Consider the following 143419-nt stretch of genomic DNA (forward strand, 5'->3'; position numbering starts at 1 on the left):
TTGTGAATACAGAACCAAAGTATGAGTTTAATTGGTCTGCCATTTCCTTATTCTCCATTATATATTCTCCCGAATCGGACTGCAAGGGACCGACTTGGGATTTTACCAGTCTTTTCCTCCTGATATACCGATAAAAGCTTTTGCAGTCTGTCTTTATGTTTGCTGCAAGTTTACTTTCGTATTCTATTTTCCCCTTCCTGATTAATCCCTTTGTCCTCTTTTGCTGTATCCTGTACTGCCCCCAATCTTCCGGTCTGGTGCTTTTTTTTGCCAGTTGATATGCCCTTTTTTTTGATTTTATGCTGTCCCTAATTTCCCTCGTTATCCACGGTTGAGCCACCTTTTTAGGTTTAATTTTATGCCAAACCGGTATAAACATGTTCTGGAATTCTTCCATTCTATCTTTGAATGCTTGCCATTGTCTATCCACTGTCAATCCCCCCAGAAACACCACCCAATCAATCTTACCCAATTCCCGTCTCATACCCTCGTAATTCCCTTTATGAAGAATGCTGATGTTACTCAGTTGGAAGTAGACGGTCTTTGTGATGAGAGGAGATCAGGTCAGAAGCTCAGCTTGGTGCCAGTAGAACACTGAGGTTGTGAACAATCCGGGACATTGGCTGGGACGGGGAGGGAATCACTGGCGAGGGAACAGAATTCATGGCAGGGGGCGAAGACCATGTCCTGGGTCTTCCCAATGAGTAATTGGAGAAATATGTAGGTCATCACAGACTGGCTGTGGGATAAGCAGTGTGAGAAACCATAAGCATTGGAGGGTCGAGAGAGGGACTGGAGAGGGAGAGCAGAGGGGACGGAGAGAGAGGGAGAGCGGAGGGGCCGGAGAGGGAGAGCAGAGGGGCCGGAGAGTGAGAGCAGAGGGGCTGGAGAGGGGGAGAGAGTGGCCGGAGAGGGAGAGCAGAGGGGCCGGAGAGAGAGGGAGAGCAGAGGGAACGGAGAGAGAGAGCAGAGGGGCCGGAGAGGGAGAGCAGAGGGGCCGAAGAGGGAGAGCAGAGGGGCCGGAGAGGGAGAGCAGAGGGGCCGGAGAGGGAGAGCAGAGGGGCTGGAGAGGGAGAGCAGAGGGGCTGGGGAGGGAGAGTAGAGGGGCTGGAGAGGGAGAGCAGAGGGGCCAGAGATGGAGAGCAGAGGGGCTGGAGAGGGAGAGCAGAGGGGCTGGAGAGGGAGAGCAGAGGGGCCGGAGAGGGAGAGAGGGGCTGGAGAGGGAGAGCAGAGGGGCCGGAGAGGGGGAAAGGGGCTGGAGAGGGAGAGCAGAGGGGCCGGAGAGGGAGAGCAGAGGGGCCGGAGAGAGAGAGCAGAAGGGCCGGAGAGGGAGAGCAGAGGGCCTGGAGAGGGAGAGCAGAGGGGCTGGAGAGGGATAGCAGAGGGGCGGGAGAGAGAGTGCAGATGGGCCGGAGAGGGAGAGCAGAGGGGCCGGAGAGGGAGAGCAGAGGGGCCGGAGAGGGAGAGCAGAGGGGCTGGAGAGGGAGTGCAGAGGGGCCGGAGAGGGAGAGCAGAGGGGCCAGAGAGGGAGAGCAGAGGGGCTGGAGTGGGAGAGCAGAGGGGCCGGAGAGGGAGAGCAGAGGGGCCGGAGAGGGAGAGCAGAGGGGCCGGAGAGGGAGAGCAGAGGGGCTGGAGAGGGAGAGCAGAGGGGCCGGAGAGAGAGAGAAGAGGGGCTGGAGAGGGAGAGCAGAGGGGCAGGAGAGGGAGAGCAGAGGGGCCGGAGAGGGAGAGCAGAGGGGCTGGAGAGGGAGAGCAGAGGGGCCGGAGAGGGAGAGAGGGGCTGGAGAGGGAGAGCAGAGGGGCTGGAGAGGGAGAGCAGAGGGGCCGGAGATAGAGAGCAGAGGGGCCGCAGAGGGAGAGTAGAGTGGCCGGGGAGGGAGAGAGGGGCTGGAGAGGGAGAGCATTGGGGCCGGAGAGGGAGAGCAGAGGGGCTGGAGAGGGAGAGAGAGGCCAGAGAGGGAGAGCAGAGGGGCCGGAGAGGGAGAGCAGAGGGGCTGGAGAGGGAAAGCTGAGGGGCCGGAGAGGGAGCGCAGAGGGGCCGGAGAGAGAGAGCAGAGGGGCCGGAGAGGGAGAGCAGAGGGGCCGGAGAGAGAGAGCAGAGGGGCCGGAGAGGGAGAGCAGAGGGTCTGGAGAGGGAGAGCAGAGGGGCTGGAGAGGGAGAGCAGAGGGGCCGGAGAGGGAAAGCAGAGGGGCCGGAGAGGGAGAGCAGAGGGGCCAGAGAGGGAGAGCAGAGGGGCCGGAGAGGGAGAGAGGGGCTGGAGAGTGAGAGCAGAGGGGCCAGAGAGGGGGACAGAGGCTGGAGAGGGAGAGCAGAGGGGCCGGAGAGGGAGAGCAGAGGGGCCGGAGAGAGAGAGCAGAAGGGCCGGAGAGGGAGAGCAGAGGGCCTGGAGAGGGAGAGCAGAGGGGCTGGAGAGGGATAGCAGAGGGTCGGGAGAGAGAGAGCAGATGGGCCGGAGAGGGAGAGCAGAGGGGCCGAAGAGGGAGAGCAGAGGGGCCGGAGAGGGAGAGCAGAGGGGCTGGAGAGGGAGAGCAGAGGGGCCGGAGAGGGAGAGCAGAGGGGCCAGAGAGGGAGAGCAGAGGGGCTGGAGCGGGAGAGCAGAGGGGCCGGAGAGGGAGAGCAGAGGGGCCGGAGAGGGAGAGCAGAGGGGCCGGAGAGGGAGAGCAGAGGGGCTGGAGAGGGCGAGCAGAGGGGCTGGAGAGGGAGAGCAGAGGGGCCGGAGAGAGAAGAGGGGCTGGAGAGGGAGAGCAGAGGGGCAGGAGAGGGAGAGCAGAGGGGCCGGAGATGGAGAGCAGAGGGGCTGGAGAGGGAGAGCAGAGGGGCCGAAGAGGGAGGGAGGGGCTGGAGAGGGAGAACAGAGGGGCTGGAGAGGGAGAGCAGAGGGGCCGCAGAGGGAGAGTAGAGGGGCCGGGGAGGGAGAGAGGGGCTGGAGAGGGAGAGCAGTGGGGCCGGAGAGGGAGAGCAGAGAGGCTGGAGAGGGAGAGAGAGGCCGGAGAGGGAGAGCAGAGGGGCCGGAGAGGGAGAGCAGAGGGGCTGGAGAGGGAGAGCAGAGCGGCCGGAGATGGAGCGCAGAGGGGCCGGAGAGAGAGAGCAGAGGGGCCGGAGAGGGAGAGCAGAGGGGCCGGAGAGAGAGAGCAGAGGGGCCGGAGAGGGAGAGCAGAGGGGCTGGAGAGGGAGAGCAGAGGGGCTGGAGAGGGAGAGCAGAGGGGCAGGAGAGGGAAAGCAGAGGGGCCGGAGGGGGAGAGCAGAGGGGCCGGAGAGAGAGAGCAGAGGGGCCGGAGAGGGAGAGCAGAGGGGTCGGAGAGGGAGAGCAGAGGGTCTGGAGAGGGAGAGCAGAGGGGCCGGAGAGGGAGAGCAGAGGGGCCGGAGAGGGGGAGCAGAGGGGCTGGAGAGGGAGAGCAGAGGTGCCGGAGAGAGAGAGCAGAGGGGCCGGAGAGGGAGAGCAGAGGGGCCGGAGAGAGAGAGCAGAGGGGCTGGAGAGGGAGAGCAGAGGTGCTGGAGAGGGTGAGCAGAAGGGCTGGAGAGAGAGAGCAGAGGGGCTGGAGAGGGAGAGCAGAGGGGCCGGAGAGAGAGTGCAGAGGGGCTGGAGAGGGAGAGCAGAGGGTCTGGAGAGGTAGAGCAGAGGGGCTGGAGAGGGACAGCAGATGGGCCGGAGAGGGAGAGCAGAGGGGCCGGAGAGGGAGAGAGGGGGCGGAGAGAGAGAGCAGAGGGGCTGGAGAGGGATAGCAGAGGGGCCGGAGAGGGAGAGAGGGGTTGGAGAGGGAGAGCAGAGGGGCTGGAGAGGGGGAGCAGAGGGGCCGGAGATAGAGAGCAGAGGGGCCGGAGAGGGAGAGAGGGGCTGGAGAGGGAGAGCAGAGGGGCCGGAGAGGGAGACCAGAGGGGCTGGAAGGGGAGAGAGAGGCCGGAGAGGGAGAGCAGAGGGGCCGGAGAGGGAGAGCAGAGGGGCTGGTGAGGGAAAGCAGAGGGGCCGGAGAGGGAGCGCAGGGGGGGCCGGAGAGAGAGAGCAGAGGGGCCGGAGAGGGAGAGCAGAGGGGCCGGAGAGAGAGAGCAGAGTGGCCGGAGAGGGAGAGCAGAGGGGCTGGACAGGGAGAGCAGAGGGGCCGGAGAGGGAGAGCAGAGGGGCCAGAAAGGGAAAGCAGAGGGGCCGGAGAGGGAGAGCAGAGTGGCCGGAGAGGGAGAGCAGAGGGGCCGGAGAGGGAGAGCAGAGGGTCTGGAGAGGGGGAGCAGAGGGGCTAGAGAGGGAGAGCAGAGGCGCCGGAGAGAGAGAGCAGATGGGCCGGAGAGGGAGAGCAGAGGGGCCGGAGAGAGAGAGCAGAGGGGCTGGAGAGGGAGAACAGAGGTGCTGGAGAGGGTGAGCAGAAGGGCTGGAGAGAGAGAGCAGAGGGGCTGGAGAGGGAGAGCAGAGGGGCCGGAGAGGGAGAGCAGAGGGGCTGGAGAGGGGGAGAGAGTGGCCGGAGAGGGAGAGCAGAGGGGCCGGAGAGAGAGGGAGAGCAGAGGGAACGGAGAGGGAGAGCAGAGGGGCCGGAGAGGGAGAGCAGAGGGGCCGGAGTGGGAGAGCAGAGGGGCCGGAGAGGGAGAGCAGAGGGGCCGGAGAGGGAGAGCAGAGGGGCTGGAGAGGGAGAGCAGAGGGGCTGGGGAGGAAGAGCAGAGGGGCTGGAGAGGGAGAGCAGATGGGCCAGAGATGGAGAGCAGAGGGGCTGGATTGGGAGAGCAGATGGGCCGGAGAGGGAGAGCAGAGGGGCCGGAGAAGGAGAGAGGGGCTGGAGAGGGAGAGCAGAGGGGCCGGAGAGGGGGACAGGGGCTGGAGAGGGAGAGCAGAGGGGCCGGAGAGGGAGAGCAGAGGGGCCGGAGAGAGAGAGCAGAGGGGCCGGAGAGGGAGAGCAGAGGGCCTGGAGAGGGAGAGCAGAGCGGCTGGAGAGGGATAGCAGAGGGGCGGGAGAGAGAGAGCAGATGGGCCGGAGAGGGAGAGCAGAGGGGCCGGAGAGGGAGAGCAGAGGGGCCGGAGAGGGAGTGCAGAAGGGCTGGAGAGGGAGAGCAGAGGGGCCGGAGAGGGAGAGCAGAGGGGCCAGAGAGGGAGAGCAGAGGGGCTGGAGCGGGAGAGCAGAGGGGCCGGAGAGGGAGAGCAGAGGGGCCGGAGAGGGAGAGAGGGGCTGGAGAGGGAGAGCAGAGGGGCCGGAGCGGGGGACAGGGGCTGGAGAGGGAGAGCAGAGGGGCCGGAGAGGGAGAGCAGAGGGGCCGGAGAGAGAGCAGAGGGGCCGGAGAGGGAGAGCAGAGGGCCTGGAGAGGGAGAGCAGAGGGGCTAGAGAGGGATAGCAGAGGGGCGGGAGAGAGAGAGCAGATGGGCCGGAGAGGGAGAGCAGAGTGGCCGGAGAGGGAGAGCAGAGGGGCTGGAGCGGGAGAGCAGAGGGGTCGGAGAGGGAGAGCAGAGGGGCCGGAGAGGGAGAGCAGAGGGGCCGGAGAGGGAGAGCAGAGGGGCTGGAGAGGGAGAGCAGAGGGGCTGGAGAGGGAGAGCAGAGGGGCCGGAGAGAGAGAGAAGAGGGGCTGGAGAGGGAGAGCAGAGGGGCAGGAGAGGGAGAGCAGAGGGGCCGGAGAGGGAGAGCAGAGGGGCTGGAGAGGGAGAGCAGAGGGGCCGGAGAGGGAGAGAGGGGCTGGAGAGGGAGAGCAGAGGGGCTGGAGAGGGAGAGCAGAGGGGCCGCAGAGGGAGAGCAGAGGGGCCGGGGAGGGAGAGAGGGGCTGGAGAGGGAGAGCAGTGGGGCCGGAGAGGGAGGGCAGAGGGGCTGGAGAGGGAGAGATAGGTCGGAGAGGGAGAGCAGAGGGGCCGGAGAGGGAGAGCAGAAAGGCTGGAGAGGGAGAGCAGAGGGGCCGGAGAGGGAGAGCAGAGGGGCCGGAGAGAGAGAGCAGAGGGGCCAGAGAGGGAGAGCAGAGGGGCCTGAGAGGGAGAGCAGAGGGTCTGGAGAGGGAGAGCAGAGGGTCCGGAGAGGGAAAGCAGAGGGGCCGGAGAGGGAGAGCAGAGGGGCCGGAGAGAGAGAGCAGAGGGGCCGGAGAGGGAGAGCAGAGGGGCCTGAGAGGGAGAGCAGAGGGTCTGGAGAGGGAGAGCAGAGGGGCCGGAGAGGGAGAGCAGAGCGGCCGGAGATGGAGAGCAGAGGGGCCGGAGAGAGAGAGTAGAGGGGCCGGAGAGGGAGAGCAGAGGGGCCGGAGAGGGGGAGCAGAGGGGCTGGAGAGGGAGAGCAGAGGTGCCGGAGAGAGAGAGCAGAGGGGCCGGAGAGGGAGAGCAGAGGGGCCGGAGAGAGAGAGCAGAAGGGCTGGAGAGGGAGAGCAGAGGTGCTGGAGAGGGTGAGCAGAAGGGCTGGAGAGAGAGAGCAGGGGGGCTGGAGAGGGAGAGCAGAGGGGCCGGAGAGAGAGAGCAGAGGGGCTGGAGAGGGAGAGCAGAGGGGCTGGAGAGGGAGAGCAGAGGGGCTGGAGGGGGAGAGCAGATGGGCCGGAGAGGGAGAGCAGAGGGGCCGGAGAGGGAGAGAGGGGCCGGAGAGAGAGAGCAGAGGGGCTGGAGAGGGATAGAAGAGGGGCCGGAGAGGGAGAGAGGGGCTGGAGAGGGAGAGCAGAGGGGCTGGAGAGGGGGAGCAGAGGGGCCGGAGATAGAGAGCATAGGGGCCGGAGAGGGTGAGAGGGGCTGGAGAGGGAGAGCAGAGGGGCCGGAGAGGGTGAGCAGAGGGGCAGGAAGGGGAGAGAGAGGCCGGAGAGGGAGAGCAGAGGGGCCGGAGAGGGAGAGCAGAGGGGCCGGAGAGGGAGAGCAGAGGGGCCGGAGAGGGAGCGCAGAGGGGCCGGAGAGAGAGAGGAGAGGGGCCGGAGAGGGAGAGCAGAGGGGCCGGAGAGAGAGAGCAGAGTGGCTGGAGAGGGAGAGCAGAGGGGCTGGACAGGGAGAGCAGAGGGGCTGGAGAGGGAGAGCAGAGGGGCCAGAGAGGGAAAGCAGAGGGGCCAGAGAGGGAGAGCAGAGGGGCCGGAGAGAGAGAGCAGAGGGGCCGGAGAGGGAGAGCAGAGGGTCTGGAGAGGGGGAGCAGAGGGGCTAGAGAGGGAGAGCAGACACGCCGGAGAGAGAGAGCAGATGGGCCGGAGAGGGAGAGCAGAGGGGCCGGAGAGAGAGAGCAGAGGGGCTGGAGAGGGAGAGCAGAGGTGCTGGAGAGGGTGAGCAGAAGGGCTGGAGAGAGAGAGCAGAGGGGCTGGAGAGGGAGAGCAGAGGGTCCGGAGAGAGAGAGCAGAGGGGCTGGAGAGGGAGAGCAGAGGGGCCGGAGAGGGAGAGCAGAGGGGCCGGAGAGGGAGAGCAGAGGGGCCGGAGAGGGAGAGCAGAGGGGCCGGAGAGGGACAGCAGAGGGGCCGGAGAGGGAGAGCAGAGGGACTGGAGAGGGTGAGCAGAGGGGCTGGGGAGGGAGAGCAGAGGGGCTGGAGAGGGAGAGCAGAGGGGCCAGAGATGGAGAGCAGAGGGGCTGGAGAGGGAGAGCAGAGGGGCCGGAGAGGGAGAGCAGAGGGGCCGGAGAGGGAGAGAGGGGCCGGAGAGGGAGAGCAGAGGGGCCGGAGAGGGGGACAGTGGCTGGAGAGGGAGAGCAGAGGGGCCGGAGAGGGACAGCAGAGGGGCGGGAGAGAGAGAGCAGAGGGGCCGGAGAGGGAGTGCAGCGGGGCTGGAGAGGGACAGCAGAGGGGCTGGAGAGGGATAGCAGAGGGGCGGGAGAGAGAGAGCAGATGGGCCGGAGAGGGAGAGCAGAGGGGCCGGAGAGGGAGAGCAGAGGGGCCGGAGAGGGAGAGCAGAGGGGCTGGAGAGGGAGAGCAGAGGGGCCGGAGAGGGAGCGCAGAGGGGCCGGAGAGAGAGAGCAGAGGGGCTGGAGAGGGAGAGCAGTGGGGCTGGAGAGGGAGAGCAGAGGGGCCGGAGAGGGAAAGCAGAGGGGCCGGAGAGGGAGAGCAGAGGGGCCGGAGAGAGAGAGCAGAGGGGCCGGAGATGGAGAGCAGAGGGGCCGGAGAGGGAGAGCAGAGGGTCTGGAGAGGGAGAGCAGAAGGGCCGGAGAGGGAGAGCAGAGCGGCCGGAGATGGAGAGCAGAGGGGCTGGAGAGAGAGAGCAGAGGGGCCGGAGAGGGAGAGCAGAGGGGCCGGGGAGGGGGAGCAGAGGGGCTGGAGAGGGAGAGCAGAGGTGCCGGAGAGAGAGAGCAGAGGGGCTGTAGAGGGAGAGCAGAGGTGCTGGAGAGGGAGGGCAGAAGGGCTGGAGAGAGAGAGCAGAGGGGCTGGAGAGGGAGAGCAGAGGGGCCGGAGAGAGAGAGCAAAGGGGCTGGAGAGGGAGAGCAGAGGGGCTGGAGAGGGAGAGCAGATGGGCCAGAGAGGGAGAGCAGAGGGGCCGGAGAGGGAGAGAGGGGCCGGAGAGAGAGAGCAGAGGGGCTGGAGAGGGAGAGCAGAGGGGCCGGAGAGGGAGAGAGGGGCTGGAGAGGGAGAGCAGAGGGGCTGGAGAGGGGGAGCAGAGGGGCCGGAGATAGAGAGCAGAGGGGCCGGAGAGGGAGAGAGAGACCGGAGAGGGAGAGCAGAGGGGCCGGAGAGGGAGAGCAGAGGGGCCGGAGAGAGAGAGCAGAGTGGCCGGAGAGGGAGAGCAGACGGGCTGGACAGGGAGAGCAGAGGGGCTGGAGAGGGAGAGTAGAGGGGCCAGAGAGGGAAAGCAGATGGGCCGGAGAGGGAGAGCAGAGGGGCCGGAGTGGGAGAGCAGAGGGGCTGGAGAGGGAGAGCAGTGGGTCTGGAGAGGGGGAGCAGAGGGGCTAGAGAGGGAGAGCAGAGGCGCCGGAGAGAGAGAGCAGAGGGGCCGGAGAGGGAGAGCAGAGAGGCCGGAGAGAGAGAGCAGAGGGGCTGGAGAGGGAGAGCAGAGGTGCTGGAGAGGGAGAGCAGAGGGGACGGAGAGGGAGAGCAGAGGGGCCGGAGAGGGAGAGCAGAAGGGCCGGAGAGGGACAGCAGAGGGGCCGGTGAGGGAGAGCAGAGGGGCTGGAGAGGGAGAGCAGAGGGGCTGGGGAGGGAGAGCAGAGGGGCTGGAGAGGGAGAGCAGAGGGGCCAGAGATGGAGAGCAGAGGGGCTGGAGATGGAGAGCAGAGGGGCCGGAGAGGGAGAGCAGAGGGGCCGGAGAGGGAGAGAGGGGCCGGAGAGGGAGAGCAGAGGGGCCGGACAGGGTGACAGGAGCTGGAGAGGGAGAGCAGAGGGGCAGGAGAGGGAGAGCAGAGGGGCGGGAGAGAGATAGCAGAGGGGCCGGAGAGGGAGAGCAGAGGGGCTGGAGAGGGAGAGCAGAGGGGCTGGAGAGGGACAGCAGAGGGGCGGGAGAGGGAGAGCAGATGGGCCGGAGAGGGAGAGCAGAGGGGCCGGAGTGGGTGAGCAGAACGGCCGGAGAGGGAGAGCAGAGGGGCTGGAGAGGGAGAGCAGAAGGGCTGGAGAGGGAGAGCAGAGGTGCTGGAGAGGGTGAGCAGAAGGGCTGGAGAGAGAGAGCAGGGGGGCTGTAGAGGGAGAGCAGAGGGGCCGGAGAGAGAGAGCAGAGGGGCTGGAGAGGGAGAGCAGAGGGGCTGGAGAGGGAGAGCAGAGGGGCTGGAGAGGGAGAGCAGATGGGCCGGAGAGGGAGAGCAGAGGGGCCGGAGAGGGAGAGAGGGGCCGGAGAGAGAGAGCAGAGGGGCTGGAGAGGGATAGAAGAGGGGCCGGAGAGGGAGAGAGGGGCTGGAGAGGGAGAGCAGAGGGGCTGGAGAGGGGGAGCAGAGGGGCCGGAGATAGAGAGCAGAGGGGCCGGAGAGGGTGAGAGGGGCTGGAGAGGGAGAGCAGAGGGGCCGGAGAGGGAGAGCAGAGGGGCAGGAAGGGGAGAGAGAGGCCGGAGAGGGAGAGCAGAGGGGCCGGAGAGGGAGAGCAGAGGGGCCGGAGAGGGAGAGCAGAGGGGCCGGAGAGGGAGCGCAGAGGGGCCGGAGAGAGAGAGGAGAGGGGCCGGAGAGGGAGAGCAGAGGGGCCGGAGAGAGAGAGCAGAGTGGCTGGAGAGGGAGAGCAGAGGGGCTGGACAGGGAGAGCAGAGGGGCTGGAGAGGGAGAGCAGAGGGGCCAGAGAGGGAAAGCAGAGGGGCCAGAGAGGGAGAGCAGAGGGGCCGGAGAGAGAGAGCAGAGGGGCCGGAGAGGGAGAGCAGAGGGTCTGGAGAGGGGGAGCAGAGGGGCTAGAGAGGGAGAGCAGACGCGCCGGAGAGAGAGAGCAGATGGGCCGGAGAGGGAGAGCAGAGGGGCCGGAGAGAGACAGCAGAGGGGCTGGAGAGGGAGAGCAGAGGTGCTGGAGAGGGTGAGCAGAAGGGCTAGAGAGAGAGAGCAGAGGGGCTGGAGAGGGAGAGCAGAGGGTCCGGAGAGAGAGAGCAGAGGGGCTGGAGAGGGAGAGCAGAGGGGCCGGAGAGGGAGAGCAGAGGGGCCGGAGAGGGAGAGCAGAGGGGCCGGAGAGGGAGAGCAGAGGGGCCGGAGAGGGACAGCAGAGGGGCCGGAGAGGGAGAGCAGAGGGACTGGAGAGGGTAAGCAGAGGGGCCGGGGAGGGAGAGCAGAGGGGCTGGAGAGGGAGAGCAGAGGGGCCAGAGATGGAGAGCAGAGGGGCTGGAGAGGGAGAGCAGAGGGCCGGAGAGGGAGAGCAGAGGGGCCGGAGAGGGAGAGAGGGGCCGGAGAGGGAGAGCAGAGGGGCCGGAGAGGGGGACAGTGGCTGGAGAGGGAGAGCAGAGGGGCCGGAGAGGGACAGCAGAGGGGCGGGAGAGAGAGAGCAGAGGGGCCGGAGAGGGAGTGCAGCGGGGCTGGAGAGGGATAGCAGAGGGGCGGGAGAGAGAGAGCAGATGGGCCGGAGAGGGAGAGCAGAGGGGCCGGAGAGGGAGAGCAGAGGGGCCGGAGAGGGAGAGCAGAGGGGCCGGAGAGGGAGAGCAGAGGGGCCGGAAAGGGAGCGCAGAGGGGCCGGAGAGGGAGAGGAGAGGGGCCGGAGAGGGAGAGCAGAGGGGCCGGAGAGAGAGAGCAGAGTGGCTGGAGAGGGAGAGCAGAGGGGCTGGACAGGGAGAGCAGAGGGGCTGGAGAGGGAGAGCAGAGGGGCCAGAGAGGGAAAGCAGAGGGGCCAGAGAGGGAGAGCAGAGGGGCCGGAGAGAGAGAGCAGAGGGGCCGGAGAGGGAGAGCAGAGGGTCTGGAGAGGGGGAGCAGAGGGGCGAGAGAGGGAGAGCAGACGCGCCGGAGAGAGAGAGCAGATGGGCCGGAGAGGGAGAGCAGAGGGGCCGGAGAGCGACAGCAGAGGGGCTGGAGAGGGAGAGCAGAGGTGCTGGAGAGGGTGAGCAGAAGGGCTGGAGAGAGAGAGCAGAGGGGCTGGAGAGGGAGAGCAGAGGGTCCGGAGAGAGAGAGCAGAGGGGCTGGAGAGGGAGAGCAGAGGGGCCGGAGAGGGAGAGCAGAGGGGCCGGAGAGGGAGAGCAGAGGGGCCGGAGAGGGACAGCAGAGGGGCCGGAGAGGGACAGCAGAGGGGCCGGAGAGGGAGAGCAGAGGGACTGGAGAGGGTGAGCAGAGGGGCTGGGGAGGGAGAGCAGAGGGGCTGGAGAGGGAGAGCAGAGGGGCCAGAGATGGAGAGCAGAGGGGCTGGAGAGGGAGAGCAGAGGGGCCGGAGAGGGAGAGCAGAGGGGCCGGAGAGGGAGAGAGGGGCCGGAGAGGGAGAGCAGAGGGGCCGGAGAGGGGGACAGTGGCTGGAGAGGGAGAGCAGAGGGGCCGGAGAGGGACAGCAGAGGGGCGGGAGAGAGAGAGCAGAGGGGCCGGAGAGGGAGTGCAGCGGGCTGGAGAGGGACAGCAGAGGGGCTGGAGAGGGATAGCAGAGGGGCGGGAGAGAGAGAGCAGATGGGCCGGAGAGGGAGAGCAGAGGGGCCGGAGAGGGAGAGCAGAGGGGCCGGAGAGGGAGAGCAGAGGGGCTGGAGAGGGAGAGCAGAGGGGCCGGAGAGGGAGCGCAGAGGGGCCGGAGAGAGAGAGCAGAGGGGCCAGAGAGGGAGAGCAGAGGGGCCGGAGAGAGAGAGCAGAGGGGCCGGAGAGGGAGAGCAGAGGGGCTGGAGAGGGAGAGCAGTGGGGCTGGAGAGGGAGAGCAGAGGGGCCGGAGAGGGAAAACAGAGGGGCCGGAGAGGGAGAGCAGAGGGGCCGGAGAGAGAGAGCAGAGGGGCCGGAGAGGGAGAGCAGAGGGGCCGGAGAGGGAGAGCAGAGGGTCTGGAGAGGGAGAGCAGAAGGGCCGGAGAGGGAGAGCAGAGCGGCCGGAGATGGAGAGCAGAGGGGCTGGAGAGAGAGAGCAGAGGGGCGGGAGAGGGAGAGCAGAGGGTCCGCGGAGGGGGAGCAGAGGGGCTGGAGAGGGAGAGCAGAGGTGCCGGAGAGAGAGAGCAGAGGGGCTGTAGAGGGAGAGCAGAGGTGCTGGAGAGGGAGGGCAGAAGGGCTGGAGAGAGAGAGCAGAGGGGCTGGAGAGGGAGAGCAGAGGGGCCGGAGAGAGAGAGCAAAGGGGCTGGAGAGGGAGAGCAGAGGGGCTGGAGAGGGAGAGCAGATGGGCCAGAGAGGGAGAGCAGAGGGGCCGGAGAGGGAGAGAGGGGCCGGAGAGAGAGAGCAGAGGGGCTGGAGAGGGAGAGCAGAGGGGCCGGAGAGGGAGAGAGGGGCTGGAGAGGGAGAGCAGAGGGGCTGGAGAGGGGGAGCAGAGGGGCCGGAGAGGGAGAGCAGAGGGGCTGGAAGGGGAGAGAGAGGCCGGAGAGGGAGAGCAGAGGGGCCGGAGAGGGAGAGCAGAGGGGCTGGAGAGGGAGAGCAGAGGGGCCGGAGAGGGAGAGCAGAGGGGCCGGAGAGAGAGAGCAGAGTGGCCGGAGAGGGAGAGCAGACGGGCTGGACAGGGAGAGCAGAGGGGCTGGAGAGGGAGAGTAGAGGGGCCAGAGAGGGAAAGCAGAGGGGCCGGAGAGGGAGAGCAGAGGGGCCGGAGTGGGAGAGCAGAGGGGCTGGACAGGGAGAGCAGTGGGTCTGGAGAGGGGGAGCAGAGGGGCTAGAGAGGGAGAGCAGAGGCGCCGGAGAGAGAGAGCAGAGGGGCCGGAGAGGGAGAGCAGAGAGGCCGGAGAGAGAGAGCAGAGGGGCTGGAGAGGGAGAGCAGAGGTGCTGGAGAGGGAGAGCAGAGGGGCCGGAGAGGGAGAGCAGAGGGGCCGGAGAGGGAGAGCAGAAGGGCCGGAGAGGGACAGCAGAGGGGCCGGTGAGGGAGAGCAGAGGGGCTGGAGAGGGAGAGCAGAGGGGCTGGAGAGAGAGAGCAGGGGGGCTGGAGAGGGAGAGCAGAGGGGCCGGAGAGAGAGAGCAGAGGGGCTGGAGAGGGAGAGCAGAGGGGCTGGAGAGGGAGAGCAGAGGGGCTGGAGAGGGAGAGCAGATGGGCCGGAGAGGGAGAGCAGAGGGGCCGGAGAGGGAGAGAGGGGCCGGAGAGAGAGAGCAGAGGGGCTGGAGAGGGATAGAAGAGGGGCCGGAGAGGGAGAGAGGGGCTGGAGAGGGAGAGCAGAGGGGCTGGAGAGGGGGAGCAGAGGGGCCGGAGATAGAGAGCAGAGGGGCCGGAGAGGGTGAGAGGGGCTGGAGAGGGAGAGCAGAGGGGCCGGAGAGGGAGAGCAGAGGGGCAGGAAGGGAAGAGAGAGGCCGGAGAGGGAGAGCAGAGGGGCCGGAGAGGGAGAGCAGAGGGGCCGGAGAGGGAGAGCAGAGGGGCCGGAGAGGGAGCGCAGAGGGGCCGGAGAGAGAGAGGAGAGGGGCCGGAGAGGGAGAGCAGAGGGGCCGGAGAGAGAGAGCAGAGTGGCTGGAGAGGAAGAGCAGAGGGGCTGGACAGGGAGAGCAGAGGGGCTGGAGAGGGAGAGCAGAGGGGCCAGAGAGGGAAAGCAGAGGGGCCAGAGAGGGAGAGCAGAGGGGCCGGAGAGAGAGAGCAGAGGGGCCGGAGAGGGAGAGCAGAGGGTCTGGAGAGGGGGAGCAGAGGGGCTAGAGAGGGAGAGCAGACGCGCCGGAGAGAGAGAGCAGATGGGCCGGAGAGGGAGAGCAGAGGGGCCGGAGAGAGACAGCAGAGGGGCTGGAGAGGGAGAGCAGAGGTGCTGGAGAGGGTGAGCAGAAGGGCTGGAGAGAGAGAGCAGAGGGGCTGGAGAGGGAGAGCAGAGGGTCCGGAGAGAGAGAGCAGAGGGGCTGGAGAGGGAGAGCAGAGGGGCCGGAGAGGGAGAGCAGAGGGGCCGGAGAGGGAGAGCAGAGGGACTGGAGAGGGTGAGCAGAGGGGCTGGGGAGGGAGAGCAGAGGGGCTGGAGAGGGAGAGCAGAGGGGCCAGAGATGGAGAGCAGAGGGGCTGGAGAGGGAGAGCAGAGGGGCCGGAGAGGGAGAGCAGAGGGGCCGGAGAGGGAGAGAGGGGCCGGAGAGGGAGAGCAGAGGGGCCGGAGAGGGGGACAGTGGCTGGAGAGGGAGAGCAGAGGGGCCGGAGAGGGACAGCAGAGGGGCGGGAGAGAGAGAGCAGAGGGGCCGGAGAGGGAGTGCAGCGGGGCTGGAGAGGGATAGCAGAGGGGCGGGAGAGAGAGAGCAGATGGGCCGGAGAGGGAGAGCAGAGGGGCCGGAGAGGGAGAGCAGAGGGGCCGGAGAGGGAGAGCAGAGGGGCCGGAGAGGGAGAGCAGAGGGGCCGGAAAGGGAGCGCAGAGGGGCCGGAGAGGGAGAGGAGAGGGGCCGGAGAGGGAGAGCAGAGGGGCCGGAGAGAGAGAGCAGAGTGGCTGGAGAGGGAGAGCAGAGGGGCTGGACAGGGAGAGCAGAGGGGCTGGAGAGGGAGAGCAGAGGGGCCAGAGAGGGAAAGCAGAGGGGCCAGAGAGGGAGAGCAGAGGGGCCGGAGAGAGAGAGCAGAGGGGCCGGAGAGGGAGAGCAGAGGGTCTGGAGAGGGGGAGCAGAGGGGCTAGAGAGGGAGAGCAGACGCGCCGGAGAGAGAGAGCAGATGGGCCGGAGAGGGAGAGCAGAGGGGCCGGAGAGAGACAGCAGAGGGGCTGGAGAGGGAGAGCAGAGGTGCTGGAGAGGGTGAGCAGAAGGGCTGGAGAGAGAGAGCAGAGGGGCTGGAGAGGGAGAGCAGAGGGTCCGGAGAGAGAGAGCAGAGGGGCTGGAGAGGGAGAGCAGAGGGGCCGGAGAGGGAGAGCAGAGGGGCCGGAGAGGGAGAGCAGAGGGGCCGGAGAGGGAGAGCAGAGGGGCCGGAGAGGGACAGCAGAGGGGCCGGAGAGGGAGAGCAGAGGGACTGGAGAGGGTGAGCAGAGGGGCTGGGGAGGGAGAGCAGAGGGGCTGGAGAGGGAGAGCAGAGGGGCCAGAGATGGAGAGCAGAGGGGCTGGAGAGGGAGAGCAGAGGGGCCGGAGAGGGAGAGCAGAGGGGCCGGAGAGGGAGAGAGGGGCCGGAGAGGGAGAGCAGAGGGGCCGGAGAGGGGGACAGTGGCTGGAGAGGGAGAGCAGAGGGGCCGGAGAGGGACAGCAGAGGGGCGGGAGAGAGAGAGCAGAGGGGCCGGAGAGGGAGTGCAGCGGGGCTGGAGAGGGACAGCAGAGGGGCTGGAGAGGGATAGCAGAGGGGCGGGAGAGAGAGAGCAGATGGGCCGGAGAGGGAGAGCAGAGGGGCCGGAGAGGGAGAGCAGAGGGGCCGGAGAGGGAGAGCAGAGGGGCTGGAGAGGGAGAGCAGAGGGGCCGGAGAGGGAGCGCAGAGGGGCCGGAGAGAGAGAGCAGAGGGGCCAGAGAGGGAGAGCAGAGGGGCCGGAGAGAGAGAGCAGAGGGGCCGGAGAGGGAGAGCAGAGGGGCTGGAGAGGGAGAGCAGTGGGGCTGGAGAGGGAGAGCAGAGGGGCCGGAGAGGGAAAACAGAGGGGCCGGAGAGGGAGAGCAGAGGGGCCGGAGAGAGAGAGCAGAGGGGCCGGAGAGGGAGAGCAGAGGGGCCGGAGAGGGAGAGCAGAGGGTCTGGAGAGGGAGAGCAGAAGGGCCGGAGAGGGAGAGCAGAGCGGCCGGAGATGGAGAGCAGAGGGGCTGGAGAGAGAGAGCAGAGGGGCGGGAGAGGGAGAGCAGAGGGGCCGGGGAGGGGGAGCAGAGGGGCTGGAGAGGGAGAGCAGAGGTGCCGGAGAGAGAGAGCAGAGGGGCTGTAGAGGGAGAGCAGAGGTGCTGGAGAGGGAGGGCAGAAGGGCTGGAGAGAGAGAGCAGAGGGGCTGGAGAGGGAGAGCAGAGGGGCCGGAGAGAGAGAGCAAAGAGGCTGGAGAGGGAGAGCAGAGGGGCTGGAGAGGGAGAGCAGATGGGCCAGAGAGGGAGAGCAGAGGGGCCGGAGAGGGAGAGAGGGGCCGGAGAGAGAGAGCAGAGGGGCTGGAGAGGGAGAGCAGAGGGGCCGGAGAGGGAGAGAGGGGCTGGAGAGGGAGAGCAGAGGGGCTGGAGAGGGGGAGCAGAGGGGCCGGAGAGGGAGAGCAGAGGGGCTGGAAGGGGAGAGAGAGGCCGGAGAGGGAGAGCAGAGGGGCCGGAGAGGGAGAGCAGAGGGGCTGGAGAGGGAGAGCAGAGGGGCCGGAGAGGGAGAGCAGAGGGGCCGGAGAGAGAGAGCAGAGTGGCCGGAGAGGGAGAGCAGACGGGCTGGACAGGGAGAGCAGAGGGGCTGGAGAGGGAGAGTAGAGGGGCCAGAGAGGGAAAGCAGAGGGGCCGGAGAGGGAGAGCAGAGGGGCCGGAGTGGGAGAGCAGAGGGGCTGGACAGGGAGAGCAGTGGGTCTGGAGAGGGGGAGCAGAGGGGCTAGAGAGGGAGAGCAGAGGCGCCGGAGAGAGAGAGCAGAGGGGCCGGAGAGGGAGAGCAGAGAGGCCGGAGAGAGAGAGCAGAGGGGCTGGAGAGGGAGAGCAGAGGTGCTGGAGAGGGAGAGCAGAGGGGCCGGAGAGGGAGAGCAGAGGGGCCGGAGAGGGAGAGCAGAAGGGCCGGAGAGGGACAGCAGAGGGGCCGGTGAGGGAGAGCAGAGGGGCTGGAGAGGGAGAGCAGAGGGGCTGGGGAGGGAGAGCAGAGGGGCTGGAGAGGGAGAGCAGAGGGGCCAGAGATGGAGAGCAGAGGGGCTGGAGATGGAGAGCAGAGGGGCCGGAGAGGGAGAGCAGAGGGGCCGGAGAGGGAGAGAGGGGCCGGAGAGGGAGAGCAGAGGGGCCGGACAGGGGGACAGGAGCTGGAGAGGGAGAGCAGAGGGGCCGGAGAGGGAGAGCAGAGGGGCGGGAGAGAGATAGCAGAGGGGCCGGAGAGGGAGATCAGAGGGGCTGGAGAGGGAGAGCAGAGGGGCTGGAGAGGGACAGCAGAGGGGCGGGAGAGAGAGAGCAGATGGGCCGGAGAGGGAGAGCAGAGGGGCCGGAGTGGGTGAGCAGAACGGCCGGAGAGGGAGAGCAGAGGGGCTGGAGAGGGAGAGCAGAGGGGCCGGAGAGGGAGAGCAGAGGGGCCGGAGAGGGAGAGCAGAGGGGCTGGAGCGGGAGAGCAGAGGGGTCGGAGAGGGAGTGCAGAGGTGCCGGAGAGGAAGAGCAGAGGGGCCGGAGAGGGAGAGCAGAGGGGCTGGAGAGGGAGAGCAGAGGTGCTGGAGAGGGAGAGCAGAGGGGCCGGAGAGAGAGAGAAGAGGGGCTGGAAAGGGAGAGCAGAGGGGCAGGAGAGGGAGAGCAGAGGGGCCGGAGAGGGAGAGCAGAGGGGCTGGAATGGGAGAGCAGAGTGGCCGGAGAGGGAGAGAGGGGCTGGAGAGGGAGAGCAGAGGGGCTGGAAAGGGAGAGCAGAGGGGCCGGAGAGGGAGAGCAGAGCGGCTGGAGAGGGAGAGAGAGGCTGGAGAGGGAGAGCAGAGGGGCCGGAGAGGGAGAGCATAGGGGCTGGAGAGGGAGTGCAGAGGGGCCGCAGAGAGAGAGCAGAGGGGCCGGAGAGGGAGAGCAGAGGGGCCGGAGAGAGAGAGCAGAGGGGCCGGAGAGGGAGAGCAGAGGGTCTGGAGAGGGAGAGCAGAGGGGCCGGAGAGGGAGAGCAGAGGGGCCGGAGAGGGAAAGCAGAGGGGCCGGAGAGGGAGAGCAGAGGGGCCGGAGAGGGAGAGCAGAGGGGCCGGAGAGGGAGAGAGGGGCTGGAGAGTGAGAGCAGAGGGGCCAGAGAGGGGGACAGAGGCTGGAGAGGGAGAGCAGAGGGGCCGGAGAGGGAGAGCAGAGGGGCCGGAGAGGAAGAGCAGAGGGGCCGGAGAGGGAGAGCAGAGGGGCTGGAGAGGGAGAGCAGAGGGGCCGGAGAGGGAGAGCAGAGGGGCCAGAGAGGGAGAGCAGAGGGGCTGGAGCGGGAGAGCAGAGGGGCCGGAGAGGGAGAGCAGAGGGGCCGGAGAGGGAGAGCAGAGGGGCCGGAGAGGGAGAGCAGAGGGGCTGGAGAGGGCGAGCAGAGGGGCTGGAGAGGGAGAGCAGAGGGGCCGGAGAGAGAGAAGAGGGGCTGGAGAGGGAGAGCAGAGGGGCAGGAGAGGGAGAGCAGAGGGGCCGGAGATGGAGAGCAGAGGGGCTGGAGAGGGAGAGCAGAGGGGCCGAAGAGGGAGAGAGGGGCTGGAGAGGGAGAACAGAGGGGCTGGAGAGGGAGAGCAGAGGGGCCGCAGAGGGAGAGTAGAGGGGCCGGGGAGGGAGAGAGGGGCTGGAGAGGGAGAGCAGTGGGGCCGGAGAGGGAGAGCAGAGGGGCTGGAGAGGGAGAGAGAGGCCGGAGAGGGAGAGCAGAGGGGCCGGAGAGGGAGAGCAGAGGGGCTGGAGAGGGAGAGCAGAGTGGCTGGAGATGGAGCGCAGAGGGGCCGGAGAGAGAGAGCAGAGGGGCCGGAGAGGGAGAGCAGAGGGGCCGGAGAGAGAGAGCAGAGGGGCCGGAGAGGGAGAGCAGAGGGGCTGGAGAGGGAGAGCAGAGGGGCTGGAGAGGGAGAGCAGAGGGGCAGGAGAGGGAAAGCAGAGGGGACGGAGAGGGAGAGCAGAGGGGCCGGAGAGAGAGAGCAGAGGGGCCGGAGAGGGAGAGAAGAGGGGCCGGAGAGGGAGAGCAGAGGGTCTGGAGAGGGAGAGCAGAGGGGCCGCAGAGGGAGAGTAGAGGGGCCGGGGAGGGAGAGAGGGGCTGGAGAGGGAGAGCAGTGGGGCCGGAGAGGGAGAGCCCCATACCATCCCGCCACCAATGGATTGTCTGAAAGGTTTGTCCAGACCTTCAAGAAGGCCACAAAGGCCATGGGTAATGAAGACATAAAACTTCAGCACAAGGTGGATAACTTCTTGTTTGCATACAGGAATGCAACACATATGGTTCCAAACCAAACTCCTGCCATGATGTTCTTCAATAGAAGCCTAAGATGCCGGCTGGATTTGATCAAGCCAAACATCAGAAGGGACGTGGAGAACCAGCAATTTCAAGGCATGAATGAAAGGCCAACTAGAACCTTCCAGATAGGTCAACATGTTTTGTCCCGGGACTACCGTACCGAGAAATGGCAGCCTGGAACTAGCTGCACACGATTGGACCACTGATGTATACCGTGGACATCGGAGAAAGCATAATAGGGCGCCATGCTGACCAAATCATAGAGTCAATCGAAAAGGGACAACCTACACCACAACTCTACACGCCTAATGAGGAAGTAGAGATACCCATATCTACCTCCGATCCGGTGATACTGGAACCCGATGAACCCGACACTGGCATTCAAGCCGAATCAGCCTTGCCAAAAGAACCTACTACACCACCAGAAACTACTGCACCACCGAGGCGTTATCTGGACCGAGTCAGGAAGCCTCCAGACAGACTGACTTATAATTAATTAACTACAGCAATGTGTAGATTATTTTTCTTGTAACATGTAATTAATGATTACTTAAAAATATTATGTACTGGTTGACTAAAAGGGGAGGAATTGCAGTGTATGTGCCTTTAAGAGCCCCCTGTGTACTGTAATGCTGGTAATGGCCAATCGGGCTATATTAGCCTGTATATTGTGTTGTATCAGTTAGTTCCCCTCCAGGCTTTGTTCAGTAAACACCTTTAAAACCAACTGCTGTCTTCAGTGTCCCTATTAACACACGGACACAACAACGCACAACTTCAACTCCATCATCAAGTTTGCTGATGACACTACCGTTGTAGGCCTGATCACAGATGGCAACGAGACAGGCTGCAGGGAGGAGGTAAGAGCCCTAGGACAATGGTGCAAGTACAACAACCTCTCCCTGAGCATCAGCCAACAAAGGAGATGATCGTGGACTACAGGAAGCGGCAGGGGGAGGGACACACCCCAATCTACATCGAAGGGGCTGAGTTGGAGAGGGTCAGCAGCTTCAAATTACTGGGTGTATTCATTACGGAGGACTTAACGTGGTCCAATCACATCGACGTTGTAACCAAGAAGGCATGCCAACGCCTGTTCTTCCTCAGACGACTGAAGAAATTTGGAATGGCCCCCCAGATTCTCACCAACTTCTACCGGTGCACCATCGAGTGTATCCTGTCCGGCTGTATCACTACCTGGTATGGCAACTGCACTGCCACAGACTGCAAGGCTCTACAGATGGTAGTGAAAGCTGCACAACACACTATAGGAATTAAACTACCTGCTGTGCAGGATATCTACCCCGAGAGGTGCCGGGGGATGGCCCTGAGAATCATTAAAGACGCAAGTCACCCCAGCCACAACCTGTTCGCCCTGCTCCCGTCTGGTAAGAGATACGGAAGCATACGGTCTCGTACCAACAGGTTCGAAACAGCTTCTACGCCCAGGCCATAAGACTCATGAACGATTAATTTATTATTAATTACTGTTGTTTTATTTATTATTAATGTCTTTCTATTCGTATTTCTGTTAGTATTTTATCGTTATGCCATATTTATTCCAATGTTGGGAGGACTCGTAAAAATCAACATTTCATTGTGCAGTACACACGTCTGCTGCATATATGACAAATAAAATTGAATTGAATTGAATTGAATTGAAAATAAAACAAAACAATGTGACTCAACCGTGGCTAACAAGGGAAATTAGGGATAGCATAAGATCCAAGGTGAGGACATATAAATTGGCCAGGCAAAAGCAGCAAACCTGAGGAATCGGAGCAAGTTAGGATTCAGCAAAGAAGGACAAAGAGATTAATTAAGAGGGGGGAAATAGAGTATGTGTGTAAGCTTTCAGGGAGAATAGAAACTAACTGTAAAAGCTTCTATAGATATGTGAAGAGCAAACGATTGGTGAAGTGAAGCGTAGGTCTGTTGCAGTCAGGATCAGCGGAATTTATAATGGCGAACAAAGAAATGATAGACCAATTAATTACTTACTTTGATTCTGTCTTCACAAATGAGGACACAATTAACTTCCCAAAGATGTCGGGAAACCTCGGGTCTAATGAGAGGGTGGAACTGAATGAAATCAGAATTTGTAGGGAAATGATCTAAGGGAAATTGACGGGATTGATGGCCGATAAATCCCCAGGGCCTGATAATCTACATCCATGGTACATAAGGAAGTGGCCCTACAACTAGTAGATGTATTGCTTGTCATCTTCCAAAATTCTAAAGTCTCTGGAATAGCTAATGTTACCCCACTATTCAAAAAATATGGTATAGAGAAAATGGGGAATTATAGACTGGGGGGCTGGCATCGGTAGTTGGGAAAATGCTAGAGTCCACAATAAAAGAGTTAATAGCAGAGCACTTGGAAAACAGAGACAGGATCGGACAAAGTCAAAATGGATTTACAAAAGCTTAATCGTGCTTAACTACTCTACTGGAATTTTTTGAGGATGTAACTGGTAGAATAGGTAAGGGAGAACCAGTGGATGTGGTGTATTTGGACTTTAAAAGGCTTTCGATAAGGTCCCGTATAAGGGATTAGCGTGTACAGTTAAAGCACCTGGGATTGGGGGCAAGGTACTGACTTGGAGAGAGAACTGGTTGGCAGATAGGAAGCAAGAGTTGGAATAAACGGGTCTTTTTCTGAGTGGCATGCAGTGACAAGTGGGGATCCGCAGGGTTCGGTGCTAGGACCCGAGCTATTCACAATTTATATTAATGATCTAGAGGAGGGAACTAGATGTAATATCTCCAAGTTTGCAGATGACACAAAGCTGGTTGGGCGTGTGTGCTGTGAGGAGGATGCCTAGAATCTCCAGTATGATTTGAACAGGTTGGGTGATTATATTGCATGTGCCATGCATCAGCCCAATGTGGATAAATGCGAGGTTATCCACTTTGGTGGCAAAAACAGGATGACAGTTTATTATCTGTATGGCAATATGTTGGGAGAAAGGGAAGTTCAACGAGACCTGGGTGTCCTTGTGCACCAGTCGCTGAAGGTAAGCATGCAGGTGCAGCAGGCGGTTCAGAAGGCAAATGGTATGTTGGCCTTCGTAGCGAGAGGATTCCAGTTCAGCAACAAGGATGTCTTGTTGCAGTTGTGCAGGGCCTTGTTGCGAACACACCTTGAGTATTGCGTGCAGTTTTAGCTGGCTTATCTGAGGAAGGATGTTCTTGCCATGGAGGGAGAGCAGCGAAGATTCACCAGACTGATACATGGGATGGCAGGAATGACGTATGAGGAGAGATTGGGATGATTGGGCTTATACTCTCTGGTGTTTAAAAGAATGAGGATGGATCTCTTTTATAAAATTCTAGCAGGACTAGACAGACTAGATGCAGGAAGGATGTTCCCGCTGATGGGTGAGTCCAGATCCAGGGGTCACAGTCTAAAGATAGGGGGAATGCCATTTAGGACAGAGATGAGGAGGAATATTTTCACCGAGAGAGTGGTGATCCTATGGAATTCTCTAACACAGATGGCAATTTAGGCCAATTCATTAAATATATTCAAGAATGAGTAGGTATATTTCTTAAGGCTAAAAGGATCAATGGATATGGGGAGATGACAGGGACTGGGTACTGAATTTGGAAGCTCAACCATGATCTCATTGAATGGCGGAGCAGACTCGAGGAGCCGAATGGCCAACTCCTGGTCCTATCCTCTATGTTTCTATGTTTACTGTAACAGCAATATACTCGACACCGCTCACTGTAAGATTCTGAGATACTCATATGCTCCTCACACCTAACTGTAACACTCTAATATACCCCACTCCCCTCACTGTAACGCTCTGACATACCCCACACCTCTCACTGTAACACTCTGATATACCCCACACCCTCAACTGTAAAACTCTGATATACCCCACACCCTCAACTGTAACGCTCTGATACACAACACACGCCTCAAGGTAACTCGTTGATTTACGCCACACCCCTCACTGTAACGCACTGATACAGAACACACGCCTCATGGTAACGCTCTGATATACCCACACCCTTCTCTGTAACCCGGTGATAAACCCAACACCTCTCACTTTAACACTTATCTGCCCCACACCTCTCACTGTAACACTCTGCTTTATCCCACACCTCTCACTTTAACACTGATATTCCCCACACTCCTTTATATAACGGACACCGCTCACTTAGAGGCTCTGGTATAACCCACACCCCTCACGATATCACTGTGATATATCTCACACCTCTCTCTCTAACACAATGGTATACTCCACACCGCTCACGGTAACACAGATATGCCTCATAGCCCTCACTGTAACAACGATACACCCCACACCTCTCACTGTAACACACTGATATACCCCACTTCGCTAACTTTGACACACTGATATAACCCACACCCCTCACTGTAACTCTGATGTCGTCCACACCCCTCACTGTAACTCACTGATACACACCCCATTTCTCACTGTAAAACTCTGATATACCCCACACCTCTCACTGCAACACTCTGATATAACTGACACCTCTCACTGTAACACTGATATACCCCATATCCCTCATTGTAACAGTGAAGTACCCAACACCCTCACTGTAAAATACTGATATAACCTCTACGCTCACTGTGACACACTAATATACCCCATGCACATCACTTTAACACTGCTATATCCCATGCATCTCATTCTGACACTCATATGCTCCTCACACCTAACTGTAACACTGATATAACCCACGCATCTCATTCTATCACTAATATGCTCCTCACACCTCACTGTAACACTCTGATATACCCAACACCTCTCACGCTAAAAATCATACACTTCACACCACTCAGTGTAACAATCTGATATACCCACACCCCTCACTGTAACACTGTGATATACCACACACCCCATACTGCAATGCACTGATGCACCCCACACGCCTCACTGTAATGCGCTGATATAGCCCACAACCCTCAGTGTCACACTCTGATATGCCCCACATCCATCCACTATGGCAGCACGGTGGCATAGTGGTTAGCACTGCTCCCTCACAGCGCCAGGGACCCGGGTTCGAATCCGGCCTTGGGTGACTGTCTGTGTGGAGTTTGCACATTTTCCCCGTGTTTGCGTGGGTTTCCTCCAGGCGCTCCGGTTTCCTCCCACAGTCCAAAGATGTGCGCTTTAGGTTGATTGGCTATGATAAATTGACCCTTAGTGTTAGGGGGATTAAATACGTGGGGTTACGGGGATAGGGTGGGACATGTGTTGGTGTAGGGGTTACGGGGATCGGGTGGGATATGTGTCGGTGCAGGCTCGATGGGCCGAAATGGCCTCTATCTGCACTGTGGGGTTTCTGTAATTCTGATATAACCCATACCCCTCACTGTAACACACTGAAATACACCACTTCTCTCACTGTGACACACTGATATACCCCACACCTCTCACTGTAACTCTGATATAGGGCACACCGCTCACTGTAACTCTCTGATACACACCACATTTCTCACTGTAACACTCTGATATAACCCACACCCCTCACTTTAACACTGATAAAAACGACACCCCTCTCTGTAACACTAGAATATACCACACTCACCTTAGTTTAACACTAATATACCTCACACCCCGCACTATAACACTCTGATGTGCCCACACCCCTCACTGTATCACTCTGATATACTCCAAACTCCTTACTGTAACATTGTTATTACCGACACCTGAAGGCGTTGTGTCTTAATGCAAGGAGCATTTGTAATAAGGTGGATGAATTGGCTGCGCAAGTAGAGGTAAACGATTACGATTTGGTTGGGATAACGGAAACGTGGCTCAAGGATGGCCAAGACTGGGTACTCAACATTCAGGGGTATTCGATATTCAGGAAAGATAGGCAGAAAGGAACGGGAGGGGGGGAATCATTACTGGTTAAAGAAGGGATTAACACAATTGTAAAGAAGGATATTAGCTCTGATGATGTGGAATCTGTATGGGTAGAATTGTGGAATATTAAGGGGAAAAAACGTCAGTGGGAGTGGTGAAAAGACATCCAAACAGTAAGGCGAAGGTTGGGGAAGGCATTAAAAGGGAAAATAAAGAAGCGTGTAATAAGGCACAGCGGACATCATGGGTGACTTTAATCTACATATAGATTGGGCTAACCAAATTAGTAACAATACTGTGGAGAAGGAATTCCTGGAGTGTTAACGGGATGGTTTCCTGGACCAATATGTCGAGGAACCAACCAGAAATCAGGCCATCTTAGACTGGGTATAATGTAACGAGAAAGGATTAATTAGCAATCTTCTTGTACGAGGCCCCTTGTGTCGGAGCGATCATAATATGATCGAATTCTTCATTAAGATGGAGAATGAAGTAGTTGAATCAGAGACTAGGGTCCTCAATTTAAATAAAGGAAACTACGATGGTCTAAGGAGCGAGTTGGGCAGTATTGATTGGGGAATGGCACTCAAAGGCGTGACGGTGGATAGGCATTGGCAAACATTCAAAGACCGAATGGATGTGCTACAGAATTTGTTCATCCCAGTTTGGCATAAAAATAAAACAAAACAGGTAACTCAACCGTGGCTAACAAGGGAAATTAGGGATCGCATAAGATCCAAAGAGAGGACATATAAATTGGCCAGAAAAAGCAATAATCCTGAAGATTGGGAGCAGTTTAGGTTTCAACAAACGAGGACAAAGGGATTAATTAAGAAAGGGAAAATGGAATATGAGCGTAAGCTTGCAGGGATAATAACAACTGACTGTAAAAGCTTTTATAGATATGTGAAGAGAAAAATATTGGTGAACTCAAGCTTAGGTCCCTTGCAGTCAGAATCCGGGGAATTAATAATGGGGAACAAAGAAATGGTTGACCAACTAAATATCTATTTCGGTTCTGTCTTTACAAAGCAGGATGCAAATAACCTCCCAGAGATGCCGGGGAAAATAGGGTCTGATGAAAGGGTGGAACTGAAAGAAATCAGTATTCGTAGGGATAGGTTGTTAGGAAATTTGATGGGACAGAAGGCCGATAAATCCCCAGGGCCTGATATTCTACATTCCAGGGTAATTAAGGAAGTGGCCCTAGATATAGTAGATGCATTGCTGGACATCTTCCAGAGCTCGATAGACTCTGGAACAGTACCCATGGATTGGAGGGTAGCTAATGTTACCCCACTTTTCAAAAAAGACGGTGGAGAAAAAGCGGGGAATTATAGACCAGTAAGCCTGACATCGGTAGTGGGGAAAATGTTAGATTCCATTATAACTGATCTAATAGCAGAGCACTTGGAAAGAGGTGACAGAATCGAACAAAGTCATCATGGATTTACAAAAGGTAAATCATGTTTGACTAATCTACTCGAATTTTTTGAGGATGTAACTAGTAAAATAGCGAAGGGAGAACAAGTGGATGTGGTGTATTTGGACTTTCAGAAGGCTTTCGATAAGGTCCCACATAAGAGATTAGCCTGCAAAATTAAGGCACATGGGATTGGGGGCTATGTATTTACTTGGATAGAGAACTAGTTGGCGGACATAAAGCAAAGAGTTGGAATAAATGGGTCATTTTCCGACTGGCAGGCAGTGACTAGTGGGATACCACAAGGATCGGTCCTAGGACCCCAGCTGTTCACAATATATATTAGTGATCTGGACGAGGGAATTGGATGTAATATCTCCAAATTTTCAGAAGACACAAAGCTGGGTGAGAGGGTATGCTGTGAGGAGTATGTCGTGTAACTCCAGTACGATTTGGACAGGTCTGGTGGCTGGGCAGAAACATGGCAAATGTACTATAATGTGGATAAATGTGAGGTTATCCACTTTGGTGGCAAAAACAGGAAGGCAGATTATTATTTGAATGGCAATAGATTGGGAGAAGGGGAAGTGCAAAGAGACCTGCATGTTCTTGTGCACCAGTCGCTGAAGGTAAGCATGCAGGTGCAGCAGGCTGTTAAGAAGGCAAATTGTATGTTGGCCTTCGTAGCTACAGGGTTTGAGTACAGGAACAAGGATGTCTTGCTACAGTTGGACAGGGCCTTGTTGAAACCGCACCTTGAGTATTGTGTGCAGTTTTGGTCGCCTTACCTGAGGAAGGACGATCTTACCATGGAAGGAGTGCAGCGAAGATTCACCAGGCTGATACCTGGGATGGCAAGAATGACGTATGAGGAGAGATTGTGTCGATTGGGCTTATACTAACTGGTGCTTAGAAGATTGTGAGGGGGTCTCATCGAAACATGTAAAATTATGTCAGGCCTGGACAGACTAGATTCGGGAAGGATGTTTCTGATGGCTGGGGAGTCCAGAACCAGGGGTCATAGTCTAAGGATAAGGAGTAAGCCATTTAGGACTGAAATGAGGAGGACTTTCTTCACCCAGAGAGTGGTGAACTTGTGGAATTCTTGGCCACAGAGGGCGGTGGAGGCCAGTACATTAAATATATTCAAGAAAGAATTGGATATATTTCTTAAGGCTAAAGGGATCAAGGGATATGGGGAGAAGGCAGGGACAGGGTACTGAATTTGGATGATCAGCCATGATCTCATTGAATGGCGGAGCAGGCTCAAATGGCCGAATGGCCTACTCCTGCTCCTATGTTCTATGTTTCTTTGTTTCACTTAGAGACTCTGGTATAACCAACACCCCTCACTGTATCGCTAATACATCCCACACCTCTCGCTCTAGCACACTAATATACTGACTATGCTCATGGTGACACATTGATATACCCCACACCCGTCACTCTAACTCTGATGTTTTCCACATCTCTCACTGTAACTCTCTGATGCACAAATATTCCTCACTGTATCACTCTGCTATACCACACAAACCTCACTGTTACACTCTGATATACCACACACCCCTCACTGTAACGCACTGATGCACACCACACGCCTCACCATAATGCGCTGATATATCCCAAACCCCTCACTGTGACACTCTGTTAGATCCCATACCCCTCACTGTGACACTCTGATATACCCACATCCCACACGGTAAGTCCGATAAAAACGACATTCCTCACTGTTACACTCTGATATATCCCACAACCCTCATTATAACACTCTAATTTACCCCACACCCCTCAGTGTAACACTCTGATATACCGCACACTCCTTATTTTAACATTGATATAACCGACACCGAACACTTCAAGACACTGGTATAGTCGGAGCACGGAGCCTGGGAGGTGAGGAGCCCGCTATAGAAACCGGAGAGCAGCGAGGCCCGAGAGCAGTCGGAGCACGGAGCCTGGGAGGTGAGGAGCCCAGTATAAAAACCAGAGAGCAGCGAGGCCCGAGAGCAGTCGGAGCACGGGGCCTGGGAGGTGAGGAGCCCGGTATAAAAACCGGAGAGCAGCGAGGCTTACCAACTCAGCAGCGGGGAGAGAGGTAAAAAGTAATCAGAGTGTGACGTCACCACGGAGCAGGTAAGTGATTGGTTGGTGAGTATTTCTCTCTTTTCAATACAAGCTTGACTTCTGTGGTGTTAAATTTCTAGGGTCTCTGGTGTAGTGGGGACAGTTGGTAAATAAAGCGCCCCAGAGTATACCAGTAACTGGGGTATTGAATAAATGTTTTAATTAATTAAAGGAGTAAGTCATGGCAGGAGAGTTCAGACCTGTGTTCTGCTCCTCTTGCTCCATGTGGGAAGTCAGGGACGCTGCCAGTGTCCCTGACGACCATGTGTGCGGGAAATGCATTCAGCTGCAGCTACTTGCAGACCGCATTGCGGCGCTCGAGCTGCGGGTGGATGAATTTTGGAGCATGCGCGATGCTGAGAGGGTCGTGGATAGCACGTTTAGCGAGTTGTTCACGCCTCAGGGTAGGGCTGCACAGGGGGTGACCATCAGGTGGAGCAACAGAGGCAGGCAGGAAGTGCAGGGAACCCCTGCGGACATCCCCCTTTCAAACAGGTATACCAAGTTGGATACTGTTGAGGGGGATGACTCACCAGGGGAAGGCAGCAGCAGCCAGCTTCCTGGCACCAGGGACGCTTCTGCTGCTCAGGAAGGGAGGAAAAAGAGTGGGAGAGCAATAGTGGTAGGGGATTCTATCGTAAGGGGAACAGATAGGCGTTTCTGTGGCCGCAAACATGACTCCAGGATGGTTTGTTGCCTCCCTGGGGCCAGGGTCAGGGATGTCACTGAGCGGCTACAGGGCATTCTTAAGGGGGAGGGTGAGCAGGCAGAGGTCGTGGTCCAGATTGGGACCAACGACATAGGAAGGAAGGGGGATGAGGTCCTGCATCAAGAGTTTAGGGAGCTAGGTAACAGATTAAAGAGCAGGACCTCGAAGGTTGTAATCTCTGGATTACTCCCAGTGCCACGTGCTAGTGAGTATAGGAATGGGAGGATAGAGCAGATGAATGCCTGGCTAAAGAGTTGGTGTAGGGGGGAGGGTTTTACTTTCCTGGATCACTGGGCCTGCTTCTGGGAAAGGTGGGACTTGTACAAGTCGAACGGGTTGCAACTGAACCAGAGCGGGACAAATATCCTTGCAGGGAGGTTTGCTAGCACTGTTGGGGGGTGTTAAACTAACTTGGCAGGGGGATGGGATACAGAGGGGAGCTGAAATAGGGGGTGATGTGCTGCCAATTATAGAGAAAAAAACAAGTCAGCTTGGTAGACAGGGCAAATATATAAGGGCAAGGCTGGATGGCATTTATTTTAATGCAAGGAGTCTTGCAAATAAGGTGGATGAACTGAAGGTGTTGATAAACACATGGGAGTATGATATTGTTGCTATCACGGAGACATGGTTGAGGGAGGGGCAAGACTGGCAGCTCAATATTCCGGGGTACAAAATCTTCAGGCGAGACAGAGGGGGAGGTATAAGAGGAGGGGGTGTCGCAATATTAATTAAGGAGTCAATTACTGCAGTAAGGAGGGATGATATATTATCAGGTTCCTCTAATGAGGCCATATGGGTGGAGCTTAAAAACAAAAAGGGGGCAAGCACTTTGCTGGGAGTGTACTATAGGCCTCCAAACAGTCAGGGGGAGATAGAGGAACAGATATGTCGGCAAATCTCAGAGAAATGTGCAAATAATATGGTAATAATAATGGGGGATTTCAACTTCCCCAATATTAACTGGGATAGTCAGAGTGTGAAAGGCTCAGAGGGTGTAGAATTCTTAAAGTGCATCCAGGAGAGCTTTTTGAGCCAGCATGTAGAAAGTCCTACAAGAGAGGGGGCGGTACTGGACCTAATTCTAGGGAATGTGGCCGGCCAAGTGGAAAAAGTGCTAGTAGGTGAGCACTTTGGTGATAGTGACCATAGTATGGTAAGATTTGAGGTGGTCATGGAAATGGACAGGGATGGGCCGGAAATAAAGGTTCTAAATTGGGGGAAGGCCGATTTAAATAGGATAAGGCAGGATCTGGCCAAAATGGATTGTGATCAGCTACTTGTAGGAAAATCCGCATCGGAGCAATGGGAGGCTTTCAGAAGGGAGATTGAGATCATACAATGGCATCATGTTCCCGCAAAGGTCAAGGGTGGTTCCAAAAACCACAGGGAACCTTGGATGTCAGGGGATATACGAGAATGGATTAGGAAAAAAAGGAGGGCTTTTGGCAGACACAAAAGGCTAAAGACGGAGGAAGCCCTAGAGGAGTACGAAAAGTGCAGGGGGATACTTAAAAAAGAAATTAGGAGATCCAGGAGGGGCCATGAAATAACACTGGCGAGCAAAATAACGGAAAATCCTAAGATGTTTTTTAAGTATATTAAGGGTAAGAGGATAACTAGGGAAAAAATAGGGCCCATTAGGGACAAAAGTGGCAATCTGTGTGTGGAGCCGGAAGATGTAGGAGGGGTTCTAAATGAATTTTTCGCATCTGTTTTCACTATGGAGAAGGACGATGTAGACATAGAAATAGGGCGGGGGGACTGTGATATGCTCGAACATATTAACATCGAGAGGGAGGAGGTATTGGCGGTTTTAGCTGGCCTTAAAATGGATAAATTCCCAGGCCCGGATGAAATGTATCCCAGGCTGCAGTGTGAGGCAAAGGAAGAGATTGCGGGGGCTCTAACACATATATTCAGGACCTCCCTGGCCACAGGGGATGTGCCAGAGGACTGGAGAACCGCTAATGTAGTACCATTATTCAAGAAGGGTAGTAGGGAAAAACCGGGGAACTACAGGCCAGTGAGCCTATCATCAGTGGTAGGAAAATTATTGGAAAAAATTCTGAGGGACAAAATTTGTCTCCACTTGGAGAGGCAAGGATTAATCAGGGATAGTCAACATGGCTTTGTCAAGGGAAGATCATGTCTGACTAATTTGATTGAATTTTTTGAGGGGGTGACTAGGTGTGTAGATGAGGGTAACGCAGTGGATGTGGTATACATGGATCTCAGTAAGGCCTTCGATAAAGCCCCGCACAGGAGACTGGTCAAGAAGGTAAGAGCCCATGGAATCCAGGGTGCCTTGGCACATTGGATACAAAACTGGCTAAGTGGCAGAAGGCAGAGGGTGATGGTCGAAGGTTGCTTTTGTGACTGGAAGCCTGTGGCCAGTGGGCACCACAGGGATCGGTGCTGGGTCCCTTGCTGTTTGTGGTCTACATTAATGACTTGGATATGAATGTAAAAGGTATGATCAGTAAGTTCGTGGATGATACAAACATTGGTAGGGTGGTAAATAGCGAGGAGGGTAGCCTCAGTCTGCAGGACGATATAGATGGGTTGGTCAGAAGGGCGGAACAGTGGCAAATGGAATTCAACCCGGAAAAGTGCGAGGTGATGCACGTTGGGGGGACTAACAAGGCAAGGGAATACACAATGAATGGAAAGACCCTAGGCAAGACGGAGGGTCAGAGGGATCTGGGTGTGCAAGTACACAGATCCCTGAAGGCGGCTGAACAGGTGGATAAGATGGTAGAAAAGTCATATGCGATACTTGCCTTCATTAGCCGAGGCATTGAATATAAGAGCAAGGAGGTTATGATGGAGCTGTATAAACCACTGGTTAGGCCACAGCTGGAATACTGTGTGCAGTTCTGGTCGCCACACTACAGGAAGGAAGTGATCGCGTTAGAGAGGGTGCAGAGGAGGTTCACCAGGATGTTACCAGGGCTGGAGCGCTTCAGCTATGAAGAGAGACTGACAGATTGGGTTTGTTTTCCTTGGAGCAGAGGAGGCTGAGGGGGGACATGATTGAGGTGTACAAAATTATGAGGGGCATAGATAGGATGGATGCTGAGGAGCTTTTTCCCTTAGTAGAGGGGTCAATAACTAGGGGGCATAGATTCAAGGTAAAGGGCGGGAGGTTTAGAGGGGATTTGAGAAAGAACTTTTTCACCCAGAGGGTGGTTGGAGTCTGGAACTCACTGCCTGAAAGGGTTGTGGAGGCAGGAACCCTCACAACATTTAAGAAGCATTTGGATGAGCACTTGAAATGCCATAGCATACAAGGCTACGGACCAAATGCTGGAATATGGGATTAGATTAGACAGGGCTTGATGGCCGGCGCGGACACGATGGGCCGAAGGGCCTCTATCCGTGCTGCATAACTCTATGACTCTATGACTCTAACCCACAACCCTCACAGTAACACACTGATATTTCCCACACCATTCACTGATACAGACTAAAATACCACACTTCGCTCACTGTAACACACTTATATACACCACACCTCTCACTGTCACTCTCTGATATACCCCACACCCCTCCCTGTAACATTCAGATATACCCCACACCCCTCACTGTAACACACTGATATACCGCACACTCCTTACTTTAACATTGATATAACCGACACCGCTCACTAAGAGACTCTGGTATAGCCACTGTATCAAATTTCAAATTCAAATTCAAATCGCTTTATTGGCATGATAAGGTACATCTTATGTTGCCAAAGCATCAAAATACATTTATGGTTGAACACATAAACGCAGTTCTATTCATACAGTGTATAAACAGGTATATCCCTGAGTGTATAAATATGCATTCGCATTGTTTATATATACTCTTTTCTTAGTTTACTGGTTGTCCCTCTGTTCATGGCAAGCTGTAACATAGTGTGCCGCCAGTGTTACACAGCTTCTCTCCTCCCCCAGTAGGAATGGGAGTTTTTGGTTGTCATTCAGATTTCTGAATTCAGGGCATATTTGTGAGAATTTTTGGTAGAAATTCTCCCTGATGCCCCGATATTTTCCACAGGCTGTGAGGAAGTGCATCTCTGTCTCCACTACTCCCTGACTGCAGTGAGAGCATATCCTGTCTTCTCTTGGCAGCCTGGTCTGCCTGTGTCTGCCTTTTTCGATCGCTAGGCTATGTTCGCTAAGTCTGTACCTTGTCAAGGTCCTTCTCAGTTTGTTATCCTTTACCATGGTCAGGTAATCAGCTATGTTGTATTGTCTGTTTAGGGCCAAGTAGCAATCGAGTTTGCTTTGGGTTATTGTTGTTTCTGCCCAATATGTGAGATATTTTTCCTTTTGCTTAGCGACGATTGTGTTGGGTCGAATTCTTTGTGTTACCCTGTCACTGTCCTGGGGCTGGTTATTGTTAATATTGTTAGTAGTTACTTCACTGAGTCCCAGGACTAGTTGACTGAGGGTATTCTTCTTTATGGTCAGCTCTTGGCATTTCAGGGCGTCGTAGTGATAGCATTGGGGGTTGCTCATTTGTAGGTGATTCCAAAATTTGGTGGCTCTTTTTTGGATAGTGATTATTAATGGATATTGGCCTAGTTCCGCCCTGCATGCATTGTTTACTGTTTTCCTTTGAGTCCGGAGGATACTTTTACAGAATTCTGCATGTAGGATCTCAATTGGGTGTTTGTCCCATTTTTCAAATTCTTGTTCTGTTAGCGGTCCCCATACCTCACTGCCATAGAGTGCAATTGGTTCAATTACTGATTTGAAAATTTTGAGCCAAATGTTAATTGGGATTTCTATTTGGATTGATTTTTTGATGGCATGGAAAGCCCTTCTTGCTTTCTCTTTCAGTTCATTCACAGCCAGTTTGAAGTTTCCCGTAGAACTGATTTTTAAGCCCAAGTATGTGTAGTTAGTGGTTTGTTCAATTTAATGTAACAGTCTGGTATACACCACACACCTCACAGTAACATTCTGCTATACCCCACACCACTCACTGTAACGCTTTTATACACGCATCGCTCACTGTAACAATCTGATATAGCCCACAGCCCTCACTTTAACGCAGATATGCATCACACCCTTCTTTGTAATACTGATATACACCTCACTGTAACAAACTGATATACCCAACACCTCAGACATTAACAATATGATATAGCCCAAAGCCCTCACTGTAACACTGATTTACACCACATCCCTCACGCTAACACTGATTATATCACAAACCCCTCATTGTAAAACTGATATATCCCACACACCTCACTGTAACACTGATATAACCCACACCGCTCAATGTAACACACTGATAAAACTCACACCCCTCAGTGTAACACTTATATAGGCCACATATCTCACTGTAACACTAATATATCCCACACCCCTCACCGTAACACTGATGTCCCACACACACTTCACTGTGACACACTTATACAACCCACACCCCTCACTGTAAGAATCTGATATACACCACACCCGTCACTGTAACTCGCTGATAAACCCCACCATCCTCACTGCAACATTTTGATACAACCCACACCCCTCACTGTAGCATTGATTTACCCCACACCCCTCACTCTAACACTGTTATACCCCAAACCCCTCATTGTAAAACTGAAATACCCCACACACCTCACTGTAACACTGTACACCCATTACAGTTTTAATCTGATATACATCACAGCCCTCACTGTAAGACTGATATACCCCACAGCCCTTAATGTAACACTGATATAGCCCTCACTCTAATGCTCTGACATACCACACACTATTCACTGTATCACTGATATAGCACACACCCCTCACTGTAGCACTGATCTACACCACATCCCTCAATGTAACTCTGATACATCCCACATCCCGCCTGTAGCACTCTGACATACCTCACAAACCTAACTGTAATACTGATATACCCCACACCCCTCAATGTAACACTGACATAGCCCTCGCTGTAACACTCTAATATAGCACACACCACTCACTGTATCATGGATATAGCTCACACCTCACTGCAACACTGGTATAGCCCTCACTGTAATACTCAAATTAACCACAAACATATCTCTGTATCACTGACATACTACACACCCCTCACAGTAACACTCTGATGTAACCTACACCCCACAATGTAACACAATGCTATACCCCACACCCCTCACTGTAACACTGATATACCTCACACACCTCAATCTAAAACTAATATACTCCACACCCCTCACTGTAAGGCTCTGATACACATCACACCCCTCACTATAAAGCTCTGAAATACTACACACCCCTCAATGTAACGCGCTGGTATAGCCCACAACCCTCACTGCAACACTCCAATATACCCACACCCTCACTGTAACACACTGATACACCCCACACCCCTCACTGTAAGACACAGATATACCCAACACCCCTCACTGTAACAATCTGGTATACACAGCAGCCCTCACTGTAACACTTTGTTATACCCCACACCCTCACTGTAACACTGATATACAACACACCCCTCATAGTAATACTCTGATATAGCCCACAGCGCTCACTGTACTACTGCTATAGCTCCCACCACTCATTTTAACACTGATACACCCCACACCACGCAATGTAACACTCTGATATACCACACACCCCTCACTGTAACACGGATAAACCCCACAACGCTCACATTAACACTGATATACACCTCACTGTAACTCACTGATATAAACAACACCCCTCACTGTAACACTCTGATATACCCCACACTCCTCATTGTAACACTGATATAAACAACACCTCTGGATATAACACGAATATATGCCACATCCCTCAAGTAGAGACTCTGGTTTATGCCACACCCCTCACTGTATCACTCTAATATATCCCACCCCTATCACTATAGCACACAGATACACTCCACATTCCTCACTGTAACACTGATATGCCCAACACCCCTCACGGAAAAACGAATATACCCCACACCCCTCACTGTAACACACTGATAAATAAACTCCCCTCACCGTGACACAGTGGTATATCACACAGACCTCACTGTAACACTGGTATACTCCACAACCCTCTCTGTTATGCTCTGATACACAGCACAACCGTCAGTGTAACGCTCTGATATGCCCACCTCCCTCAATGCAAAGCTCTGATATGACCCACACCCCTCATTGTAAAACTATTTTATTCCCCGTACCAATCACTGAAACAATCTGATATACCCCAGATCCTCAATGCAAGGCTTCGATACTCCCTACACCACACACTGTAACATTCTGAAATACAACACACCCCTCACTGTAATGCTCTGATATACCGCACCCCCTCACTAAAACGCTCTAACATACCCCACACCCCTCACTGTAACGTTCCGATATACTGCATACCCCTCACTGTAGCGCTCTGATATAGCCTACAACGTTTACTGTAACATACTAATATACCTAAAACTATTCTCTGTAACACACTGATAAATCCCACGCCCCAATGTAACAGTGTGATATACCCTACACCCCTCAATGTAACACTGATATATCCCACACCGCTCACTGTAACACACTGACTTACCACATACACCTCAGTGTAGCACGAAAATACCCCACACCACTCATTGGAAACTGATATACCTCACATCCCTCACTGTAACACCCTGATATAGACCACACCCCTCACTGTAACACTTTGATATACCCCACACCCCTCACTGTAAAACTGATATACCCCCGGACCTCACTGTAGCAAACTGATATACCCCACATCCCTCACTGTAACACCCTGACATACACCACACCCCTCACTGCAACACTTTGATATATCACACAGCCCGCGCTGGAACACTGATGTAACCCACATGCCTCACTGTAACACTCTGATATACCCAACACCGCTCACTTTAAACTTATATACCCCAGATGCCTCACTTTAACACTGAAATACCCCTCACTGCAACGCTCTGATATACATCACTCCCCTCTATGTAACGCTCTGATATATCACACAACCCTCACTTTAACGCTCTGATATACCGCACAACAATCACTGTAACACTGATAAGCCCCATACCACTCACTGTAACGCTCTCATATGCCCAACACGCCTCACTGTAACACTTCGATATAACAACTCCCTTCATGTTTACACACTGATATACACCACACCCCTCATTGTAAAGCTGCGATACACACCACACCCTTCATTTTAACGCTCAGATATACCCCACACCCCCTCTAAAACACTCAGATATACCTCACACTCTAACACTATGATATACCCCAAAGAACTCACTGTAATGCTCCGATATACACTAAACCCCTGACTGTAATACACTGATATAACCCACACCCATCATTGTAACGCTGAGTTATACCATAAACCCCTCACTGTAAAACAGTGATATGCCCCACACCACTCACTGTAACACTGATATACAGCACACGCCTCAATGTAGCCCTCTGATACAATACACAACACTCATTGGAACGCTCGGATATACCCCACACCACTCAATGCAACACTCTGCTATTTCCACAACCCTCAATGTAACTCTCTGATATACACCAAATCCCTCATTGTAACACCCGGTTCCACACCCCCACTGTAACACTGATATACACCACACACCTCACTGTAATAATCTGATGTACTCCATGCCCCTCAATGTAACACTGATATAATCCACACCCCTCACTGTAAAATATTGCTATAAACCAAAACCCACACTGTAAAACTCTCAAATAACCCACACCCCTTGCTGTAACAGTGATATACACAACAACCCCTCAGTTTAACACTGATATATCCCACAACTCTCACAGTAACTATCAAATCTACCCCACACATCTCAGTGAAACACTGATAAACCCCACACCACTCACTGAAAGCCTTTGAGTTAATATCTACATTCAAGGTAACACACTGCTAAGCACCACACCCCTCACTCTAACGCTCTGAATCACACCAAACCCCTCACTGTAACACTCTGATATACCCGACACATCTCACTGTAACATTCAGATATACCCCACTCCCCACACTGTATCACTGATATACCCCACATCCCTCACTTTAAAACTGATATCCCCCTCGCTGCAACGCTCTGATATACGCCAAACACCTCACTGTAACGCTGTCATATACCACACACCCCTCACTGTAACACTCCAATATAACACATCCTTCATGGTAGCACACTGCTATACATCACACCCCTCATTGTAATGCACTGATATACCCCACACCACTCACTGTAACACTGATATACCCCACACCCTCACTCTAACACTCAGATGTACCCCACACCCCTCACTGTAATGCTCTGATTTACTCCAAACAACTCACTGCAACGCTCTGGTAAACATTAAACATCTCAATGTAACATGCTGATACACCCTACACCCCTCACAGTAAAGCTCTGATATACCCTACTCACCTCACTGTAACACACTCATACGCCCCACACACCTCACTTTCACACTCTGATGTACCCAACACCACTCATTGTAACGCTCTGATATACACTGCACACGTCACTGCAACACTCTGATATATGCCACACCCCTCATTGTAGCATTCTGCTACATCCCGCATCCTTACTGTAGTGCCCCCATATACCCGACACCCCTCATGTAACACACTGATATCACCCACACCACTCACTGCAGCAATCTGCTATAAACCACAACCTTCACTGTAACACTCTTTTATACCCCACACCCCTCACATTATAGCTCTGATTTGCTGCTCACCACTCAATTTAACACACTGATATACCGCACACACCTCACTGCAACACCCTGATATATCCACATCCCTCACCGTAACACGCTGATATACCCCACACCACTCAGTGTAATTCGCTTATATACCGAACACCCATCACTGGAATACACTTATATACCCCACACCCCTCACAGTAACACTCTGATATGCACCACACCACACACTGTTGCCCTATGGTATACCCACACCCCTCTCTGAAACGCTGTGATATACCCACACTCCTCACTGTAAAACTGTGTCATACTCCACACCCCACATTGCAACATTGATATACACCACACGCCTCATTGGAACACACTAATATACGCCATCCCCCCATAGCAACACACGGATATATCCCCCACCCCCACTGTAGCACTATGGTATATCCACACCCCTCACTGTAATGCTGTGACATAACCACACTCCTCACTGTGGCACTCTGATATACTCCACCACCCATAGTAACACTCTGATATACCCAACACCCCTCATTGTAAAACTCTAATATCCCCCATACTCATCACTGCAAGGCTCTGAAATATCCGTATCTCCACACTGTAACACCCTGTTGTACGCCACGCCCCTCACTTGTTCACTCTGATGTACCCCTCACCACTCACTGTAACACTCTGATATAGTCCACACCGCTCATTGTGAGACTCTGTTTTAGACACACCCCTCACTGTAACGCTCTGATATACATTACACCATTCACTGTAACAAACTGATATACCCCACACCCTCACAGTAACTTTCTGACACACACCACACCCTTCATTGTAGCGCTCTGATACATCTCTCACCGATCACTGTAATGCTCTGATAAACCCCACATCCCTCACTGTGACACTTTGATATAACACACTCCCCTCCCTGTAACTAACTAATATGCCCCAAACAACTCACTGTAGTGCTCTGACAACTCCTAATCCTTTCACTATAACACAGACTTATACCCCACACCCCTTGCTGTTTCGCACTGATATAATCTACACCCCTCACTGTAAAAAACTGATATGCCACACAAGCCTCATTGTAACATGCTGATATACCTCACAACCAGGAGTTGGCCTTTGGCATAGCTGTAGCATCCCCGCCGCTGGGCCAGAAGGCGTAGAGTTTCGAACCCCGCTCCAGACAGTCACGGCAAGTGGAGTCGGAGCTCCGGCTAGATATTCTGGGTTGACATCCAGCGGGATACTTGCGTCCGTGGGTGTGGGTGCCCCCCACTCCTCATATGGGTTGTGGGAGCCCGTAAAACCATCCCACCATAGGGCTAACCACCATAATGGCTGGTGTGAAGATGGTTACGGTCACGGAAGGAGCGTTAATCGCGGCCAGAAATCCTTCCACCACTTCATATGTTTCCCCAAAGGGAACAGTATGAAGACACGTACAACGACGACCTCACAACCCTCGCTGTATTGCTCACATATACCCCACACCACTCACTGTAACACACGGATATAGCACACCCCTCATTGTACAGCTCTGATATACTAACACACTGATTTATCCACAAACATTTACAGTAACAATCTGATATATCCCACAAGACTCACTGCAATACGTTTATATTCCAAAAACCCATCATTGTAACACACTCTTATATCACACAGCCCTCACTGTCATGCTCTGATATAAACTATAGCCCGAACTGTAACACACTGATATGCAACACACCCTTCATTATAACACTCTGATATCCCTCATTGTAACACTCTGACATACCCGACACACCTCACTGTAGCACTCTAATATACATTGAAACTTAGAAGATAGCAGCAGGAGTAGGCAATTCGGCCCCTCGCGCCTGTTCCGCCATTTAATGAGATCATGGCTGATCATCCAAATTCAGTACCCTGTCCCTACTTTCTCTCCCTATCCCTTGATCCCTTTAGCCTTAAGAAAAATATCTAACTCCTTGTTGAATATATTTAATGAATTGGCCTCAACTGCCTTCTGTAGTAGTGAATTCCACAGGTTGACCACTCACTGGGTGAAGAAATTTCTCTTTAGCTCAGTCCCAAATGGCTTACCTCTTATCCTTAGACTGTTACCCCTGGTTGTTGAGTCCCCGGCCATCGGGAATATCCTTCCTTTATAAGTTTCAATGAGATGCCCTCTCATTCTTCTAGAATCTAGCGAACATAAGCCTAATCGACCCAATCTCTCCTCATACATCATTCCTGCCATCCCAGGTATCAGTCTGGTGAATGTTCGCTGGAGTCTCTCCATGGCAAGAACATCCTTCTTCAGATAAGGTGAACAAAACTGCAAGCAATACTCAAGGTGTTGTCTCAACAAGCCCCGTACGACAGCAACCAGACATCCAGCTCTCGTTGCACTTCCCCTTTTCCCAATTTATTACCGTTCAGATAATAATCTATATTCCTGTTTTTGCCACCAAAGGGGAAAACCTCGCGTTTACCCACAGTATACTGCATCTGCCATGCACCTTCCCAATCACTCGACCTGCCCAAATCATAGTGGAGTTTCTCTGCTTCCTCCACACAGCAGGCACGCACATGCAGCTTTGTGTCTTCTGCAAACTTGGAGATATTACATCTAGTTCACTCGTCAAGATTATTAATATTATTGTGAATAGCTGGGGTCCTAGAACTGATCTCTGCGGTACCCCACTATTCACTGCCTGCCACTCGGAAAAAAGATCCGTTTATGCAACTCTTTGCTTCCTGTCTGACAACCAGTTCCCTGTCCAAGTCAGTACCACACCACCAATCCCATGTGCTTTAACTTTGCAGGATAATCTCTTATGTGGGACCATATCGAAAGCCTTCTGGAAGTCCAAATACACCATATCCACTTGTTCTCCCTTATCTATTCTATCAGCTACATCCTCAAAAAATTCCAGTGGATTAGTCAAGCATGATTTACTTTTTGTAAATCCATGTTGACGTTGTCCGATTCTTTCACTGTTTTCCAAGTGCTCTGCTATTATGAGTTTACATTAGCCATCCTCCAATCCATGGGAACCATTCCAGTGTCTATATAATTTTGGAAGATGACCAGCAATGCATCTATTATTTCTAGGGCCACTTCCTTATGTACACAGGGATGTAGATCATCAGGCCCTGGGGATTTGCAGATTTATCGGCATTCAATGTCGTCAGTTGCCCTAACACCATATCCCTTCAAATACTGATTGCATACAATTCCTCTCTCTCCTTAGACCCTATGTTCCCCGACATATCTGGAAGGATATTTGTGTACTACTTTGTGAAGATAGAACCAAAGAATGTATTTAATTGGTCTACCAGTTCTTGGTTTCCCATTATAATTTCATCTGAATCTGACTGCAATGGATCTACGCTTGACTTCACCAATCATTTTCTCTTCACATATCTATAGAAGTTTTACAGTCAGTTTTTTTGTTCCCTGAAAGCTTTCGCTCATGTTCCATTCCCCCCTCTTAATTAGCCCTTTGTGCTCTATTGTTGATTCCTAAACTACTCCTAGTCCTCAGGTTTTCTGCTTTTCTGGCCAACTTGTGTGTCTTCTCCTTGGAACATATGCTATCCCTAATTTCCCTTCTTAGCCACTGTTGAGGCATTTATTTTTGTTTTTTTTAATGCCAAACAGGGAGGAACAAATTGTATAGTTCATCCATGCAAACTTTAAATGTTTCCCATTGCCTATCCACCGTCAGCCTTTTATTTAACGATCCGCAATCCAACCGAGCTAACTCTCGCCTCATACCATCGTAGTTTCCTTTATTTAAATTCAGGACCCTAGTCTCTGAATCAACTACATCACTCTCCTTCTTCATGAAGAATTCTATCATATTATGATCGCTCTTCCCCAACGTGCCTCACATAACAATATTGCTAACTAATCCTATCTCATTACATAACACCCAGTCTAAGATGGCCTGATCTCTAGTTGGCTTCTCAGCATATTGGTCAAGGAAACCATCCCCTATACAATCTAACAATTCCTCCTCCACAGTTTTGTTACTAATTTGGTTAACCCAATCTATATGTAGATTAAAGTACCCATGATAACTGTTGTGCCCTTATTGTATGCATCTCTAGTTTCCCGTTTAATGCCATTCCGAACGTCAGGGTTACTGTTTGGGGGTCTGTATACAACTCCCACTAACGTTTTCTGCCCCTTGTTATTTCTCAGCTCTACCCATACAGATTCCAGATCACCAGAGCTAATATCCTATATAACAACAGAAAATGCTGGAAAAACTCAGCAGGTCATGCAACATCCGTGGAGAGAAAATAGAGTCAACGTTTCGAGTCAAACCCCTTGTCGAGATTGGAAGTGAAATAAATTAAGAGGCGAGGCTGGGAGAGAACAATAGAGAAATTAAGAGACATTATGAGGTATTCAAAATGAGACGAGATGGTGATAGGACTAATGGAGACAAAAGATGGCTCTAGATTAGGTGTGAAATGTGCCGGCAGAATGAGAGCCAGCTACCATGTGGGAGAAAAAAAAAGTGTGGGGGGGGAAGGCCAAAACAAAGGTGCGGTTAAAAAATAAGCAAAAATGTAATGGGGGCTGAGGTTATGATCTGAAATGGTGGAACTCGATGTGAGCAGGCTGTAAAGTGCCAAATCGGAAGAGGAGGTGCTGCTCCTCGAGTTTACGCTTAGCTTCCATGGAACAATGCAAGAGCCCGAGTACCGTGAGTTCTGAGTGGGAATGGGGTGGTGAATTAAAATGACAGGCGACCGGAAGCTGGGGGTCCTTACTATTGTGTTAATTTTCTCCTTTACCTGCAAAGCTACCCCACCTCCTTTTCCTTTTTCCGATCCTTCCTGAATACTGAACAGCCTTGGATGTTGAATTCACAGACTTGGTCACCCTGGAGCCATGTGTCCGCAATCCCAATTATATCATATCTGTTTACATCTATTTGCACAGCTAATTCATTCAGCTTAGAATGAATGCTCCTCGCATTAAGACAAAAAGCAGTCAGGCTTGATTTTTTAACACTTTTACCCTTTTAGAATTGTTACTTACTGTGGTCATGTTTGGATTAAACACTTGATTTGTCTGCCTTCCGCTTTTGCTTTACTCCTTCCTGTCTTTTGTTTTTATCCTTGCTTCCCTTTCCTCCGTCTCACTGCACAGGTACCCAACCCCCTGCCATTTCATTTTAAACCCTCCACAACAGCACAAGCAAACACTCCCCCTCTGACCTCAGTCCCACTCCCGCCCAGGTGCAAACCATTCTGTTTGTACTGGGCCCACCTCCCCTAGAGCCGATTCCAATGGCCCAGAAACTTGAATCCCTCCCGCTTGCACCGTTCCTCTAGCCACGTATTAAGCAGAAATATCCTTCTATTTCTACTCTGACTGTGTGAGGGTGCCAGTCAGTTCCTTCTGTAGCCTCTAGATGGCACCGTCACTTGTTTGTTTCTAGCCCTTTGTTAATTGTTCCTAGTCTCCTGTGTTAATTCTTAACGGCCTGTTAGCTGTTCATGGGTTTCACCTGGTTTTCTTGGTATATAATTCTGTGGTTGCTTTCCTCTGTGCTCAGTCCTAACCGGGGACTAACCGGGGATTAGCCTTCGCTCTGTGGCTGCTGTCTTTGATTAGCTGGCTGCCATGGTTCTCGAGCTCATTATTTAAGATGTATCTAAGTCTGTGTTCTTGTTGTTCTTAGTCTTGATAAGGTGCTGGGCTGGACAAGTGTGTTTCCATGTGTGCACTTGTCTTGAGCTCTGTATTGATAAGCCGTTACCCCTGTGGTAGCTTGTCTAGTGTCTCGTCTCGGCAAGCCGGTTGCCCTTGTGGTGGCTTATCTCGAGCTCTCTTTGGACAAGTGGGTTGCCTCATGGAAGCTGTCCTGAGTTCCTATCTTGACTAGCCGTTTGGTAGCTTGTCTTAAGTTCTTATGTCTGTTGCTGTGTTCCTTGTGTGAATCTAGTTATGTGTGAATCTAGTAAAGTTCAAACAAAGTACTGTATATTTGCCTCTCGCCTCGTTTCTGCACTGGGTCCAGAACCTACATTACCCGGAGAGCACGGCCCTGTGTCTACACGGCCCCGTGGCTCCCCACCCCCGTCACAGTAGGACTGAGCCATTATGGACCCAGCAGCGATGGAGGAATTTTAGTCTTGCCCGTTTAGGTACTTTTCCCGCTGTATCTTCAAGTAAAACTTTTGAGTCTCCTAGGAAGAAGACCGCCACTGTGTTAAATGTTCAAGTGAACTTTTAAGTCTCCTGTGTTAAATGTTCAAGTGAACTTTCAAGTCTCCTGTGTTAAATTTTCGAGTGAATTTTTAAGTCTTCTATGTTAAATTCAAGTGATCTTTCAAGTCTGTTGGGCCTTCATAATGTTAAACTTTCAAGTAAAACTTTTTGAGTCTCCTGGGCCTCTACTGTGTTAGACACCCAGGTGAATTCTCAAGTCTCCTGGGCCTTCATTGTGTTAAAATTTTGAGTGAACTTTCAAGTTTCCTGGGCCTTCGTTGTGTTATAATTTCAAGTCAACCTCTCAAGCTTCTTGGGCCTCTACTGTTAGACCCCCAAGTAAACTCTCAAGCTTCCTGGGCCTCTACTGTGTTAGACCCCCAAGTCAACTCTCAAGCTTCTTGGGCCTCAACTATGTTAGGCCCCCAAGTCGCCTCTCAAGCTTCTTGGGCCTCTATTGTGTTAGACCCCCATGTCAACTCTCAAGCTTCTTGGGCCTCTACTGTTAGACCCCCAGGTAAACTCTCAAGCTTCCTGGGCCTCTACTGTGTTAGACCCCCAAGTGAACTCTCAGGCCCACTGTTTGGCCTTCATAGTGTTAGAATTTTGAGTGAATATTGTGCTAACTTTCTAGTTAATTTTCAAGTTTCCTGGGCTTCTACTGTGTTAATTTTCGAGGGAACATTCAGGTCTACTATGTTAAATTCAAGTGAACTTTCAAGTCTACTGGACCTTTATCGTGTTAAGCTTTCAAGTTCTTCTGGGCAAATTAAGTTTTCAGGTTCTCCTGGACAAGTTAGACTCTCGAGTTCTTCAGGACGAGTTAAATTTTTGAGCTATCCTGGACAAGATAACTTTCGAGCTCTACTGGATAAGGCATTCTTGAGTTCTCCTTGACAATTAAACACTCAAGCTCTCCTGGGCAAGTTAAGTTCTCGAGTCTTCGCCCTTCTTGCATCCCTTCAGAATATAATCCATTGAGCGTGCTGACTCTGGAGAACGATGGCTCCGTTGCTTATAAAGATTTTGGTCATATGATCGTCATGACATGTTCCTGCCGCTAGTGGATGAGGAGGATGATTCTGTCTTGAGATTTCTGAACATCTGCAGTTTGTGAACAGTTGGAATGGGAAATATTATTGCTTGAGAAGCTAAGAAGATTCGCCCTGTGTATTCGAGCCCTGTGTATTCGAGCCCTGTGTATTCGTGTCCTGTGTATTTGAGTCCTGTGTGCCCTGTGTCTTAGCGCCCTGTGTCTTAGCGCCCTGTGTCTTAGCGCCCTGTGTCTTAGCGCCCCATAACTCCTCAGGGATTTTCACTGTCGCCATCCTGATTGTCCAGAGGGAACGTCAGGAGCCGTTCCTAGGGGAGGGGGTCCTGTGAGGGTGCCAGTCAGTTCCTTCTGTAGCCTCTAGATGGCACCTTCACTTGTTTGTTTCTAGCCCTTTGTTAATTGTTCTTAGCCTCCTGTGTTAATTCTTAACGGCCTGTTAGCTGTTCATGGGTTTCACCTGGTTTTCTTGGTATATAAGTTATGTGGTTGCTTTCCTCTGTGCTCAGTCCTAACCGGGGACTAACCGGGGACTAGCCTTCGCTCTGTGGCTGCTGGCCTTGATTAGCTGGCTGCCATGGTTCTCGAGCTCTGTATTTAAGATGTATCTAAGTCTGTGTTCTTGTTGTTCTTAGTCTTGATAAGGTGCTGGGCTGGACAAGCGTGTTGCCATGTGGGCACTTGTCTTGAGCTCTGTATTGATAAGCCGTTACCCCTGTGGTAGCTTGTCTCGAGTCTCGTCTCGGCAAGCCGGTTGCCCTTCTGGTGGCTTATCTCGAGCTCTGTTTGGACAAGTGGGTTGCCTCATGGAAGCTGTCCTGAGTTCCTATCTTGACTAGCCGTTTGCTAGCTTGACTTAAGTTCTTATGTTTGTTGATGTGTTCCTTGTGTGAATCTAGTTATGTGTGAATCTAGTAAAGTTCAAACAAAGTACTGTATATTTTCCTCTCGCCTCGTTTCTGCACTTGGGTCCAGAACCTACATTACCCGGAGAGCACGGCCCTGTGTCCACACGGCCCCGTGGCTCTCCACCCCTGTCACAGACTGGCACATGACATTAGTAGCAAACCTGAGATTACTACCTTTGAGGTCCTTTTTTTAAAATTTACCCCCTAACTCCCTATATTCAGCTTTTAGGACCTCATCCCATTATTTACCTTTATCGTTGGTACCTATATGCACCACGACAACTGGTTTTCCCCCTCCCCCTCCAGAATGCCCTGCAGCTGCCCCGACACATCCTTGACCCTTTTCCCAGGGAGGCAACATACCATCCTGGAGACTCGATTGCGGCCGCAGAAATGCCTATCTGTTCCCCTTACAATACAATCCCCTATCACGATAGCTCTCCCACTCTTTTTCCTCCCGTCCTGTGCAGCAGGACCACCCACTGTGCCAGGAAGTCGGCTGCTGTTGCCTTCCCCCGATAGACCATCTCCCACAACAATATCCAAAGTGGTATATCTGTTTGAGAGGGGAATGGCCACTGGGGAGACCTCCACTACCTGCCTGAGTCTACGACTCTGACTGATGGTCACCCATTCACTTCCTGCCTGTGCAGCCGTTTCCTGCGGTGTGGACAGCTCCCTTAATATGCTATCCACGATATGCTCAACATCGCAAATGCTCCAGTATGTATCAATTCGCAGATCCAGTGCCCCAATGTGGTCTGTCAGTAGGTGCAGCTGGATAAAGTTCCTGCACACATGGTCGCCAGGGACACAGGAAGTGTCCCTGATTTCCCACATAGTGCAGGAGGAGCATGCCACGGGGCCGAGATGTGCTGCCATGAATTACCCTTTAATTAATTTAAAGTAACTTAAATCAATCAATACCACTAATTACACTACAATTAAACGATTTACTCAAGGGCCCTTGGTCATTAGCACTCACTGATACACAGCAGAGACCTTAGAAACTTAACCACAAAAATTAAGACCTTCTAAATTTTATAAACAATTAATTTTAATTGTCAAACTATAGAGTAGTATAATAATCACCTGGCCCATACTCACCCAATCAGCTCCATCCTCTTGCCCGCATTACTTTTTGAATCATTGCGTGGCTCCGGAACACCGCTGCTGGTCTGAAATTGGTAATTCTCTCTAAATAACCCGTGAAAGTGAGTTTAAATTGTCACTTTACCGCCGCTCTCTGCTCCTCCCGACACTGGCTTTTGTAAAAAAGCCTGCGAAAGTCTGTTGAAGCAATAACTGTACCGCCGCTCTCTGCTCCTCCCGACACTGGCCTCTGTAAAAAAGCTTGCGAAAGTCAGTTTAAGTACTCCCTGTACCGCCACTCTCTGCTCCTCCCAACACTTGCCTCTGTAAAAAAGCCCACGAAAGTGAGTTTATGAAGTCACTGTACCACGGCTCTCTGCTCCTCCTGACACGGAGCACTGTAAAAAAGCCCGTAAAATTAAGTTTAAATACTCTGTTTACCACTGCCCTCAGCTCCTCTGAAACTGGCCTCTGTGGGGTCTCCTCACCTCCCAAAATGTAGGAACCTTCAGCACCCCAAAATGTTTGGGGAGGTGAGAGTCTCAAACATTGGGGAGCTGAGGAGTTCCACAGATTGGGTAGCTGAGGAGTCCCAAAGATTGGGGAGGTGAGCAGTCCCACAATTTGGTGAGGTGGGGAGTGCCACAGTTTGGGGAGATGAGGTGACCCACAGTTTGGGATGGTGAGGATTCCCCCAGTTTGGCCTGTGAGGAGTCCCACAATTTGAGGTGTGAAAAGTCCCAGAGTTTGGGGAGGTGTGGATTCACATAGTTTGGGAGGGGAGGAGTCCCACAGTTTGGAGAGGTGAGGAGTCCCACAGTTTGGGAAGCTGAGGAGTCACACAGTTTGGGGAGTGGATGAATATTACAGTTTAGGGAGGTGTAGAGTTCCACAATTTTGGAGGTGAGGAGTCCAACAGTTTGGGGATCTGAAGAGTCCAACTGTTTGGGGATGTGAGGAGTCCCACCATCTGTCGAGTTGAGGAGTCCAATTAGGTGGAAGGTGAGGAGTCCCACAGTTTGGGCTGGTGAGTATCCTACAGTTTGGGGAGCGGAGGATTCCGACAGTTTGGGGAGGTATGGAGTCACACGGAAGGGGAGGTGAGGAGTTCCACACTTTGGGGAGTCGAGGACTCCCACAGATTTGGGAGGTGAGGAGCCCAGCGTTTGAGAGATGAGGACTCTCACAGTGTGGGGCTTTTAGGAGTCCCACAGTTTGGGGAGGTGAGGAGCCCCACAGTTTGTGGAGGTGTGGATTCCCCACAGATTGGGGTGGTGAGGAGTCCCGCAGTTTGCGGAGGTGAGGTGTCAAAAGTTTTGGGGAGGTGAGGAGTACCACAGTTTTGGGATTTTAGAGGCCCACAGTTTGAGGAGCTGAGGAGTCCCACCGTTTGGGGAGCTGAGGAGCCCACATTTCGGGAGGTGAGAAGTGCCAGTGTTTAGGAAGATGAGGAGTCCCACCATTTGGGGATTTGAGAGTGCCACAGTTTGGGGTGATGAGGAGTCCCACAGTTTGCGAGCTGAGATGCCCCAGCGAAGGGGAGGTGGGGATTTGCACAGTTTGAGGGGGCGAGGAGTCCCACATTTTGGGGAGATGAGGAGTCTCACAGTGTGGGGCTGTGAGGAGTCCCACAGCTTGGGAGCTAAGGATTCCTGACAGTTTGGGAGGTGAGGAGTCCCACAGTTTGGGGAGGTGAGGAGCCCCACTCTGTGAGGTAAGTAGTCCCCACAGTTTTTGGATGTGAGAAGTCCCTCAGTTTGGGGAGGTTAGGCGTCCCACAGTTTGGGGTGGTGTGGAGTCCCACAGTTTGGGGAGCTGAGGAGGCACACAGTTTGGGGAGGTGAGGATCCCCCAACTTGTGAGTTGAGGAGTCCCACAGTATTGGGTGGTGACAGCTCTGCAGTTTGGGAGAGCTGAGGAGACCCACAGTTTAGGAGGTGAGGTGTCCAGAGTTATGGATGTCCGGAGTCCCACAGTTTGATAAAGTGATGAGTCGCCACAGTTTGTGGAGGTGAGGTGACCCACAGTTAGTGGAGATGTGGAATCCCTACAGTTTGGGGAGATGAGGAGTCCCACAGTTTGGGAAGGTGAGGTGTCCCACAATTTGGGGAGGTGAGGATTCCCACAGTTGGGGGAGGTGAGGATTTCCACAGTTTGGGGAGGTCAGGAGTCCCACAGTTTGGGGAGGTCAGGAGTCCCACAGTTTGGGGAGTTGAGGAAGCCCATAATTTGGGGTGGTGATGAGTCTTACAGTTTGGGAAGATGAGGAATCCACAATTTAGGAAGGTGAGGACTCCCAACAATTTGGCACATGATGAGTCCCATAATTTGAGATTTGGAAAGTCCCAGAGTTTGGGGAGTTGTTGTGTCCCACAGTTTGGGAAGTGAGGTGTCCCACCGTTTGGGAAGGTGTGGATTCCCACAATTTGGGAGGTGAAGAATCCCACAGTTTGGGGAGGTGAGGAATCCTACACTTTGAAGAGGTGAGGAGTCACACAGTTTGGGGAGGTGAACAGTTCCACAGTTTGGGGAGATGAGGCGTCTCACAGTGTGGGGAGGGGAGGGTTCCCCACAGTTTGGGTGGTGAGGATTCCCACAGTTTGTGATGTGAGGGGTCCCAATATTTTGGGGAGGTGAGGAGTCCCACATTATGGGGAGGTGAGGAGTCCCACATTTTGTTGAGGTGAGGAGTCCCACATTTTGGGAAGGTGAGGAATCTCAAAATTTGGGGAGGTGAGGAGTCCCACAAATTGGGAGGCGTGGAGCCACAGAATTTGGGGAAGGAATTAGAATTGCAGTTTGGGGAGGTGCGGAGGCACACAGTTTGGGAGGTGAGCAGTCCAACAGACTGGAGAGGTGAGGAGTCTCACAAATTGGGGAGGTGAGGAATCCCACAATTTGGGAGGTGAGGAATCCCACAATTTGGGAGGTGAGGAGTCACACTGTTTGTGTGGGGAGGTGTCCCACAGTTTGGCTTGGAGAGAGCCCTACAGTTTGGGGAGCTGAGGGGTCCCAAAGTTTGGGATGTGAGGAGTCCCACAGTTTGGGTGGTGATGAGTCCCAAAGTTTGGGATGTGAAGAGGTCCACAATTTTAGATATGAGGAGTAAGACATTTTGGGGAGGTGAGCAGTCCCACATTTTGCGAAGGTGAGGAGTATCTCAGCTTGGGGAGGTGAGGATTCCCACTATTTGGGAGGTAAGGGTCACACAGTTTGCGATGATGAGGAGTCCCACCGTTTGGGAGGTGAGGAATCCACATTGTGGGGATTTGAGGAATCCCACTCTTTTGGAGGGGGGATTGAGGAGCCCCCCGGTTTGGGGAGGTGATTTGTCTTACAGTTTGGGAAGGTGAGGTGTCCCACCATTTGGGAAGGTGAGGACTCCCCACAATATATCACGTGATGAGTCCCACAATTTGAGAACTGAAGAGTGCCAGAGTTTGGGGAAATGTTGTTTCCCACAGTTTGGGACGTGAGGTGTCCCACAGTTTGGGAAGGTGTGGATGGCCACAGTTTGGGAGGTCAAGGAGTCCCACAGTTTGGGAAAGTGAGGAGTCACACAGTTTGGGGATGTGATGAGTATTACAGTTTGGGGATTTCAATGTCCCACAGATTGGGGAGCTCAGGCATCCCACAGTTTGGGAAGCTGAGGAGCCCCACAGTTTTTGGAGGTGAGGAGTCCCACAATCTGTGGAGGTGAGGAGTTCCACAATTTGAGAGGTGAGGGGTCCCACAGTTTGGGGTGGTGAGAGTCCTACAGTTTGGGGAGCTGATGAGCCTCACAGTTTGGGACGTGAGGAGTCCAACTGTTTGGGGATGTGAGGAGTCCCACAGTTTGGGAAGTTGAGAAGTCCCACATTTTGGGGAGGTGAGTATTCCCACAGTTTGGGGAGGAGAGGAGTCCCAGCGTTGGTGGAGGTGAGGAGTCTCACTGTGTGGAGAGGGGAGGTGTCCCACAGCTTGGGGAGCTGAGGAGTCCCACAGTTTGCGAAGGTGAGGAATCACACAGTTTGCGGAGTTGAGGAGTCCCACAGTTTGCGGAGGTGAGGTGATCCACAGTTTGCGGAGGTGAGGTGTCCCACATTTTGCGAAGGTGAGAATTCCCACAGTTTGTGAGTTGATAAGTCCCCACAGTTTGTGGAGGTCAGGTGATCCACAGTTTGTGGAGGTGAGGAGTCCCACAGATTGGGATGTGAGGAGGCCCACAGTTTGTGGAGGTGAGGAGTCCGACTGTCTTTGGAAGTTTGGAATCCCACAATTTTGGGGAGGTGAGGCATCCCACAGGTTGGGGACGTCTGAGGTGCCCACATTTTGTGCAGGTCTAGAATCCCACAATTTTGGGGAGGTGAGGAGTCCCAAGGTTTGGCGAGTTGTGGCGTCCCACATTTTGGAAAAGTGAGGAATCCCCACAGTTTGGGGATCGGAGCAGTCCCATAGTTTGGGATGGTGAGTTGTACCACAGTTTGAGGACCTGGGGAGTCCCAGATTTTGGGAAAGTGAGGCGTCCCACAGAATGGGGAGTTGATGAGTCTTACAGTTTGGGGAGGTGAGAAGTACAACAATCTGGGGAGGGGAGGAGTCCCACAGTCTGGGGAGGTGAGGAATCCCACAGTTGGCGAGGTGAGGTGACCCACTGTTTGTGAGATGAGGTGACGCACAGTTTGTGGAGGTGAGGAGGCCCACAGTTTGGGATGTGAGAAGGCCCACAGTTTGGGGAGGTGAGAGTCCTACATTTGGTAAAGTGAGGGGTCCCTACAATTTGGGGAGCAGAGGAGTCCCACAGTTTGGGATGTTGAGGAGTCCCACAGTTTGGGGAGCTGAGGAGTCCCACATTTTGGGAAAGTGAGGAGTCCTACAGTTTGGGGAGGTGATGAGTCGTACACTTTGTGGAGGTGACGTGTCCCACAGTTTGGGAAGGTGAGGAGTCCCACAGTTTTTGAGGTGATGATTCCCCACAGTTTGTTGAGGTGAGGTGATCCATAGTTTGTGGAGGTGAGGAGTCCCTCAGATTGGGATTTGAGGATGCTCAAATTTTGTAGCGGTGAGGAGTCCCACAGTTTGTGGAGATGACGAGTCCCACAATTTGGGGAGATGAGGAGTTTCACAGTTTGGGAGGTGTGGTGTCCCCACAGTTTGGGGAGCTGAGGGGACCCACAATTTGGGGAGGTGAGAGTCCCACAGTTTGGGGTGGTGAGGATTCCCACTGTTTGGGGATTTGAGTGTCCCACAGTTTGGGAAGCTGTCGAGCCCTATAGTTCGTGGTGCTGAGGAGTCCCTCAGTTTGTGGAGGCGAGGATTCCCCACAGTTTGGGGAGATGAGGAGTCTCACAGTTTCAGAAGCTGAGGAGTTTCTCAGTTTGGGGAGCTGCGAAGTCCAACTGTTTGGGATGGTGAAGAGTCCCACAGTTTGGGGATTTAAATGTCCCAAAGATTGGAAAGCTGAGGAGTCCCACAGTTTGGGAAGGTGAGGAGACCCTCAGTTTGGGGAAGGGATCAAACTGTGTAGGGCACGAATCGTACAGTTTGGGGAGTTGAGAGCCCAACAGTTTGAGGTGCTGAGGATTCCCACAGTTTGGGGGCGTGAGAGTCCCACAGTTGGGGGAGCTGAGGAGTCCCACAGTTTGGGAAAGTGAGTTGTCCCACAGTTTGGGAATGTGATGAGTCCCACAATTTTGGGAGGTGAGTGGTCCCACTGTTTGGGAAGGTGTGGAGGCCCACAGTTTGGGGTGGTTTGGCGTCCCATTGTTTAGTCAGGCGAGGTGACCCACAATTTGGGGAGCTAAGGAGTCCCACAATTTGTGGAGGAGAGACTCACACAGTTTGGAGATCTGTGGAGTAATAGTATGTGGAGCTGAGGAGACACAAAGTTTGGGGTGGCGAGGATTCCCACAGTTTGGGGAGCTGAGGCGTCACACAGTTTGGGGAGATCAGGAGAGCCGCAGTTTGGGGAGGAGAGGAGTCCCCACTGTTTGGAGAGGTTAGGTGACCCACAGGTTGGTAGGTGTGGAGACCCACATTTGTTGAGGTGAGGAGTCCCACAGTTTGGGGAGCTGAGGAGTCCCATAGTTTTTGGACGTGAGGAGTCTCAGGATTTGGGGAGCTGGGGAGTCCCACAGTTTGGGGAGGTGAGGAATCCCACAGTTTGGGGAGCTGAGGAGTTCCACAGTTTGGGGAGCTGAAGAGTCCCACAGTTTGGTGAGGTGAGGAGTCCCACAGTTTGGGGAGCTGTGGGGACCCACAATTTGGGGAGGTGAGAATCCCACATTTTGGGGTTGGTGAGGATTCCCACTGTTTGGGGATTTGAAAGCCCCACGCTTTGGGAAGCTGTCGAGTCCCATAGTTCGTGGTGCTGAAGAGTCCCTCAGTTTGGGGCGATGCGGAGACCCCACACTTTGGGGTGGTGAGGAGTCCCACAGTTCCGTGACGTGAGGATTCCCAGAGTTTGGGGAGCTGAGGAGTCCCACAGATTGTGGTGGTGAGGAGTCCCACAATTTGGGAAAGTGAGGTGTCCCACAGTTTGGCGAGGTGATGAGTCGCACTGTTTGAGGAGATGAGGTGTCCCACGCTTTGGGGAGTTGAGAGTCCCACAGTTTGGGAAGGTGAGGAGACCCTCAGTTTGGGGAGGGAATGAAACATACAATTTGGGGAGGTGAGAGTCCCACAGTTTAGGGAGGTGAGGAGTCCCAAAGTTTGGGGAGGTGAGGTGTCCCACAATTTGGGGATTTGAATGTCCCACAGATTGGGAAGCTGAGGAGTTCCACACTTTGGGGAGGTGAGGAGTTCCACACTTTGGGGAGTTGAGGAGTCCCACAGTTCGGGGAGGTGAGATGTCGCTCACTTTGGGGAGGTGAGGATTCCCACAGTTTGCGGAGCTGAGGAGACCCACATATTGGGAATGTAAGGAGCCCCACGGTTTAGAGAGCTGAGGATTCCAACATTCTGGTGTTTGGAGGAGTCCCACATTTTGGGGAGCTGAGGAGCCCCACAGTTTGATGTGATGAGGAGTCCCACAATTTGGGAAAGTGAGGTTTCCCACAGTTTGGCGAGGTGATGAGTCGTACTGTTTGAGGAGGTGAGGTGACCCACAGTTTGGGGAGCTACGGAGTTCCAAAGTTTGTGGAGATGAGGATGCCCACAGTTTGGGGAGGTGAGATGACTCACATTTGTGGAGTTGAAGAGTCCAAATGTTTGGGGATGTGCGCAGCCTCACAGTTTGGGCAGATGAAGAGGCCCACAGTTTGGGAATGTGAGGTGTCCCACAGTTTGGGGAGTTGAGAGTCCCACAGTTTGGGAAGGTGAGGAGTCCCTCAGTTTGGGGAGGGGATGAAACATACAATTTGGGGAGGTTAGAGTCCCACAGTTTAGGGTGGCGAGGAGTCCCACAGTTTGAGGAGGTGGGGAGTCCCACAGTTTGTCAAGGTGAGGTGTCCCACAATTTGGGGATTTGAATGTCCCACAGATTGGGAAGCTGAGGAGTTCCACAGTTTGGGGAGGTGAGGAGTTGCACAGTTTGTGGAGTTGAGGAGTCTCACAGTTTGGGGAGGTGAGGAGTCCCACAGTTTGGCGAGTTGTTGAGTCCCACAGTTTGGGGAGGTGAGGAGTCCCACAGGTTGGGAACGTGAGAAGTCCCCATAGATTGGGGAGTTGAGGTGATGCACAGTTTGGGGAGTTGAGGATTCCCACAGTTTGCGGTGCTGACGGGTCCCACAGTTTCGGGAAGTGAGGATTCCCTCAGTTTGGGGAGCTGAGGAGTCCCACAGTTTGTGGAGCTGAGGAGTCCCACAGCTTGGGGAGCTGAGGAGTCCCACAGTTTGTGGAGGTGAGGAGTCCTACAGTTTGGGGAGCTGAGGATTCCCTCAGTTTGGGTAGGGGAGGAAGCTTATAATTTGGGGAGTTGAGAGTCCCGCAGATTGTGGTGCTGAGAAGTCCCACAATTTGGGGAGCTGAGGAGTCCCCCAGTTTGGGGCGATCAGGAGTCCCACTGTTTGGGGAGGAGAGAGTCACACAGTTTGGGTAGCTGAGGAGTCCCACATTTTGGGGAGATCAGGAATCAAACGGTTCGGGGAGCTGAGGAGACCCACAGTTTGGGAAAGTGAGGTTTCCCACAGTTTGGGGAGTTGAGGAGTCCCCACAGTTTGGCGTGGAGAGGTGACACACTGCTTGGGAGATGAAGTATCCAAAAGTTTAGGGATGTGACGAGTCTCACATTTTGGGCAGATGAGGAGGCCCACCGATTGGGGAGGGGAGGAGTCCCATATGTTGGGGAGGTGAAGAGTCCCACATTTGTGGAGATGAAGAGTCCAAAAGTTTGGGGATGTGAGGAGCCTCACAGTTTGGGCAGAAGAGGAGGCCCACAGATTGGGGTGTTGTGGAGTCCCACAGTTTGGGGAGGTGAGCAGTCCCCACAGTTTGGCGTGGTGAGGAGTCCCCCTGTTCAGGCAAATGAGCAGTCCCACAATTTGTGGAGCTCTGGAATCCCACAGTTTGGGGAGGAGTAGTGTCCCACAGTTTGTGAGGTGAGGAGTCCCCACAGTTTGGGGAGGTGAGGTGACCCTCCGTTTGTGGACGAGAGATGTACTACAGTTTGGGGATTTGAGAGTCCCACAGATTGGGATGCAGAGCTGTCCCACAGTTGGGGGAGTTGAGGAGTCCCACAGTTTGCGGAGGTGAGGTGATCCACAGTTTGCGGAGGTGAGGTGTCCCACATTTTGCGAAGGTGAGAATTCCCACAGTTTGTGAGTTGATAAGTCCCCACAGTTTGTGGAGGTCAGGTGATCCACAGTTTGTGGAGGTGAGGAGTCCCACAGATTGGGATGTGAGGAGGCCCACAGTTTGTGGAGGTGAGGAGTCCGACTGTCTTTGGAAGTTTGGAATCCCACAATTTTGGGGAGGTGAGGCATCCCACAGGTTGGGGACGTCTGAGGTGCCCACATTTTGTGCAGGTCTAGAATCCCACAATTTTGGGGAGGTGAGGAGTCCCAAGGTTTGGCGAGTTGTGGCGTCCCACATTTTGGAAAAGTGAGGAATCCCCACAGTTTGGGGATCGGAGCAGTCCCATAGTTTGGGATGGTGAGTTGTACCACAGTTTGAGGACCTGGGGAGTCCCAGATTTTGGGAAAGTGAGGCGTCCCACAGAATGGGGAGTTGATGAGTCTTACAGTTTGGGGAGGTGAGAAGTACAACAATCTGGGGAGGGGAGGAGTCCCACAGTCTGGGGAGGTGAGGAATCCCACAGTTGGCGAGGTGAGGTGACCCACTGTTTGTGAGATGAGGTGACGCACAGTTTGTGGAGGTGAGGAGGCCCACAGTTTGGGATGTGAGAAGGCCCACAGTTTGGGGAGGTGAGAGTCCTACATTTGGTAAAGTGAGGGGTCCCTACAATTTGGGGAGCAGAGGAGTCCCACAGTTTGGGATGTTGAGGAGTCCCACAGTTTGGGGAGCTGAGGAGTCCCACATTTTGGGAAAGTGAGGAGTCCTACAGTTTGGGGAGGTGATGAGTCGTACACTTTGTGGAGGTGACGTGTCCCACAGTTTGGGAAGGTGAGGAGTCCCACAGTTTTTGAGGTGATGATTCCCCACAGTTTGTTGAGGTGAGGTGATCCATAGTTTGTGGAGGTGAGGAGTCCCTCAGATTGGGATTTGAGGATGCTCAAATTTTGTAGCGGTGAGGAGTCCCAAAGTTTGTGGAGATGACGAGTCCCACAATTTGGGGAGATGAGGAGTTTCACAGTTTGGGAGGTGTGGTGTCCCCACAGTTTGGGGAGCTGAGGGGACCCACAATTTGGGGAGGTGAGAGTCCCACAGTTTGGGGTGGTGAGGATTCCCACTGTTTGGGGATTTGAGTGTCCCACAGTTTGGGAAGCTGTCGAGCCCTATAGTTCGTGGTGCTGAGGAGTCCCTCAGTTTGTGGAGGCGAGGATTCCCCACAATTTGGGGAGATGAGGAGTCTCACAGTTTCAGAAGCTGAGGAGTTTCTCAGTTTGGGGAGCTGCGAAGTCCAACTGTTTGGGATGGTGAAGAGTCCCACAGTTTGGGGATTTAAATGTCCCAAAGATTGGAAAGCTGAGGAGTCCCACAGTTTGGGAAGGTGAGGAGACCCTCAGTTTGGGGAAGGGATCAAACTGTGTAGGGCACGAATCGTACAGTTTGGGGAGTTGAGAGCCCAACAGTTTGAGGTGCTGAGGATTCCCACAGTTTGGGGGCGTGAGAGTCCCACAGTTGGGGGAGCTGAGGAGTCCCACAGTTTGGGAAAGTGAGTTGTCCCACAGTTTGGGAATGTGATGAGTCCCACAATTTTGGGAGGTGAGTGGTCCCACTGTTTGGGAAGGTGTGGAGGCCCACAGTTTGGGGTGGTTTGGCGTCCCATTGTTTAGTCAGGCGAGGTGACCCACAATTTGGGGAGCTAAGGAGTCCCACAATTTGTGGAGGAGAGACTCACACAGTTTGGAGATCTGTGGAGTAATAGTATGTGGAGCTGAGGAGACACAAAGTTTGGGGTGGCGAGGATTCCCACAGTTTGGGGAGCTGAGGCGTCACACAGTTTGGGGAGATCAGGAGAGCCGCAGTTTGGGGAGGAGAGGAGTCCCCACAGTTTGGAGAGGTTAGGTGACCCACAGGTTGGTAGGTGTGGAGACCCACATTTGTTGAGGTGAGGAGTCCCACAGTTTGGGGAGCTGAGGAGTCCCATAGTTTGGGGACGTGAGGAGTCTCAGGATTTGGGGAGCTGGGGAGTCCCACAGTTTGGGGAGGTGAGGAATCCCACAGTTTGGGGAGCTGAGGAGTTCCACAGTTTGGGGAGCTGAAGAGTCCCACAGTTTGGTGAGGTGAGGAGTCCCACAGTTTGGGGAGCTGTGGGGACCCACAATTTGGGGAGGTGAGAATCCCACATTTTGGGGTTGGTGAGGATTCCCACTGTTTGGGGATTTGAAAGCCCCACGCTTTGGGAAGCTGTCGAGTCCCATAGTTCGTGGTGCTGAAGAGTCCCTCAGTTTGGGGCGATGCGGAGTCCCCACACTTTGGGGTGGTGAGGAGTCCCACAGTTCCGTGACGTGAGGATTCCCAGAGTTTGGGGAGCTGAGGAGTCCCACAGATTGTGGTGGTGAGGAGTCCCACAATTTGGGAAAGTGAGGTGTCCCACAGTTTGGCGAGGTGATGAGTCGCACTGTTTGAGGAGATGAGGTGTCCCACGCTTTGGGGAGTTGAGAGTCCCACAGTTTGGGAAGGTGAGGAGACCCTCAGTTTGGGGAGGGAATGAAACATACAATTTGGGGAGGTGAGAGTCCCACAGTTTAGGGAGGTGAGGAGTCCCAAAGTTTGGGGAGGTGAGGTGTCCCACAATTTGGGGATTTGAATGTCCCACAGATTGGGAAGCTGAGGAGTTCCACACTTTGGGGAGGTGAGGAGTTCCACAGTTTGGGGAGTTGAGGAGTCCCACAGTTCGGGGAGGTGAGATGTCGCTCACTTTGGGGAGGTGAGGATTCCCACAGTTTGCGGAGCTGAGGAGACCCACATATTGGGAATGTAAGGAGCCCCACGGTTTAGAGAGCTGAGGATTCCAACATTCTGGTGTTTGGAGGAGTCCCACATTTTGGGGAGCTGAGGAGCCCCACAGTTTGGTGTGATGAGGAGTCCCACAATTTGGGAAAGTGAGGTTTCCCACAGTTTGGCGAGGTGATGAGTCGTACTGTTTGAGGAGGTGAGGTGACCCACAGTTTGGGGAGCTACGGAGTTCCAAAGTTTGTGGAGATGAGGATGCCCACAGTTTGGGGAGGTGAGATGACTCACATTTGTGGAGTTGAAGAGTCCAAATGTTTGGGGATGTGCGCAGCCTCACAGTTTGGGCAGATGAAGAGGCCCACAGTTTGGGAATGTGAGGTGTCCCACAGTTTGGGGAGTTGAGAGTCCCACAGTTTGGGAAGGTGAGGAGTCCCTCAGTTTGGGGAGGGGATGAAACATACAATTTGGGGAGGTTAGAGTCCCACAGTTTAGGGTGGCGAGGAGTCCCACAGTTTGAGGAGGTGGGGAGTCCCACAGTTTGTCAAGGTGAGGTGTCCCACAATTTGGGGATTTGAATGTCCCACAGATTGGGAAGCTGAGGAGTTCCACAGTTTGGGGAGGTGAGGAGTTGCACAGTTTGTGGAGTTGAGGAGTCTCACAGTTTGGGGAGGTGAGGAGTCCCACAGTTTGGCGAGTTGTTGAGTCCCACAGTTTGGGGAGGTGAGGAGTCCCACAGGTTGGGAACGTGAGAAGTCCCCATAGATTGGGGAGGTGAGGTGATGCACAGTTTGGGGAGTTGAGGATTCCCACAATTTGCGGTGCTGACGGGTCCCACAGTTTCGGGAAGTGAGGATTCCCTCAGTTTGGGGAGCTGAGGAGTCCCACAGTTTGTGGAGCTGAGGAGTCCCACAGCTTGGGGAGCTGAGGAGTCCCACAGTTTGTGGAGGTGAGGAGTCCTACAGTTTGGGGAGCTGAGGATTCCCTCAGTTTGGGTAGGGGAGGAAGCTTATAATTTGGGGAGTTGAGAGTCCCGCAGATTGTGGTGCTGAGAAGTCCCACAATTTGGGGAGCTGAGGAGTCCCCCAGTTTGGGGCGATCAGGAGTCCCACTGTTTGGGGAGGAGACAGTCACCCAGTTTGGGTAGCTGAGGAGTCCCACATTTTGGGGAGATCAGGAATCAAACGGTTCGGGGAGCTGAGGAGACCCACAGTTTGGGAAAGTGAGGTTTCCCACAGTTTGGGGAGTTGAGGAGTCCCCACAGTTTGGCGTGGAGAGGTGACACACTGCTTGGGAGATGAAGTATCCAAAAGTTTAGGGATGTGACGAGTCTCACATTTTGGGCAGATGAGGAGGCCCACCGATTGGGGAGGGGAGGAGTCCCATATGTTGGGGAGGTGAAGAGTCCCACATTTGTGGAGATGAAGAGTCCAAAAGTTTGGGGATGTGAGGAGCCTCACAGTTTGGGCAGAAGAGGAGGCCCACAGTTTGGGGTGGTGTGGAGTCCCACAGTTTGGGGAGGTGAGCAGTCCCCACAGTTTGGCGTGGTGAGGAGTCCCCCTGTTCAGGCAAATGAGCAGTCCCACAATTTGTGGAGCTCTGGAATCCCACAGTTTGGGGAGGAGTAGTGTCCCACAGTTTGTGAGGTGAGGAGTCCCCACAGTTTGGGGAGGTGAGGTGACCCTCCGTTTGTGGACGAGAGATGTACTACAGTTTGGGGATTTGAGAGTCCCACAGATTGGGATGCAGAGCTGTCCCACAGTTGGGGGAGCTGAGGAGTCCCACATTTTGTGGAGGTGTGGAGTCTCAGTTTGTGTAGCTAATGATTCGCAAAGTTTGGGAGGTGAGGAGTCCCCACAGTTTAGGGAGGTGGGGAGTCCCTCAGTTTGGGGCGGTGCGGAGTCCCACTGTTTTTGGTGGTGAGGAGTCCCTCAGTTTGGGGAGGTGATGAGTCTCAGATTTTGGGCAGGTGAGGTGTCCCACAGTTTCGGGAGGTGAGAGTCCCACAATTTGGGGTGCTGTGGAGCCCCGCGGTTTGGGAAGGTGAGGAGCCCCACGGTTTAGAGAGCTGAGTTGTCCAACATTCAGGGATGTGTAGGAGTCCCAAATTTTGGGGAGCTGAGGAATCCCACAGTTTGGGGAGCTGAGGAGACCAAAATTTTGGGGAGCCGGGCAGTCCCACAGTTTGGGGTGGTGAGGAGTCCTAATGTTTCGGGAGGGGATGAGTCCCAAAATTTTGGGTAGCTGTGGAGTCTCACAGTTTGGGCAGATGAAGAATCCCACAGTTTGGGGAGGGGAGAGTCCCACAGTTTGGGGAGGGGAGAGTCCCACAGTTTGGGGAGGTGATGGTTCTCACAGTTTGGGGAGGTTAGTAGTCCCAGAGTTTGGGAGCTGAGGAGACACACTGTTTGGGGAATGTGAGGAGGCCCACAGTTTGGGGAGTTGATGTTTCTAACAGTTTGGGGAGGTTAGTAGTCCCACAGTTTGGGAGCTGAGGAGACCCACACTTTGGGGAATGTGAGGAGGCCCACAGTTTGGGGAGATGAGGAGTCCCACATTTTGAGGCGGTGTGGAGTTCTCAGTTTGGGGAGGTGAGGGGTCTTAGAGTTTGGGGCGGTGAGAGGTCCCACTGTTTGGGGAGTTGAGGAGATCCACATTATGAGAGATGAAGGGTCCCAAAATCAGGGGTCTGTGGAATCTCACAGCTTGGGCAGATGAAGAGTCCCACAGTTTGGGGATGGGAGGAGTCACACAGTTTGGGGAGTTGATGGTTACCACAGTTGGGGGAGGAGAGTAGTCCCACAGTTTGGGAGCCGAGCAGACCCACAGTTTGGGGAGGTGAGCTGACCATCACTTTGGGGAGGTGAGGTAACCCACAGTTTGGGGAGGGGAGGTGTCCCACAGTTTGGGGAGTTGAGGAATCTCTCAGTTTGGGGAACAGATGAAACTTACCATATGGGGAGGCGAGTGTCCCTCAATTTGGGTAGGGGTTGAGTCTTACAATTTGGGGAGGTAAGAGTCCCTCAGTTTGGCGTGATCAGGAGTCTCACAATTTGGGGAGTTGAGGTGACCCACAGTTAGGGAGATGAAGTGCCCAAAAGATTGGGGATGTGAGGAGTCCCTCAGTTTGGGCAGATGAGGATTCCCACAGTTTGAGGAGGGGAGGACTCCCATAGTTTGGGGATGTGAGGAGTCTCACAGTTTGGGCAGATGAGCAGTCCCACAGTTTGGAAGGGGAGGTGTCCCACAGTTTGGGAGATGAGGAGACACACAATTTGGGGAGGTGAGGCGACCCACAGTTTGTGGAGGTGAGGAGTCCCACTGTTTGGGGATTTGAAAGTCCCACAATTTGGGAAGCAGAGGAGTCCCACAATTTGGGACGTTGAGGAGTCCCTCAGTTTGGTGAGGGGATGAAATGTACAATTTTTGGAAGTGCGAGTCCCACAATTTGGGATGTGAGGAGTCCCACAGTTTGGGGAGGTGACGAGTCCCATTGTTTGTGGAGCTCAGGAGTTTCACAGTTTGGGTAGGTGAAGAGTCCCACAGTTTGGGGAGCTGAGCAGCCCCACAGATTGGGGAGGTGAGAGTCCCACAGTTTGCGGTGGTACGGACTCCCACAGTTTGGGGATTTGAGAGTCTCACAGTTTGGAAAGCTGACGAACCCCACTGTTTGGGGAAGCGAGGAGTCCCCACAGTTTGGGGTGGTTCGGAGTCCCACAGTTTTTGGATTTGTGAATCTCAGTTTGGGAAGCTGACGAGTCCCACAGTTTGGGGAAGTGAGAAGTCCCACAGTTTGGGGAGCTGAGGGGTCCCACAATTTTGGGAGGTGAGGAGTCCCATAGTTTGGGGTGGTGTGGAGTCCCACAGTTTGGGGATTTGAGAGTCTCACAGTTTGGGAAGCTGACGAGTCCCACAGTTTGGGGAAGTGAGGAGTCACCACAGTTTGGGATGGTGAGGAGTCCCACAGATCGGGCAAATGAGCAGTACAACAGTATGTGGAGGTCTGGAATCACACTGTTTGGGGAGGTGAAGTGTCCCACAGTTGGTGAGGTGAGGGGTCCACACAGTTTGGGGAGTTGAGGTGACCCACAGTTTGTGGAGGTAAGGAGTCCCACAGTTTGGGTAGCTGAGAAGTCCCACAGTTTGGGTTGGTTAGGATTCCCACAATTTGGGGACATGAGGTGACCCACAGTTTGGGGAGCTAAGGAGTCCCACAGTTTGTGGAGGTGAGGGGTCCCCACAGTTTGGTGAGTTGAGGAGTCACACAGTTTAGTGATGCGAGGAGTCCCACAGTTTAGTGATGTGAGGAGTCCCACAGTTTGGGGAGCTGAGCGGTCCCACAATTTGTGGAGGTGTTTGTCCCACAGTTTGGGGTGGTGAGGAGTTCCACAGTTTGGTGATTTGAGTGTCCTAGAGTTTGGAAAGCTGAGGAGTCGCACAGATTGGGGAGATGAGGACTCCCCACAGTTTGGGGTGGTGAGGTGTGCCAAAGTCCGGGCAAATGAGAAGTCCCACAGTTTGTGGAGTTCTGGGATCCCACAGTTTGGGGAGGTGAAGAATCCCACAGTTTGTGAGGTGAGGATTTCCCACAGTTTGGGGAGGTGAGGTGCCCCACAGTTTGGGGATTTCAGAGTCCCACATTTTGTAGAGTTGAGGTGTCCCCACAATTTTGGGAGGTGAGAGTCCCACAGTTTTGTTTGGTGAGGAATCCCACAGATCAGGATTTGAGGGTCCCACAGATCGGGAAGCTGTGGAGTCCCACAGTTTGGGATGGTGAGGATTCCCACAGATTGGGGAGCTGTGGAGTCCCACAGTTTGGGCAGGTGAGGAGTTCCACAGTTTGGGGAGGTGAGGAGTTCCACAGTTTGGGATGGTGAGGATTCCCACAGTTTGGGGAGCTGAGGGGTCCCACAGTTTGGGGAGGGGAGGAGTTCCACAGTTTGGGGAGGTGTGGAGTTCCACATTTTGGGGAACTGAGGATTCCCACAGTTTGGGTAGGTATTGTGTCCCACAGTTTGGGGAGGTGTGGAGTTCCACAGTTTGGGGATTAGTGGAGGCCCACAGTTTGGGGATGTGTGGAGTCACACTGTTTGGGGATGAGTGGAGGCCCACAGTTTGGGTAGGTGTTGTATCCCACATTTTGGGGAGGAGTGGAGGCCCACATTTTGGGGAGTAGTGGAGTCCCACAGTTTGGGGAGGAGTGGAGTCCCACAGTTTGGGATGTGAGAATGCCCCCAGTTTGGGGCGGTGAGGAGAACAGGTGCCTCACAGTGTGTGGAGCGGAGGAGTCACACAGTTTGGGGAGTTGATGAGTCCCAGTGTTTGGATAGGTGAGTTAACCCACAGTTTGTTGAGGTGAGGCGTCCCACAGTTTGGGGAGCTGAGGAGATTCAGTTTCAGGAGCTGAGGAGTTTCACAGTTGGTGGTGCTGAGGAGACCCAAAGATTGTGGAGGTGAGGACTTCCCACATTTCGGGGTGTTGAGGAGTGCACTGTTTGGGCAAATGAGAAGTCCCACAGTTTGGGGAGTTCTGGGATCCCATGGTTTGGGGAGTTGATGAGTTCCCACAATTGGGGAGTTGAGGAGATCCCACAGTTTGGGGAGGTGTGAAGTCCCACAGTTTGGGGAGGTGCAAAGTCCCACAGTTTGGGGATTTGAAAGTCCCACAGATTGGTAGCTGAGGAGTCCCACAGTTTGGGGACGTGAGGTGACCCACAGTTTGGGGTTTTGAGAGTCCCACATTTTGTGGAGTTGAGTTGTCCCCTCAATTTTGGGAGGTGAGTGTCCCACATTTTGGGGTGGTGAGGAGTCCCAAAGTTGAGTTGCAGAGGAGTCCCCACAGTTTGTGGAGCTGTGGAGTCTCACAGTTTGTGGAGTTGTGGAATCCCACAGTTTGGGGAGGTTAGGTGAACCACAGTTTGGGGAGCTAAGGAGACCCACAGTTTGTGGAATGGAGGGGTCGCCACAGTTTGGGGAGTTGAGGAGTCCCACAGTTTGGAGAGGTGAGGAGTACCACAGTTTGGGGAGGTGAGAAATCCCACGGTTTGGGGAGGTGAGGAAGCCCACAGTTTGGGGAGGTGTGCAGTCCCAAAATTTGGGGACGTGAGGTGACCCAGAGTATGGGGAGCTGACGGGTCACACAGTTTGGGGAGGTGAGGAGCCCCACAGTTTGGGGTAGTGCGGAGTCCCACAGTTTGGTGATTTCAGAGTCCCAGAGTTTGGGACGTAAGGAGAGCCACAGTTTGGTGAGCTAAGGAGACCCACAGTTGGTGGATGTGTGGGGACCCCACAGTTTGGGGAGGTGAGGAATCCCACAGTTTGGTGAGGTGAGGAGTCCCATAGTTTGGGGAACTGAGGAGTCCCACAGATTGCGGAGGTGAGGAGTCCCACATATTGGGGAGGTGAGGACTCCCCACAGATTGGGGAGGTGAGGAGTCCCACAGTTTGGGGAGGTGAGAGTCCCACAGTTTGCGATGGTGCAGACACCCACAGTTTGGGGATTTGAGAGTCTCACAGTTTGGGAAGCTGACGAGTCCCACAGTTTGGGGAAGTGAGGAGTCCCCACAGTTTGGGGTGGCTCGGTGTCCCACAGTTTTTGGATTTGAGAATCTCAGTTTGGGAAGCTGACGAGTCCCACAATTTGGGGAAGTGAGAAGTCCCACAGTTTGGGGAGCTGAGGGGTCCCACAATTTTGGGAGGTGAGGAGTCCCATAGTTTGGTGTGGTGCGGAGTCCCACAGTTTCGGGATTTGAGAGTCTCACAGTTTGGGAAGCTGACGACTCCCACAGTTTGGGGAAGTGAGGAGTCACCACAGTTTGGGGCGCTGAGGAGTCCCACAGATCGGGCGAATGAGCAGTACAGCAATATGCGGAGTTCTGGAATCACACTGTTTGGGGAGGTGAAGTGTCCCACAGTTGCTGAGGTGAGGAGTCCACACAGCTTGGGGAGTAGAGGTGACCCACAGTTTGTGGAGGTAAGTGTTGTGCATATACCTTTAAGAGAATAACTGGTCTCAGAATGCAGTACCGGCAGTGACCACCCCTGTATAAAAGGCGCTAGAAAGCCTTTGTTTGCTAGTTTCACTATTGACTTCCACCAGTAAAGACTTGTTTGTTTTCACTCCTGCTTGTCCGTTTCTCAATCATTCACGGACTTAACACTGGCGACGAGTAAGAAACGAACTTACCTGCAACTCGGCAGCACCTCAGACGACGTTGTTGAAGGTCGGAGCCAGAAGAAAGAAAAAAAAAAAATAGAGTCCAAAGAATCTCGGGAAACGGACGTCGACCGTCAATCATCGGTTTGAAAACTTGCAGGAGAGACTGTTCAGAGCCAGGTTGGCTTCCTCGGTCTGTGGTTTCCCAGCTAATCGGGCTGGTGGCAGGTAGTGCACTGATCCTTCCTGGGCTGCGGCGGGCTGAAGCTCGATCGGTTGGCTTTTCAACGGGGCCGGGCAGCGAGGCGAGAAGCAAAGAGAGAGAGAGAGGGTGGAGCGGCCGGTGCTTTGAAGCCGGGCAGCGTTCGGACCTAAGAAGAGGGAGGGAAGTGTCCCAGAGGGTCCGCTCCATGACGGGAAAACATTAGAAGAAAAAGAATCAATATTTAACGTGCAAGAAACCGTGGAAAGCAGCGCTAACAGCAGCGGGGAAGAAGGCAAAGCGCGGGAGGCGCCATTTTGTTAAATCGGGGAAGAAGGCAAAGCGCGGGAGGCGCCATTTTAGATTTGCAAGATGCCGAAGCATGGCTGTATCACTGCTTTTGATAATACATTAGAGGACTGGACCATGTATGTGGAAAGTGTCGAGGTATATTTCGAGGCAAATGAAATAGCGGAGGGGAAAAAGGCATCAATATTGCTAAACTTAATGGGCGCTAGAATGTATGGCCAATTGCGGGACCTGATTACTCCAGCCAAACCGAAAGCAAAGAGTTTTAATGAAATTGTTGCTGTCCTACAGGAACACGTAAACCCTGCCACGCTGTTGATAGCAGAAAGATTTAAATTCCACAGGAGAACTCAGCACAAAGATGAGAGCAATGCTGAGTATCTTACAGAACTACGCAAGCTATCAAAGCACTGCCAGTTCGGAGCAGGACTGGCAGATACCCTACGGGACAAATTTGTCTGTGGACTCCTGAGTGAAGGAACACAGAAGAAGTTACTCTCAGAAAAAGAGCTGACGGTAGATAAGGCTTTCAGCGTGGCAGTATCATATGAAGCAGAAGCCAGGGGAGCTGCTGAAATTCAACAAAAACCACAGGAATACGGCACCCACGAAATGACACGGGGATTTGCAAAATGTTATCACTGCGGCAGAACTGACCAGAAGGACTGCTGGTCCAAAGACAAAATATGCAGACAATGCGGGAAGATTGGACACATTGCACGAGTTTGCAGGTCTGGGAAGAAGACCAGCGACAACAAGAAGGCTACAAAGGAACCATACAAGAAAGTACAAAAGATGACGGACAGTAGTTCCGAAGACCAGATGAGCGATAGTGAATCCGGAAACAGCTATCGAAGCGGTCTCAAACTTCACAATGTAATCACAAAAGAGGATTACCGAACCATTTGGGTCACCCTCACGATAGCAGGGTCCCAAGTTAAAATGGAATTGGATACAGGATCAGCGCTAACCGTCATGAATCGACGAGACTACGAGCGGCTATTTTCACACATACCCTTGAGAGAGACATCCATCGTCTTGACGACGTATACGGGGCAAAAAGTATACCCCAGAGGAAAAAGAAGGGTGCCTGTCGAATAAATTGGCAAGAAAATACAGAAATTGTATCTCTACATACTGCCAAATGGTGGACCACCGTTATTGGGACGGGAATGGATCAGGAAGATAAACTTAGATTGGCATTCCATTCATGCAATGACGGTGGACGGTAAAAAAGATGAAGACGTCACTCCTGGACGATTGTCAACAATCTTAGCTAACGCCAAAGAGGTATTTCAACAAGAACTGGGCACGCTTAAAGGCGTAACCGCCTCGATAAAAATAGAAGAGAATGCAGTTCCCAAGTTTTTCAAAGCAAGACCGGTACCATATGCAATTCGCCCAGCCGTCGAGGCAGAGCTGGAGGATCTGGAGAAGGCGGGCGTGTTGTCTAAGGTCGACTGGAGCGAGTGGGCGACACCCATCGTCCCTGTCATGAAGAAAACGTTAAGCAATAAGTCCGGAGAGCCAAGGAAGATTCGCATCTGTGGGGATATCAAAGTGACGGTGAACCCTGTCCTTCACACAGTACAATATCCTCTTCCAAGGATAGAAGACATCTTCGCCTCACTGTCTGGAGGGAAGCGTTTTACAAAAGTTGAACTAGCACAAGCATATTTGCAGATGGAGGTTGAAGAGTCCTCTAGGAAGTATCTCACGATAAACACTCACAAAGGTCTTTACCAGTATCATCGATTGGTATTCTGAGTAGCATCGGCTCCGGCGATATGGCAAAGAGCGATGGAACAAGTCCTGCAAGGGATTCCGGGGACTTAGTGTTACTTGGACGACATCCTTGTAACAGGTGAGTATGACAGTGAACACCTTAACAACCTAGAACAGGTGCTCACTAGACTACGGGAACATGGGCTGCGAGCCAACCGCCCCAAGTGCGAATTTTTTAAGAAACAGTTATCGTATTGTGGCCACGTGATTGATGAAGAGGGGTTACATAAGTCCCCTGACAAAATTGAAGCGGTTGTTAAGGCCCCAGCGCCTGAAAATGTGTCGCAACTGAGGTCATTCCTCGGGTTGGTGAATTACTATCATAAGTTTTTGCCGAATTTGTCGACAATTCTGCACCCACTGAATGCCCTGCTATGAAAGGGGGTAGCATGGAAATGGAACGATGATTGTAAGCGTGCTTTTCAGAAGAGTAAGGACTTAATCACTTCAAGGGAAGTATTGGCTCACTACAACCCAGCACTGCCAATCAGGCTGGCGTGTGATGCGTCTCCCTACGGCATTGGGGCGGTACTGTCACATAAATTCCTTGATGGTTTAGAGAGGCCGATAGCTTTTGCGTCACGCTCGTTATCTTCTGCCGAGCGTAACTATGCCCAGATTGACAGAGAGGCCCTCCGCCTAGCGTGGGGGGTGAAGAAGTTCAATCACTATCTGCACGGTCAAAAATTTACTCTACTAACCGATCATCAACCTCTTGCCTCCATTTTCAACCCTCAGAAGGGTGTACCAATAATGACGGCACAACGGCTGCAGAGATGGTCCCTTTTCCTAGGGGCACACCAATATGACATCGAGTACCAAGGAACTAAACAGCATGGAAATGCTGATGGATTGTCACGCCTACCATTGCCAACGGTGGAAAAAGAAGACCTTGCAGTGGATCCAATGGAGTTCTTCCACTCGACCACAATCGAATGTCTCCCTGTGACGAATGGAAACATAGAAAAGCAATCACAGAATGACCCGACACTATCACGGGTCTATGATTTAACGGTGAAGGGATGGCCAGCACATGGCGAAACACTGCTGCCAGCATTCTCGCCGAGAAGAGAACAGCTGTCAGTGTGCAGAGGAACCTTGATGTGTGGATCCAGAGTAGTAATTCCACCTAAGTTGACAGATAGAGTACTCAATGAGCTTCATGAGGGTCATCTGGGTGGGGTAAAAATGAAGAACTTAGCCAGAGCGTTGGTGTGGCGGCCGGGAATCGATAGAGAAATCGAAGAGATGACCAAGAGCTGTGCAGGATGCCAGAAGGTCGAAAGCGTCCCACCACAAGCTCCTCTGCATCCATGGGAGTGGCCATCATCTCCATGGCAACAGGTGCACATTGATTTTGCTGGTCCCTTCATGGACTCGATGTTTTTAATTGCGGTGGATGCACATTCAAAGTGGCCAGTGGTAATAAAAATGTCCTCAACCACCACGGAAAATACAATCACAGTTTTGCGAACCATATTCGCCAGGAATGGGCTGCCTGAACAGATTTGCTCTGACAATGGACCACAGTTTGTGTCTGAAGAGTTCCGGAGGTTCTTAAAGAACAATGGCATTAAGCATTACACATCTGCCCCATATCATCCAGCCACTGATGGATTGGCCGAGAGGTTTGTCCTACATTCAAGAAGTCTATCAAGGCAACGTGTAATGAAGATATACCCCTACAACACAAGGTGGCAAACTTTTTGTTTGCCTACCGGAATGCGACACATGCGGTTACCAACCAAACCCCAACCGTGATGTTCTTCAATCGAAGACTACGATGCCGCTTGGATTTGGTTAAGCCAAACGTCCGAAGAGATGTGGAGAACAGGCAGGTTCAGAATATGAATGAAAGGCCGACCAAGAGCTTTAAGATAGGCCAACCAGTTTTGGCCCGGGAGTACTGCACTGAGAAACGGCAGCCAGGAACGATTTGTACACGGCAAGGACCGCTCATGTATACCGTGGACGTTGGAGAGAGCATTGTACGACGCCATGCTGACCAGATTCTAGAGTCACTGGAAAACGTCAACTCAACACCACGATCTGATACACCTGGCAATGAAATCGACGTACCAATTGCAGCTACCGCAGAATCGGTGATATTGGAAGCAGATGAACCAAACAACGACATTGATCTCGACTCAACATTGCCAGAAGAACCAGATACCCCAAAGAGGCGTTATCCAGACAGAATCAGGAAGCCTCCTCAAAGACTGAACTTATATTTGCTTAAACTTAACCAATGTATCTAGCAACCGTGATTGTGATTGTAATTAGTTATCATTTAGTTGTTAAATGAATGTTATGTACTGTTTATCTAAAAGGGGAGGAGTTGTTGTGTATGTACCTTTAAGGGAATAACTGGTCTCAGACTGCAGTACCGGCAGTGACCACCACTGTACAAAAGGCCGGAGAGAGCCTCTGTTTGTTAGTTTCACTATTGACTTCCACCAGTAAAGACTTGTTTGTTTTCACTCCTGCTGGTCCGTGTCTCAATCATTCACGGACTTAACAGTAAGGAGTCCCACAGTTTGGGTAGCTGAGAAGTCCCAGAGTTTGGGGTGGTGAGGATTCCCACAGTTTGGGATCAGAGGAGACCCACAGTTTGGGGAGATGGGGAGTCCCACAGTTGGGGAGGTGAGGAGTCTCTCAATATGGGGAGCTAAGGAGTCCCACAGTTTGGTGATGTGAGGAGTCCCACAGTTTGGGGAGCTGAGGGGTCCCACAATTTGGGGATTTGAGAGTCCCAGTTTGGGAAGCTGTCGAGTCCCACCGTCTGGGGTGGTGAGGAGTCCCACAATTCGGGGAGGTGAGGAGTCCCCCAATTTGGGGAGCTGAGGAGTCTCACAGATTGGGGACATGAGAGTTCCAGAGTGTGGGGAGCTGAGGAGTCCCACAGATTGGGGACATGAGTGTTCCACAGTTTGGGGAGCTGAGGAGACCCACAGATTGGGGAGCTGAGGGGACCCACAGTTTGGAGAGCTGAGGAGACCCACAGTTTGGGAACTGAGGAGTCCCACAGATAGGGATGCTGAGGAGACCCACAGTTTGGGGAGCTGAGGAGACCCACAGTTTGGACAGTTGATGAGTCCCCCAGTTTGGAGAGCTGAGGAGACCCACAGTTTGGAGAGCTGAGGAGTCCCACAGATTGGGCAGCTGAGGAGACCCACAGTTTGGAGAGTTGAGGAGTCCCCCAGTTTGGAGAGCTGAGGAGACCCACAGTTTGGAGAGCTGAGGAGTCCCACAGATTGGGAAAGAGAGGAGTCCCCCAGTTTGGGGAGCTGAGGAGACCCACCGTTTGGGGAGCTGAGGAGTCCCCCAGTTTGGAGAGCTGAGGAGACCCACAGATTGGAGAGCTGAGGAGTCCCACAGATTGGGGAGCTGAGGAGACCCACAGTTTGGAGAGTTGAGGAGTCCCCCAGTTTGGAGAGCTGAGGAGACCCACAGTTTGGAGAGCTGAGGAGTCCCACAGATTGGGAAAGAGAGGAGTCCCCCAGTTTGGGGAGCTGAGGAGACCCACCGTTTGGGGAGCTGAGGAGTCCCCCAGTTTGGAGAGCTGAGGAGACCCACAGATTGGGGAGCTGTGGAGTCCCTCAGTTCGGAGAGCTGAGGAGACCCACAGATTGGGGAGCTGAGGAGTCCCCCAGTTGGGAGAGCTGAGGACACCCACAGTTTGGGGAGCTGAGGAGACCCACAGTTTGGGGATCTGAGGAGACCCAGAGTTTGGGGATCTGAGGAGACCCACAGTTTGGGGAGCTGAGGAGACCCACAGTTTGGGGAGCTGAGGAGACCCACAGTTTGGAGAGTTGATGAGTCCCCCAGTTTGGAGAGCTGAGGAGACCCACAGTTTGGAGAGCTGAGGAGTCCCACAGATTGGGGAGCTGAGGAGACCCACAGTTTGGATAGTTGAGGAGTCCCCCAGTTTGGAGAGCTGAGGAGACCCACAGTTTGTAGAGCTGAGGAGTCCCACAGATTGGGAAAGAGAGGAGTCCCCCAGTTTGGGGAGCTGAGGAGACCCACCGTTTGGGGAGCTGAGGAGTCCCCCAGTTTGGAGAGCTGAGGAGACACACAGATTGGGGAGCTGTGGAGTCCCTCAGTTCGGAGAGCTGAGGAGACCCACAGATTGGGGAGCTGAGGAGTCCCCCAGTTCGGAGAGCTGAGGACACCCACAGTTTGGGGAGCTGAGGAGACCCACAGTTTGGGGATCTGAGGAGACCCACAGTTTGGGGATCTGAGGAGACCCACAGTTTGGGGAGCTGAGGAGATCCACAGTTTGGGGAGCTGAGGAGTCCCACAGTTTGGGGAGGTGAGGAGACCCACAGTTTGGGGAGCTGAGGAGACCCACAGTTTGGGGATCTGAGGAGACCCACAGTTTGGGGAGCTGAGGAGTCCCCCAGTTCGGAGAGCTGAGGAGACCCACAGTTTGAGGAGGTGAGGAGACCCACAGATTGGGGAGCTGAGGAGTCCCACAGTTTGGGGAGCTGAGGAGTCCCACAGTTTGGGGAGCTGAGGAGACCCACAGTTTGGGGAGGTGAGGAGTCCCACAGTTTGGGGAGCTGAGGAGGCCCACAGTTTGGGGAGGTGAGAAGTCCCCCAGTTTGGGGAGCTGAGGAGGCCCACATTTTGGGGAGGTGAGGAGACCCACAGTTTGGGGAGCTGAGGAGACCCACAGTTTGGGGAGCTGAGGAGGCCCACAGTTTGGGGAGGTGAGGAGACCCTCAGTTTGGGGAGCTGAGGAGACCCACAGTTTGGGGAGGTGAGGTGTCCCCCAGTTTGGGGAGCTGAGGAGGCCCACAGTTTGGGGAGGTGAGGAGACCCACAGTTTGGGGAGCTGAGGAGACCCACAGTTTGGGGAGCTGAGGAGACCCACAGTTTGGGGAGGTGAGGTGACCCACAGTTTGGGTAGCTGAGGAGACCCACAGTTTGGGGAGCTGAGGAGGCCCACAGTTTGGGGAGGTGAGGAGACCCACAGTTTGGGGAGGTGAGGAGACCCACAGTTTGGGGAGCTGAGCAGACCCACAGTTTGGGGAGCTGAGGAGTCCCCCAGTTTGGGGAGCTGAGGAGACCCCAGTTCGGAGAGCTGAGGAGACCCACAGTTTGGGGAGGTGAGGTGACCCACAATTTGGGTAGCTGAGGAGACCCACAGATTGGGGAGCTGAGGAGGCCCACAGATTGGGTAGGTGAGGAGACCCACAGTTTGGGGAGGTGAGGAGACCCACAGTTTGGGGAGCTGAGGAGACCCACAGTTTGGGGAGCTGAGGAGTCCCCCAGTTTGGGGAGCTGAGGAGTCCCCCAGTTCGGAGAGCTGAGGAGACCCACAGTTTGGGGAGCTGAGGAGACCCACAGATTGGGGAGCTGAGGAGACCCACAGTTTGGGGAGCTGAGGAGTCCAACAGATTGGGGAGCTGAGGAGTCCCACAGTTTGGGGAGCTGAGGAGACCCACAGTTTGGTGAGCTGAGGAGTCCCACAGTTTGGAGACCTGAGGAGACCCACATTTTGAGGAGCTAAGGAGACCCACAGTTTGGGGAGGTGAGGAGTCCCCCAGTTTGGGGAGCTGAGGAAACCCACAGTTTGGGGAGGTGAGGAGTCCCACAGTTTGGGGAGCTGAGGAGTCCAACTATTGGGGTTTTGATGTTTCCCACTGATTGGGGCGATCAGGAGTCCCACAGTCTCGGGAGGTGAGGGTGCCACAGATTGGGGAGTGGAGGATTCCCAACGTTTGAGAAGTGAGGAGTCAAATCGTTTGGTAGGTGAGTAGTCCCCACATTAAAGGAGATGTGGAGTCCACAGATTGGGGAGTGAGGAGAACCACAGCTTGGGAGGTGAGGAATACCACAGTTTGTGAGGTGAGGAGTCCCACAGTTTGGGGAGCTGAGGGGTCCCACAATTTGGGGATTTGAGAGTCCCAGTTTGGGAAGCTGTCGAGTCCCACCGTCTGGGGTGGTGAGGAGTCCCACAATTCGGGGAGGTGAGGAGTCCCACAATTTGGGGAGCTGAGGAGTCTCACAGATTGGGGACATGAGAGTTCAAGAGTGTGGGGAGCTGAGGAGTCCCACAGATTGGGGACATGAGAGTTCCACAGTTTGGGGAGCTGAGGAGACCCACAGTTTGGGGAGCTGAGGAGACCCACAGTTTGGAGAGCTGAGGAGACCCACAGTTTGGGAACTGAGGAGTCCCACAGATTGGGATGCTGAGGAGACCCACAGTTTGGGGAGCTGAGGAGACCCACAGTTTGGAGAGTTGATGAGTCCCCCAGTTTGGAGAGCTGAGGAGACCCACAGTTTGGAGAGCTGAGGAGTCCCACAGATTGGGGAGCTGAGGAGACACACAGTTTGGAGAGTTGAGGAGTCCCCCAGTTTGGAGAGCTGAGGAGACCCACAGTTTGGAGAGCTGAGGAGTCCCACAGATTGGGAAAGAGAGGAGTCCCCCAGTTTGGGGAGCTGAGGAGACCCACCGTTTGGGGAGCTGTGGAGTCCCCCAGTTTGGAGAGCTGAGGAGACCCACAGATTGGGGAGCTGTGGAGTCCCTCAGTTCGGAGAGCTGAGGAGACCCACAGATTGGGGAGCTGAGGAGTCCCCCAGTTCGGAGAGCTCAGGACACCCACAGTTTGGGGAGCTGAGGAGACCCACAGTTTGGGGATCTGAGGAGACCCACTGTTTGGGGATCTGAGGAGACCCACAGTTTGGGGAGCTGAGGAGACCCACAGTTTGGGGAGCTGAGGAGACCCACAGTTTGGGGATCTGAGGAGACCCACAGTTTGGGGAGCTGAGGAGTCCCCCAGTTCGGAGAGCTGAGGAGACCCACAGTTTGGGGAGGTGAGGAGACCCACAGATTGGGGAGCTGAGGAGTCCCACAGTTTGGGGAGCTGAGGAGTCCCCCAGTTTGGGGAGCTGAGGAGACATACAGTTTGGGGAGGTGAGGTGTTCCACAGTTTGGGGAGCTGAGGAGGCCCACAGTTTGGGGAGGTGAGGAGTCCCCTAGTTTGGGGAGCTGAGGAGGCCCACATTTTGGGGAGATGAGGAGACCCACAGTTTGGGGAGCTGAGGAGACCCACAGTTTGGGGAGCTGAGGAGGCCCACAGTTTGGGGAGGTAAGGAGACCCACAGTTTGGGGAGCTGAGAAGACCCACAGTTTGGGGAGGTGAGGAGACCCCCATTTTGGGGAGCTGAGGAGGCCCACAGTTTGGAGAGCTGAGGAGACCCACAGTTTGGGGAGCTGAGGAGACCCACAGTTTGGGGAGGTGAGGTGACCCACAGTTTGGGGAGCTGAGGAGACCCACAGTTTGGGGAGGTGAGGTGACCCACAGTTTGGGGAGCTGAGGAGACCCACAGTTTGGGGAGCTGAGGAGGCCCACAGTTTGGGGAGGTGAGGAGACCCACAGTTTGGGGAGCTGAGGAGACCCACAGTTTGGGAAGCTGAGGAGGCCCACAGTTTGGGGAGGTGAGGAGACCCACAGTTTGGGGAGGTGAGGAGACCCACAGTTTGGGGAGCTGAGGAGACCCACAGTTTGGGGAGCTGAGGAGTCCCCCAGTTTGGGGAGCTGAGGAGTCCCCCAGTTCGGAGAGCTGAGGAGACCCACAGTTTGGGGAGCTGAGGAGACCCACAGATGGGGAGCTGAGGAGACCCACAGTTTGGGGAGCTGAGGAGTCCCACAGATTGGGGAGCTGAGGAGTCCCACAGTTTGGGGAGCTGAGGAGACCCACAGTTTGGGGAGCTGAGGAGCCCCACAATTTGCAGAGCTGAGGAGACCCACAGTTTGGAGACCTGAGGAGACCCACCTTTTGCGGAGCTAAGGAGACCCACAGTTTGGGGAGGTGAGGAGTCCGACATTTTGGGGAGCTCAGGAAACCCACAGTTTGGGCAGGTGAGGAGTCCCACAGTTTGGGGAGCTGAGGAGTCCAACTATTGGGGTTTTGATGTTTCCCACTGATTGGGGCGATCAGGAGTCCCACAGTTTCGGGAGGTGAGGGTGCCACAGATTGGGGAGTGGAGGATTCCCAACGTTTGAGAAGTGAGGAGTCAAATCATTTGGTAGGTGAGTAGTCCCCACATTAAAGGAGATGTGGAGTCCCACAGATTGGGGAGTGAGGAGAACCACAGCTTGGGAGGTGAGGAATACCACAGTTTGTGAGGTGACGAGGCCCACAGTTTGGGGATTTGATGCGTCTTACATTTTGGGCAGGTGTGGAGTCCCACAGTGTTGGTGCTGAGGAGTCCCTACGTTTGGGGAGTTGGGGAGTCCCACAGTTTGGGGAGGTGAGGAGGCCCACAGTTTGGGAGGTGTGGAGTCCCACAGTGTGGGTTGTGAGGAGACCCACAGATTGGGGAGGTAAGGATTCCCACAATTTGGAGAGGTGAGGAGCCCCACAGCTTGGGAGGGTGTGGAGTCTCATTGTTTGGTGATTTAAGGAAGCCCTCAGTATGGGGAGGTGAGGAGGCCCACAATTTGGGGTGGTGAGAGCCCCCCATTTTGTGATATGAGGTGTCCCACAGTTTGGGATGTGAGGTCGCCCACAATTTGGGGAGGTGAGGAGTCTCACGTTTTGGGGAGATGAGGAGCCTCACAGTGTCGGGAGTGGAGGAGTCCCACAGTTTGGGAGGTGAGGAGTAACACTCTTTGGGGATGTGAGGAGTCCTAAAGATTGGGAACTTGAGGAGTCCCACAGTTTGGAGAGTGGATGAGTTGCACAGTTTGGGTAGCTGTGGGGTCCCACAGTTTGGGTTGGTGTGAATTACCACAGTTTGGGTAGATGAGGAGTCCAACAGTTTGGGGAGGTGAGGAGACCCCAGTTTGGGGTCGAGAGGAGTCCCAAAGTTTGGAGAAGTGAGGAGGCCCACAGTTTGGGGTGGTGGGGAGTCCCACAATTTGGGAGGTGAGGTGTCCCGCAGTTTGCGGTGTTGAGGAGTCCCACAGTTTGGGGTGCTGTGGAGTCCCATAGTTTGGGGAGGTGAGGGGTCCCACAGTTCGGGTGGTGAGGAGTCCCACAGTTTGGGGAGGTGAGGAGACCCACAGTTTGTGGAGGTGAGGATTCCCCACAGTCTGGGGAGCTGAGGTGACCCACAGTTTGGGAGATTAGGTGTCCCATCGTTGGGGAGATGAGGAGTCTCACAGATTGGGAGTTGAGGAGTCCCACTGTTTGGTGTGCTGATGAGTCACACAGTTTGGGGAGCTGAGGTGTCCACAGTTTGGAGAGCTGGGGATTCACAAATTTTGGGAAAGTGAGGAGTCCCCCAGTGTTGGGAGCTGAGGAGTCCCACAATTTGGGGAGCTGAGGAGTCCAACTATTGTTTTGAAGTTTCCCACCGTTGGGAGAGATGAGGAGTCCCACAGTTTTTGAAAGTGAAGTGACCCACAGTTTGGGGAGGTTATTAGTCTTACAGTTTGGGGAGGGTTGAGGATTTCCCACACTTTGTGGTGCTGAGGAGTCCCTCAGTTTGGGGACGTGAGGAGTCCACAGTTTGTGTATTGAGGAGTCACACAGATTTGGATGTGAGGAGGCCCACAGTTTGTGGAGGTGAGGAGCCCCACAGTGTGGGGAGGGGATGAGCTTTACAGTTTGGGACGGTGAGGAGTCCCACAGTTTCGAGAGTTAAGGCTTCCCACTGTCTGGGAGGTGAGGAGTCCCTACATTTTCGGGAGGTGATGTGACCCACAGTATGTGGAGTTGAGGAGTCCCACTGTTTGGTGTGGTTTTGAGTCTCACAATTTGGCGGTTTGAGATTCCCACTGTTTGCGGAGCTGAGGATTCTCACTGTTTGGGAACGTAAGGATTCACACAGATTGGGAGCTGAAGTTTTCCCAGAATTTGGGGAGCTGAGGAATCCCACAGTTTGAGAGTGAATAGTTCCACATTTTTGGAGATGAGGATTCTCACTGTTTTGGAGATGAGGTGGCCCACATTGCTGGATGGTTGGAGTTCCACAGTTTATGAGGTGAAGAGAAACCACAGTTTGGAAGGGAAGGAGTTCCATAATTTTGGTGATGAGGAGCCCCACAGTTCTGGAGGAGTGGAATCCCACAGCTTCTGGGATGAGTAGTCCAACAGTTTGGGAGGTGAGGAGTCCCACATCTTAGTGAGGTGAGGATGTCCACAGTTTGGGGAGTTCTGGAATCCCACAGTTTGGCGAGGTGAAGAATCCCACTTTTTGTGAGGTGAGGAGTCCCCACAGTTTGGGGAGGTGAGGTGAACCACAGTTTGTGGAGGTGAGTAGTCCCACAGATTGTGGATTTGAGAGTCCCACCGTTTGGCAAGCTGAGGAATCCTCAGTTTAGGGTGGTGAGGAGTCCCACAGGTTGGGGAGCTGAGGACTACCACAATTAGTGCTGGTGAGGATTTACACAGTTTGGGAAGCTGAGAAGTCCCACAGTTTGGGGAGTTAAGGAGCCCCACAGTTTGGGGAGCTGAGGAGTCCCACTGTTTGTTGTGCTGAGGATTCACACATTTTGGGGTACTGAGGAGACGCACATTTTGGGGAGCTGAGCAGTCCCACAGTTTAGTAAGATTAGGGGTACCACAGTTTGGGGCGGTGAGGTGATGCACAGTTTGGGAGATGAGTCCCAAAGTTTGCGGATGTGAGGATTCTCACAGTTTGGGCAGATGAGGTATCCCACAGTGTGTGATGGGGAGATGTCCCACAATTTGGGGAAGTGAGGATTCCCCACAGTTTGTGGAGGTGATGTGACCCACAGTTTGGGGTGGTGAGGAGTCTCTCAGTTAGTGGTGGTGAGGAGTCCCCACATTTTAGGTCAAACGAGGGGTCCCACACTTTTTGGCTGTCTGGAATCCCACAGTTTGGGGAGGTGAACAGTCCCACAGTTTGTGAGATGAGGATACCACAGAGTTTGGAGAGGTGAGTTGACCCACAGTATGTGGAGGTGTGGAGTCGCACATTTTGGGGTTCTGGGAGTCCCACAGCTTGGGAAGCTGAGGATTCCTACAATTCTGGGAGCTGAGGAGTCCCACATTTTGGGGTGGTGAGAATTCCCACATTTTGGGGAGCTGATGAGTCAAAGATTTTGGGGAGCTAAGCTGTGCCTCAGTTTGGGGAGGTGAGGCGTCCCACAGTTAGGGGAGATGAGGAGTCCCACAGCTTGGGAAAATGAGGAGTCCCACAGTTTCGGTAGTTGATGAGTCTTACAGTTTGGGGAGGTGAGGGTCCCAAAATTTGGGGAGGTGACGAGGCCCACAGTTTGGGGAGGTGAGGTGTCCCCACAGTTTAGGGAGGAGAGAGTCCCACAGTTTGTGGAGGTGACGAGTCACACAGTTTGGGGAGGTGAGGTGACCAACAGTTTGTGGATGTGAGGAGTCCCACTGTTTGGGGTGGTGAGTAATCACACCGTTTCAGGATTTGAAAGTCCCACAGTTTGGGAAGCTGAGGAGTCCTTCAGTTTGAGGAGGTGAGGAGTCCCACAGTTTGGGGAGGTGAGGAGTCCCACAGTTTGGGGTGGTAGGGAGTCCCACAATCTTGGTTGTGAGGAGGCCCAAAATTTGGGGAGGAGGTTAGGCCCAATGATTGGGGAGGTTAGGAGGCCCACAGTTTCGGGAGGAGAGAACTCCCACAATTTGGGAGCTGAGGAGGCCCGCAGATTGGGGAGTTGTGGACTCACAATGTTTGGGGTTGTGAGGAGGCCCTCTGTGTGGGGAGCTGAGGATTCTCAAAGTTTGGGGAGGTGTGGAGTCACACAGTTTGGGGAGGTGTGGAGTCACACAGTTGGGTAGGTGGGGAGTCTCACAGTTTGGGGAGCTGAGGAGTCCCAAAGTTTGCGGAGGTGTGGAGTCCCACAGTTTGGGAAGGTGGGGAGTCGATAGGTTTGGGGAGGTGAGGAGTCCCACATTTTGTGATGTGAGGATTCCCACTTTTTGGGATGTGAGGTGTCCCACAGTTTCGGGAGGTGAGTAGTCTCACAATTTGGGGAGATGAGGAGCCTCACAGTGTGGGGTGGGGAGGAGTCCCACAGTTTGGGAGTTGAGGAGTCCAGCAGTTTGGGGAGGTGAGGACACCCCAATTTGGGGACGTGAGGAGTCCCACAGATTGGGAGTTGAGGAGTCCCACTGTTTGGTGTGATGATGAGTCACACAGATTGGGGAGCTGAGGAGTCCCACAGTTTCGAGAGCTGAGGATTCACATATTTTGGGAAAGGGAGGAGTCCCCCAGTGTTGGGAGCTGAGGAGTCCCACAATTTGGGGAGCTGAGGAGTCCAACTACTGGTGTTTTGAAGTTTCCCACCGTTGGGAGAGCTGAGGGGTCCCACAGTTTGTGAAAGTGAAGTGACCCACAGTTTGGGGAGATTATTAGTCTTACAGTTTGGGGAGGGGTGAGGATTCCCCTCAGTTTGGTGAGGGGAGGTGATCCACAGTTTGGGAGATGAGAATTCCCATAGTTTCGGGAGGTGAGAGTCCCACAGTTTGGGGAGGTGAGGAGTCCCACAATTCTGGGAGCTGAGGAGTTCCACATTTTGGGGTGGTGAGAATTCCCACATTTTGGAGAGCTGATGAGTCACAGATTTTGGGGAGCTGAGCTGTGCCTCAGTTTGGGGAGGTGAGGAGTCCCACAGTTTAAGGAGCTGAGTAGTCGCACAATTTGGAGTGGTGAGGAGTCCCACAGTTGGGGAGCTAAAGGACTCCCACAATTTGTGAGGTGAGGAGTCCCACAGTTTGTGGAGATGAGGAGTCCCACAGCTTGGGAAAATGAGGAGTCCCACAGTCTCGGTAGTTGATGAGACTTACAGTTTGGGGAGGTGAGGGTCCCAAAGTTTGGGGAGGTGACGAGGCCCACAGTTTGGGGAGGTGAGGTGTCCCCACAGTTTGGGCAGTAAAGGTGACTCACAGTTTGGGAGTTGAGTCCCAAAGTTTGGGGATGTGAGGAATCTCACAGTTTGGGCAGATGAAGAGTCCCGCTGTTTAGGGAGGGGAGAGTCCCACAGTTTGTGGAGGTGACGAGTCACACAGTTTGGGGAGGTGAGGTGACCAACAGTTTGTGGATGTGAGGAGTCCCACTGCTTGGGGTGGTGAGTAATCCCACCGTTTCAGGATTTGAAAGTCCCACAGTTTGGGGAGCTGAGGAGTCCCAAAGTTTGGGGAGGTGTGGAGTCCCAAAGTTTGGGGAGGCGGGGAGTCGATAAGTTTGGGGAGGTGAGGAGTCCCACATTTTGTAATGTGAGGAGACCCACTGCTTGTGATGTGAGGTGTCCCACAGTTTCGGGAGGTGAGTAGTCTCACAATTTGGGGAGATGAGGAGCCTCACAGTGTGGGGTGGGGAGGAGTCCCACAGTTTGGGAGTTGAGGAGTCCAGCAGTTTGGGGAGGTGAGGAGACCCCAATTTGGGGACGTGAGGATTCCCACAGTTTGGTGAAGTGAGGAGGCCGACAGTTTGGGGTGGTAGGGAGTCATACAATATGGGCAGTTGAGGAGTCCCACAATTTGAGAGGGGAGGAGTCACACAGTTTGCGGTGTTGAGGAGTCCCTTAATTTGGGGATCTGTCGAGTCCCACATTTTGGGGAGGTGAGGGGTCCCACAGTTTGGGGAGATGTGGAGGCCCACAGTTTGGGGAGGGGAGGAGTCCCCACAGATTGGGGAGGTGAGTTGAACCAGAGTATGGGAGATGAGGAGTCCCAAATTTGGGGTGATGAGGAGTCTCACAGTTTGGGATTTGAGGAGTCCCACTGTTTGATGTGGTGATGAGTCACAGAGCTTGGGTAGCTGAGGGGTCCCAAAGTTTGGAGAGTTGAGGATTCACAAATTTTGGGAAAGTGAGGAGTCCCCCAGTTTTGGGAGCTGAGGAGTCCCACAGTTTGGGGAGCTGAGCAGTCCAACTCTTGGCGTTATGACGTTTCCCACCGTTGGGGGAGATGAGGAGTCCCACAGTTTGTGAAAGTGAAGCGACCCACAGTTTGGGGAGGTGATGAGTCTTACAGTTTGGGGAGGTGAGGATTCCCCACGATTTGGGGTGGTGAGGTGATCTATTGTTATGGAGATGGAAAGTCCCACAGTTTAGGGAGGTGAGAGTCCCACAGTTTGGCAAGGTAAGGAGTCCTAGAGATTAGGGAGGCGCGGAGTCCCACTGTTTGTGGAGGAGAAGAGCCTTTACAGTTTGGAAGCTGATCCCATAGTTTGGGTGGTGATGAGTCCCACTGATTGGGAGGGGAGGATTCCCACCATTTGGGAAGCCGCGGAGTCGCCACAATTGTGGGAGGTGAGGAGTCCCCCAGCTTGGGAAGCTGAGGTATCCCACAGTTTGGGGAGCTGAGGAGTCCCACAGTTTGGGGAGCTGAGGAGTCCAACATTTTGGGGTTTTGAGGAGTCCCACCGTTTGGGGAGATGAGGAGTCCCACAGTTTGTAAGGTGATGAGACTTACAATTTGGGGAGGCGAGTGTTCCCAAAGTTTAGGGAGATGAGGAGGACCACAATTTGGGGATTTGAGGAATCCCCACATTTTGGGGAAGTATGGTGATCCACAGTTTGGGAGAAGAGAAGTCTCTCAGTTTCGGGAGGTTAGAGTCCTACAGTTTGGGAAGGTGAGGAGTCCCAGAGACTGGGGAGCTGCGGAGTCCCACTGCTTGGGGAGGAGAAGAGACTCTACAGTTTGGAAGCTGAGGAGACACATAGTGTGGGTGGTGATGAGTCCAACAGATTGGGGCGGGAAGGAGTCCCACAGTTTGAATAGTGAGGAGTCCCATAGATTGGGAGGTGAGGAGTCCCCAATCATATAGGAGATGAGGATTCCTACAGTTTGAGGAGTTGAGGAGTCCCACAGTGTGGGATTGTGAGTGGTCACAAAGTTTGGGGAGGTGAGGAGTCCCACAGTTTGGGGACATGAGGACTCCCACAGTTTGGGGAGGTGAGGAGTCCCACAGTTTGGAGAGGTGAGGAGTCCCACAAATTTGGATGTGAGTTGCCACCCAGATCGTGGATGTCAGGAGTCTCACAGTTCGGGGAGGTGAGGAGTCTTGACAGTTTGTGGTGGTGAGGAGGCCCACAGTTTGTGGAGCTGTGGAGTCCCTCTTTTTGGGGACTTGAGGAATCCCACAGCTTGGGGTGGTGAGGAGTCACACAGATTTGGATGCGACGAGACCAACAAATTGGGGAGGTGAGGAGCCCCACAGTTTGCGGAGGTGAGGAGTCACACAGTTTGGGGAGGTGAGGAGTCCCACATTTATGGAGTGGATGAGTATTTCAGTTTGGGAGGGTGAGGAGTCCCAAAGATTCGCGAGTTAAGTATTCCCACAGTTTGGGCAGTGAGGAGTCCCAAACATTTTGGAGAGGTGATATGACCCACAGTATGTGGAGGTGAGGAGTCTCACTGTTTGGAATGGTTAGGAGTTCCACAATTTGGGGATTTGAGACACCCACTGTTTGAGGAGCTGTGGAGTCTCACAGCTTGGTAACGTGAGGAGTCACATAGGTTGGGAGCTGAAGGATTCCCAGAATTTGGGGAGCTGAGGAGTACCACAGTTTGGTATGCTGAGGAGTCACACAGTTTGTGGTACTGAGGATATCCACATTTTGGGAAGCTGAGGTGTCCCACAGTTTGGGGAGTTGAGGAGTCCCACAGTTTGGGCAGTTGAGGAGTCCCACAGTTTGGGGAGTTGAGGAGTCCCACAATTTGTGGAGTTGAGCAGTCCCACAGTTTGGTGAGGTGAGGGGTCCACCGTTTGGGGCTGGAGGTGACGCACTGTTTGGGAGATGAGTCCCAAAGTTTATGGATGTGAGGATTCTCACAGTTTGGGCAGATGAGGAGTCCCACAGTGTGGGAAGGGGAGATGTCCCACAATTTGGGGAAGTGAGGATTACCCACAGTTTGTGGTGGTGAGGTGACCCACAGTTTGGGGAGGTGAGGAGTCTTTCAGTTAGTGGTGGTGAGGAGTCCCCACATTTTGGACAGGTGAGTTGAACCACAGTATGTGGAAGTGTGGAGTCGCACAGTTTGGGGTTTTGAGAGTCCCATAGCTCGGGAAGCTGTGGATTCCCACATTCCTGGGAGCTGAGCAGTCCAACATTTTGGGGTGGTGAGGATTCCCACATTTTCGGGAGCTGAGGATTCCCACAATTTTGATTGGTGAGGAGTCCCACGGTTTGGGGAGTTGAGGAGTCCCACAGTTTGGGGATGTGAGGAGTCTCACAGTTTGGGGAGCTGAGGAGTCCCACAGATTTAGGATGTGCGGAGTCCCACAGTTTGGGGAGCTGAGGAGTCCCACAGTTTGGGGATGTGAGGAGTCTCACAGTTTGGGGAGCTGAGGAGTCCCACAGTTTAGGGATGTGAGGAATCTCACCGTTTGGGGATGTGAGGAGTCTCACAGTTTGGGGAGCTGAGGAGTCCCACAGATTTAGGATGTGAGGAGTCTCACAATTTGGGCAGCTGAGCAGTCCCACAGTTTAGGGAGGGGAGAGTCCCACAGTTTGGGGAGGTGAGGTGACCCACAGTTTGTTGAAGTGAGGACGCCCACTGTTTGGGGTGGTGGGTAATCCCACCGTTTCGGGATTTGAATGTCCCAAATTTTGGGATTTGAGGATTCCCACAGATTGCAAGATGATGAGTCACACAGGTTGTGAGTTGAGGAGTCCTACAGTTCGTGGTGTTGAGGAGCCGCCACAGTTTGGGAAGTGTGTAGTGCCACAGTTTCGGAGGTGAGGAGTCCCACAATTTGAGAGGGGAGGAGTCCCAAGGTTTGGGAGGTGAGGAGTCCCACAGTTTGGGAGATGAGGAGCTCCACAGTTTGAAGGTGAGGAGTCCCAAATTTTGGGAGGTGAGGAGTCCCCACAGTTTGGGAGGTGAGTAGATCTACAGTTTCCGGAGGTGAGGTGTCCAACTGTTTGGGGAGGTGAGAATTCCCACAGTTTGTGGAGGTGAGGAGTCCCACATTTTGGGGATGTGAGGAGTCCCACATTTTGGGAAGTGGAGCAGTCCCCATTGTTTCTGGAGGTGAGGAGTCACCATATTTTGGGTGGAGAGGATTCCCACAGTTTGGGATGCGAGGAGTCCAACAGTTTGCAAGTTGAGGAGTTCTACAGTTCGTGATGTGGCGGAGTCGCCACAGCTTAGGAGGTGAGTAGTCCCATAGTTTTGGAGGGGAGGAATCCCACAGTTTGAGAGGTGAGCAGTCCCACGGTTTGGGGAGATGAGGTCTCCCACTGTTTGGGGAGGTGAGGAGTCCCATAGATTGGAGAGGTGAGGAGCCCCACAAATTTGGATGTGATGTGGCACCCAGTTCGTGGATGTCAGGAGTCTCACAGTTCGGGGAGGTGAGGAGTCTTGACAGTTTGTGGTGGTGAGGAGGCCCACAGTTTGTGGAGCTGTGGAGTCCCTCAGTTTGGGGACTTTAGGAATCCCAGAACTTGGGTGGTGAGGAGTCACACAGATTTGGATGCGACGAGGCCAACAAATTGGGGAGGTGAGGAGCCCCACAGATTGCGGAGGTGAGGAGTCACACAGTTTGGGGAGGTGAGGTGTCCCACATTTATGGAGTGGATGAGTATTTCAGTTTGGGAGGGTGAGGGGTCCCACAGTTTCGAGAGTTGAGTATTCCCACAGTTTATGCGGTGAGGAGTCCCTAACTCTTTGGAGAGGTGATGTGACCCACTGCATGTGGAGGTGAGGAGTCTCACTGTTTGGAATGGTTAGGAGTCCCACAATTTGGGGATTTGAGACACCCACAGTTTGGGGAGCTGAGGAGGCCCACAGTTTGGGGAGGTGAGGAGACCCACAGTTTGGGGAGCTGAGGAGACCCACAGTTTGGGGAGCTGAGGAGACCCACAGTTTGGGGAGCTGAGGAGACCCACAGTTTGGGGAGCTGAGGAGTCCCCCAGTTTGGGGAGCTGAGGAGTCCCCCAGTTCGGAGAGCTGAGGAGACCCACAGTTTGGGGAGGTGAGGTGACCCACAGTTTGGGTAGCTGAGGAGACCCACAGTTTGGGGAGCTGAGGAGGCCCACAGATTGGGTAGGTGAGGAGACCCACAGTTTGGGGAGGTGAGGAGACCCACAGTTTGGGGAGCTGAGGAGACCCACAGTTTGTGGAGCTGAGGAGTCCCCCAGTTTGGGGAGCTGAGGAGTCCCCCAGTTCGGAGAGCTGAGGAGACCCACAGTTTGGGGAGCTGAGGAGACCCACAGATTGGGGAGCTGAGGAGACCCACAGTTTGGGGAGCTGAGGAGTCCAACAGATTGGGTATAAGTGAGTCTGTCAGGAGGTTTTGCAGTTATCAGTGATTGGCGCAAAGCCGGTTGGGGTGCCTCTAGGGTATTGGATTCTGGTTCATCCGCTGTCCGGGCCTCCGCAGAGTCTTCCAGGTTATCTGCAGTGTCCTCCAGGTAAAGGTTGGGTATTGATACCCCTGGGTGTCTTGTCTCTTTGTAGTGTAGGTCTTCATTGGTTAGTCTCCCATCGTTCTCTCCGCTCCCCGAGGGAGCGAGGTCTTTAATGGAAACAGTGTCCTTTCGCCCATCAGAGTATTCGATATAGGCGTACTGAGGGTTTGTATGGAGGAGCTGTACCTTTTCCACAAGGGGGTCCGTTTTATGGCCTCTCACGTGCTTCCGCAATAGTACTGTCCCCGGAGACGTCAGCCACACGGGTAGAGATATGCCCGAGGTGGATTTCCGGGGGAAAACGAACAGCTTTTCGTGAGTGGTAGCGTCAGTGGCAGTACATAACAGAGACCTTATGGAGTGGAGCACGTCTGGGAGGACTTCCTGCCAGCGGGAGGTCGGAAGGCCTTTGGACATTAAGGCTAACGTGACAGCCTTCCAAACAGTAGCATTCTCCCTTTCCACTTGCCCATTACCCCGGGGGTTGTAGCTAGTGGTTCTGCTAGTGGCTATCCCCTTCGAGAGCAAGAACTGGCGCAGGTCGTCACTCATGAATGACGTCCCCCTATCGCTGTGTATGTAGTTCAGCATGCCAAACATGCAGAATAGATTACAGAGACATTTGATGACCGTGGCACTGGTCATGTCTGGGCAGGGAATGGCGAAGGGGAAGCAGGAATATTCATCAATGATATTGAGGAAGTATACGTTACGGTCGGCAGAGGGAAGGGGACCCTTGAAGTCCAGACTTAGGCCCTCGAATGGCCGTGTTGGCTTTGATAAGGTGTGCACGGTCAGGCCTGTAGAAACGAGGCTTGCATTCTGCACAGATGAAGCAGGCTCTGGTCATTGCCCTGACTCCTCGATGGAGTGCGGCAGATTGCGGGACTTTATAAAATGGTATAGTTGGGTGACCGCTGGGTGACAGAGGTCGTTGTGGAGACCCTGTAATTTGTCTGTATGAATGCTGGCACACATTCCCAGCGTTAGGGCGTCTGGGGGTTCATTATGTGCTCCCGGCCTGTACAAAATATCGTAGTCGAACATGGATAGTTCGATCCTCCACCTGAGTATTTTGTCATTCTTGATTTTCCCCCTTTGTTTGTTATTAAACATGAAAGCCACCAACCGCTGGTCGGTGAGCAGGGTGAAACGTTTGCCGGCTGATAGTGTCTCCAGTGCCGCACTGCCTCCACTATAGCCTGTGCCACCTTCTCGACAGAAGAGCGCCTGATTTCAGGTCCCTGAAGGGTTCGGGAGAAGAAGGCCACAGGTCTCCCAGCCTGATTGAGGGTCGCAGCTAAGGCAAAGTCTGACGCATCGCTTTCGACTTGAAAGGGAATGCATTCGTCCACTGCACACACTGCAGCCCTTTCAATGTCCTGTTTAATACTGGTGAAAGCCCCCCGAGCTTCAGCTGATAGTGGGAAGGACGTCGATTTAATGAGGGGTCGGGCCTTATCAGAGTAATTGGGCACCCATTGGGCATAATACGAAAAAAATCCCAGGCACCTTTTTAAAGCTTTGGGATTGTGTGGCAGGGGCAGTTCCTTTAGGGGGCGGAATCAGTCAGGGTCCAGTCCAATTACCCCATCTTCTACCAGAAATGGGTTGTGTTGAAGACACATTTGTCTTCGTTGTAGGTTAGATTCAGCTTTAGGGCAGTTTTTAAAAATCTCGCAAGATTTAGATCGTGGTCTTGCTGGTTAGGCCCGCAGATAGTGACATTGTCCAGATAGGGGTAGGTAGCTTGTAGTTTATTCTCGTCAACCATGCGGTCCATCTCACGTTGGAAGACCGAGACCCCATTTGTTACCCCGAAGGGCACTCTGAGAAAATGGTAGAGGCGCCCGTTCGCCTCGAAGGCGGTGTATGGGCTGTCCTCCATTCTAATGGGGAGCTGGTGATACGTGGATTTGAAGTCGATAGTCGAGAACACTCGGTTTTGCGCAATCTGGTTGACCATTTCTGATATGCGGGGTAAAGAGTAGGCGTCCAGCTGGGTATACATATTATCAGTCTGGCTGTAGTCAATTACCATCCGTTTCTTTTCGCTATTTTTAACTATGATTACTTGGGCACGCCACGGGCTGGTACTGCATTCAATAATGCCTTCCCGCAGGAGTCTGTCCACTTCCGCCTTGATAAAGTGTCTGTCTTCCAGACTGTACCGTCTACTTTTGGTCGCTATGGGCCTACAGTTCAGAGTGAGATTATCAAATAAAGAGGGCGGACTGATTTTTAATGTTGATAGGCCACAGACTGTGAGTGGCTGCTGGGACCCGCCATATGCTAGCGTGACACTTTCGTGGTGGCACTGCAAGTCCAGGCCCAAGATTACATTAACACAGAGTTCTGGCATCACGAGGAGTTTAAAATCCTTGTAGTCCGTGCCTTTTACAGTCAGTGTTACCACACAGTAGCCAAAAATGTCCGAAGTGTGGGGCTTAGCAGCCATAGCAATTCTGCTCCGTGTACGGGTTACTGTTGATGAGTGCTGCCATACCAGGCTAGGGTGGATAAAACTCTCGGTACTCCCACAGGCAATTAAACATTTCGTTAAATTCCCGTTTACCGGTATGTCCATCATGGATTTTGTCAACGGGTTTGGCCTGGATTGATCCACCATGATCGAAGCCACTTTTGGGCCCTGGGCGGCCGTTGAGTCGGGAAAAGATGGCGGATCCCAAGATGGCGGCCCGCACAGCACACACGAGGCGGTGACGGAGTTGGAAATCGGATTCCCCCTGCAGACTTTGCTAAAATGCCCCTTTTTCTTACATTTGAAGCATATAGCATCCTTCGCTGGGCATCGTTGTCTGGGGTGCTTGGCCTGGCCGCAGAAGTAGCATTTCGGGCCTCGAGATATTGCCGCTGTAGTAGGACTCCTGGGTGAACTTCTGTGTGGGGACTCCGGCGGCTTAGAGCTGGTCTGAGACCTGGATGGGGAAGATGGCTGATTCCAACATGGCAGCCCCCTCGGCGCGCACGAGGCGGTGAGGGCCGCATGGCCGGAAGAATAAGAGTCAGAGTTTCACTGGGCCACGTCCAGCGATCGCGCAGTGGCCACTGCCTTTTTTAAGTCCAGGACCTCCTTCTCCAGCAGTCTCTGCCGGCTATAACTCGATTTGAGGCCCGTGATGAAGGAATCGTGGACCAATTCGTCAGAGTACGCATTGGCCGTCACGGCCTTGTAGTTACAGTCCCGGACCAGCTCCTTTAGGCCCTGTAAGAAATCGTCCATTGATTCCTCTGATCGCTGCCTGCGTGTAGCCAGCAGATGCCTGGCGTACACTTCGTTTACCGGCCTCTGGTATTGGGCCTTCAGGATAGTGATGGCCTCCGTGTAAGAGGTGGCATCCCGGATGAACGAATAAATCCGATGACTTACGCGAGTAGTCAGTAGACTCAGTTATCTACCTCGCTAGCCGATGAGGCCCCCGCGAAGAGTTCGAAGCATTTGAGCCAGTGTCCAAATTGATTTGATGCTTCAGCAGAATGTGGATCCAAGTCGAGATGCTTTGGTTTTAGGAGTCGATCCATCCTAGTATTCTTTAGTGACTAAAATTGATGGGCCTTCAATAACCACAAAACTAGATGTTATAGACATAAACAAGTTGGCTTTTAATCACTAAGATCAGAGCTAACATCTCAACACGCCGACTGGTTCACAGGAATGAGTCATACAGATCCTGAGATCTTCATGTAAGAGAAATCAGGGGTGCAGCCAAGAGCCAAGACCTGGAACCTCCCAGGTTATTCGGGAAAGAGGAAGTGAAACTATACAGAGTGGGGGAGGGTAATATACATGAGTGCAAAACGAATACAGGATCAATGCAAACAGATTTCATTACAAGGAGGCCACAGTTTGGGGAGTTGGGGGGCCCCACAGTTTGGGGTTGTGAAGAGGCCCACAGTTTGGTAGGTGAGGAGACCCAAAATTTCGGAGATGAGCAGTCCGACAGTTGGGGGAGTTAAAGAGACCCTACAGTTTGGGGAGGTGAGGATTCCCCACAGTTTTGCAGGCGAGGATTACCCACATTTTGAGAGGTGAGGAGGCCCCACAGTTTGAGCGGTCTGGAGTCCCAAAATTTGGGAGGTGAACAGTCCCCACATTTTGGGAGTTGAGGAGCGCCCTCAGCTGAGAGGCGAGTAGTCCCCACAGTTTGGGAGGTGAGGAGTCCCACAGTTTGGGAGATGAGGAACTCCACATTTGGGAGGTGAGGAGTCCCCACAGTTTGGGAGGTGAGGAGTCCCACAGTTTGGGAGATGAGGAACTCCACATTTGGGAGGTGAGGAGTCCCACATTTTGGGAGGTGAGGAGTCCCACAATTTGGGAGATGAGGAACTCCACATTTGGGAGGTGAGGAGTCCCACAGTTTGGGAGGTGAGGTGTCCCACAGTTTGGGAGATGAGGAACTCCACATTTGGGAGGTGAGGAGTCCCACATTTCGGGAGGTGAGGAGTCCCACAGTTTGGGAGGTGAGGAGTCCCACAGTTTGGGAGATGAGGAACTCCACATTTGGGAGGTGAGTAGTCCCCACATTTTGGGAGGTGAGTAGTCCCCACAGTTTGGGAGGTGAGGAGTCCCACAGTTTGGGAGATGAGGAACTCCACATTTGGGAGGTGAGGAGTCCCACATTTTGGGAGGTGAGGAGTCCCACATTTGGGAGGTGAGGAGTCCCACATTTGGGAGGTGAGGAGTCCCACATCTGGGAGATGAGGAGTCCCACATTTGGGAGGTGAGGAGTCCCACAGTTTGGGAGATGAGGAGTCCCACATTTTGGGAGGTGAGGAGTCCCACATTTTGGGAGGTGAGGAGTCCCCACAGTTTGGGAGGTGAGGAGTCCCACAATTTGGGAGGTGAGGAGACCCACAATTTGGGAGGTGAGGAGTCCCACATTTTGGGAGGTGAGGAGTCCCACATTTGGGAGGTGAGGAGTCCCACATTTTGGGAGGTGAGGAGTCCCACATTTGGGAGGTGAGGAGTCCCACAGTTTGGGAGGTGAGGAGTCCCACAGTTTGGGAGGTGAGGAGTCCCACAGTTTGGGAGGTGAGGAGTCCCACAGTTTGGGAGGTGAGGAACTCCACATTTGGGAGGTGAGGAGTCCCACAGTTTGGGAGGTGAGGAGTCCCACAGTTTGGGAGGTGAGGAGTCCCACATTTGGGAGATGAGGAACTGCACATTTGGGAGATGAGGAACTCCACATTTGGGAGGTGAGGATTCCCACAATTTTGGGAGGTGAGGAGTCCCACAGTTTGGGAGATGAGGAACTCCACATTTGGGAGGTGAGGAGTCCCACATTTTGGGAGGTGAGGAGTCCCACAGTTTGGGAGGTGAGGAGTCCCACAGTTTGGGAGGTGAGGAGTCCCACAGTTTGGGAGATGAGGAGTCCCACAGTTTGGGAGATGAGGAACTCCACATTTGGGAGGTGAGGAGTCCCACAGTTCGTGCAGTTGAGGAGTCACCACAGTTTGGGAAGAGAAGAGTGCACAGATTTGGAGGAGAGGATAGGCACATTTTGAGAGGTGAGCCGTCCCACATTTTGGGAGATGAGGAATCACAGAATTTTGGAGATTAGGACTCCCACAGTTTGTGAGGTGAGGAGTCCCCACAGTTTGGTACATGAGGAGACCCACAGATTGGGGAGCGGAGGAGTACAACAATTTAAGGAGGTTAGGAGTCCCACAGATTATGCAGGTCAAGGGTCGCACCGTTTCGGGTTGTGAGGAGTCCCAGAGTTTGAGAGATGAGGAGTCCCACATTTTGGGGAGGTGAGGAGTCCCACATTTTTGGGAGGGCAGGAGATCCCACAGTTTGTGGAGGTGAGTAGTTCCCATATTTTGGGTGGTGAAGTGACCCGCAGTTTGCGAGGTGTGGAGTCCCACAGTTTGAGAGTGGAGGAGTCCCACAGCTTGGGAGGTGAAGAGTCCCACAGCATGTGAGGTGATGATACTCACATTTTGGGGAGGTGAGGAGTCCCACAGTTTGGGGAGGTGAGGAGTCGCACATAAGAACATAAGAACATAAGAAATAGGAGCAGGAGTAGGCCAATCGGCCCCTCGAGCCTGCTCCGCCATTCAATAAGATCATGGCTGATCTGATCCTAACCCCCAATCCACTACCACAGAACCATCTCCTGCATCTAACAGAATTAGACACACGAAATAGGAGCAGGATCAGGCTACATGGCCCCTGGGCCCGCTCCGCTACCCAAAGGGCCATGACCGATCCGAACCTAGACTCATGTCAAAATTCCTGCCCGCTCCCCGTAACCCTTAATTCCCTTTACTTCTAGGAAAATGTCTATTTCTGTTTGAAATTTATGTAATGATGTAGCTTTACAATTTTTTGGGGCAGCATATTCCATGGACCTACCACCCTCTGAGTGAAGTAGTTCCTCCTCATCTCAGTTTTGAAAGAGCAGCCCCTTATTCTAAGACTATGCCCCCTAGTTCTAGTTTCACCCATCATCTGGAACATCTTCCCTGCATCCACCCGATCCAACCCCTTCACAATCTTATATGTTTCCAAAAGATCGCCTCTCATTCTTCTGAACTCCAATAAGTAGAGTCCCAATCTTCTCAACCTCTCCTCATATGTCCATCCCCTCATCCCCGGGATTAACCGAGTGAACCTTCTTTGTACTGACTCGAGAGCAAGTATGTTCTTTCTTAAGTATGGACACCAAAACTGTTCGCAGTATTCCAGGTGCGGTCTCACCAATACTTTGTACAACTGAAGCAATACCTCCCTTTTTTTATATGCTATCCCCCTAGCAATGAAAGCCAACATTCCATTGGCCTTCTTAATCACTTGCTGCACCTGCATACTAACCTTTTGAGTTTCGTGCACCAGGGCCCCCAGATCCCTTTGTACTTCAGTACTTTCAAGTTTCTTGCCATTAAGATAATAACTTGCTCTACGATTTTTCCTGCCAAAGTGCATAACCTCACACTTTCCAGTATTGTATTCCATCTGCCAAATCTCTGCCCACTTATTTAGCCTGTCTATGTCCCCTTGAAGGTTTTTTCTGTCCTCCTCACTCACTACTTTCCCCCCCATCTTAGTATCATCTGCAAACTTTGATATGTTACACTCGTTCCCCTCCTCCAAATCGTTAATATAGATTGTAAAGAGTTGGGGACCCAGCACTGACACCTGCGGAACACCACTAGTTACTGATTGCCAGTCTGAGATTGAACCATTTATCCCAACTCTCTGCCTTCTGTTAGATAGCCAATCCTCTATCCATGCCAGAATATTACCCCCAATCCCGTGATTTTTTATCTTAAGCAATAATCTTTTGTGTGGCACCTTGTCAAATGCCTTTTGGAAGTCTAAATACACTACGTCCACTGGTTCCCCTTTATCCACCCTATATGTTACATCCTCAAAGAACTCCAGCAAATTTGTCAAACATGACTTCCCCTTCATAAAATCTTTCTGACTTTGTCCTATTAAATTATGATTATCCAAATGTCCTGTTACTGTCTCCTTAATAATAGACTCCAAAATTTTACCTACCACAGATATTAGGCTAACTGGTCTATAGTTTCCAGCCTTCTGTCTACTGCCCTTTTTAAATAAGTGTGTTACATTAGCAGTTTTCCAGTCTGCCGGGACCATTGCCGAGTCCAGGGAGTTTTGGAAAATTATTACCAATGCATCCACAATCCCTACCAACACTTCCCTCAAGACCCTAGGATGTAACCATCAGGTCCAGGTGATTTATCCGCCTTGAGTCCCATTATTTTACCGAGCACCACTTCCTTAGTGATTTTGATCGTGTTTAGCCCCTCCCCACCTTTAGCCCCCTGTTTGTCCAGTGTTGGGATATTCTTAGTGTCTTCTACTGTAAAGACTGATGTAAAATCTTCATTCAGTGTTTTTGCCATCTCCATAATTCCCACCATTAATTTCCAGGTCTCATCCTCTAAGGGACCACAATTTACTTTAACCACCCTTTTTCTTTTTATATAACTATAAAAACTCTTACTAACTGTTTTTATATTTTTTGCTAATTTACTTTCATAATCTATTTTCCCTTTCTTAATCAATCTTTTTGTTATTTTTTGCTGTCCTTTAAATTTTTCCCAATCCTCTATCCTTCCCCTAGATTTGGCTACATTATATGCCCTTGTGTTTAGTCGAATACTCTCCTTTATTTATTTACTTAGCCACGGATGGCTGTCTATTCTTTTACACCCTTTTCTTCTCAGTGGAATATATATTTTTAGGAAGTTGTAAAATAACTCCTTAAATGTACACCACTGATCATGTATCGTCTTACCCTTTAATCTATTTTCCCAATCCACTCTACTCAATTCCACTCTCATACCTTCACAGTCTCTTTATTCAAGCTTAGCACGCTTGTTTGAGATCCAAACGTCTCACCCTTTAATTCAATATGGAATTCAACCATGTTATGGTCACTCATTCCAAGGGGATCCTTTACTAGGACATTTTTAATTAATCCTGTCTCGTTACACAGGACCAGATCTAAGGTTGCTTGACCCCTGGTCGGTTCAGTTACATACTGCTCAAGAAACCCATCCCTAATACACTCAATGAACTCATCCTCAAGGCAGCCCTGCCCAAATTGATTTGTCCAATTAATATGATAGTTACAATCCCCCATAATTATAGATGTTCCCTTATTACAAGCCTCAACTATTTCCTGATTGATACTCCGTCCAACAGAGTTGCCACAGTTCGGAGGCCTATAGACTACGCCCACTAGTGTTTTTTCCCCTTATTATTCCTTACCTCCACCCAAACTGTTTCATTGTCCTGATCTTTTGACCCAGTATCATTTCTCTGTATTACAGTGATTCCTACCTTTATTAACATAGCCACCCCACCTCCTCTTCCTTACTGCCTGTCCTTCCTGATCGTTAAATAACCTGGTATGTTTAATTCCCAGGCATTGTCACCCTGCAGCCATGTTTCGGTAATGGCCACAAGATCATACCCATATGTAGATATTTGTGCCATTAACTCATCGATTTTGTTACGAATGCTACGTGCATTCAGATAGAGAACTTTCAAAGATGTTTTGTGACACTTAGTTCCTGCTTTTGCCCTTTTTATTACTTTACCTTTTAGTCCATACCTTCTGCCCCTTCCTGACATGCTCTGGTTTTTAAGTTCCCCACTGCTACCTAAGTCTATGACTTTCTCTGTTGTCATTTGTATCATTTGCACTCTAGGAACCTCCTCCTCACTAGTTATTTAAAGCCCTCTCTACAGCCCTAGTTATATGATCCGCCAGGACTCTAGTCCCAGCACTCGCCAAGTGAAGCCCGTCCCAACGGAACAGCTCCCTCCTGCCCCAGTACTGGTGCCAATGTCCCAGGAAGCAAAACCCATTTCTCCCACACCAGTCTTTGAGCCACGCATTTAACTCTCTAATTTTGTTTGTCCTAGCCAAATTCGCTCGTGGCTCAGGTATTAATCCAGAGAATATTACCCTTGTGATTCTGCTTTTTAATTTGGCACCTAGCTGCTCAAACCCCCTCAGCAGAACCTCCTTCCTTGTCCTATATATGTCGTTGGTAGCAACATGGACCACGACAACTGGATCCTCCCCCTCCCACTCCAAGTTTCTCTCCAGTCCAGAGGAGATGCCCTTAACCCTGGCACCGGGCAGGCTACACAGCCTTCGGGACTCTCGCTCTCGGCTGCAGAGAAATCTATCTATCCCCCAAACGACACTATCCCCTACCACTACAACATTTCATTTAACTCACCCCACTTGAATGGCCCCCCGCTCCACGGTGCTGTGGCCAGGTTGCTCATCCTCCCCGCAGTCCCTGTTCCCATCCTCACAGGGAGTAAGAGCCTCGATCCTGTTGGACAAATGCAAGGGCTGCGGCTCCTCCAACGCTACCTCCTGGATCCCTGTACCTGCCTCACTTCTAGTCACACCATCCTGACCCTGGCCACGGACTACATCTGAATTAATTAATCTAATTGGTGTAACTACCTCCTGATACACAGAGTCCCGGTAAATCTCCACCTCCCTGATGTGTCTCAGTGTTTGAAGCTCAGACTCCAGCTCTTCAACACGGAGCCGGAATTCCTCGAGCAGCCAACACTTACAGCAAATGTGATCACCGTGACCATCATTGGTGTCCACCAGCTCCCACATCTTGCAGCAGCAACACATCACTTGATCTCCCATTCTATGTAATTAATATAATGTATTAATATTATTCTTAAATACCCTCTGGCTCGAGTCTAGATGGTGAATATCACACCTTAGAAACTATAAACCGAGGAGATTTAAGCTTAAAAATGGAGAAATACTTACCAACCAATCACTTACCAGCTTTGTGGTGACGTCACACCTTGAATAATTTTTACCTCTCTCCTTCCCTGAGATTGGAGATTGGTACGCCTACCTGAGCCTCTGGGGCCTCTTGTAGTCGCTCTGCCGCTCAGCTCCGCCTCCACCCGCTGCCGATGCCGCACTGGGGCCTACCTGAGACTCTGGGGCCTCTTGCAGTCGCTCTGCCACTCAGCTCCGCCTCCACCCGCTGCCGATGCCGCACTGGTGCCTACCTGAGCCTTTGGGGCCTCTTGTAGTCGCTCTGTCGCTCAGCTCCGCCTCCAACCACAGCCTATGCCGCACTGGGGCCTACCTGAGCCTCTGGGGCCTCTTGTAGTCGCTCTGCCGCTCAGCTCCGCCTCCACCCGCTGCCGATGCCGCACTGGGGCCTACCTGAGCCTCTGGGGCCTCTTGTAGTCGCTCTGCCGCTCAGCTCCGCCTCCACCCGCTGCCGATGCCGCACTGGGGCCTACCTGATCCTCTGGGGCCTCTTGTAGTCGCTCTGCCGCTCAGTTCCGCCTCCACCCGCTGCCGATGCCGCACTGGGGCCTACCTGAGCCTCTGGGGCTTCTTGTAGTCGCTCTGCCGCTCCGCATGCCTCCACCCGCTGCCGATGCTGCACTGGGGCCTACCTGAGCCTCTGGGGCCTCTTGTAGTCGCTCTGCGGCTGAGCTCCGCCTCCACCCGCTGCCGATGCCGCACTGGGGCCCACCTGAGCCTCTGAGGCCTCTTGTAGTCGCTCTGCTGCTCAGCTCCGCCTCCACCCGCAGCCAATGCCGCACTGGTCACAGTTTGGGAGGTGAGATGACACAGTTTGGGAGGCGTGGCGTACCAAAATTTGTGAGGTGAGGAGTCCCACGGTGTTAGAGGTGAGGAGCCCCACAGTTTGGGTAGGTGAGTTGTCCCACAATTTGGGAGGTGAGGAGCCCAAACTGTTTGGGAGGTGTGGAGTCCCACACTTTGGGGAGGAGTGGAGTCTCCACAATTTGGGGACGTGAGGAGTCCCACAGTTTGGGAGGTGAGGTGTACCAAATTTTGGGAGGTGTTGAGTCCCACAGTTTGTGGAGGAGAGGATTCCAACAGTTTTGGAGGTGAGGAGTCCCACAGTATGGGAGGTGAGAAGTCCACACTTTTTGGGGCGTAAGGAGTCCCACAGTTTGGGAGGTGAGGATTCCCACAGTTCCGATGGGGAGGAGGCCCACGGTTTGGGAGCTGAGGAGTCTGACAATTTGGGAGGTGAGGAGGCCACAGGCTGGGGAGTTGTGGAGGCCCAGAGTTTGGGGAGTTGAGGAGGCCCACAGTTTTGGAGGCGAGGAGGCCCACATCTTGGGGAGGTGCGGAGTCCCACATTTTGAGAGGTGAGGTGTCCGACAGTTTGGGAGGTGAGGTGTCCCAAAATTTGGGAGATGTGTAGTAGCCACAGATTGGGAGGTGAGGATTCCCACAGATTGGGAGGTGAGGAGTCCCACAGTTTGGGAGGTGAGGAGTCCCACAGTTTGGGAGGTTTGGATTCCCAAAGTTGGGAGGTGAGGAGACCCAATTTTTGGGAGGTGAGGATAACGACAGTTTGGGAGATGAGCAGGCCAAAGTTTGGGGAGTTGAGGGGGCCCACAGTTTGGGGTGGTGAGGAGGCCCACAGTTCTGGAGGTGAGGAGGCCCACAGTTTGGGGAGGTGAGGAGTCCCACAGTTTGGGAGGTGAGGAAGCCCAGAATTTGGGGACCTGTGGAGTCCCACAATTTAATTGGTCAGGAGTCCCAAAATGAGTGAGTTGTGGAGTGCTACATTTCGTGGATTTGTGGAGTCTCCACAGTTTGAGAGGTGAGTGGTCCCACAGTTTGGGAGGTAAGAATCACACAATTTGGGAGGTGAGGGGTCCCACCCTTTGTGAAGTGAGTAGTCACACAGTTTGGGGAGCAGAGGAGTCCCACAGTTTGAGAGTTGAGGAGTCCCAAAGTTTGTTGAGGTGAGGTATCCCACAGTTTGTGAGGTGAGGCGTCCCACAATGTGGGGAGGTGAGGAGTCCCACAGTTTGGGAGGTGAGGAGTCCCACAGTGTGAGAGGTGAGTGGACGACAGTTTGCGGAGGTGAGGAGCCCCACAGTTTGGGAGGTGAGGAGTCCCACAGTTTGAGAGGTGAGTGGACGACAGTTTGCGGAGGTGAGGAGTCCCACAGTTTGAGGAGGTGAGGAGTCCCCACATTTAGGGAGGTGAGCATTCCCAGAATTTGTGAGATGATGAATCACACAATTTGGAAGCTAAGGGGGCACATTGTTTAGGAGGTGAGGAGACCCCACAGTTTGGTTGAACAGGAGAGCCACAATTTGGGGAATGGATGAGTCCCTAATTTTAAGGAGGTTATGTGTCCCACATTTTATGCAGGTGAAGGGTCGCACAGTTTGTCGTTGTTAGGAATCCCATTGTTTGGGAGGCGAGGAGCCCCACAGTTTGGGAGGTAACGAATCTCACAATTTGGAAGCTGAGGTGACCCATCGTTTGTTGGTGAGGAGTCCCGCAGTTTGGGGAGGGGAGGAGTCCCCACAGTTTCAGGAGAGAAGGTGTCCCCATATATTGGGAGGTGAAGAGTCCCACAGTTTGGGAGGTCAGGAGTCCCACCGCATGGGAGGTGAGGATACTCTCAATTTGGGGAGGTGAGGAGTCCCACAGTTTGGGGAGTTGAGCGATCCCACAGATTGGGAGGTTTGGAGTCCACACAGTTTGGGAAGTGAGGAGGCCCACAGTTTGGGAGGTGAGGATTCCGACAAATTGGTAGGGGAGGAATCCAACAAATAGGTAGGTGAGGTGTCCGATAGTTGTGGGAGTTGAAGAGACCCTACAGTTTGGGGAAATGAGGAGTCCCCACAGTTTGGCAGGTCGAGGAGTACCCACATTTTGGGAGGTGAGGAGTCCCTACAGATTGAGAGGTGTGGAGTCCCACAATTTGTGAGGTGAAGAGTCCCCATATTTCGGGAGGTGAGGATTCCCACAATTTGGTTGGGGTGGAATACCATAATTTGGGAGGAGAGGAGTCCGACAGTTGTGGGAGTTAAAGAGACCCAACAGTTTGGGGAGGTGTGGAGTCCCCACAGTTTGGCAGGCGAGGAGTTACCACATTTTGGGAGGTGAGGAGTTCGCACAGTTTGAGAGGTGTCGAGTCCCACGATGAGGGAGGTGAAGCGTCCCCACATTTTGGGAGGTGAGGTGTCCCCTCAGCTGGGAGGAGAGGTTTCCCCACAGTTTGGGAGGCGAGGAGTCCCGCAGTTTGGGAGGTGAGGATTCCACACAGTTTGGGGCGTGAGGATTCCCACAGTTTGGGAGCTGAGGATTCCCACAGTTCGGGAGGGGAGGAGTCCTACAGTTTGGGAGCAGAGGAGTCTGACAATTTGGGAGGTGAGGAGGCCACAGTTTGGGGAAGTGTGGAGGCCCATATTTTGGGGAGTTGAGGAGGCCCACAGTTTTGGATGTGAGGATGCCCACATCTTGGGGAGGTGAGGAGTTCCACAGTTTGAGAGGTGAGGAGTTCCACAGTTTGGGAGGTGAGGAGTCCCACAGTTTGGGAGGTGAGGAGTCCCAAAGTCTGGCATGTGGGTAGTAACCACAGATTGGGGAGGTGAGGATTCCCACAGATTGGGAGGTGAGGAGTCTCACAGTTTGGGAGGTGAGATATCCCAAAGTTTGGGAGGTGAGGAGACTGATAGTTTGGGAGGTGAGGCTAACGACAATTTTGGAGATGAGGAGGCCTCAGTTTGGGGATTTGAGGGAGCCCAAAGTTTGGGGTGGTGAGGAGGCCCACATTTTAGTGGGTGACGAGTCCCACAATTTGGGAGATGAGGAATCCGACAGTTGGGGGATTTGAAGAGACACAACAGTTTGTGGAGGTGATGAGTCCCCACAGTTTGGCAGGTCGAGGAGTACCCACACTTTGGGAGGTGAGGAGTTCCCACAGTTTGAGAGGTGTGGAGTCCCACAATTTGGGAGGTGAAGATTCCCCACATATTGGGAAGTGAGGAGTCCCCTCAGCTGAGAGGTGAAGAGCCGCAATAGTTTGGGATGTGAGGAGTCCCACAGTTTGGGAGATGAGGAACACTACATTTGGGAGGTGAGGAGTCCCACAATTTGCAAGATGATGAGTCCCAAAGTTTGCGAGTTGAGGTGTACTACAGTTCACGGTGTTGAGGAGTCGCCATAGTTTGGGAGGTGATGAGTCCCACAGATTTGGAGGTGAGGATTCGCACATTTTGAGAGGTGAGGAGTCCCACATTTTGGGAGATGAGGAATTACAGAATTTGGGAGATGAGGAGTCGCACAGTTTGTGAGGTGAGGAGTCCCAACAGTTTGGTAGATGAGGAGACCCACAGATTGGGGAGCGGAGGAGTAGCACAATTTAAGGAGGTTAGGAGTGCCACAGATTATGCAGGTCAAGGGTCGCACCGTTTGGGATTGTGAGGAGTCCCACAGTTTGAGAGATGAGGAGTCCCACATTATGGGAGATGAGCAATCACACAATTTGGAAGGTGAGGAGTCCTACCGTTTGGGATGTTAGGAGCCCAACAGTTTATGGAGGTGAGGTGTCCTACAGTTTGGGAGGTGAGGAGTCACACAATTTGGGAGGTGAGGAATCCCACAGTTTGTGAGGTGAGGAGTACCACAGTTTGGGGAGGTGAGGAATCCAACATTTTTGGGAGGTCAGCTGTCCCCACAGTTTGTGGAGTTGAGGAGTTCCCATATATTGTCTGGTAAAGAGACCCGCAGTTTGGGAGGTATGGAGTCCCATAGTTTGGGAGTGTAGGAATCCCACAGATTGGGAGGTGAAGAGTCCCACAGATTGTAAGTTTAGGATACACACAGTTTGGGGAGGTGTGGAGTCCCACAGTTTGGGTAGGTGAGTATTCCCATAGTTTGGGAGATGAGAAGACGACACAGTTTGGGAGGTGCCGAGTCCCACACTTTGGGAGGTGAGGAGTCCCACAGTTTGGGTAGGTGAGTTTTCCCACAATTTGGGAGTTGGCGAGTCCACACAGTTTGGGAGGTGAGGTGTCCCAAACTTTGGGAGGAGTGGAGTCCCACAGCTTGTGGAGGTGAGGGTTCCAACAGTTTGGGAGGTGAGGAATCCACACTGTTTGGGGCGTGAGGAGTCCCACCGTTTGGGAGGTGAGGATTCCCACAGTTCGGGAGGGGAGTAGTCTCACAGTTTGGGAGCAGAGTTGTCTGACAATTTGGGAGGTGAGGAGGCGACAGTTTGGGGAGGTGTGGAGGCCCACTGTTTGGGGATTTGAGGAGGTGAGGAGGCCCACATCTTGGGGAGGTGAGGATTTCCACAGTTTGAGAGGTGAGGAGTCCCGCTCTTTGGGATGTGTGGTGTCCCAAAGTTTGGGATGTGTGTAGTACCCACAGATTGGGGAGGTGAGGATTCCCACACGTTGGGAGGTGAGGAGTCCCACAGTTTGGGAGGTGAGGATTCCCAAAGTTTGGGAGGTGAGGAGACCCACAGTTTGGGAGGTGAGGATAACGACAGTTTGTGAGATGAGCAGGCCACATTTTGGGGAGTTGACGGGGGCCCACAGTTTGGGGTGGTGAAGAGGCCCACCGTTTTGGAGGTGAGGAGGCCCACAGTTTGGGGAGGTGAGGAGTCCCATAGTTTTGGTCGTGAGATTGCTCACAATTTGGAGAGCTGTGGAGTACCACAATTTAATTGGTCAGAAGTCCCAAAGTTTGTGAGTTGAGGAGTACAACATTTCGTGGAGTTATGGAGTCTCCACAGTTTGGGAGGTGAGTCATCCCACCGTTTTGGATGTGAGGAGTCCCAGCTTTTGTGAGGTGAGGAGACCCAAAGTTTGGGGAGGTGAGGAGTCACACAGTTTGAGAATTGTGGAGTCCCACAGTGTGGGGAGGTGTGGAGTCCCACAGTTTTGGGAGGTGATGAGTCCCACATTTTTGGAGGTGAGGTGTCCCACAGTTTGGGACGTGAGGAGTCCCACATTTTGGGAGGAGAGAATTCCCACAGTTTGGGCAGGTGAGGAGTCCCACAGTTTTGGGAGGTGATGAGTCCCACATTTTTGGAGGTGAGGTGTCCCACAGTTTGGTGCGTGAGGAGTCCCACATTTTGGGAGGAGATAATTCCCACAGTTTGGGAGGTGAGGATTCCCACTGTTTTGGATGTGAGTACTCCCACATTTTGGGGAGCTGAGGAGTCCCACAGTTTGGGGATGTGAGGTGTACCAAAGTTCGGGAAATGAGGAGTCACACAGTTTGGGGAGGTGAGGTGTCCCACAGTTTGGAAGGTGAGTATTCCCTCAGTTTGGGAGGTGAGGATTCCCACAGTTTGGCAGTAGAGCGGTGCCCACATTTTGGGGAATAGGAGTACCATATCTTGGGGAGGTGAGGAGTTGCACAGTTTGGGGAGGTGAGGAGTCCCACAGTTTGGCGTGGTGTTGAGTCCCACGTGTTGTGTTTGTGAGGATTCCCAGAGTTTGTGGAGCTGTGGAGTGCACACAGTTTGTGGAGGTGAGGAGTCCCCCAGTTTGGGCGTGGTCAGCAATCGCACGGTTTGGGAGCTGAGGAGACCCATGGTTGGGATTTGAGGTGTTCCACATTTTGGGAGGTGAGGAGTCTCACAGTTTAGCAAATGAGGTATACCACAATTTGAGAGGTGACGAATCCCACAATTTGGAAGCTGAGGCGACCCATAGTGTGAGAGTTGATGTGTCCCACAATTTAGGGAGGAGAGGAGTCTTCACAGTTTGGGCAGGTTAGCAGTCTCACAGATTGTGGAGGTGAAGATTCGCACAGTTTGGGGGTTGTGATGAATTACAAAGTTTTGGAGGTGAGCTGTCCCACAATTTGGGAGGTAATGAGGACCACTGTTTGGGAGTGGAGGGGCCACCTATTTTGGTGAGGGGGTTTGACTCAAAATTTGGGGATATGATGCATCCCCACAGTTTGGCATGTGAGGAGTAACTACCATTTGAGAGGTGAGGAGTATCACACGTTGTGGAGGTGATGAGTCACACCGTTTGGGAGTGGTCAGCAATCCCACAGTTTGGGAGCTGAGGAGACCCAACTTTCGGATGTGAGGTGTCCCACATTTTGGGAGGTGAGGAATTTCACATTTTGGGAAGTGATGTGTCCCTCAGTTTGGGGAGGGGAAGAGTTTCACATATTGGGATGTGAACAGTCCCACAGATTGGGAGATGAGCTGAAAAAGGCTTCAGAGACCCAGGTAAGGCTTACCAAACTCCAGTCTCGGACCGCAGATGGAAGGAGACAGGTAAAAAGTAAACCAAGTGTGACATCACTAGAAAGCGAGTAAGTGATTGGTTGGTGAGTATTTCTCTCTTTTGAAGCTTAACCTCTGTGGTTTATAGTTTCTAAGGTGCGATATTCATCACCTAGAATCGGGGCAGAGGGTATTTAAGAATAATATTAATAAATATAATTAATTACATAGAATGGGAGATCAGGTGATGTGTTGCTGCTGCGATATGTGGGAGCTGGTGGACACCATTGATGCTCACAGTGATCACATTTGCAGTAAGTTTTGGCTGCTCGAGTAATTCCGGCTCCGTGTTGAAGAGCTGGAGTCCGAGATTCAAACACTGAGACACATCAGGAAGGGGGAGAGTTACCTGGACTCTGTGTATCAGGAGGTAGTCACAGCAATTAGATGAATTAATACAGATGTATTCCGTGGCCAGGGTCAGTAAGGTGTGACTAGAAGTGGGGCAGGTACGGGGAGGTAGGATGTAGTCTTGGAGGAGCCGCAGCTCTTGCTCATGTCCAACAGGTTTGAGGCTTTCACTCCCTGTGAGGATGGGAACGGTGACTGCGGGGAGGATGAGCAACACGGCCACAGCACCGTCGAGCGGGGGGCCATTCAAGTGGGTGGAGATAAAATACATTCAGTAGTATTAGGGGATAGTATCGTTAGCGGGATAGATAGAGTTCTTTGCAGCCGAGAGCGAGAGTCCCGAAGGCTGTGTTGCCTGCCTGGTGCCAGGGCTAAGGACATCTCCTCTGATGGAGAGAAACTTGGAGTGGGAGGGGGAGGATCCAGTTGTCGTGATCCATGTTGGTACCAACGACATAGATAGGACAAGGAAGGAGGTTCTGCTGAGGGACTTTGAGCAGCTAGGGGCCAAATTCAAAAGCAGAACCACAAGGGTAATAACCTCTGGATTACTACCTGAGCCACGTGCAAATTTGGCTAGGGTAAATAAAATTAGAGAGTTAAATGCCTGGCTCAAAGTCTGGTGTGGGAGAAATGGGTTTTGCTTCCTGGGACACTTGCATCAGTAGTGGGACAGGAGAGAGCTGTTCCGTTGGGACGGACTTCACTTGGCCAGTGCTGGGACTAGAGTCCTGGCGAATCAAATAACTAGGGCTGTAGAGAGTGCTTTAAACTAATTAGGGGATGGAGGTTTTAAGAGAGCGAAAAATGAAAATGACAGCGGAGAAGGCAATAGAGCAAGGTAGCAGTGGGGGAATTAAAAACCAGAGCGTGTCAGGAAGGGACAGAATGTATAATGATAAAGGTAAAGTAGTAACAGGGGTAAAAGCAGGAATAAATTGTCAGAAAACATATCTGAAAGTTCTTTATCTGAATGTACGCAGCATTCGAAACAAAATTGACGAGTTGATGGTACAAATAACTACACTTGGGTATGATCTGGTGGCCATTATGGAAACATGGCTGCAAGATAATCATGACTGGGAACTAAACATACAAGGGTATTTGACAATTAGGAAGGACAGACAGGAAGGAAAGGGAGGTGGGGTTGCTATGTTAATCAAGGATGGAATCACTGCAATAGTCAGAAATGATATTGGGTCAAAGGATCAGGATAGTGAAACAGTTTGGGTGAAGATAAGGAATAATAAGGGGAAAAAGTCACTAGTGGGCGTAGTCTATAGGCCTCCTAACAGTTGCAACTCTGTTGGTCGGAGTATAAATCAGGAAATAGTTGGGGCTTGTAATAAGGGAACAGCTATAAACATGGGGGATTTTAACTTTCCTATTGACTGGACTAATCAAATTGGGTATGGCAGCATTGAGGAAGAGTTCATGGAGTGTATTAGGTACGGGTTCCTTGAGCAGTATGCAACTGAACCAACCAGGGGGCAGGCAATCTTAGATCTGGTCCTGTGTAATGAGACAGGATTAATAAAAAATGTCCTAGTAAAGGATCCCCTTGGAATGAATGACCATAATATGGTTGAATTCCAAATTCAGTTTGAGGGTGAAAGAGTTGGATCTCAAACCAGGGTACTGAACTTAAATAAAGGAGACTATGAAGTTATTAGAGTAGAATTGACTAAAGTGGATTGGGAAAACAGATTAAAGTGTAAGACGGTACAAGAGCAGTGGTCTGCATTCAAGGAGATATTTCACATCTTTCAAGATAAATATATTTCACTGAGGAAAAAGGGGAGTAAAAGAAAAGACAGCCATCCGTGGCTTAGTAAAGTAATAAAGGACAGATTTCGACTGAAAATAAGGGCATATAAATTAGCCAAATCTTGTGGGAGGATAGAAGATTGGGAAGCATTTAAAAGCCAGCAAACAATAACTAAAAGATTAATTAAGAAAGGGAAGATAGATTATGAAAGTAAACTAGCAAAAAATATAAAAACAGATAGCAAGATTTTCTACAGCTATATAAAAAGAAAAAGGGTAGCTAAAGTGAACGTTGGTCCCTTAGAGGATGCGACTGGGAAACTAGTGGTGGGGAACATGGAGATGGCAAAGACGCTGAACAAATATTTTGTATCAGTCTTTACAGTACAGGACACTAAAGATATCCCAACACTGGCCAAACAGGGGGCAATGGGTCGGGGGAAGGAGCTAAACACGATTAAAATCACTAAGGAGATGGTACGCAGAAAAATAATGGGACTTAAGGCGGATAAATCCCGTGGACCTGATGGCCTACATCCTAGGGTCTTCACAGAAGTGGCGGTAGGGATTGTGGATGCATTGGTGATCATTTTCCAGAACTCCCTGGACTCAGGAAAGGTCCTAGCAGATTGGAAAACTGCTAATGTAACATACTTATTTAAGAAGGGAAGTAGACAAAAAGCTGGAAACTATAGACCAGTTAGCCTACGGTCTGTGGTTGGCAAATTGTTGGAGTCCATTATTAAGGAAAAAGTAACAGAGCATTTGGATAAACATAATTTAATAGGACAGAGTCAGCATGGTTTAATAAAGGTGAAGTCATGTTTGACAAATTTGCTCGAATTCTTTGAGGATGTAACATACAGTGTGGCTAAAGGGGAACCAGTGGATGTAGTGTATTTGGACTTCCAAAAGGCATTTGACAAGGTACCACACAAAAGATTACTGATCAAGATAAGAAATCACGGGATTGGGGGTAGTATACTGGCATGGGTGGAAGATTGACTATCTAACAGAAAACAAAGAGTTGGGATAAATGGCTCATTCCCGGGCTGGCAATCAGTAAGTAGTGGTGTTCCGCAGGGGTCATTGCTGGGACCCCAACTCTTTACAATCTCTATTAACGATTTGGAGGAAGGGACTGAGTGCAACATATCCAAGTTTGCCGACGATACAAAGATGGGAGGGAATGCAATGAGTGAGGATGACATAAGAAACCTGCAAAAGGACATAGGCAGGCTAAGTGAGTGGGCAGAGATTTGGCAGATGCAATATAATGTTGGAAAGTATGAGGTTATGCACTTTGGCAGAACAAATCAAAGAGCAATTATTATATAAATGGATAGAAACTGCAAAGTGCTAAAGTACAAAGGGATCTGGGGGTCCTGGTGCATGAAACACATAAAGTTAGTATACAGGTGCAGCAGGTGATCAGGAAGGCCAATGGAATCTTGGCTTTTATTTCAAGGGGAATGGAGTATAAAAACAGGGAAGTCTTGCTGCAGTTATGCAGGGTATTGGTGAGGCCACACCTGGAATACTGCGTGCATTTTTGGTTTCCATATTTAAGAAAATATATACTTGCTCTCGAGGCGGTTCAGAGAAGGTTCACTCGGTTGATTCCGGAGAGGAGGGGTTGAAGTATGAGGAAAGGTTGAGTAGGTTGGGACTCTACTCATTGGAGTTCAGAAGAATGAGAGGCGATCTTATCAAAACATATAAGATTGTGAGGGGGCTTGATCGGGTGGAATCGGGAAGGATGTTTCCACTGATGGATGAGACTAGAACTAGGGGGTATAATCTAAGAATAAGCGGCTGCCCTTTCAAAACTGAGATGAGGAGAAACGTCTTCACTCAGAGGGTAGTAAATCAGTGGAATATGCTACCCCAGAGAGCTGTGGAAGCTGCAACTTTAAATAAATTAAAATGGAGATAGACAGTTTCCTAGCAGATAAGGAAATTAGGGTTTACGGGGAGAGGGCAGGGAAGTGGACGTGTCTAGATTCGGATCAGCCATGATCCTATTGAATGGCGGAGCAGGCCCGAGGGGCCGTATGGCCTACTCCTGCTCCTACTTCTTATGTTCTTACGTATGTTCTTATATACCACAATTTGAGAGGTGATGAGTACCACAGTTTGGATGCTGAGGAGACTAATAGTTTGAGAGTTGATGTGTCCCTCAATTTTGTGAGGTGAGGAGTTCCACAGTTTAGGTGGTGAGGAGTCTCATAGTTTGAGCGTTGAGGAGTTTCTCATTTTTGGGAGAAGACGAGTCTCCACATTTTGGGGAGTTGCGGAATCTCGCAGTTTATGGAGGTGAATAATCCCACAACTTGGGAGCTCAGGAGGCTCATACTTTGGGAGGTGAGGTGTCCTCACAGTTTGGTAGCTGTGGAGAACCACAGTTTGGGGAGCGGAGGTGTCCCACAATTTAAGAAATTTAGGAGACGCACAGTTTATGCAGGTGAAGGATCGCACAGTTTGGGGTTGTGAGGAACCCCATAGTTTGGGAGGCGTGGAGACCCATAGTTTGGAAGTTGAGGAGTCCCACAATTTGGAAGCTGAGGTGATGCATAATTTGGCAGGTGAGGAGTCCCACAGTTTGTGGAGGGGGGAGTCCCCACATTTTGGGAGGTGAGGAATCCCCACAGTTTGGGAGATGAGGTGCTCCACTGTTGGGAGGTGAGGAGTCCCTCATTTTGGGAGTTGAGAATTCCCACAGTTCGTGGAGTTGAGGAGTCACCACAGTTTGGGAGGTGATTAGTCCCACAGTTTTGGAAGTGAGGAGTCCCACAGTTTGAGACGTGAGGAGGCCCACTGTTTGGGAGGTGAGAATTCCCACAGTTTGGGAGGTGAGGATTCCCACAGTTTGGTAGGTGAGAAAGCCCACAATTTGGGAGGTGAGGAGTCCGACTGTTGGGGGAGGTGAGGAGACCCCACAGTTTGGAGAGGTGAGGAGTCGCCACAGTTTGGCCGGTGAGGTGTACCCACATTTTGGGAAATGAGGAGACCCCACAGTTTGGGAGGTGAGGAGTCCCACAGTATTGGAGGTGAGGAGTCCCACAAGTTGAGAGGGGTGGAGTCCCACAGTTTGGGAGGTGAAGAGCCCCACATTTTGGGAGGTGAGGAATCCCACAATTTGTGTAGTGAAGATTCTGGCAGTTTGGGGAGGTGAGGAGTCCCCACAGTTTGTGAGATGAGGAATCCCCACAGTTTGTAAGGTGTGGGGGTCACACAGTGTGGGGTGGTGAGGAGACCCCACAGTTTGTGAGATGAGGAATCCCCACAGTTTGTGAAGTGAGGAGTCCCACAGTTTGGGAGGTGAGGAGACCCCACAATTTGGGGAGGTGAGGAGACCCCACAGTTTGGTGAGGTGAGGAGTCCCCACAGTTTGAGAGATGAGGAGTCCCACAGTTTGGGAGATGAGGAGCTCCGCAGTTGGGAGGTGAGGAGTCCCACACTTTTGGGAGGTGAGGATTCCCACAGTTTGTAAGATGATGAGCACAAAATTTTTGAGTTGCGGAGTCCTACAGTTTGCGGTGTTGAGGAGTCGCCACAGTTTGGGAGGTGAGTAGAACCACAGCTTTGGAGGTGAGGATTCGCACAGTTTGAGAGGTGAGGAGACACAAATTTTGTGAGATGAGGAATCACATAATTTGTGAGATGAGGAGTCCCACAATTTGTGATGTGAGGAGTCCCCACAGTTTGGTAGATGAGGAGACCCATAATTCGGGGAGAGGAGGTGTCCCCCAATTAAAGGAGGTTAGGACTGCCACAATTTGTGCAGGTGAATGATCACACAGTTTCGGATTGTGAGGAATCCCATAGTTTGGGAGGCGAGGAGTCCCATGTTTTGGGAGGTGAAGAGTCCCACAATTTGGGAGGTGAGGAGTCCCCACAGTTTGGCAGGTGAGGAGTACCCACATTTTGGGAGGTGAGGTGTCCCCACAGTTTGGGAGGTGAGGAATGTCACAGTTTTTGGAGGTGAGGAGTCCCACAATTTGAGAGATGAGGAGTCCCAAACTTTGGGAGATGAGGATTCCCAGTATTTGTGAGATGAGGAGTCCCACAGTTTACAAGAAGATGAGTCCCAAAGTTTGTGAGTTGAGGAGTCCTACAGTTAGTGGAGTTGAGGAGTCGCCACAGATTGGGAGGTGAGGCATCCCACAGTTTGGGGAGGTGAGGAGTCCCACAGTTTTGGAGGTGAGTAGTCCCACAGTTTTGGAGGTGAGGAGTCCCACAACTTGGGAGATGAGGAATCCCACAATTTGAGAAGTGAGGAGTCCCACAGTTTGTGAGGGGAGGATTCCCACAGTTTGGGGAGTTATAGAGTCATAGAGTCATAGTGTCATACAGAACAGAAAGAGGCCCTTCGGCCAATCGCCGGCCATCGGGCCCTCTATAATCTAATCCGATTTACCAGCATTTGGTCCATTGCCTTTTATGCTATGGCATTTCAAGTGCTCATCCAAATGCTTCTTGAATGTTGTGAGGGTTCCTGCCTCTACCACCCTTTCAAGCAGTGAGTTCCAGATTCCAACCACCCTCTGGGTGAAAAATTTCTTCCTCAAATCCCCTCTAAACCTCCTGCCCCTTACGTTGAATCTATGCCCCCTTGTTATTGACCACTCTACTAAGGGAAAATGTTCATTTCTATCTACCCTATCTATGCCCCTCATTATTTTGTACACCTCAATCAGGTCCCCCCTCAGCCTTCTCTGCTCCAAGGTAAACAACCCCAGCCTGTCCAGTCTTTATTCATAGCTGAAGCGCTCCAGCCCAGGTAACATCCTCGTGAATCTCCTCTGCACCCTCTCCTAAGCAATCACATCCTTCCTATAGTGTGGCGACCAGAACTGCACACAGTATTCGAGCTGTGGCCTAACCAGCGTTTTGTACAGCTCCATCATAACTTCCCTGCTCTTATATTCTATGGTGTGGAGATGCTGGTGTTGGACTGGGGTGGACAAATGTAAGAAATCACACAACACCAGGTTATAGTCACCTGACGAAGGAGCAGCGCTCCGAAAGATTGTGATTTCAAATAAAGCTGTTGGACTATAACCTGGTGTTGTGTGATTTCTTATATTCTATGCCTCGGCTAATGAAGGCAAGTATCCCATATGCGTTTTTAACCACCTTATCCACCTGTTCTGCTGCCTTCAGGGATCTATGTATATGCGCACGAAGGTCCCTCTGATCCTCTGTCTTTCCTAGGGTCTTACCATTCATTGTGTATTTCCTTGCCTTGTTATTCCCTCCAAAATGCATCACCGCACACTTTTCAGGGTTACATTCCATTTGCCACTGTTCCGCCCATCTGACTAACCCATCTATATCGTCCTGCAGACTGAGGCTACCCTCCTCGCTATTTACCACCCCACCAATTTTCGTTTCATCTGCGAACTTACTGATCATATATTTTACATTCACATTCAAATCATTAATGTAGAACACAAACAGCAAGGGACCCAGCACCGATCCCTGCGGTACCCCACTGGACACAGGCTTCCACAAAAACAACCTTCGACCATCACCTCCTGCCTTCTGCCACTGAGCCAGTTTTGGATCCAATGTGCCAAGGCACCCTGGATCACATGGGCTCTTATCTTCTTGACCAGTCTCCTATGTGGGACTTTATCGAAAGACTTACTGAAATCCATGTATACCATAACCACGGCACTACCCACATCCATACACCTAGTCACCCCCTCGAAAAATTCAATCATATTAGTCAGACATGGTCTTCCCTTGACAAAGCCATGCTAACTATCCCTGATTAATCCTTGCCTCTCCAAGTGGAGACGAATTCTGTACCTCAGAATTTTTTCCAATAATACCCTACCACTGATGTTAGGCTCACTGCCTGTAATTGCATGGTTTATCCCTACTACCCTTCTTGAATAATGATACTACGTTAGCTGTTCTCCAGTCATCTGGCACATCCCCTGTGGCCAGAGAGGTTCTGAAAATTTGAGTCAGAGCCCTTGCAATCTCCTCCTTTGCCTCACACAGAAGTCTGGGATACATCTCGTCTGGGCCTGGGGATTTATCCACTTTTAAGCCTGCTAAAACCGCCAGTACCTCCTCCCTCTTGTTGCTAATGTGTTCAAGTATATCACAGTCCCCCTGCCCGATTTCTATGTCTACATCGTCCTTCTCCATAGTGAACACAGATGCAAAAAATTCATTTAAAACCCCACCTACATCTTCTGGCTCCACACACAGATCGCCACTTTGGTCCCTAATGGGCCCTACTCTTTCCCTAATTATCCTACTGCCCTTAATATACTAATAAAACACGTTAGGATGTTCCTTTATTTTGCTCACCAGTTTTATTTCATGGCCCCTCCTCACTCTCCTAATTTCTTTTTTAAGTATCCCCCTGCACTTTTTATACTCCTCTAGGGCTTCCTCTGTCTTTAGTCCTTTGTATCTGCCAAAAGCCTACCTTTTTTTCCTAATCCATTCTTGTATATCCCTTGACATGCAAGGTTCCCTGGGCTTGTTGGTCCCACCCTTGACCTTTACGGGAACATGTTGCCATTGTACTCTCTCAATTTCCTTCCTGAAAGACTCCCATTGCTCCGATGTGGATTTTCCTACAAGTAGCTGATCCCAGTCCACTTTGGCCAGATCCTGTCTTATCATCTTAAATTCGGCCTTCCCCCAATTTAGAACCATTATTTCCGGTCCATCTCTGTCCTTTTCCATGACTTCCTTAAATCTCACCGAATTATGGTCACTGTCACCAAAGTGCTCACCTACTAACACTTCTACCACATGCCCGGCCACATTCCCTAGAACTAGGTCAAGTACCGCCCCCTCTCTTGTAGGACCTTTTACATGCTGGCACAAAAAGTTCTCCTGGATGCACTTTAAGAATTCTGCACCCTCTAAGCCTTTCACACACTGACTATCCCAGTTAATATTGGGGAAGTTGAAATCCACCACAATATTACCCTATTATTTGCACATTTCTCTGAGATTTGCCGACATATCTGTTCCTCTATCTCCCCCTGACTGTTTGGTGTCCTATAGTACACTCGCAGCAAAGTGCTTGCTCCCTTTTTGTTTTTAAGTTCTCCCCATATGGCCTCATTAGATGAACCTGTTGATATATCATCCCTCCTTACAGCAGTAATTGACTCCTTAATGAATATTGCGACACCCCCTCCTCTTTTACCCCTCCTCTGTCTCGCCTGAATATTCTACACCCCAGTATATTGAGCTGCCAGTTTTGCCCCTCTCTCAACCATGTCTCCGTAAAAGCAACAATATCATACTCCCATGTGTTCATCAACACCTTCAGTTCATCCACCTTATTCGCAAGACTCCTTGCATTAAAATAAATGCCATCCAGCCTTGCCCTACTCCCTTGTGCCGTTACATATTTGCTCTGCCTTCCAAGCTGACTTGTTTTTTCCTCTATATTTGGCTGTACATCACCCCCTATTATAGCTCCACTCTGTATCCCGTCCCCTTGCAAAGTTAGTTTAAACCCCCCCCAACAGTGATAGCAAACCACCCCACAAGGATATTTGTCCCGTTCTGGTTCAGGTGCAACCTGTCCGACTTGTACAAGTCCCACCTTCCCCAGAAGCAGAGCCAGTGATCCAGGAAGCTAAAGCCCTCCCTCCTGCACCAATTCTTTAGCCACGCATTCATCTGCTCTATGTTCCTATTCCTATACTCACTAGCACGTGGCACCGGGAGTGATCCAGAGATTGCAATCTCTGAGGTCCTGCTCTTTAATCTGCTACCTAGCTCCCTAAATTCTTGCTGCAGGACCTCATCCCTCTTCCTACCCTTGTCGTTGGTCCCAATGTGAACTACTACCTCTTACTGTTCACCCTCCCCCTACACAATGCCCTGCAGCCGTTCAGTGACATGCTTGACCCTGGCACCAGGGAGGCAACACACCATCCTTGAGTCATGTCTACAGCCACAGAAACGCCTATCTGTTCCCGTTACGATTGAATCCCCTACCACTATTGCTCTCCCACTCTTTTTCCTCCCTTCCTGAGCAGCAGAAGCACCCCCGTTGCCAGGAAGTTGGCTGCTGCTGCCCTCCGCTAATAAGTCATCCCCCTCAACAGTATCCAAATTGGTATACCTGTTTGAGAGGGGGATGTTCACAGGAGTCCCCTGCACTACCTGCCTGCTTCGACTGCTCCGCCTGATGGTCAACCATTTCCCTTCTACCTGTGCAGCCCTTACCTGCGGTGTGACCAACTCACTATACTTGTTATCCACGAGCCTCTCAGCATCGCGAACGCTCCAAAACTCATCCATCCACAGCTCCAGCGCTTCAATGGGGTCTGCTATAAGCTGCAGCTGGATACATTTCCAGCACACATGGTCGTCAGGAACACCGGCAGTGTCGCTGAATTCCCACATAGCGCAGGTGGAGCATAACATGGGCTGAGCTGTCCTGACATGACTTACCCTTTAATTACTTTAAATTAATTCAATATCACCAATTAAAGAAATACACTAGGGCACTTGTATGGCAGAAGTCCCTGCTACACCAGAGAGAGACCCTAGAAAAGAGAGAGAAATACTCACCAACCAATCACGTACCTGCTTCCTGGTAACGTCACACTTTGATTACATTTCACATCTCTCCCCCGCTGCTGAATTGGTATGCCTCGTTCGCTGCCGCCGCTTTTAAACTGCAGCCATGCTTATTGCTGCTCTCACCCAGTTCCAGCCGCTGTGGTCGGGCCTCGTTCACTGCCGCCGCTTTTAATCTGCCACCGCGCTCCTTGCTGCTCTCACCCAGGTCCAGCCGGTGTGGTCGGGCCTCGTTCGCTGCCGTCGCATTTAAACTGTCGCCACGCTCCTTGCTGCTCTCACCCAGGTCCAGCCGCTGTGGTCGGGCCTCGTTCGCTGCCGCCACTTTTAAACTGCCACCACGCTCCTTGTTGCTCTCACCCAGGTCCAGCTGCAGTGGGCGGGCCTAGCTGCTGCCGCTGCTTTTATACTCACCGGTCGCAGCTCACCCCCAGGTCCAGCCGCTGTGCTCGGCCCTCACAGCTGCCGCGGCTTTTATATTCACCGGTCGCTGCTCTCCCCCAGGTCCAGCCGCTGTGCTCGGGCCTCGCTGCTGCCGCAGCTTTTAAACTCGTCGGTCACTGCTCTCCCCCAGGTCCAGCCGCTGTGCTCGAGCCTCGCTGCTGCCACCACTTATATACTCGCCGGTCGCTGCACTCCCCCAGGTCCAGCCGCTGTGCTCGGGCCTCGCTGCTGCCGCCACTTTTGCACTCGCCGGTCGATGCTCTCCCCCAGGTCCAGCCGCATTAGTCGGGCCTCGCTGCTGCCGCCGCTTTTATACTCGCCGGTCGCTTCTCTCCCCCATGTCCCGCCATTGTGGTCGGGCCTCACTGCTGCCGCCGAATTTGTACTCGCCGGTTGCTGCTCTCCCCTAGGTCCAGACGCTGTGCTCGGGCCTCGCTGCTGCCGCCACTTTTGTACTCGCCGCCCGCTGCTCTCCCGCAGGTCCAGCCGTGGTCGGGCCTCACTGCTGCCGTCGCTTTTATACTTGCCGGTCGCTTGCCTCCCCCAGCTCCAGCCGCTGTGCTCGGGCCTCGCTGCTGCCACCGCTATTACATGTGCCGGTCGCTGCTCTCCCCCAGGTCTAGCCGCTGTGGTCGGACATCGCTCTCATTGAATGGCGGAGGGGCTGAATAGCCTACTCCTGCTCCTATCTTCTGTTTCTATGTTTCTGTTTCCCTCTCCTGGTGTCTCGCTATCACTGCACAGAGTTACACACCTTTCTCTCTCATTCCCTCTCCTGGTTTCTCTCTTTCACTGCACGGTTTTGCACGCCTTTCTCTCTCACTCCCTCTCCTGGTGTCTCTCTTTCACTGCATAGAGTTGCACAGCTTTCCCACCCTCTCCCTCTCGTGGTGTCTCTCTTTCACTGCACAGTTTTGCAAACCTTTCTCTCTCATTCCCTCTCCTGGTGTCTCTCTTTCACTGCATAGAGTTGCACAGCTTTCCCTCCCTCTCCCTCTCGTGGTGTCTCTCTTTCACTGCACAGTTTTGCACACCTTTCTCTCTCATTCCCTCTCCTGGTGTCTCGCTTTCACTGCACAGAGTTGCACAGCTTTCCCTCCCTCTCCTGGATTCTCTCTATCACTGCACGGTTTTGCACAACTTTCCCTCTCTCTCCCTCAGCCTGTGTCTCTCGATCACTGCAAAGAGTGACAAACATTTCTCTCTCTCTCCCTCTCCTGGTGTCTCTCTATCACCGCACAGAGTTACACACCTTTCTCTCTCTCTCCCTCTCCTGGTGTCTCTCTATCACTACACAGAGTTACACACCTTTCTCTCTCTCTCCCTCTCCTGGTGTCTCTCTATCACTACACAGAGTTACACACCTTTCTCTCTCTCTCACTCTCCTGGTGTCTCTCTATCACTACACAGAGTTACACACCTTTCTCTCTCTCTCCCTCTCCTGGTGTCTCTCTACCACTGCACAGAGTTACACACCTATCTCTCTCTCGCCCTCTCCTGGTGTCTCACTATCACTGCACAGAGTTACACACCTTTCTCTCTCTCCCCCTCTTCTGGCGTCTCTCTATCACTGCACAGAGTTACACACCTTTCTCTCTCTCTCCCTCTCCTGGTGTCTCTCTATCACTACAGAGTTACACACCTTTCTCTATCTCTCCCTCTCCTGGTGTCTCTCTATCACTACACAGAGTTACACACCTTTCTCTCTCTCTCCCTCTCCTGGTGTCTCATTATCACTCCACAGAGTTACACACCTTTCTTTCTCTCTCACTCTCCTGGTGTCTCTCTATCACTGCACAGAGTTACACACCTTTCTCTATCTCTCCCTCTCCTGGTGTCTCTCTATCACTACACAGAGTTACACACCTTTCTCTCTCTCTCCCTCTCCTGGTGTCTCTCTATCAGTACACAGAGTTACACACCTTTCTCTCTCTCTCTCTCTCTCCCGGTGTCTCTCTATCACTACACAGAGTTACACACCTTTCTCTCCCTCTCTCTCTCCCGGTGTCTCTCTATCACTACACAGAGTTACACACCTTTCTCTCTCTCTCCCTCTCCTGGTGTCTCTCTATCACTACACAGAGTTACACACCTATCTCTCTTCTCCCGCTCCTGGTGTCTCTCTATCACTACAAGGAGTTACACACCTTTCTCTCTCTCTCCCTCTCCTGGTGTCTCTCTATCAGTACACAGAGTTACACACCTTTCTCTCTCTCTCTCTCTCCCGGTGTCTCTCTATCACTACACAGAGTTACACACATTTCTCTCCCTCTCTCTCTCCCGGTGTCTCTCTATCACTGCACAGAGTTACACTCCTTTCTCTCTCGCTCCCTCTCCTGGTGTCTCTCTATCACTACTCAGAGTTACACACCTATCTCTCTTCTCCCTCTCCTCGTGTCTCTCTATCACTGCACAGAGTTACACACCTTTCTCTCTCTCTCCCTCTCCTGGTGTCTCTCTATCACTACAAGGATTTACACACCTTTCTCTCTCTCACCCTCTCCTGGTGTCTCTCTATCACTGCACAGAGTTACACACCTTTCTCTCTCTCTCTCTCTCTCACCCGGTGTCTCTCTATCACTACACAGTGTTACACAGCTTTCTCTCTCTCTCTCTCTCCCGGTGTCTCTCTATCACTGCACAGAATTACACACCTTTCTCTCTCGCTCACTCTCCTGGTGTCTCTCTATCACTGCACAGAGTTACACACCTTTCTCTCTCTCTCCCTCTCCTGGTGTCTCTCTATCACTACACAGAGTTACACACCTTTCTCTCTCTATCTCTCTCCTGGTGTCTCTCTATCACTTTACAGAGTTACACACCTTTCTCTCTCTCTCCCTCTCCTGGTGTCTCTCTATCAGTACACAGAGTTAGAAACCTTTCTCTCTCTCTCTCTCTACTGGTGTCTCTCTATCACTACACAGAGTTACACACATTTCTCTCTCTCTCCCTCTCCTGGTGTCTCTCTATCACTACACAGAGTTACACACCTTTCTCTCTCTCTCCCTCTCTGGTGTCTCTCTATCACTACACAGAGTTACACACCTTTCTCTCTCTCTCCCTCTCCTTGTGTCTCTCAATCACTGCAGAGAGTTACACACCTTTCTCTCTCTCTCACTCTCCTGGTGTCTCTCTATCACTACACAGAGTTACACACCTTTCTCCGTCTCTCACTCTCCTGGTGTCTCTCTATCACTACACAGAGTTACACACATTTCTCTCTCTCTCCGTCTCCTTGTGTCTCTCTATCACTGCACAGAGTTACACACCTTTCTCTCTCGCTCCCTCTCCTGGTGTCTCTCTATCACTAAACAGAGTTACACACCTTTCTCTCTCTCTCCCTCTCCTGGTGTCTCTCTATCACTACAAGGAGTTACACACCTTTCTCTCTCTCCCCGTCTCCTGGTGTCTCTCTATCACTACACAGAGTTACACACCTTTCTCTCTCTCTCCCTCTCCTGGTGTCTCTCTATCACTACACAGAGTTACACACCTTTCTCTCTCTCCCACTCCTGGTGTCTCTCTATCACTACACAGAGTTACACACCTTTCTCTCTCTCTCCCTCTCCTGGTGTCTCTCTGTCACTACACAAAGTTACACACCTTTCTCCAATTCCAATTCCAATTCCAATTCAAATGCTTTATTGGCATGAAAGTTTACAGAGAACCATATTGCCAAAGCTTACATAGCAAAAAGGTACAGTTTTCCAACATTCTGTAGGTGTCAATCGATTTGACATTTGTTGGGTACATACAATATTACTTTTAAACAATATTAATTTTAAACAGTCTTTGTTCTTCATTTGTTACGTTCAATATTAATTTTAAACAGTCTTAATTTTAAACAGTCCTCAGGTTGTGACATGTTGTTACATATTTGGCCCCAAGGTATGGTCTGTCTCCTTCTCCTAGGACTAATCTCAATTTTGACAGGTCATCCAATTCCTTGAAATCTGGGGTTGTTTGGCTTAGCTTGTTGAATAATATGTTTCTTGATGTGTTGAATTTTTCGCATTTTAGGAGGAAATGCATCTCTGTTTCAACCTCGCCGGCCAGACATTGATCGCATATTCTATTCTCTCTAGGCTGCCAGGATTTCTTGTATCTGCCTTTTTCAATTTCCAGTTGGTGGTCGCTCAGTCTGTACCTGGTGAAGGTCTGTCTCTGTTTTGTGTCTCTGATGGTCGTGAGGTAGTCTGCCAGTTTATATTCTCTTTTTAGGGCCCGGTAACATTCTAATCTGCTTTGGCTTTCAGTTATTTTGTTCCAATGTTCCAGGTAGGTTTCTTTGCATTTTTTAATGATTTGGTTCACTCGGATTGGTGTTTGGACGGCTGTGTTGGTCTGGGGCTGGTCAGGGTCCGGCTGAGTACTTAGTTTCAGTAGCAGCTGACTCAGGGGACTCTTTTCTGGATTTAGCTCTTGGGAGTGAAAGGCTTTGAAATGAAGGGTGTCTGGGGAGCTAGATTTGAGGTGATTTAGGAAGTTTAGTGCTCGTTTTTGGATGTTTATTATCAGTGGGTATCTGCCTAGTTCGGCTCTGCATGCATTTGTTGGCGTTTTTCTTTGGGTGCGAAGGATGCTTCGGCAGAATTCTGCATGTAGGGCTTCTATTGTATGTTTTTCCCATTTAGTGTAGCTTTCGTGATTTAGCGGGCCCCATACTTCACTACCGTACAGTGCAATGGGCAGGATTATGCTGTCAAATATTTTGAGCCAGATTTTGATTGGGATGTTGTAGAATTTTCTTTTTATTGCATATAGGGCTCTTCGTGCTTTTTCTTTTAGTGCATTCACTGCTATGCTGAAGCTCCTGGTGTCTCTCTATCACTACAAGGAGTTACACACCTTTCTCTCTCTCGCCTGTCCTGGTGTCTCTCTATCAATGCACAGAGTTACACACCTTTCTCTCTCTCTCCCTCTCCTGGTGTCTGTCTATCACTACACAGAGTTACACACCTTTCTCTCTCTCTAACTCTCCCGGTGTCTCTCTATCCATCACAGAGTTACACACCTTTCTCTATCTCTCCCTCTCCTGGTGTCTCTCTATCACTACACAGAGTTCCACACCTTTCTCTCTCTCTCCCTCTCCTGGTGTCTCATTATCACTCCACAGAGTTACACACCTTTCTTTCTCTCTCACTCTCCTGGTGTCTCTCTATCACTGCACAGAGTTACACACCTTTCTCTATCTCTCCCTCTCCTGGTGTCTCTCTATCACTACACAGAGTTACACACCTTTCTCTCTCTCTCCCTCTCCTGGTGTCTCTCTATCAGTACACAGAGTTACACACCTTTCTCTCTCTCTCTCTCTCCCGGTGTCTCTCTATCACTACACAGAGTTACACACCTTTCTCTCCCTCTCTCTCTCCCGGTGTCTCTCTATCACTACACAGAGTTACACACCTTTCTCTCTCTCTCCCTCTCCTGGTGTCTCTCTATCACTACACAGAGTTACACACCTATCTCTCTTCTCCCGCTCCTGGTGTCTCTCTATCACTACAAGGAGTTACACACCTTTCTCTCTCTCTCCCTCTCCTGGTGTCTCTCTATCAGTACACAGAGTTACACACCTTTCTCTCTCTCTCTCTCTCCCGGTGTCTCTCTATCACTACACAGAGTTACACACCTTTCTCTCCCTCTCTCTCTCCCGGTGTCTCTCTATCACTGCACAGAGTTACACTCCTTTCTCTCTCGCTCCCTCTCCTGGTGTCTCTCTATCACTACTCAGAGTTACACACCTATCTCTCTTCTCCCTCTCCTCGTGTCTCTCTATCACTGCACAGAGTTACACACCTTTCTCTCTCTCTCCCTCTCCTGGTGTCTCTCTATCACTACAAGGATTTACACACCTTTCTCTCTCTCACCCTCTCCTGGTGTCTCTCTATCACTGCACAGAGTTACACACCTTTCTCTCTCTCTCTCTCTCTCACCCGGTGTCTCTCTATCACTACACAGTGTTACACAGCTTTCTCTCTCTCTCTCTCTCCCGGTGTCTCTCTATCACTGCACAGAATTACACACCTTTCTCTCTCGCTCACTCTCCTGGTGTCTCTCTATCACTGCACAGAGTTACACACCTTTCTCTCTCTCTCCCTCTCCTGGTGTCTCTCTATCACTACACAGAGTTACACACCTTTCTCTCTCTATCTCTCTCCTGGTGTCTCTCTATCACTTTACAGAGTTACACACCTTTCTCTCTCTCTCCCTCTCCTGGTGTCTCTCTATCAGTACACAGAGTTAGAAACCTTTCTCTCTCTCTCTCTCTACTGGTGTCTCTCTATCACTACACAGAGTTACACACATTTCTCTCTCTCTCCCTCTCCTGGTGTCTCTCTATCACTACACAGAGTTACACACCTTTCTCTCTCTCTCCCTCTCTGGTGTCTCTCTATCACTACACAGAGTTACACACCTTTCTCTCTCTCTCCCTCTCCTTGTGTCTCTCAATCACTGCAGAGAGTTACACACCTTTCTCTCTCTAGCACTCTCCTGGTGTCTCTCTATCACTACACAGAGTTACACACCTTTCTCCGTCTCTCACTCTCCTGGTGTCTCTCTATCACTACACAGAGTTACACACATTTCTCTCTCTCTCCGTCTCCTTGTGTCTCTCTATCACTGCACAGAGTTACACACCTTTCTCTCTCGCTCCCTCTCCTGGTGTCTCTCTATCACTAAACAGAGTTACACACCTTTCTCTCTCTCTCCCTCTCCTGGTGTCTCTCTATCACTACAAGGAGTTACACACCTTTCTCTCTCTCCCCGTCTCCTGGTGTCTCTCTATCACTACACAGAGTTACACACCTTTCTCTCTCTCTCCCTCTCCTGGTGTCTCTCTATCACTACACAGAGTTACACACCTTTCTCTCTCTCCCACTCCTGGTGTCTCTCTATCACTACACAGAGTTACACACCTTTCTCTCTCTCTCCCTCTCCTGGTGTCTCTCTGTCACTACACAGAGTTACACACCTTTCTCCAATTCCAATTCCAATTCCAATTCAAATGCTTTATTGGCATGAAAGTTTACAGAGAACCATATTGCCAAAGCTTACATAGCAAAAAGGTACAGTTTTCCAACATTCTGTAGGTGTCAATCGATTTGACATTTGTTGGGTACATACAATATTACTTTTAAACAATATTAATTTTAAACAGTCTTTGTCCTTCATTTGTTACGTTCAATATTAATTTTAAACAGTCTTAATTTTAAACAGTCCTCAGGTTGTGACATGTTGTTACATATTTGGCCCCAAGGTATGGTCTGTCTCCTTCTCCTAGGACTAATCTCAATTTTGACAGGTCATCCAATTCCTTGAAATCTGGGGTTGTTTGGCTTAGCTTGTTGAATAATATGTTTCTTGATGTGTTGAATTTTTCGCATTTTAGGAGGAAATGCATCTCTGTTTCAACCTCGCCGGCCAGACATTGATCGCATATTCTATTCTCTCTAGGCTGCCAGGATTTCTTGTATCTGCCTTTTTCAATTTCCAGTTGGTGGTCGCTCAGTCTGTACCTGGTGAGGGTCTGTCTCTGTTTTGTGTCTCTGATGGTCGTGAGGTAGTCTGCCAGTTTATATTCTCTTTTTAGGGCCCGGTAACATTTTAATCTGCTTTGGCTTTCAGTTATTTTGTTCCAATGATCCAGGTAGGTTTCTTTGCATTTTTTAATGATTTGGTTCACTCGGATTGGTGTTTGGACGGCTGTGTTGGTCTGGGGCTGGTCAGGGTCCGGCTGAGTACTTAGTTTCAGTAGCAGCTGACTCAGGGGACTCTTTTCTGGATTTAGCTCTTGGGAGTGAAAGGCTTTGAAATGAAGGGTGTCTGGGGAGCTAGATTTGAGGTGATTTAGGAAGTTTAGTGCTCGTTTTTGGATGTTTATTATCAGTGGGTATCTGCCTAGTTCGGCTCTGCATGCATTTGTTGGCGTTTTTCTTTGGGTGCGAAGGATGCTTCGGCAGAATTCTGCATGTAGGGCTTCTATTGTATGTTTTTCCCATTTAGTGTAGCTTTCGTGATTTAGCGGGCCCCATACTTCACTACCGTACAGTGCAATGGGCAGGATTATGCTGTCAAATATTTTGAGCCAGATTTTGATTGGGATGTTGTAGAATTTTCTTTTTATTGCATATAGGGCTCTTCGTGCTTTTTCTTTTAGTGCATTCACTGCTATGCTGAAGCTCCTGGTGTCTCTCTATCACTACAAGGAGTTACACACCTTTCTCTCTCTCGCCTGTCCTGGTGTCTCTCTATCAATGCACAGAGTTACACACCTTTCTCTCTCTCTCCCTCTCCTGGTGTCTGTCTATCACTACACAGAGTTACACACCTTTCTCTCTCTCTCACTCTCCCGGTGTCTCTCTATCCATCACAGAGTTACACACCTTTCTCTCTCTCCGCCTCTCCTGGTGTCTCTCTATCACAACACAGAGTTACACACCTTTCTCTCTCTCCCCCTCTCCTGGTGTCTCTCTATCACTACAAAGAGTTACACACCTTTCTCTCTCTCCCCCTCTCCTGGTGTCTCTCTATCACTACACAGAGTTACACACCTTTCTCTCTCTCTCACTCTCCCGGTGTCTCTCTATCACTACACAGAGTTACGCACCTTTCTCTCTCTCTCCCTCTCCTGGTGTCTCTCTATCACTACACAGAGTTACACACCTTTCTCTCTCTCCCACTCCTGGTGTCTCTCTATCACTGCACAGAGTTACACACCTTTCTCTCTCTCTCCCTCTCCTGGTGTCTCTCTATCACTACACAGAGTTACACACCTTTCTCTCTCTCTCCCTCTCCTGGTGTCTCTCTATCAGTACACAGAGTTCCACACCTTTCTCTCTCTCTCTCTCTCCCGGTGTCTCTCTATCACTACACAGAGTTACACACCTTTCTCTCTCTCACTCTCTCCCGGTGTCTCTCTATCACTGCACAGAGTTACACACCTTTCTCTCTCGCTCACTCTCCTGGTGTCTCTCTATCAATACTCAGAGTTACACACCTTTCTCTCTCTCTCCTTCTCCTGGTGTCTCTCTATCACTACACAGAGTTAAACACCTTTCTCTCTTCTCCCTCTCCTAGTGTCTCTCTATCACTGCACAGAGTTACACCCCTTTCTCTCTCTCTCCCTCTCCTGGTGTCTCTCTATCAGTTCAGAGAGTTACACACCTTTCTCTCGCTATCTCTCTCCTGGTGTCTCTCTATCACTTTGCAGAGTTACACACCTTTCTCTCTCTCTCCCTCTCCTGGTGTCTCTCTATCAGTACACAGAGTTAGACACCTTTCTCTCTCTCTCTCTCTACTGGTGTCTCTCTATCACTACACAGAGTTACACACCTTTCTCTCCCTCTCCCTCTCCTGGTGTCTCTCTATCACTACACAGAGTTACACATCTTTTTCTCAGTCTCCCTCTCCTGGTGTCTCTCTATCACTACAAGAAGTTACACACCTTTCTCTCTCTCGCCTCTCCTGGTGTCTCTCTATCACAGCACAGAGTTACACACCTTTCTCTCTCTCTCCCTCTCCTGGTGTCTCTCTATCACAACACAGAGTTACACACCTTTCTCTCTCGCTCCCTCTCCTGGTGTCTCTATATCACTACACAGATTTACACACCTTTCCTCTCTCTCCCTCTCCCGGTGTCTCTCTATCACTACACAGAGTTACACACCTTTCTCCCTCACTCCCTCTCCTGGTGTCTCTCTATCCTACACAGAGTTACACACCTTTCTCTCTCTCCCCCTCTCCTGGTGTCTCTCTATCACTACGCAGAGTTACACACCTTTCTCTCTCGCCCCCTCTCCTGGTGTCTCTCTATCACTACACAGAGTTACACAACTTTCTCTCTCTCCCCCTCTCCTGCTGCCTCTCTATCACTACACAGAGTTACACACCCTTCTCTCTCTCTCACTCTCCCGGTGTCTCTCTATCACTACACAGAGTTACACGCCTTTCTCTCTCTCTCCCTCTCCTGTTGTCTCTCTATCAGTACACAGAGTTACACACCTTTCTCTCTCTCCCACTCCTGGTGTCTCTCTATCACTACAATGAGTTACACACCTTTCTCTCCCTCTCCCTCTCCTGGTGTCTCTCTATCACTACACAGAGTTACACATCTTTCTCTCTCTCGCCCTCTCCTGGTGTCTCTCTATCACTACACAGAGTTACGCACATTTCTCTCTCTCCCTCTCCTGGTGTCTCTCTATCACTACACAGAGTTACAGACCTTTCTCTCTCTCCCTATCCTGGTGTCTCTCTATCACTACAGAGAGTTACACACCTTTCTCTCTCAATCCCTCTCCTGGTGTCTCTCCATCACTACACAAATTTACACACCTTTCTCTCTCTCTCCCTCTCCTGGTTTCTCTCTATCACTACACAGAGTTACACACCTTTCTCTCTCTCTCCCTCTCCTGGTGTCTCTCTATCACTACACAGAGTTACACACGTTTCTCTCTTTCTCCCTCTCCTGGTGTCTCTCTATCACTGCACAGAGTTACACATCTTTCTCTCTCTCTCCCTCTCCTGGTTCCTCTCTATCACTACACAGAGTTACACACCTTTCTCTCTCTCTCTCTCTCCCGGTGTCTCTCTATCACAACACAGAGTTACACACCTTTCTCTCTCTCTCCCTCTCCTGGTGTCTCTCTATCACTACACAGAGTTACACATCTTTCTCTCTCTCTCCCTCTCCTTGTTCCTCTCTATCACTACACAGAGTTACACACCTTTCTCTCTCTCTCTCTCTCCCGGTGTCTCTCTTTCACTACACAGAGTTACACACCTTTCTCTCTCTCTCCCTCTCCTGGTGTCTCTCTATCACTACATAGAGTTACACACCTTTCTCTCTCTCTCCCTCTCCTGGTGTCGCCCTATCCCTGCACAGAGTTACACACCTTTCTCTCTCTCCCCCTCTCCTGGTGCCTCTCTATCACTGCACAAAGTTACACACCTTTCTCTCTCTCTCCCTCTCCTGGTGTCTATCACTACTCAGAGTTGCACACCTTTCTCTCTCTCCCTCTCCTGGTGTCTCTCTATCACTACACAGAGTTACACACCTTTCTCTCTCTCTCCCTCTCCTGGTGTCTCTCTATCACTACACAGAGTTACAAACATTTCTCTCTCTCTCCCTCTCCTGCTGTCTCTCTATCACTGCACAATGTTATACACCTTTCTCTCTCTCTCTCTCTCCCGGTGTATCTCTATCACTACACAGAGTTACACACCTTTCTCTCTCTCTCCCTCACCTGGTGTCTCTCTATCAATGCAAAGAGTTACACACCTTTCTCTCTCACTCCCTCTCCTGGTGTCTCTCTATCACTACACAGAGTTACACACCTTTCTCTCTCTCTCCCTCTCCTGGTGTCTCCCGATCCCTACACAGATTTACACACCATTCTCTCTCTCCCCCTCTCCTGGTGTCTCTCGATCACTACACAGAGTTACACACCTTTCTCTCTCTCTCCCTCTCCTGGTGTCTCACTATCACTACACAGAGTTACACACCTTTCTCTCACTCCCTCTCCTGGTGTCTCTCTATCACTACACAGAGTTACGCACCTTTCTCTCACTCTCCCTCTCCTTGTGTCTCTCTATCACTGCACAGTTTTCTACACCTTTCTCTCTCACTCCCTCTCCTGGTGTCTCTCTATCACTACACAGATTTACACACCTTTCTCTCTCTCCCTCTCTCCTGGTGTCTCCCTATCACTGCACTGAGTTACACACCTTCCTCTCTCTCTCTCTCTTGTGGTGTCTCTCTATCACGACACATAGTTACACTCCTTTCTGTCTCTCTCCCTTTCCTGGTGTCTCTCTATCACTACACAGAGTTACACACCTTTCTCTCTCTCTCCGTCTCCTGGTGTTTCTCTATCCCTACACAGAGTTACACACCTTTTCTCTCTCCCCCTCTCCTGGTGTCTCTCTATCACTACACAAAGTTACACACCTTTCTCTCTCTCCCTCTCCTGGTGTCTCTCTATCACTGCACTGATTTACACAACCTTTCTCTCTCTCTCCCTCTCCTGGTGTCTCTCTATCACTAAACAGAGTTACACACCTTTCTCTCTCTCTCCTCCCTCTCCTGCTGTCTCTCTATCACTGCACAGTGTTATACACCTTTCTCTCCCTCTCTCTCTCCCGGTGTCTCTCTATCACTACACAGAGTTACACACCTTTCTCTCTCTCTCCCTCTCCTGGTGTCTCGCTATCACTACACAGAGTTACACACCTTTCTGTAGTGTATGTACCCGTCTATCTTTAAGGGAACTATTGAATGTAACCGTTCACCTTTTTCGGGAACTACTTTAGGTGTGGCACTATTTGTTTGGCTTCTGTATACTGTAATACCGATAGTGACCACACCACTATATAAGTGTTGGGGCATGATTGCTGGGGCAGATTCGCCCTGACCTTCGAATAGTAAAGACCTGTTTGTTTGTTACTTCTGAAGTCTGTGTACTTATTAACTGCACAACCCACAGACTTTACAGTGGCGATGAGTCCGATCGTACCCTGCGGCAAGACTACCAAAAGCAATGAAGAGCGTCGAAGAGAGACAACCGCCCTCGTCGTGCTACCAAAAGAAAACACGAGGCTGCAACAACAGAAAGCAGGAAGACTAACAACAGAAGCTGCATCAGCAACAGTCACTGACTACCCTTCTGCCACGTTGCGGAGTGAGCCGACCAGCAAGAAACAAGGCGGCCGAAGAGACTGTGAGTAGGGGAAGGTGTAGAAGTATCGGGCAGAGCACTCGACCTCGGTCGAAGGGGAGCTGTGCCGGCCAAAAGTCGGGTCCAACGGCGTTGGGTGACAGCCGGACCGCGATCGGCGGGAAAACTCCGGGCAGCGACCACAGCCACGAAGCGCTGAGCCTGCGAGTAGGCGCGGGAAGAGAAACCCAGCCGCAGCCGGGGATGGAAACACCGGTCTGTGAGAGGGCTGGGGAGGCGAACGGGAACCGTGCGGGTGAGAGCCGGGTGCGGAGAGAGAGACTGCGAGGAGCTGGTCCAGCAGCTGAGCTGCTCTCCACCAACGGGGTACTCAGAGCCGGCAAAACCGAACGTGCGGGAGTGGGTGAGAGACACAGCCAAAAACGGGGTGAGAGACTGCGCGAGAGCCAGTCCAGCGGCTGAGCTGTTCTCCACCAATGGGGTACCCAGGGCCGGTAGCATCGAACGTGCGGGTGAGAGCGACAGAGCCGGGTATGGAGAGAGAGACTGCACGAGAGGCAGTCCAGCGGCTGAACTGCCCTCCGCTAACGGGGTGTACCCAGCGCCGGTAGAGCCGTGCGGGCGGGAGGAAAAGTCATAGCCGAGTAAGGGGAGCTGTGCGGAAGCCAGCCAGTGGCTGAACCTGTCCGCTGTGGGGGAAGCGTACCCCTTCCACCGGGAAGAAACGCGGGAAGCCGCCATTAGGCGGAGAAGACGCCAGAAGCGGGAAACCGCCATTGAAGTGGGCGGGGCGAGAAAGGAAGAGCGGGAAACCGCCGTTTTCGCGGGAAAACAGCCATCTTGATTGACATACCGCCATTGAAGTGGGCGGGGAGAGAAGGAAAGAGCGGGAAACCGCCGATTTCGCGGGAAAACCGCCATCTTAGAAAAAAATAAATAAATAAGAAATACTGGAGCTGCTCCCAAGGGAAGAAAGATGCCTAAGCGAGGGAATATTAACGACTTTAATTCTGAAATAGAAGACTGGGCCACGTACGTGGAACGCATAGAGATCTATTGCGAAGCCAACAAAATAGAGGAAGACGACAAGGCGATAACATTGCTAAACTCGATGGGGGCAAAAACATACCTGCTCTTGAAGCATCTAATAACACCAAATAAACCAGCGGATCAGACCTTCGAAGAGATTGTGGCTGTGCTGAAGGAGCACTTGAACCCCACACCGCTGATGCTGGCTGAACGATTCAAATTCTACGCAAGAACGCAGAAGAAAGGCGAAAGCAATGCGGAATACTTGGTCGAATTGCGTAGGCTAGCGAAATACTGCCAGTTCGGAGGGAATCTGACAGAAGCGCTGCGGGACAAGTTCGTATGCAGATTGTCCAAAGAAGGGACGCAGAAGCGACTACTGGAAGAGAACGACTTCACACTGGACAGGGCTGTCCTTATAGCTGCATCACACGAAGCCGCAGTGAAAGGAACGGCGGAAATGCAACTAAAGGCGGCGGCACTCGGGGTGGACCAAATTACTTCAAGCACAACAAAATGCTACCGTTGTGGGAAGACAACGCATGACCAGAATCAATGCTGGTTTAAGAACCAAGAATGTAGGAAATGTGGCAAACTGGGTCACATCACGAAGGTATGCCGGTCCGGGAAAAAGATCAATAATCAAAGGAAGCCACCACCAGAAAAGTACAACAAGGTACACAAGGTGGCTGAGAAGAGTTCAGACGAACAGAATTCGGACTCAGACCCAAACAACCAGGAGCTGGGTAGTCTGAGAATCCACAATGTGTGTAAAGAAACGGATCTTCAGGCCATCTGGGTCATACTAAAAATAGCTGGAGTCCAAATAAGAATGGAGCTGGACACTGGATCAGCTCTATCAGTCATCAACCGAAGGGACTATCACCGGCTATTCTCTCACATACCTTTAAGAAATACCAAGTTCGTATTACAGACATACACGGGGCATAACGTTTACCCCGTGGGGAAAATAAGAGTCAAGGTGAGAGATAGGGGTAAAGAACACCCAAGAATGAACTTGTACATATTATCTGAGGGAGGAACACCACTTCTAGGACGGGAGTGGATTAAGAAAATAGACATGGAATGGCATTACCTAAAAGCCATAATGAGGGAGGACTCGGTGCAAGCTATTAGCTCAGATTCTGAAATGGATGATGATAAGACCAATTCGAATATGGAAGACAAGGCTAAAGGGGACTTGCCGACGATGGGGAAGAAAACGAAGACATGCAGAAGGACTTATGGTACCCAAAAGAATAAAGCTGCAGAGCAGAACTCCAGGTTGACAGAGAATTCTGAGTCTGTTCAAGCAAAGGATTCATCCATGACGGAAGAACACCGAGCTCGGACGCAAACTTATGTCAAAGTACGACAACAATTAGAACAGTTGAGTGACCGTCTCGTACAGGAGATGAAAAATATGGAAAAGTTCTGGGACACCGAATGGGAGAACCTGGAAAGACTACAGAGACAGCTAGCTCAAGCAGAGAGCGACCATAGAGCCATCGTGGTCAAATACCAATCACATTCCCCTGATGCTGTTCAGGAACTAGAATATTTACAGAATGAACCAAAGGAAGAGGAATCTTCAGTGAGCCAGGATTTTATTCCAGTTCTTCTTTACGACTCCTTACAAGCAGAGTGTGAGAAGTTGAAAGAACAGTATGAACAGGCCCAGGCTACAATTCTGGAGGGGTTTAACTCGGCAGCCTCCGAAAAGCTAGTTTCAGTAGAAGCATATGAACAACTAAAGGTTGAACATGAGCAAGAAGTCCAAAGGCTGCAGGAAATTCTTGATGAACTCAAGGCCAAGACAAACTCATCGATAGAAGCTCCATCCATAGATGAGCAATTAGAGGTGAAAATCATGGCAGAGCATGAAAGACAGGATGTCCAAGAAATTATAAAAGCATTTAAGGACAACCAAGACAACTTTGAGGCGGCAATGACCGAGGTTCAACAACTTGAAGAACAGATTCAACTGGGAATCCTTTCAGTGGAAGAACAGGACACTGTAAGAATGGTCCCTGAACATGAACTAGAGAGCATCGGGGCGCAACTTTGCCGAGCGCTGAAAGCCAAAGTTCAAGAGGAACGTAAGGTGGAAGTGTTGGAGAAAGAGGTGGATGAAATGGAGAAGACTCTGATCCACCGTGTTCCCAGGGAAGAGTTAACGGTCGGCCAACTCCTTCATATGCTGAAGGACAAGACTCGGCAAGGGGAACAATCTGAACACGAGCTTCAATCTTCAGGGGGAACGAGTTCGGAGCTCTCAAAAGTCACAGAGATAGCTGAGGTGGCAACACAAATTTTACAAGGATGCCAAAAGTACATTGAATCGCGTCAAGGTGAACAGAAGAATGTGGAAACCGTTATTTCAGTAGAAGGGTGAAATAGCCTAATAACGCAATTAGCGATGGGAAGGAAGGTATTGAACTCACAAATGAGGTCCGTCGTGAAGGAATGGCAGATAACCCAGGAAGAGCGGGATGAATACGAATGCATGAAGAAGGCTTTTCAAGAAAGATGTTTAGGGAAGGAACCACCGTCAGCTAACGTCCAGACGGGTGAGGAGGAAGAAGAAGTCTCTCTCGCTGGCCTAACTCAGGACGAACCTGAATATTACCATGACCTGTTGAGTGACACTGAATATTACGAGGATGTGGTCTGCCCAGCTTGTGATGAAAACTCTCAAAGTGCTGAAATCCTGATGAAGCACTTAAGGTCTAAGGAACATAGAGAGTTGGGGGCGCTACAGCTGGCAGCCGAGAAAGGAGCTCCGAGAGTTTCAAAAAGGCAGAAAAGAAAAAGAAGAAGCAGAAGATAATAACTGTCTAAAATATTAGCACTTCTACCATTCCAGGCGGGACATTACGAAAGGAGCTAAATTAGTTGAAAAACTGGAAAATGTCAAGACAGCCAGTTGGTTGTAAAAGTCCGCACTGCTGGTTCAACAGGACGAAAGTTCAAACTGTTACGTGAAGAAAAAGGCTATGGAGAAGACACGCTAGCCAGGTGAACTGGCTACACCAAAGAAATGTTGTTCGGAACGAGTCAAGATCAGAGACTGAATCTATGAACTGTTTCCGCAGAGACTGAACCTGTGAACTGTTTCCACTGAGATTATATTTGTAAATTGTTTTATATGACATTGACTCCACCGAGATTATATCTGTAATTTGTTTTATAGGAATTTGAAGATATGTATGTTTAACGGGGACTCTGTAAGTTATAAGCTAAAAAGGGAGGATTGTAGTGTATGTACCCGTCTATCTTTAAGGGAACTATTGAATGTAACCGTTCACCTTTAAGGGAATTACTTTAGGTGTAGGCACGATTTGTTTGGCTTCTGTATACTGTAATACCGATAGTGACCACACCAGTATATAAGTGTTGGGGCATGATTGCTGGGGCAGATTCGCCCGGACCTTCGCATAGTAAAGACCTGTTTGTTTGTTACTTCTGAAGTCTGTGTATTTATTAACTGCACAACCCACAGACTTTACACTTTCTCTCTCACTCCCTCTCCTGGTGTCTCTCTATTACTACACAGAGTTACACACCTTTCTCTCTCTCTCCCTCTCCTGGTGTCTCCCTATCCCTACACAGAGTTACACACCTTTCTCTCTCTCCCTCTCCTGGTGTCTCTCTTTCACTACACAGAGTTACACACCTTTCTCTCACTCTCCCTCTCCTGGTGTCTCTCTATCACTGCACAGTTTTATACACCTTTCTCTCTCTCTCTCTCTCCCAGTGTCTCTCTATCACTACACAGAGTTACACACCTTTCTCTCTCTCTCCATCTCCTGGTGTCTCTCTATCACTACACAGAGATACACACCTTTCTCTCTCACTCCCTCTCCTGGTGTCTCTCTATCACGACACAGATTTACACACCTTTCTCTCTCTCTCCCTCTCCTGGAGTCTCCCTATCCCTACACAGAGTTACACACCTTTCTCTCTCTCCCCCTCTTCTCGTGTCTCTCTATTTCTACACAGAATTACACACCTTTCTCTCTCTCTCCCTCTCCTGGGGTCTCTCTATCACTGCACAGATTTACACACCTTTCTCTCTCTCTCCCTCTCCTGGTATCTCTCTATCACTACACAGAGTTACACACCTTTCTCTCTCTCTCCCTCTCCTGGTGTCTCTCTATCACTGCACAGTTTTATACACCTTTCTCTCTCTCTATCTCTCCCGGTGTCTCTCTATCACTACACAGAGTTACACACCTTTCTCTCTCTCTCCCTCTCCTGGTTTCTCACTATCACTACACAGAGTTACACACCTTTCTCTCTCACTCCCTCTCCTTGTGTCTCTCTATCACTACACAGAGTTACACACCTTTCTCTCTCTCTCCCTCTCCTGGTGTCTCTCTATCACTACACAGAGTTACACACCTTTCTCTCTCTCTCCCTCTCCTGTTGTCTCTCGATCACGACACAGAGTTACACGCGTTTCTCTCTCACTCCCTCTCCTGGTGTCTCTCTATCACTACACAGATTTACACACCTTTCTCTCTCTCTCCCCCTCCTGGTGTCTCTCTATCACTACACAGAGTTACAAACCTTTCTCTATCTCTCCCTCTCCTGGTGTCTCTCTATCACTGCACAGAGTTACACACCTTTCCCTCTCGCTCCCTCTCTTGGTTTCTCACTATCACTACACAGAGTTACACACCTTTCTCTCTCTCTCCCTCTCCTGTTGTCTCTCTATCACTACACAGAGTTACACACGTTTCTCTCTCACTCCCTCTCCTGGTGTCTCTCTATCACTACACAGATTTACACACCTTTCTCTCTCTCTCCCTCTCCTGGTGTCTCTCTATCACGACACAGAGTTACACACCTTTCTCTCTCTCTCCCTCTCCTGGTGTCTCTCTATAACTGCACAGAGTTACACACCTTTCTCTCTCTCTCCCTCTCCTTGTGTCTCTCTATCACTGCACAGAGTTACACACCCTTCTCTCTCTCTTCCTCTCCTGGTGTCTCTCTATCACGTCACAGAGTTGCACACCTTTCTCTCTCTCTCCCTCTCCTGGTGTCTCTCTATCACTACACAGAGTTACACACCTTTCTCTCTCTATCCCTCTCCCGGTGTCTCACTATCACTACACAGAGTTACACACCTTTCTCTCTCTCTCCCTCTCCTGGTGTCTCTCCATCAATACACAGATTTACACACCTTTCTCTCTCTCTCCCTCTCCCGGTGTCTCTCTATCACTACACAGAGTTACACACCTTTCTCTGTCTCTCCCTCTCCTGGTGTCTGTCTATCACTACACTGAGTTACACAACTCTCCCTCTCTCTCCCTCTCCTGGTGTCTCTCTATCACTGCACAGATTTACACACCTTTCTCTCTCTGTCCCTCTCCTGGTGTCTCTCTATCACTACACAGAGATACACACCTATCTCCCTCTCTCCCTCTCCTGGTGTCTCTCTATCACTGCACATAGTTACACACCTTTGTCTCTCTCTCCCTCTCCTGGTGTCTCTCTATCACGGCACAGATTTACACACGTTTCTCTCTCTCCCCCTCTCATGGTATCTCTCTATCACTACACAGAGTTACACACCTTTCTCTCTCTCTCCCTCTCCTGGTGTCTCTCTATCACTGCACAGATTTATACACCTTTCTCTCTGTCTCTCTCTCTCCCAGTGTCTCTCTATCACTACCCAGAGTTACCCACCTTTCTCTCTCTCTCCCTCTCATGGTATCTCTCTATCACTGCAAAGAGTTACACAACATTCTCTCTCTCTCCCTCTCCTGGTGTCTCTCTATCACTGCACAGAGTTTCACGCCTTTCTCTCTCTCTCCCTCTACTGGTGTCTCTCTATCACTACACAGTTTTGCACACCTTTCTCTCTCTCACCCTCTCCTGGTGTCTCTCTATCACTGCACAGAGTTACACAACATTCTCTCTCTCTCCCTCTCCTGGTGTCTCTCTATCACTGCACAGAGTTTCACGCCTTTCTCTCTCTCTCCCTCTCCTGGTGTCTCTCTATCACTACACAGAGCTACACACCTTTCTCTCTCTCTCCCTCTCCCGGTGTCTCACTATCACTACACAGAGTTACGCACCTTTCTCTCTCTCTCCCTCTCCTGGTGTCTCTCTATCAATACACAGCGTTACACACCTTTCTCTCGCTCTCCCTCTCCCGGTGTCTCTCTATCACTACACAGAGTTACACACCTTTCTCTCTCTCTCTCTCTCCTGATGTCTCTCTATCACTACACTGAGTTACACACCTTTCCCTATCTCTCCCTCTCCTGGTGTCTCTCTATCACTGCACAGGGTTACACACCTTTCTCTCTCTCTCCCTCTCCTGGTGTCTCTCTATCACTACACAGATTCACACACCTTTCTATCTCTCTCCCTCTCCTGGTGTCTCCCTATCCCTACACAGAGTTACACACATTTCTCTCTCTCCCCCTCTCCTGGTGTCTCTCTATCACTACACAGAGTTACACACTTTTCTCTCTCTCCCTCTCCTGGTGTCTCTCTATCACTACACAGAGTTACACACCTTTCTCTCATTCTCCCTCTCATGGTGTCTCTCCATCACTGCACATTTTTATACACCTTTCTCTGTCTCTCCCTCTCGCGGTGTCTCACTATCACGACACAGAGTTACACACCATTCTCTCTCTCTCCCTCTCCTGGTGTCTCTCTATCACTACACAGAATTACACACCTTTCTCTCTCTCTCCCTCTCCTGGTGTCTCTATCACTACACAGAGTTACACACCTTTCTCTCTCTCTTTCTCTCCCGGTGTCTCTCTATCACTACACAGCATCACACACCTTTCTCTCTCTCTCCCACTCTTGGTGTCTCTCTATCACTATACAGAGTTACACACCTTTCTCTCTCTCTCCCTCTCCTGCTGTCTCTCTATCACTACACAGAGTTACACACCTTTCTCTCTCTCTCCCTCTCCTGGTGTCACTCTATCACTACACAGAGCTGCACACCTTTCTCTCTCTCCCTCTCCTGGTGTCTCTCTATCACTACACAGAGTTACACACCTTTCTCTCACTCTCCCTCTCCTGGTGTCTCCCTATCCCTACACAGAGTTACACACCTTTCTCTCTCTCCCCCTCTCCTGGTGTCTCTCTATCACTACACAGAGTTACACACCTTTCTCTCTCTCTCCCTCTCCTGGTGTCTCTCTATCACTACACAGAGTTACACACTTTTCTCTCTCTCCCTCTCCTGGTGTCTCTCTATGACTACACAGAGTTACACACCTTTCTCTCATTCTCCCTCTCATGTTGTCTCTCCATCACTGCACATTTTTATACACCTTTCTCTGTCTCTCCCTCTCCCGGTGTCTCACTATCACTACACAGAGTTACACACCATTCTCTCTCTCTCCCTCTCCTGGTGTCTCTCTATCACTACACAGATTCACACACCTTTCTCTCTCTCTCCCTCTCCTGGTGTCTCCCTATCCCTACACAGAGTTACACACCTTTCTCTCTCTCCCCCTCTCCTGGTGTCTCTCTATCACTACACAGAGTTACACACCTTTCTCTCTCTCTCCCTCTAATGGTGTCTCTATCACTACACAGAGTTACACACCTTTCTCTCTCTCTCTCTCTCCCGGTGTCTCTCTATCACTACACAGCATTACACACCTTTCTCTCTCTCTCCCTCTCTTGGTGTCTCTCTATCACTATACAGAGTTACACACCTTTCTCTCTCTCTCCCTCTCCTGCTGTCTCTCTATCACTACACAGAGTTACACACCTTTCTCTCTCTCTCCCTCTCCTGGTGTCTCTCTATCACTACACAGAGCTGCACACCTTTCTCTCTCTCCCTCTCCTGGTGTCTCTCTATCACTACACAGAGTTACACACCTTTCTCTCACTCTCCCTCTCCTGGTGTCTCTCTATCACTGCACAGTTTTATACACCTTTCTCTCTCTCTCTCTCTCCCGCTGTCTCTCTATCACTACACAGATTTACACACCTTTCTCTCTCTCTCCCTCTCCTGGTGTCTCTCTATCACGACTCAGAGTTACACACCTTTCTCTCTCTCTCCCTCTCCTGGTGTCTCTCTATCACTACACAGAGTTACACACCTTTCTCTCTCTCTCCCTCTCCTGGTGTCTCCCTATCCCTACACAGAGTTACACACCTTTCTCTCTCTCCCCCTCTTCTCGTGTCTCTCTATCACTACACAGAGTTACACAACTTTCTCTCTCACTCCCTCTCCTGGTGTCTCTCTATCACTGCACAGAATTACACACCTTTCTCTCTCTCTCCCTCTCTTGGTTTCTCACTATCACTACACAGAGTTACACACCTTTCACTCTCACTCCCACTCCTTGTGTCTATCTTTCACAACACAGAGTTACACACATTTCTCTCTCACTCCCTCTCCTGGTGTCTCTCTATCACTACACATATTTACACACCTTTCTCTCTGTCTCCCTCTCCTGGTGTCTCTCTATCACTACACAGAGTTACACACCTTTCTCTCTCTCTCCCTCTCCTGGTGTCTCTCTATCACTGCACAGAGTTACACACCTTTCTCTCTCTCTCCCTCCCCTGGTGTCTCTCTGTCACTACACAGAGTTGCACACCTTTCTCTCTCTCTCCCTCTCCTGGTGTCTCTCTATCACTACACAGAGTTACACACATTTCTCTCTCTCGCCCTCTCCCGGTGTCTCTCTATCACGACACAGTGTCACACACCTTTCTCTCTCTCTCCCTCTCCTGGTGTCTCTCTATCACTACACAGAGTTACACACCTTTCTCTCATTCTCCCTCTCCTGGTGTCTCTCTATCACTACACAGAGTTGCACACCTTTCTCTCTCTCTCCCTCTCCCGGTGTCTCTCTATCACCACACAGAGTTACACACCTTTCTCTCTCTCTCCCTCTACTGGTGTCTGTCTATCACTACACTGAGTTACACACCTCTCCCTCTCTCTCCCTCTCCTGGTGTCTCTCTATCACTGCACAGAGTTACACACCTTTATCTCTCTGTCCCTCTCCTGGTATCTCTCTATCACTAAACAGCGTTACACACCTTTCTCTCTCTCTCCCTCTCCTGGTGTCTCTCTATCACTGCACAGTTTTATACACCTTTCTCTCTCTCTCTCTCTCCCGGTGTCTCTCTATCACTGCACAGAGTTACACACCTTTCTCTCTCTCTCCCTCTCTTGGTTTCTCTCTATCACTACACAGAGTTACACACCTTTCTCTCTCACTCCCTCTCCAGGTGTCTCTCTATCACTACATAGAGTTACACACCTTTCTCTCTCTCTCCCTCTCCTGGTGTCGCTCTATCACTACACAGATTTACACACCTTTCTCTCTCTCTCCCTTTCCTGGTGTCTCTCTATGACTACACAGAGTTACACACCCTTCTCTCTCTCTCCCTCTCCTGGTGTCTCTCTATCACGACACAGAGTTACACACCTTTCTCTCTCTCTCCCTCTCCTGTTGTCTCTGTATCACTACACAGAGTTACACACCTTTCTCTCTCACTCCCTCTCCTGGTGTCTCTCTATCACTACACAGACTTACACACCTTTCTCTCTCTCACCCTCTCCTGGTGTCTCTCTATCACTGTATAGAGTTACACAACATTCTCTCTCTCTCCCTCTCCTGGTGTCTCTCTATCACTGCACAGAGTTTCACGCCTTTCTCTCTCTCTCCCTCTACTGGTGTCTCTCTATCACTACACAGAGTTGCACACCTTTCTCTCGCTCTCCCTCTCCTGGTGGCTCTCTATCACTACACAGATTTACACACCTTTCTCTCTCTCTCCCTCTCCTGGTGTCTCTCTATCACTACACAGAGCTACACACCTTTCTCTCTCTCTCCCTCTCCCGGTGTCTCACTATCACTACACAGAGTTACACACCTTTCTCTCTCTCTCCCTCTCCTGGTGTCTCTCTATCAATACACAGCGTTACACACCTTTCTCTCTCTCTCCCTCTCCTCGTGTCTCTCTATCACTACACTGAGTTACACACCTTTTCCTATCTCTCCCTCTCCTGGTGTCTCTCTATCACTGCACAGGGTTACACACCTTTCTCTCTCTCTCCCTCTCCTGGTGTCTCTCTATCACTACACAGAGTTACACACCTTTCTCTCTCTCTACCTCTCCTGGTGTCTCCCTATCCCTACACAGAGTTACACACCTTTCTCTCTCTCCCCCTCTCCTGGTGTCTCTCTACCACTACACAGAGTTACACACCTTTCTCTCTCTCTCCCTCTTCTGGTGTCTCTCTATTACTACATAGAGTTACACACCTTTCTCTCTCTCTCCCTCTCCTGGTGTCGCTCTATCACTACACAGATTTACACACCTTTCTCTCTCTCTCCCTTTCCTGGTGTCTCTCTATCACTACACAGTGTTACACACCCTTCTCTCTCTCTCCCTCTCCTGGTGTCTCTCTATCACTACACAGAGTTACACACCTTTCTCTCTCTCTCCCTCTCCTGTTGTCTCTGTATCACTACACAGAGTTACACACCTTTCTCTCTCACTCCCTCTCCTGGTGTCTCTCTATCACTACACAGAGCTACACACCTTTCTCTCTCTCTCCCTCTCCCGGTGTCTCACTATCACTACACAGAGTTACACACCTTTCTCTCTCTCTCCCTCTCCTGGTGTCTCTCTATCAATACACAGCGTTACACACCTTTCTCTCTCTCTCCCTCTCCTCGTGTCTCTCTATCACTACACTGAGTTACACACCTTTTCCTATCTCTCCCTCTCCTGGTGTCTCTCTATCACTGCACAGGGTTACACACCTTTCTCTCTCTCTCCCTCTCCTGGTGTCTCTCTATCACTACACAGAGTTACACACCTTTCTCTCTCTCTACCTCTCCTGGTGTCTCCCTATCCCTACACAGAGTTACACACCTTTCTCTCTCTCCCCCTCTCCTGGTGTCTCTCTACCACTACACAGAGTTACACACCTTTCTCTCTCTCTCCCTCTTCTGGTGTCTCTCTATCACTACACAGAGTTACACACTTTTCTCTCTCTCCCTCTCCTGGTGTCTCTCTATCACTACACAGAGTTACACACCTTTCTCTCATTCTCCCTCTCCTGGTGTCTCTCTATCACTGCACAGTTTTATACACCTTTCTCTGTCTCTCCCTCTCCTGGTGTCTCTCCATCACTACACAGAGTTACACACCTTTCTCTCTCTCTCCCTCTCCCGGTGTCTCACTATCACTACACAGAGTTACACACCTTTCTCTCTCTCTCCCTCTCCTGGTGTCTCTCTATCACTCCACAGAGTTACACACCTTTCTCTCTCTCTCCCTCTCCTGGTTTCTCTCTATCACTACACAGAGTTACGCACCTTTCTCTCTCTCTCTCTCTCCCGGTGTCTCTCTATCACTACACAGAGATACACACCTTTCTCTCTCTCTCCCTCTCCTGGTGTCTCTATCACTGCACAGAGTTACACACCTTTCTCTCTCCAATTCCAATTTTCCAATTCAAATGCTTTATTGGCATGAAAGTTTACAGAGAACCATATTGCCAAAGCTTACATTGCAAAAAGGTACAGTTTTCCAACATTCTGTAGGTGTCAATCAATTTGACATTTGTTGGGTACATACAATATTACTTTTAAACAATATTAATTTTAAAGTCTTTCTACTTCATTTGGTACGTTCAATATTAATTTTAAACAATCTTACTTTTAAACAGTCCTCAGGTTGTGACATGTTGTTACATATTTGGCCCCAAGGTATGGTCTGTCTCCTTCTCCCAGGACTATTCTCAATTTTGACAGGTCATCCAATTCCTTGAAATCTGGGGTTGTTTGGCTTAGCTTGTTGAATAATATGTTTCTTGATGTGTTGAATTTTTCGCATTTTAGGAGGGAATGCATTTCTGTTTCAACCTCGCCGGCCAGACATTGATCGCATATTCTCTTCTCTCTAGGCTGCCAGGATTTCTTGTATCTGCCTTTTTCAATTTCCAGTTGGTGGTCGCTTAGTCTGTACCTGGTGAGGGTCTGTCTCTGTTTTGTGTCTCTGATGGTCGTGAGGTAGTCTGCCAGTTTATATTCTCTTTTTAGGGCCCGGTAACATTCTAATCTGCTTTGGCTTTCGGTTATTTTGTTCCAATGTTCCAGGTAGGTTTCTTTGCATTGTTTAATGATTTGGTTCACTCGGATTGGTGTTTGGACGGCTGTGTTGGTCTGGGGCTGGTCAGGGTCCGGCTGAGTACTTAGTTTCAGTAGCAGCTGACTCAGGGGACTCTTTTCTGGGTTTAGCTCTTGGGTCTGAAAGGCTTTGAAATGAAGTGTGTCTGGGGAGCTAGATTTGAGGTGATTTAGGAAGTTTAGTGCTCGTTTTTGGATGTTTATTATCAGTGGGTATCTGCCTAGTTCGGCTCTGCATGCATTTGTTGGCGTTTTTCTTTGGGTGCGAAGGATGCTTCGGCAGAATTCTGCATGTAGGGCTTCTATTGTGTGTTTTTCCCATTTAGTGTAGCTTTGGTCATTTAGCGGGCCCCATACTTCACTACCATACAGTGCAATGGGCAGGATTATGGTGTCAAATATTTTGAGCCAGATTTTGATCGGGATTTGGATGTTGTAGAATTTTCTTTTTATTGCATATAGGGCTCTTCGGGCTTTTTCTTTTAGTGCATTCACTGCTATGCTGAAGCTACCTGATGCTGTAATAGTTAGACCAAGGTAGGTGCAGCTCATAGTGTGTCCTATAGTGTTATCACTGAGGGTAAACTGGTATTTGTTTGCCTGACATCTGGGCCTTTTTTGAAAAATCATGATGTTGGTTTTCTTTAGATTTACTGTTAGAGCCCAATTTTGGTAGTATTTGTCGAGTAGGTCTAGTTGTTGCTGTAATCCCTGTTCTGTGGGGGACAGCAAAACCAGGTCGTCCGCATAGAACAGGGATTTCACTTCTCCATCAAGGAGACGGAGACCTGGTGACTCGCTTTGCTCCAGCATGTCTGCTAATTCATTTGTGTATATGTTGAACAGGGTCGGGCTCAAATTGCAGCCCTGCCGGACGCCTCTTCTCTGGGTGAAGAAATCGGTGCGTTTGTCTCCAATTTTGACCCCGCATTTGTTTTTCAGATACATTGATTTAATAAGGTCATAGACTTTGCCCCCTATTCCACACTGAAGAAGTTTATAATAGAGCCCTTCGTGCCATATAGAGTCAAAGGCTTTCTTGAAGTCGATGAAACAGGCGAATATTTTCCCATTTTTTGTTTGGTGTATATGTTTTTCAATGAGGGTGTGAAGGGTATAGATATGGTCGGCGGTGCGATGTTTTGGGAGAAAGCCTATTTGGTTTTTTCTGAGGATATTATGTTTGTTAAGGAAATCAAGTAATCTACTATTTAGAATACTGCAGAATAACTTCCCTGGACAA

The sequence above is a fragment of the Somniosus microcephalus genome, unplaced genomic scaffold (assembly GCF_052327205.1).
Source record: "Somniosus microcephalus isolate GS21.2 unplaced genomic scaffold, FLI_Smic_1.0 unresolved_chr5, whole genome shotgun sequence".
Lineage (NCBI taxonomy): Eukaryota > Metazoa > Chordata > Chondrichthyes > Squaliformes > Somniosidae > Somniosus > Somniosus microcephalus.